Source organism: Microtus oregoni, unplaced genomic scaffold, assembly GCF_018167655.1.
Source record: "Microtus oregoni isolate MIOR12 unplaced genomic scaffold, Mior012 000007F_ref0000211, whole genome shotgun sequence".
Lineage (NCBI taxonomy): Eukaryota > Metazoa > Chordata > Mammalia > Rodentia > Cricetidae > Microtus > Microtus oregoni.
Window position 1 is genome coordinate 9,522,914 of NW_024543066.1, and position 144,179 is coordinate 9,667,092.

The 144,179-nt window shown below is 40.9% G+C and overlaps 3 protein-coding genes across 9 annotated transcripts; 2 read left to right on the forward strand and 1 right to left on the reverse strand.

Annotated features, from left to right (window-relative positions):
- The first annotated feature begins 16,527 nt into the window (after positions 1–16,527).
- Positions 16,528–38,988, forward strand: Sirt1 (sirtuin 1). 3 transcript variants are annotated; one of them, XM_041656503.1, is made up of 10 exons: positions 16,528–17,071; positions 18,678–18,794; positions 20,015–20,256; positions 22,385–22,537; positions 29,086–29,233; positions 29,831–29,910; positions 31,151–31,337; positions 32,486–33,040; positions 34,242–34,568; positions 38,091–38,988. In XM_041656503.1, the coding sequence occupies exons 1-9, from the start codon at positions 16,669–16,671 to the stop codon at positions 34,547–34,549; spliced, it is 2,193 nt and encodes a 730-aa protein (XP_041512437.1). In that variant the 5' UTR covers positions 16,528–16,668; the 3' UTR covers positions 34,550–34,568; positions 38,091–38,988. The 3 variants fall into 3 exon arrangements, with proteins under 3 accessions (XP_041512437.1, XP_041512436.1, XP_041512438.1); XM_041656502.1 differs by lacking the exon at positions 38,091–38,988 and having other exon boundaries at positions 16,529–17,071; positions 34,242–36,098; XM_041656504.1 differs by lacking the exon at positions 38,091–38,988 and having other exon boundaries at positions 16,529–17,071; positions 20,156–20,256; positions 34,242–36,098.
- On the reverse strand, positions 37,198–113,163 carry Herc4 (HECT and RLD domain containing E3 ubiquitin protein ligase 4). 5 transcript variants are annotated; one of them, XM_041656497.1, is made up of 26 exons: positions 112,859–113,163; positions 111,439–111,469; positions 110,743–111,046; positions 95,307–95,466; positions 92,064–92,140; positions 88,736–88,957; positions 87,337–87,428; positions 83,676–83,806; positions 78,872–79,032; positions 75,551–75,627; positions 75,142–75,266; positions 72,711–72,770; positions 72,163–72,274; positions 71,465–71,654; positions 69,965–70,137; positions 59,218–59,337; positions 54,070–54,093; positions 51,377–51,475; positions 49,839–50,006; positions 49,228–49,371; positions 45,556–45,722; positions 45,283–45,349; positions 40,881–40,963; positions 39,329–39,512; positions 38,649–38,751; positions 37,198–37,815 (listed from the first exon to the last, which is right to left on the reverse strand). In XM_041656497.1, the coding sequence occupies exons 3-26, from the start codon at positions 110,966–110,968 to the stop codon at positions 37,607–37,609; spliced, it is 3,174 nt and encodes a 1,057-aa protein (XP_041512431.1). In that variant the 5' UTR covers positions 110,969–111,046; positions 111,439–111,469; positions 112,859–113,163; the 3' UTR covers positions 37,198–37,606. The 5 variants fall into 5 exon arrangements, with proteins under 5 accessions (XP_041512431.1, XP_041512432.1, XP_041512433.1 ...); XM_041656498.1 differs by lacking the exon at positions 54,070–54,093; XM_041656499.1 differs by lacking the exons at positions 111,439–111,469; positions 112,859–113,163 and having other exon boundaries at positions 95,307–95,461; positions 110,743–110,906.
- LOC121451035 (60S ribosomal protein L26-like 1) lies at positions 47,596–48,149 on the forward strand. Its single transcript, XM_041656506.1, has one exon. The coding sequence runs from the start codon at positions 47,712–47,714 to the stop codon at positions 48,147–48,149; it is 438 nt and encodes a 145-aa protein (XP_041512440.1). The 5' UTR covers positions 47,596–47,711.
- Positions 113,164–144,179: the final 31,016 nt, after the last annotated feature.

The following is a 144,179-nucleotide window of genomic DNA, read 5'->3' on the forward strand; positions in this document are numbered from 1 at the left end:
TACTGCACACACACACCTAAACAATAAAGAAATTCTCTTAGGTGACAATACTAATCTAAAAAAATGTGTCATTCGCTAACAGAGCCCAACTGAATGTCTGACACAGTATACAAATATTGTGAGACCCTGAGATTTAACTGAAATATGACTTCATTGACTCCATCTTAAAAGATGAGACTTCTTTTAGGACAACTGGTGTGATAGAGAAATTTAAAGTGGACAGCCAATTAAGGAGTGAGGCATTAAGAGTCAGAGAGGTCCAGACGTCTCTGAAGACAGCCTTCACAGATACCTTGTAATTTATGGTTGTTAGGGTTTCACGCCCAAAAACTGACCAATTGTTTCAGAAATCCTCGTACTCTGTACCCTTTTTACCCAGTCCCCAAATGCCAAAACCAAGACATATACCCCCTTACTTGCAGCAATTTCCCCTTTAAGAGCTCCTCTTTTTTCGACCTCAGGGCCGCATTCCCTTCTCACCTGCCGCATAGTTGTGCTGGAGATTTGTGGTTTGAGCTAAAGCTTGCTAAATAAAGACCCTCTTGAATTTATATCGAAAACCAGCTCCTTGGCTTCACTAGGGATTCCAAGACACACGCATAACATAAAGCTCATTTCTTTAAATAAAACTAGTTTGGGAGGCCAGCTTGGTCTACAGAATGAGTTTCAAAACAGAACTACATAGTGAGACCCTGTCTCAAGAAACAATTTGAAACTGGTTTAAAAAAAAAGTAGGGCCGGGCGGTGGTGGCGCACGCCTGTAATCCCAGCACTCGGGAGGCAGAGGCAGGCGGATCTCTGTGAGTTCAAGACCAGCCTGGTCTACAGAGCTAGTTCCAGGACAGGCTCCAAAACCACAGAGAAACCCTGTCTCGAAAAAACCAAAAAAAAAAAAAAAAAAAAAAAAGTAGGTAAACATTGAGGCTAATTTCTTTTAAAACATGTGTGGGTTCAATATAGCAGCTGGAACATGTTTTATTAAGTCCTATCAAAACCATTTATTCCCTTACTACAGGACATTTGTATTCATTTCCTATTTTGCTTAGCAAATTACCAGGAACACAAAGAAAAAAGAAAGCATGGTTGGAAGGTGGTGGCACAAGCCTTTAATCTTACTACTCTGGAGGAGTCAGAGGTGGATCTCTGAGTTCAAGGCCAGCCTGGTCTACACAGCAAGCTCTAGGAAAACCAGGGCTATAGGCAGAAACCTTGTCTCACACCCCCCCATCCCAAACAGATGTCAAACTGCTAAGGCTGCCTCCGGGAAACCAAGGGAAAGAGCCAGGGAAAGAGTTCCAGGTTAACGGGAGACCTGAGGTGGGGTTTGTGGGCAGGGTTGAGAAAATAGCGAGGCTAGCTTTGACTTTCGACTAGTTAGCAGGCAATAGCCACTTGGTGATTGAGTTCTTCAGAGATAAGGAGGATGTCTGCATTTTTAGCAAGGAGGAACTTTTGTCAAACCCTGAGGCAAGGGTGGCTTTGGTCTAAAAGCTAGGCCTTGGGAAAAGGAATTTACTTGGGGGGAGGGAGGGTACAGAAAATCCACTATAGTGAAAAACGTTTTGGTTTCATTTATGACTCAAACTCTTTATTTTATATTTATTGAGCTCTACATTTTTCTCTACTCCCCTGCCTCTCCACTCCCTCCTTCAGCCCTCCCCTAAGGTCCCCATGCTCCTAATTTACTCAGGAGATCTTGTCTTTTACTACTTTCTACTTCCCATGTAGATTAGATCTATGTAAGTCTCTCTTAGTGTCCTCATTGTTGTCTAAATTCTCCGGGATTGTGGTTTGTAGGCTGGCTTTCTTTGCTTTATGTTTAAAAACCATCTATGACTGAGTACATGTGATAATTGTCTTTCTGTGTCAGGGTTACCTCACTCAAAATAATGTTTTCTAGCTCTATCCATTTTCCTGCAAAATTCAAAATGTTATTTTTTTCTGCTGTGTTGTACTCCATTGTGTAAATGTACCACATTTTCCTTATCCATTCTTCGATCAAGGGGGCATTTAGGTTGTTTCCAGGTTCTGGCTATGACAAACAAAGCTGCTATGAACATAGATGAGCACATGTCCTTGTGGCACGATTGAGCATCCTTTGGATATATACCCAAAGGTGGTATTCCTGGGTCTTGAGGAAGGTTGTTTCCTAATTTTCTGAGAAATCGCCACACTGACATCCAGAGGGGTTGTACCAGCTTGCATTCCCACCAGCAATGCAGAAGTGTTCCCTTTTCCCCACAGCCTCTCCAGCACAAGTTGTCATCAGTGTTTTTGATCTTGGTTATCCTTACAGGTGTTAAGATGGAATCTCAGAGTTGTTTTGATTTGCATTTCTCTGATGACTAAGGATGTTGAACATTTCCTTTATAGTGTCTTTCAGCGATTTTAGATTCCTCTGTTGAGAGTTCTCTGTTTAGGTCTGTACTCCATTTTTTTTTATTGGATTATGTATTCTTTTGATGTCTTGAGTTCTTTGTATATTTTGGAGATCAGACCACTGTCTAATGTGGGCTTAGTGAAGATCTTTTCCCATTCTGTAGGCTGTCGTTTCGTCTTGTTGACCATGTTCTTTGCTTTACAGAAGCTTTTCAGTTTCAGGAGGTCCCATTTATTAATTGTTTCTCTCAGTGTCTGTGCTGCTGGGGTTATATTTAGGAAGTGGTTCCCTGTGCCAATGCATTCAAGTGTACTTCCCACTATCTCTTCTATAAGGTTCAGTGTGACTGGCTTTATGTTGAGTTCTTTGATCCATTTGAACTTGAGATTTGTGCATGGTGATAAATATGGGTCTATTTTCATTCTTCTGCGTGTTGATATCCAGTTATACCAGCACCACTTGTTAAATATGCTTTCTTTTTTCCACTTGATATTTTTTCTTCTTTATCAAAGATCGGGTTTTCGAAGATGTGTGGATTAATATCTGGGTCTTCTATTTGGTTCCATTTACTCTCCTGTCTGTTTTTATGCCAATACCAGTACTATAGCTCTGTAGTAGAGTTTGAAGTCAGGGATTGTGATGCCTTCAGAAGTTCTTTTATTGTACAGAATTGTTTTGGCTATCCTGGGTTTTTTGCTTTTCCATATGAAGTTGAGTACTGTTCTTTCAAGGTCTTTGAAGAATTTTGCTGGGCATTACGTTGAAATGGCACAAACTCTTGTTCTTAGTTTACAAGCTCTTGCCAGGATCCATCTGCTGTGGTTGGAAAACTCAGGTTCCAGATACCTGCCCTGGGCTGCCATGGAGCCCCCTGCAGTTCCGTATAATTTGGGCCACTCAGAAGCGCTGTAACATTGCTTCAGAGTCAGCCTAGTGGGCTAGGGATGTGGCTGAGTTGGCAGGGTGCTTGCCTAGCATGACCTGGGCTCATCCCCAGCACTGCCTACAACTCAGGTTGGTGGTTCATACCAATAACCCTAGACTGGAAGTTAAGAGAAGAGGATCAGAAGTTCAAAGTCATCCCTGATTACATAGTTTGAGGCTAACCTGTGAAAAGCAAGGTCCTGTGACTAAACAAGAACAAATGTAAACCAGGAACCTCTCCAGTCTACAGAAACAGCCCTACAAAATTCAGTCATCCCCTGATGCCCACAGGGGATTGGGTCCGATCCCAGAGCCACCAAGATCTTCTCATGCTCAAGCCCCTTGTCTAAAACGGAATTAGTATTCATTTATGTATATTTGGGTGACCGCGTGTACATGCGTGTGCAAAGGGCAGGTGTCAGGTGTCCTTGTTTTCAGGCTGACTTCGGCTAGCATTTCTAGCCAATCTCTTGTCCCTCCTCCCCAGAGTTGGGGTTACAGGCATGCCCAGGATAGCTAGCTTATCTGTGGGTACTAGGATCTGAACTCTTAATCATCACGATTCTCCAGTAAATGCTCTCACCCACTAACGCCATCCTTCTGCCTCACCCCCATGCTTTTGGTTTGCAGTTGGTTGAGCCACAGTTGCAAGTGGCTCATCTGCATCACCTAACAGAGAAGCAGCCATCCCACCACGGTGACAGGTCACAACAGCACTCATGAGAAGAGTTTTTTCTGTCACTTTGCTTGTCACTGTGACGAAAATATCTGACAGAAGCAGCTGCAGGGAGGAAGGATTTGTTTTAACGTGGGTTTCTGGCAAGTTCAGTGCACCACAGGTGGGGAAAGTGGGGAACAGTGGCTCCAGGGTCAGGTCAGAGAGCAGCGTGAGGCCGGGAGCAAGGCCAGGGTCCAACCTTCAACAGTTCAGTCCCTAGGAAAACTGAGGTTCCCTCTTAGGTTTGTTTGGTTGCTTGGTTTGGTTTTGTTTTTGATACAGGGTTTCTCTGTGTAGCCTTGGCTGTCCTGGAACTCACTCTGTAGACCAGGTTGCCCTTGGAGAGATCAACCTGCCTCTGCCTCCCTAAGTACTGGCATTAAGGGCGTGCGTCATCACTGTCAGGCTCTAAGTTTCATTATTAAAAGAATTTTAACATACTCAGAGGGAAGCTTGAGAACAATTTTATTAGTTTAAAAGAAAAAAAAAGCCTTGGGAAGAGAAAGGAAGGAAGGGAGGGAGGGAGGGAGGGAGGGAGGAAGGAGAAAGGAAAAGAAAAAAGTCAGGCATTGGTGGTACATATGGAGAAATGCAGTTTTGAAAGAAAAGAAAAAGCACTTGGAAGGTGAGCTGTATCTCAGCTGCCTTGAAGGAGAAAGCCACTGCTTTCTGGGTCACACATGGCAAACCCGAGGTCATCTCACTGAAAGTGAAAAACAATCTCAAATTATCAGGGAAAGCACACTCACCCTCTGGTCAGCATCTGAGAGAAACCTGAAGAGGAACTGCTGGGAGAGAAGGCTCAGCCATTGCAAACACTCGATGCTCTTCAGAGGAGAGTCCAGTTCTCAGGACCCACCTCGGGCAGCTCGCAATGGCCTGTAGTGTCAGGCGAGGGAGAGCTGAAGCCCTCCTCTGGCCTCCAGGGGCTTCCATACATGCGGCACAGACACACAGACATACACAAAGAAAAAGGGAACATTCTGTCTTCCCTAGGCTGGATCTAATGGAGCCTCATAGCCACTTGTGGAGACTACATCACGGGTGGGGGCTCTGGAAAGGAAAAGTACATTATTCCATTAAAGAGATAATTATTCCTCCCATTTCTTTAGCATGACACAAGGTGAGTCAGCTGTAGTACGAATTCTAATTGGTCTTAATAATAAAGACCCTGAGTCATATACAGGGATAAATGCTGAAAGATCAGAGAAGCAGAGCAGTCAGCCACTAGTTCTTACCTCTGCCGAATCCTCAGACCAAAAGGGCAAACTGTTCCTATGACTCTTCAGACTGAATGTTCTGAGCGCCTGTCTCCTCCCCGCCTTATATTCCTTTCTGCCAGCCGTATCACTTCCTGTCTCCACCTCCCTGGTGCTGGGATTAAAGTTGTGAGTCACCACCACTTGACTATTTCTCCACTGAGCTACCTCTCTAGGCCCTTTGTGTGGTTTTTTGTTTGTTTGTTTGTTTGTTTTTTAAAAAGGAAGGAAATAAAGAAAATTGGCCAAGACATGGTGGCCCATGCCTTTAAGCCTGGCACTCAAGAGATGAGGCAGGAGGATCTCTATGAGTTCCAGATCTCAGTGAGTTCCGGATCTCAGTGAGTTCTAGGCCAGCCAGGGATACATAGTAAAACCTTGTTTCAAAAGGGAAAGGAGGAGGAGGAGGAGGAGGAGGAGGAAGAAGAAGAAGAAGAAGAAGAAGAAGAAGAAGAAGAAGAAGAAGGAGAAGAAAAGAAAAAAAAATGAAAATTGCACACCTAAATCTACACAGGGAGGCACACACCTACAATCCTAACACCTGGAAGGCTGGGAGGGGAGAATGGTGAGCCAGCTTGGGTTGCTTTGAGAAACCTCAGCTCCAAGCAAAGAACCTGTATTGAATTTCATCGTTGTATACACTGAATGGACTAAAACTTCCACATTCTAGAGAAAAGCATATTCAAGATTCTCCGTAGGCTCTGAGGCACTCAGTATTCCCCCAACTTTTCTAAAAGGCGCCTCTAGCAGAAGGAAAGGGAGTGTAGTTTATGATTAGTTTGTGAATCTAAGCAAACATCTGACAAGATTAGACCCCGAAGGACTTAGGTGACAAATCTTTCTGAAAGTCAGGTAGTTTCCAGTCTTTTGCCTTCTCTAAGCCACCGAAGAAGCTAATCGATTTCTCAGCGATTAGGTCATTAAATGATATTTGTGCCGGGCACAAACCTGAAAGCCCAGCTCTCAGATCTGAGCCTGGACTATGTTTCAATTCCATGCCAACTGGGCTCCGCAGTGAGGTGGGGGGGGGGGGAGATATTTTTGAAAACAGAAAATTGGGTGATTTATTTTTCAGTATAACACGGGGCAGAACTTGAAATAATTTGATACTATAACAAAACTCCTTAAATGCATGTCTGTTTATATATGTATATGTGTACACATATCTAATGGATATGGAAATCAAACAATAATTAATATTTGGGAAAAGATGATTTTTTTCTTTCTTTTTTTGTAGTCCTACTGGCTGGCATACACTAAGCAGGTTCTTTGCTATTGAAGCTGCATCTCCAACAGTCTCCAGTGATTTCAGAGTGAAGTGTGGGGTGATGGTGTGTCCACTCAGGAAGCTGAGGCAGAAGGATTTCTTGAGCCCACAAGTAGAAGACCCTGTCTAAACAATGGGGAACTGGAGAGATGGCTCAGCAGTACAGAGCATTTGCTGCTCTTCCAGAGGACCAGAGAGTTTGGTTCTCTGCACCCTCTAGCTGGTAGTCTATCAGGTGTTCACAATGGCCTTCAGGTGATCTGCACACCAACCACACAGAAACAAACTCATCATTTGCCTCCGCTCGGCTGTTATAACCACCAGCTGGGCACTCAATCAGAATTCATTTCTCAGGCTCTGAAGTTGGATGTCTGAGACTATAGCACCTGGAAGCCCTAGGACTCCCAGTGCTGGCCAAGGTGACCTTGCTCTCCTGGAGAGCTGCCTGTCTCTGTCTCCTAAGTGCTTACATTAAAGGAGGGCATTGCATGGGAATCTCTTTTTATAGGGGCCCTGGTTCCATTCTGAAGACGCCACCTTCATATCCCTTTCCGAAAGGCTTACATTGCAGTGTTATCATTCTGGGGGTTGGAGCATATCACAAAAAGCACTCTGTCCTTGATATTATTAAAGAGGTGGCTGCTAAGTTAATGGCTGACAGTGGCTGACAGGGAATGGCGTGTAAAGTTATAATGGGGGACTAGAGATGTACCTCGGTGGCAGTGTGTTTTCTTTCTTTCTTTCTCTCTTCTTTTTCCCCTTTGTTTTTTTTTTTTTTTTTTTTTTTTTTTTTTTTTTTTTTTTGAGACAAGGTTTTTCTGTGTAGCCCTCACTGCCCTGGAACTCACTCTGTAGATCATGCTTGCCTCGAAGTCACAGAGATCAGCGTGCCTCTGGGATTAAAAGCCTGCGCGACCACCTCCAGGCAGTGTGTTTCCTTAAACTTCACAATACTCAGTAACAGCCGCCTCTACCACCATGACAGTGGGCAATCCAGTGGCCAACACAAGCACAATACATATGGCTACAATACCTGTTTCGTTTTCTTTCTGTGGTGGGGCTCAAACCCAGGGCATACTAAGTAATCCTGTAGTAGGGAATGTTGTAGAGTCATCGTGTCCAGGGTGAACACTAGCAAGAAATAATTGCTTTCTACCCAGCTACCACCCAGGCCCAGTACCAGCAGTGAGTTGACCCATCCCAACATCCACCCCATCTGTGAACTGCCGAAGTATGTGAAGGGGCTGGTCCTGCAGATCCAAATCTATAGGATCTTCACGACACAAGGTAACAATGGGATGTCCAGGAGGAGTCCCAGTATTGATAGCGTAGCAGAAGCCAGAGGCATAGAACCAGACCAATGACTCATTGCAGTGAACACAGTAAAGATATAAGGACCTGAAGGTACACTGTGTGATTCACTGTGACATACTACAGTTTCCATGGTGAATTTTTTTTTTTGTTTTAAATTTTATTTTGTCAGGGAGGTTGCAAGGGCAGAGGGCAGATTCAAAGGGATGGGGAAATGAATAGGATCGGGTGCATGATGTGAAACCCACAAAGAATGAATAAAAAGTTTATTTTATTAAAAAAGAAATAGTTTTCTGGAAGTATTTAGACCTTGAAGAAATCACTGTAGGGGCTGGAGAAATGGCTCAGTGGTTAAGAGCATTGGTTGCTCTTCCAGAGGACCTGGGTTCAATCCCTAGTACCCACAGCTCAAAACTGTAACTCCAGTTCCAGGATATTCAACACCCTCACACAGACATGCAGGAAAAACACCAATGCATATAAATTAAAAATAAATAAATCATTAAAAAGTTTTAAAAAACGGTGTGAAAAAAACTGATTGTCCTCTTTGATTTAGTGAGGTGTTTTCCTGAAGGGGCTTCATGGCCTTTGCCTGACTTTAGTCACGAGATGGACCTGGCACACCTGAAACGTCTTCCATTATTGAGTACTGCAAACAGTGCCCAACAACAAGGACTAAACATGCAGGGGCGTGACGTTTCCCTTCATGAAATAGATCAGGCGCTTTGGTATGAGGAACTTGCTTTACCCAAGAAAACAATCTGTGTGTCACAAACAGTAAATAAACCTCCGCAGGTCTGTCTGAGGTTCAGGCCATCAGAGACTCAGAGACTGTTCCTCCCTGCTGCCCCACAGCCGGCTTACATCCTAAAGTGATCCTCTTTCTCTGATCGTCCCCAGTAACTCAGAACCCCGACATAATCGACCACCCCAATCCCCAGCAACCTCCCAGGCATTGCCTCTGCTCTTCCTCCTGCTCCTTCTGCCTCCCCCTTTCCCACCCTCTTTACCCTACCTCCACCCAAGATGGAATCTCAAGTTGCTCAGTCCGACCTTAAACTTGCTGCCTGGACAAGTGTCTTACTCCGGGTTTCTATTTTTGTGGTAAAACACTGTGACTGTAAACAACTGGGGGAGGAAAGGAGTTATTTTCAGCTTCCAACTCTCAGGTCACACTCCATCACTGAGAGACTCCAGGACAGGAACCTGGAGGCAGGAACCTGATGCAGAGGCTATGAGGAGTGCCGATTACTGGCTTACTCCTTAGCTTGCTCAGCCTGCTTTCTTATAGCACCCGGGGAACAGGGATGGCACCTGGAACCAGGGATGGCACCACCATCCCCAGTGAGTTGGACCCTAACACATCTATCAGCAATCAAGAAAATACAAGCCGGGCGGTGGTGGTGCACGCCTTTAATCCCAGCACTTGGGAGGCAGAGGCAGGCGGATCTCTGTGAGTTCGAGACCAGCGTGGTCTACAAGAGCTAGTTTCAGGACAGGCTCCAAAACTACAGAGAAACCCTGTCTCGAAAAACCAAAAAAAAAAAAAAAAAAAAAAAAGAAATACAAAATGTACCACTGATTTGTTGACAGGGCAACATTAGTGGGAACATTTTCTCAATTTAGGGTCCCTCTAACAAAATGACTCTAGTTTGTGTCAAGTTGGCACAAACCTAGCCAGCATAAAAAGGTTGATTTGTAACTATTGGAGGGGGGGGGGGTGAGACAGGCTTTCTCTGTGTAACAGTCCTGGCTGTCCTGGAATTTGGTTGGTGGACCATGCTGGCCTTGAACTCACTGAGATCTGCACGCCTCTGCCTCCATCTGGTAATTTGTAACTTCTGATCCTCCTGCTTCCACTTCCCAAGTCTGTTTTGTTCTGTTTTTGGTTTTTTGTATTTTCGAGACAGGGTTTCTCTGTAGCTTTTGGTTCCTGTCCTGGAACTAGCTCTTCTAGACTAGGCTGGCCTTGAACTCATGGAGATCCACCTTCCTCTGCCTCCCAAGTGCTGGGATTAAAGGCATGTGCCACCACCACCCGGCACTTCCCAAGTCTGGATGAAAGATAAGGACCTCAGGCTGGAGAGATGGCTCAGAGGTTAAGAACACTGACTGTTCTTCCAGAGGTCGTGAGTTCAATTCCCAGCAACCGCAACCACATGGTGGCTCACAGCCATCTATAATGTGATCTGACCGGGCGGTGGTGGCGCACGCCTTTAATCCCAGCACTCGGGAGGCAGAGGCAGGCGGATCTCTGTGAGTTCGAGACCAGCCTGGTCTACAAGAGCTAGTTCCAGGACAGGCTCCAAAACCACAGAGAAACCCTGTCTCGAAAAACCAAAAAAAATAAATAAAATAAATAAATAAAAATAAATGAATAAATAAATAAATAAATATAATGAGATCTGGTGCCCTTTTCTGGCTTGTAGGCAGACGTGGAAACTAACACTGTATACATAATAAATAAATATTTTAAAATTAAAAAAAAAACAAGATAAGGATCTCCACGCCTGGCTTAGGCAGTGCTAGGATTGAACTCAGAACTTTGTGCATGCTATGCAAGCTCTCTACCAACATCCCCAGGCCCTTGATCCTTGCTTCTGATTCCTGAAATACTCCATTCTGCCAACCTGGATGATACAGCCTGTCAGTCTTCTTTGAGTATGGGCACATGACTAACTTCTAGAAAGCTGGATATAAGAAATAGTGCCACTTCCCTGCTTAGTTTATAAAAACCCTTCAATGTGCTTGGTGGTGGTGGCACATTCCTTTAATTCCAGTACTTGGAAGTCAGAGGCAGGGGGATCTCTGTGACTTCAAGGTAAGCCTGGTCTACAGAGCTAGTTCCAGGATAGCCAAGGCTACACAGAGAAACCCTGTCTTGAAAACAAAGCAAGCAGACAAACAATCATGCAACATGTGCACAGATAGCCCGATGCCACACATCTCCTCCCTCCCGTGCTGTGCGCCACAGAGATCTTCCTTTCTGAGAAGTTAAGAGTTTTTGTGTTGGAAAGATGGGCTCTGCGATGTGAAAAGCTCAGTTTAGAGTGCATAAATGCTGAGAACAACAGGAAGGCCAGTTCTGGGAACTGTAAATCCGAATGTGAACTTGAAGGGCCAGAGAACGACAAAATTCAGGTCAATGATTCAGGTCAATGTTTTTCAAGTGTTGGTAGAACAAAAACATAGCGGTGAGGTTCTTTCCCCCCCTTTGGGTCTCTCCTTGTTTGTTGTTATAACTCAAAGTCACAATGTAGCAGAGGATGATCGTGAATTTCTGGTCTTCCTAGCTCCCCCTTACCAGGGCTGGTACTATCACACGTGGCTTAGGCAGCGCTGGGGATAGAACCTGGGTCTAACTGATGTGCATTCCTGGGTCCTGCTCTGTGTGTGTGTGTGTGTGTGTGTGTGTGTACAAGTGCACTGGAGTGCTATGGTGTCACTTGTGGAAACTGAAAGACAACTTGCAGGAATCAGTGTGTTTTTGTTTTTTGTTTTGTTTTGTTTATCGAGATAGGAGATAGCTTTGGAGCCTGTCCTGGAACTCACTCTGTAGACCAGGCTGGCCTGGAACTCACAGAGATCCACCTATCTCTAGCCTCTGCCTCCCAAGTGCTGGAATTAAAGGAGTGTGTTTACCACTGCCCAGCATGCTATTTGTGTTTTTGAGATTGGGTCTCACTGTGTAGCTCTGGCTAGCCTGGAACTTGCTGTGTGTAAACCAGGCTGACCTCAAATTCCCTTTCTGCCTCTTCCTCCTGAGTGCTAAGGTTGAAAGTGTGTGCCACTGCAACCCTTGGGCCTAAAGATTTTTATTTTTTAAAATATGTTTATGTATATATGTGCACACGAGGGTAGTGCCTGTGGAGGTCAGTATTACCTGGAGCTGGGGTTACACATTTTTGAACCACCTGAAATGGGTGCTGGGAACCGAACTCAGATCCTCCCGAAGAGCAGTGCATGTGCCTAACCACGGAGCTATTCCTTCAGCTCCCAGGCTTAATTTTTAATTTTGAAGATATTTTTTTTGTTTTTGTTTTTTGTTTTTTGAGACAGGGTTTCTCTGTGGCTTTGGAGCCTATCCTGGAACGAGCTCTTGTAAACCAGGCTGGTCTTGAACTCACAGTGATCCGCCTGCCTCTGCCTCCCAAGTGCTGGGATTAAAGGCGTGCGCCACCACCGCCCGGTGGGGTTAGCTTTTTAAAGGTAAAAACTACAAGCCCTTCAGGGCCCTCAGGAGGAGTTGGCACGGGTACAAGGTCTTTACTCTTTTCCATCCTGTTTCGTTTCGTCAGCTTGTTTTTATTTATTTATTTATTTATTTATTTTTGTCTTCAGAGCAAGGTCACCCTGTCCCTGAGTCAGGACAACTTTATCAGTCTCCACCTGGTGACTGGGGGGCGGGCACTATCTTTTCTGGGAACGTGAAGCTAGTCTGGGATTTTTTTTGTTTGTTTGTTTTTCGAGACAGGGTTTCTCTGTGGTTTTGGAGCCTGTCCTGGAACTAGCTCTTGTAGACCAGGCTGGCCTCGAACTCACAGAGATCTACCTGCCTCTGCCTCCCAAGTGCTGGGTAATCTGGGATTTTTGATTTTAAAAGACTCTGCTGGGAAATTCCTGCTTGTTCTTTTGAGAATAAGGGATAAGGGTCTTGCATTCCCCTCTTCTCTTGGTCCTAAAGGGGGCTCAATCATGAGCCTGCTTGCTATAGCTCGTATATTTCGTCGGCCCTACTGATGATACTATCATAATTTCAGCTGTATAAGGCCTGAGTGGAGTATACCCCTGTTGCACCATAAGTTGTATACTTCCCAACCTTTGTTTCATATATTCGAGTATTGTATTAATAATGTAGGGCCCAAAGGTGAGTATTAGGAGGAAGAGTAACAGAGACCCTATTAGGGACGAAACAAGCGTGGTGAACCAAGAGGATTTAGAATACCAGGCCTCAAACCAACTCTGGTTGGCTTCGTGTTCTCTTTTCCTTCCTTTGCTGTGGAATCTTTTACAATTCCTGAGTGGTCTGTATAGAAGCAGCATTCTTCTCCCAGAGTTGCATATAGCCCTTTTCTTTTAGGAATAGTAAATCCAGGCCCCTTCTGTTCTGTAACACCACTTCTGCCGGTGAAGACAGAGACTCTTGCAGGTGGGAGATGGAGGTTTCTATTCTCTGAATGTCCTCATCTATTGACATGCGGAGATCCGCATAATAATGCTGTTGGAGGACGGGAGGCTGCTCCTGTCCCCAATCCTGCTAAGCTGGTTCCCAGCAGGATGGCAAGGGTAAGGGCTGTGACCCGCTCTCTCTAAGAGCATACTGGGTAGCCTCACTAAGACTTAATTCCTCAGCGGCATGATAGGTTACCCTGGGAACCAGGTGTACAAGGACACAAAACCCCTTCGTTCGGTTCAGCACAGTCATGTGGGCGCAAGGTGTTAGGCCAGAGGAACATGCCCATCAGGTATCATTTGCTGGGACCAAATATCCTGATTGGTTTGTGAGGGGCATAGTGTGATTGCAGAGGGGTAAGTGGTGGTCAGGTATTGTCCCTACACACAGTCCCTGACCTGAGACTAGTTCGAGGGTCAAGGAGGTATTTGACTGCCATCGGCAAGAACCTGAGGCCCCATTTTGTTCCTCTTACTGCTGTTTTTTAAATTATAACAACCCATGCAAATAAAAATAAATCTTCAGGCTGGGCGGTGGAACTACAGAGCTAGTTCCAGGATAGGCTCCAAAGCCACAGAGAAACCCTGTCTCGAAAAAACCAAAAAAAAAAAAAAAAAAATCCATTGAAAAGCTAACCCCACAGAGGGACTCTAACTTCTCCCTACCTTGCTACGAGGGCAAGTGCTGGGGACGAGTTCAGTGCTAGCTAGCTTGTATTACGCTTACAATAATAGACCTTGCTTGTTGCAGTCTGGGGAAAAAAAGGCAGAAGTCATGCCATACAACATGGCTCACATAGGAGGTTCATTGGAAGAGGAGAGAGAAGGGGCAGAAAAGAGGATGGAGAAGGGGGCAATGAGGGGTGTGGGGAAGGTGGGCAGAGACATGGCCCTGGGGACGAAAGTGGCAGAAGAGAGAGAAGGGAGGTGGGTAAGGAGCACCTTTTAAAAGGTGATGTAGCAAATAATGTGCAGGGGGGGGAGGGGGGGAGGGGTTGCTTTATTTTGTTGGTATTTTGGTTTCTCTGTAGCTTTGGATCCTGTCCTAGAACTTGCTCTGTAGACCAGCCGGCCTCTGCCTCCCGAGAACTGGGATTAAAGGCGTGTGCCACCACTGCCTCTGCCTCCGGAAAACTGGGATTAAAGGCATGTACCACCACTGCCCTGCTCACAGGGGGTGCTCTTAAGAGTTTGCAGCTGAGGGGCTGGAGAGATGGCTCAGCGGTTAAGAGCACTGACTGCTCTTCCAGAGGACCCGGGTTCGATTCCCAGCACCCACATGGCAGCTCACAACTGTCTGAAAATGCAGTTCCATGAGATCTGACACCTTCACACCAACGAACATAATAAAGTTAAATAAATAAAAAGTTTAAAAAAAAAAAAGAGTTTGCAGCTGAGGACTATCCTATCAGGACCCTAAGGGCAGGTCTGTACAGATGCCGGAATACTAATATTGGTGTTTTGCCTGCATTTATTATGTCTGGGTGAGGATGCCAGATCCCCTGGAATTGGAGTTACAGTTGTTAGCTACCATGTGGGTGCTGGGAATTGAACTCAGGTCCTCTGGAAAAGAAGCCAGTGTTCCTAACCGCTAAGCCATCTCTCTGGCCCCTTAATTTTTAATCATTTTTCATAGACTTTAAGACAGGGTCTGAATAGCCCTGGCTAGCCTGAACTCCATATGTAGGCCAGGCTAGCCTAGATTCTCCTGCCTCTGTCCCCTTTCCCTGCAGCCCCTGTACTGGTATTAAAGATGTGTGCCACCACACCTGGCGATTGTTTTGTTTTTGAGACAGTGTGGGCTCAAATTCACTACATAGTGAAATGCCTTAAATTCCTGATCCTCTTGCCACTAACTCCCGAGTTATCGGATTAGGAGATTACATACCAGTCTCACTGTAATTGAGCCGTGTGTAATTGAGTTCTAATGACCCAAATGGATAGAGGGGCCCAGAATTTCAGGGTAACTGAAAGTGAAGGAGCTTCGAGTTGGGGAGGAAATAAGGATTTAGAAACATTAAAGATTTATTTAAATTCCAGGTGATGGTGGCTCAAGCCTTTAATCCCAGCACTTGAGAGGCAGAGGCAGGCGGATCTCTGTGAGTTCGAGATCCTGCACCCTGATCTACAAGAGGGAGTTCCAGGACAGCCAGGGCTACACAGAGAAGCCCCGTCTCGAAAAGCAAACATACAAAGTGTCTTTTTATGTGTCTGGGTGTTTTGGCTGCATGCATGTCTGTGTTTGCCAAAAGAGGGTGTCAGATCTGCAGGTGAGTCCCCCTGTGGATGGTGGGAGGCAAACACAGGGCCTTTGCAAGGGCAACAAGTGCTCTTAGTCACTGAGAGCCACTTCTCCGATTCTAGAACTAAGATTTTTACATTTAGTTTTCAGCCATTTATTTTACACCTGGCCATCTGATTTCTCACCAGAGCACTGCAAAAAACATGGCCTGTTACTTTTAAATTTCATTTTCGAGACAAGTTTTGGGTATTTCAGGCCTTTTCTGAACTTCCTATGTAGTTGGAAGATGACCTCCGGGCCCCTCTCCCTAGAGCCTCATGCATGTCTGGGAGTGTGACTTGACTTTACACCTGAGCTGAATCCTCAGTCCTGGTCTTGCCACTTTAGAAATGATTAAAGATTAGATTTAGATGGTTTGCGATGGTGGTGCACACCTTTAATCCCAGCACTCGAGAGGCAGAAGCAGGTGGATTTCTAAATTGGAGACCAGCCTGCTCTACCGATCAAGTTCCAGGACAGCCAGGGCTGCACAGAGAAAACTGTCTCGAAAAACAAAACATAAAACCCAAAACAAAAAAACCCAAATAATAATAAATTTAAAAAGGGTTCAGAAAAGACTCAACTGCTGAAGTCACAGGAGCCAGGCCCCAAATTTGACTCCTTCACAGAAGTGCGTAAGAACCAAATGCTCTCCCTCCTATCCTCGCTCTTGCCGCCCCACCTGAGCCAAGGGATTAAATTTTACAAATGACAAAAGCGAGGTCCAGAGACCGGAGCTGGGGGCCTTAGAGCAGAGGGGCCCAGGTCCCCCGGGCTCTGGGATTAACATTCCATTGCACTAGATAAGGGAAGGTGGGAGACGGCGCAAGCTCCGGGAGAGACTACAGCGGTAAACTGAGGAAGAGCTGTCACAAAGCGCCAGGCAGGTGGGGGAACTCTTCTCAGGGAGGCCGGCCTTGACCAGTTCGGGCCGCTCGCCGCTCCAGGGCTTTTAAAAACCCCTGAGGGAGAAGCCGACAGAGGCGAAGCCAAGCAAGGGGCACGCGGGAGGCCCAGGTGGGAACTCGCGGCCCCGCCGCCAACTTGAGCCGCAGCCGAGCAAGCCGAGTCGAGCCGAGCGAGCGGGCGGGTGGCGAGCAGAGGCCGCCGAGGGGAGCCGGGCCCTTGGGTGGGGCCGGGGAGGGCCGAGGCCGCGGGCGGCGCCCGGACACGTGACCCGGCGTGTTGTGGTCCGGCCCGCGTGGGTGGCGGGAGCGGCACGGGGGCGGAGGCGGCGAGGGGCCGGGTCACGTGACGGGGTTTAAATCTCCCGCAGCCGAGCCGCGGGGGCGCCAGTGCCGCGCGTCGAGCGGAGCAGAGGAGGCGAGGGCGGAGGGCCAGAGAGGCAGTTGGAAGATGGCGGACGAGGCGGCGCTCGCCCTTCAGGCCGGCGGCTCCCCTTCCGCGGCGGCCGCCATGGAGGCCGCGTCGCAGCCCGCCGCCGAGGAGCCGCTCCGCAAGAGGCCGCGCCGAGACGGGCCTGGCCTCGGGCGCAGCCCGGGCGAGCCGAGCGCGGCGGCGGCGGTAGCGGCGGCGGCGGGGTGTGAGGCGGAGAGCGCCGCGGCCCCGGCGGCGCTGTGGCGGGAGGCAGTAGGGGCGGCGGCGGCGGGCGCGGAGCCGGAGGCCCCGGCGACCGCCGCGGCCGGGGACGGAGACAATGGGTCGGGCCTGCGGCGGGAGCCGAGGGCTGCCGACGACTTCGACGACGACGAGGGCGAGGAGGACGACGAGGCGGCGGCGGCAGCGATCGGCTACCGAGGTGAGTGGCGCGCGCGGGGTCGGGACCGCGCAGTCGCGTCCCTCCGCGTCCCCGCCTGTGACCCGGTCCCGGGCTGGCTGGGGCCCCGAGGGTTCTTCGGGCTCGGCGGCGGCGGCGGTGGCGGTGGCGGCGCAGCTCGGCCCCGGCTCGGCCGCGCGCCGCCGAGCTCGCCGGCCCTGCAGCGGAGCCGCGCGCGGACTCGCCGCTCGCCCGGGCCGCTTTGCGCTGCGCGCAGTCACCCGGGCTCTTGTAGTTGTCGTTGAAGTTTTCCCTCCCTCGGATGCTTTTGACCCTAGCGCCTTTATTAAAGTTGCATTTTCCTGGCAGCTCGCTTTGGGCTGTCCCGTGGCTCGACCTCTGCGATTGCGTTTGCAAGCTGACACCTGTATGGTGGTGTTTTTTTCTTTTTGGACCGATATCTTTTTTTGAAGTTAGAAATTTTTAATAGACCAAAGCTGTTTGATGAGGCACCGTCTTAAAAATGTAAGGAAATGACTGTTCTAAAAACAATAATTTCCTGAGATTGCATTTAAGCACCTAGGTATAGAAGAGTAATAGTTTTACAGTACTTATTTTTCTTCTGAAACCATGTGCTCATAACATTTTTTTTTAGTTTCCTAACATCTGATATTCTGAAACAAACCGACTTCTGTATGCCATTGACACCAAAGGTGTTGTATATGTAATAATGTCATCTGAACTTCTTTTGCTCAGCATTTATCGGAGTCTGTCAGTATTTGTGGACCATCATGTATTTAAAAGAAAAGAACGGCGTGCTAGGGACTGGAATAGTAAATAGCCCTGGATTTCAGCTATTAAATGGGGGAACGGATAGTGTAGTGTGAAGCATGTTTTATGTTCTTTAAAGCGTAAATTTGCTGAGGCAGGAAGTTTTCTACTTTGAGGGCTACAGAAAGACTGGCTGGGGCAGGGAGGACACTGCTAAGGATTAAGGTTTTTTTTCTTTCTTTTTCTGAGACAGGGTTTCACTGTAACATTCGTGGCTGTCCTGGAACTCATTGTAGAACCAGGCTGCCTCCCCTAGTGCTGGGATTAGAGGCATGCGCCACCTACCACCGTCCTGTTTGTGATAATTTCTGTTTGATGCATTTCATGAAGCTGTAGGTTTTAGCCCTTGACGTGAAGCTCAGATCCTATTTTTGAAGGTATGTTTCACCTTAAGCTTTTTTTTTTTTTTTTTTTTTAAAAACAACTTTTTTTTTCTTTTGAGACAGGGTTTCTCTGTGTAACAGCTCTGGGCATCCATTGTAATTAGGCTGGCCTTGAACTTACAGAGATCGACCTGAGTGCTGAGGTTAAAGGTGTGCACCACCACTGCCCAGCCCCGTTTTTGATTTTTGAGCTAGGGTTCCACTTTAGCCCAGGCTGGTCCGGATTTCACTGTTCTGTGTAGGTTGGGTGTTCTCAGCTTCTGTGCCTCCCATGTGCTGGAATCATAGATGTAAGCTGGTTTTTGATTTTTGTCTCAATAACCTGAGTCTTGTCATGTAGCTCAGACTAGCCTGAAAGTGCCAGTGACTGCAGGTGTGCACCCCTAGCCCCAGATGAAGATGGTTTTGTCAGTAGTCTTTGTTTTCTTTCACAGACAACTTGCTGTTCACTGATGAAATCATCACTAATGGCTTCCATTCCTGCGAGAGTGATGAGGACGATAGAACTTCGCATGCGAGCTCTAGTGACTGGACTCCACGGCCGAGGATAGGTATGCTTGGAACCTGTAAGCTTTGAATAAATGCCCTTTCTTTCCTTCCTTCTTTTTGAGACAAGGTGTTTTGTAGCCCAGGCTAGCAAAATTGCTCTGCAGTCTTTTGCCTCTGGAGTATACCATAACCAGTGCAGTCTTTCTCTTTCTTCCTTACACCTTTTCTTTTCCCTTTCTTGATTTCTTTGACAGTTCCATGTACCCAAGCTGGCTTTAAACTCATGGAGTCTAGGGTGTAAGGATGATGTTGAACTTCCTCCCAAGTGCTAGGATTATAGGTGTGCCACACCATGTCCCTATGTCTGAGGATGTTCCTCATCCCTGTTCTTTTTCTTTCATACTGTTGACCTTTTTTTTCCCTCTTTTGCTCCAAATGTATCAGTATTTTTAAAAATGTGTCTGCTTTCTTGTTGGGACAGGATCACTTTCTTGTAGCCTAGAACTGGCTTGAACTCACTGTATAGCCCCCATTGGCCTTCAGTTCCCGTCTCCCTTGTGTTTAAATGCTGGAGATTATAGTTATGTGCCACCAACGTCTGCAGTGACTTCCCCGAAGCTATTCTTGTACCATCTTTAAATTTTCTCACCTTTATCATTTAGATTTAGTTTCTCAGGTATTGGTAAGGTTTTTTCTTGGCTTCCTGCATGCTAATTCCTGAGTTGCTTCCATCTTCTACCCATTTGACCCTTAAAATATAATCAAAATACTTAGACCTCCCAGGCAGTGGTGGCATGCACCTTTAATCCCAGCACTCAGAAGGCAGAGGCAGGCGAATCTCTGAGTTTGAGGCCAGCCTGGTCTACAAAGCAAATTCAGGACAACCAGGGCTACACAGAGAAACCCTATCTTGCAAAACAAAACCTCAGACCTAAGCAAGCTCTTGTTCAATCAGATTTTGTTTGGGATATGACATGAAATACCTTTAAATTGCACCTTTTTTCTGTTTCTATTTTATTGGGTGGGGGGGCGCTTTTGGAGACAGTTTCTCTGTAGCCCTGGTTATCCTGGAACTGTCTCAGACCAAGCTGACCTTCTAATTCACAGAGATCCACCTACCTCTGCCTCTGTCCACTACCTGGCTCTAAATTGTATTTTTAAAATAATACTAAATTAAACTTTGCATAAAAGTTTTATATATTGCTAACTTATTTACTTGACAAAATAAATGAGGTTTTAATTAGAATTAGAACTGACTGAAGCCTTTCTTCCCTTAATATAGGTCCGTATACTTTTGTTCAGCAGCATCTCATGATTGGTACTGATCCTCGAACAATTCTTAAAGATTTACTGCCAGAAACAATTCCTCCACCTGATTTGGATGATATGACACTGTGGCAGATTGTTATTAATATTCTTTCAGAACCACCAAAACGGAAAAAAAGAAAAGATGTTAATACGATTGAAGATGCTGTGAAGTTACTACAAGAATGCAAAAAGATAATAGTTTTAACTGGAGCTGGGGTATGTACTGATTTCCAAAGGGGCCATAGCACACAAACTGCCACACACCAAACACAAGCAAACAAAGCAGCTGGTGGGGGTGTAGGCCTTTAATTCCAGCACTCGGGAGGCAGAGGCAGGCAGATCTGAGGCTAGCCTGATCTACAGGGCCACTTCAGGATAAACAAGGCTGATGTTACACAGTAAAACCCCATTGAACAAAGAAAAAAAAAAGAAAAAGGAAAAAAAAACCCAACCTTTGTCTAAATTACACCCACAGGGAAAACTAATTGTATTCTGGTGTTGAGGGGCTAGTGCACACGGAATGCTTTGGCAGGCTCACCTTCTGTCTTCCAGAACTGAGATTCTTAATGGTCATTTAATACCTTTTCACTTTGCTTGAAGTGCTTCTTGCTGCTAACATAATGTCTAATATACTACACAATACAGAATTATGAGTTGGTCTTAGACCAAGTCAAATGAAAAAGGCCAAGTCTCTACAGTCTTAAACCAAGTTAAAAAAAAAAAAAAAAAAAAAAAAAAAGGTAAGCATGTTACCTTCCCAACCGTATTTTAACCATGAATTAAGTTTCTGCTTTCTCAATGAAAACTGATTCCACTAGAGCCTTGCTATCATGCTTTCCAAAAGAATCTAATTTCTCCAAATTCCCAGGAGCTGGAGAGATAGCTTGATGCTCTTGCAGAGGACCTGGAGGCTCACAACATCTGTCACTCCAATATCAGGGGATCTGCTGATGCCTTCTTGTCCTCCTTGGGCACTTCACACAGTAGAACAAAACATTCATGCAGGTAAACTACCCATACACATAGAATTAAAAATAAACTTGACTACAGAAAGTGGAGAGATGGCCTAGCCATTAAAAACAACTTGCTGCCCCTTGAAGAGAAGCTAGATTTGGTTACTAGTGACCAGATGGGAGCCCACAACTGTTCCAATTCCTGGGAACCCAACATCCATTTCTGGCCTCTGCTGGCACCAGGCACACACATAGTACACATACATTCATGCAGGCAAACACACATACAAAAATAAGATCTTTAAAAAGGGGGGGATGATCCCACCTACCAATTGAGCTACAAATAAACATTTAAAAAAATTGTCAGACTTTCCAAAGAACCCATAAGTAAATATGTTATATTCCTGAACTGGAGAGATGATTCGGAACTGAGCTCTTGCTGCTGCTAGGCGGGGACCCAGGTTCAGTTCCAGCACCCACATGACCGTTGACAACTGCATGATGTGATTCCTTCTGACCTCAGGACACAAGGTGCCCATGTGGAGCACAGATATACATGCAAGTTTCCTTACAGACATAGAAAACAAAAAGAGTAAAGCCTGATAGCTTTTTTGGGGAGAGGGGGACTTTTTTTTTTCCTGTTTTTTTTTGAGACAGGGTTTCTCTATGTAGCTTTGGAGCCTGTCCTAGAATTTGCTTTGTAGACCAGGGCTGCCTTCAAACTCACAGAGATCTCCTTCCTCTGTCTCCTGAGTGCTGAATTAAAGGCATGTGCTACCACTGCTTGGCAAATTACTTTCTTATGGTATGTGGGAGACAATTGTACTATTGAACGTTGTGAATACCCAGGACCCACAGCCCCTTTATTGTAATGGTTTTTCTGTTGTGGTTGTTCCAGCTAGTCTTAAATCTGAACCTAAACAGCCCCTCAGTCTCAGCCTCCTAAATATCTGAGACTACAGTCATGAACTTGTGTGCCCAGCTTTACAGTACAGGGTTGAAATTTTGGAATTCTAGTGTTCTTGAGGTATTAAAAGCTGGCCATATGAAAGCAGTTTCTTTGGTATTATCTGCAAGGAAGTCTTACCTACTTTTAGGTTAAAAAAAAATGAGGTTGATTTACTCTAATTATATTTGCTTTAATTTGTTTAAATGCTTAAAGGTTTTTAAGGTTGGCCCGACTTAGCACCACTAAAAGCAGTATGTGGCAGATTAATTATTCTCATTAGTTTACTTGTCTCTTCTGTATTTGAGAGAAATTAGAAGGGTGGTGTTTCTGTTCCTCAAACTTAACTTTTCTTTGCATTCTTACCACCTAATTGTGTGTACTAGAGGCCCTAATTATGAAGGTAGATAATTGAATGTTGAGAATTACGTCTTGAATATTTCAGGTTTCAGTTTCCTGTGGAATACCTGACTTCAGATCAAGAGATGGTATTTATGCTCGTCTTGCTGTGGACTTCCCAGATCTCCCAGATCCTCAAGCCATGTTTGATATTGAGTATTTTAGAAAAGATCCAAGACCATTCTTCAAGTTTGCAAAGGTATCACAGTTTTTTGTTTGTCGTTCATGAGAAAGTGTTGTTCTCATGTATAGATGTCTTAAATTGACATTGGTTGCCCAGTGAAGTGAACGCTACAGTGTGGTAGGTAGAACTTTTGTTGTTTTTTAGGACTGATTGTAAATAATTTTTGGTCTTTTGTCTGTCTCCCCCACCACTCCTTTAGTGGTTTGTAGATCATAAAAAAAATGACCTGTTTTGACTTTGAATCTATTTTCTGAGTCATAAAGTTTATAGGACCTACTGTAGTATGGTTTGTAGTAGACAAGTTTTAACGTGTGCCTCTGTCTGAAAAACGATTTTTAGTTACCAAAGATTGAGATTTTTGAACAGATGACAGGACCCTTGTAGAGTCTTCTAGTCTTTCTAGTTCATAAGTCAGTCAGTCACTAGCTGCATATGGCTATTGAATACTTGAAATGTGTTGCTATAAGTGAGGGACATACTTAGGGATATTAGAGATTTTGCTAAAGAAAAATGAACTACTAATTGCATTTATTAAATATTAAAAAAACAAATATTCAGGGATATTTGGTAAAATGTTCAGGAGTCAGGCATAGTGGTGTAATCCTGCATTCCCAGGATTCAAGAGGAGACTCTTGACTTAATGATCAGCCATGGCTACATTGTGAGACTCAGCTTCAAAAACAAAACAGCAACAAAAATTTTTATTAGGTATTTGAAATTTTCACTTGAATGTGAATTAGAAAATTGAAAATTGTATCCCTGGCTCCATATATCTGCTGTGCAGCTGTACTGCTATAGAGTATATATATCGTCCCAAGATTTTCATCTGTCACTAGAAAATTTTGCAGTTTTTTCTGCAGCTCATCTCAAATTTTCTTTATTTTTGAGGCAGTCTGTAGGCCAGGCTAGTCTTGAACTTTGCATAGCCATGGATGGTTTTTGAGCTTCCTGATCTTCCTGCCACCACCTACCACCATGCATGCCTCTTGTTAGTTCATTTTTATGGGACTTGTAAATAAATCCCAAAGGCTCTTCTGTATTAGGTAGACTTTTTTAGAGAACCCAGAAATTAAATAGGATCTTGAAAGTTTTATTTCAGAAGGGTGGAGTGGTGAGTGGGTGATGCGCATGCCAAAGTGCAATGTGGAGAACTCACATACATGCGTGTGTGTTCTTGGAATTAAGTGAACTTGGTTGACAGGATTGGCAGCAAAGCCCCTTTACTCACTGATCCATCTCACATCTTGCGGGCCCTAAGCTGAATTGTAAAAACTGTCTTTATATGGTATATTTATAGAACTGTGAGGGAATACTCTCAGCATCCTAGGTGCTGGAATTATAGGGGTAACCACAGTTTGCAGCTAGGATGTGCTATTAGAATCTCTGATACTTAGCGATGCTGCCTTGTCTCAACAATGAGAGATGTCTGATGTCCTATGAACTCAGTCAGTAGACATAGGTTCAGAAAGGTCAGCAGGTACCTAAGTTACTTTCATGTCTTACATAAGCAGAGTTGGTTAGTGTATCTCTGTTTTTCCCAAGGTTTTTCATGTAAATTCTGTTGTGAGTGGAGCACTGCATTGCCAGTAGCCACTTTTGTCACTGTCTTACAGGGTATCAAGTACAGATACATCTCTAAAATTAAGGGTTCTGAACATTTTTAAAATTACGTTTAGTTATTTTGTGTATGTGTGTGTATGGGTAAACATTATTTTGCTCTTCTTCGGGGGATTATAAAGGCTGGAATTCCAGTAGGCATAGCATGAAAATGCTCTCCAATAATGTGTAACAAACCAGGGTTTAGGAGGTGGAGGCAGGAGGATCTCAAGAGGTAAAAGGCCAGTCTCTGCTTAACACTTGAGTTCCAGGCCAGCCTGGGTTGCAAGTTGTAGAGCTTTAGGCCCTGGATTCATGTCCTACAAAGGACATAAATGCTAGACTGTTTTTGTTCTTAAGGTTTAATTGGGTTTATGATGCAAGTGAGGAACATAAAAGTTAGCCTTCATAGAAAGATATACACGGGGGAATCAAAGATCCTCAGTTTATGGATGATATTATATACATAGACTCTTAAAGGCTCCAAACATGGCTAGGAAGGAAATCTGAGGAAAAGCCGTTCACAGTCAAAAATTGAAGAGATGAGACAGTGCTTGAGTGCATTCTACTTAGAAAGTTTGGAGATCAGTTTCCAGCAACTTGTCTCTACAGCTGCTGGCGATCACCAGTCCCAGTATAAGCCTGGGCTGCTGGCCTCCACCTCCATGGCACCTGCACTCACTCACCCCCACCCTAGACATACATATAATTAAAAGTTTTAAGATAGGGGTTGGAGAGATGGCTTAGAAGTTAAGAACACTCAAGAGTTCAGACCTGTTAAGAGGGACCTGGGTTTGGTTCCTATCACTCATGTGGTGGCTCACAACCATTCATAACTCCAGCTCTCTGAGAGGGTCCAATGTCTTTCTGACATTCTTGGGGACTAGGCAAGCAATACATATACATATTACCTATAGGCACAACACTCATAAAATTTCTTTTTAGTATATAAAAAAAATAAGGGTTAGATGTGGTAGTACATACAGGTCTTTAATCTCAGTACTCTGGAGTGAGAGGCAGGTGTATCTCTGTGTTCCAGACCAGTTAGGGCTACATGAAATGCTGTCTTTAATTCAGCCTTATCCATGTAAGCTATATAACATGTATAACATGTGAAGTATGTATAATGCTCTACAGCATTATAATGTGAAATACAAGTATAGGTTTTGCATGTTCAAGTTCAGTAGGGATTAGTTTTTAGCTTCACTAATTGAAATTCTTTCATTAGATTAGACATATCGGTGTACTCTGAAAAAATCTTGTTAGAAACATGTATAATTTTAAGTATTAGCTGACTGAGCTGTGAATTTATTTAAATGGACATATAAGTGAATATATTTATAGGATATACATTATGTTGCTCTATATACATTATGGGATGGTTATAGCTGACTAGTGACATCCAGTACTTTTTTTTTGTTTTTTTGGTTTTTCGAGACAGGGTTTTTCTGTGGTTTTGGAGCCTGTCCTGGAACTAGCTCCTGTAGACCATGCTGGTCTCGAACTCACAGAGATCCACCTGCCTCTGCCTCCCAAGTGCTGGGATACATCCAGTACTTAATATACTTTCTACTCTTACACTCAGACATTGAGTGTTAATTGTAATCTCTGTGTTGTACAATATATCATCTAAACATCATTCTGTCATATTGTGTCTGCTCACCAGCTTCTTCCACATCCCATTAGCTGAGAGTTAATTGGTAATAATGACTAGGAGTTCTCAGGTTGTTTTTACAACACATGACACTGAAATTCTACTGTATTGTCCCTAAGTCGTTTCAGTGACAGCCAAGTCCACTTAATAAATCATCTCTTTGTTATATGAGACCATATGGCAAAATGTGTAGCCCATACAGCCTAAAATATGCACTGTCACGATCTTGTCTAGAAAATCTGTTTTCTTTTCTTTTTTTTTTTTTTGGTTTTTCGAGACAGGGTTTCTCTGTGGTTTTGGAGCCTGTCCTGGAACTAGCTCTTGTAGACCAGGCTGGTCTCGAACTCACAGAGATCCGCCTGCCTCTGCCTCCCGAGTGCTGGGATTAAAGGCGTGCGCCACCACCGCCCGGCGAAAATCTGTTTTCTTAAAGTTAAATATCCCCCAAGAGGAAGCCAGCAAAAGGTTTTTATTGAGTAAACTCTACTGAGGTTTTCTGAATGAGTATGAGGAAGAGTCCTTACTGGAATCTTTGGTTTCTCTATGGGCATGTGTGTGATGTTTATGCAATGCCCAGATGTAAGTGTGCATGTCACAAGTGGTGGCCAGAGTTGACTTTGGGTATCTTTCTCTATTACTCTCCCCACATTGTGTATGGAGGCAGGGTCTCCTGTTTCTGCCTTCTGCATGCAGAGTTATATAGCAAAGACTTACCCACTGACCCCTTCCTCCCCAGCCCTTCACTTTTTTGTGTGGTGCTAGGGATTGAGCTCTTAGCCTCCCACATGCTGAGAAAGAGCTGGGTTTTTCCCTGTAGCCCTGGGTGTCCTGCAAAATTTGTACATCAGGCTGGCCTCAAATTGGGAGGTCTTCCTGCTTCCTGCCTCTGCCTCCCGAGTGCTGGGATTAAAGGTGTACACCCCAAGTGCCCTGCAGAATGTTAGCTTTTAAAATTACGTATTTTAAATTTGAACTCAGTAGAACGGTCTAACACTTATGATTGGTTTTTTTCTTTTATTGGAGGGCTAGGGGGTTCTCTGTAAAAGCTTTGGCTGTCCTGGAACTTGCTTTGTAGATAGACCAGGCCTGCCTCCTGCCTCCCAAGTGCTGATTAGAGGCATGTGCCACCATGCCTGACTTGAATGGTTTCCTTTTTGGGTTTTTTGAGATAGATTTCTGTATGTAACAGCTCTGGTTGTCCTGGAACTTGCTCTGTAGACCAGGCTGGCCTTGAATTTCCGGATATCCCCTGCCTCTGCCTCCCAAGTGCTAGGATTAGCAGATTAACAGCTGCATCCCTGCCATTGGTTTCTTAAAAGGCTTTAGGATGTTCAGACCTGAGATAACCTATCTGATGTAAAGTTCTTTTAGAATGCTATAATTTCTAGCTATCCTTTAGTTTGACCTCTGTGTGCTGGGCTTTTAGGATGTGCCGCATAATCCAGACTCAAGTTTTTTCCTGTATACGTTGGAATGGAAATCAAAAATCTTGGATTTTTGTGTAGTGGACCACAATATACATGACTTCATAGAACCTAGGTTATTGTTGAGTGTGGTGATGTACATCTTTTTAATTCCAGCACTGAGGAGGCAGAGGCAGGAGGGTCTTTGAGCTTGAGGCCAGCCTGGTCTACATAGTGAGTTCCAGGAGAGCCAGGGCTATGTAGAGACAGACCCTGTCTCCTTAAAAAAAAAAAAACCAACCAAACAAAAAAAAAACAACCAAAAACCAAACCAAAAAAAAAAAAAAAAAACCCCAAAAATTTGCTTACTAAGTTTAACTTGTGAGTTACTAAATAGGTGAAAAGTTAAGTCCTCTAATCCTACAGAAATCTCAGCCTTGTTTACAGTTGCTGTGTGTTCTCCTCATGTGTTTATACAGACAGAACCATCCATATGTGCATACAATTTCAGGGTTTTTTTTTGTGTGTGTGTTTTTTGTTTTTTTGCTTAATAAACCGGTGGTGGCGCACGCCTTTAATCCCAGCACTTGGGAGGCAGAGGCAGGCGGATCTCTGTGAGTTTGAGACCAGCCTGGTCTACAAGAGCTAGTTCCAGGACAGGCTCCAAAACCACAGAGAAACCCTGTCTCGAAAAACCAAAAAAAAAAAAAAAAAAAAAAAAAAAAAAAAAAAAAAACCAAAAAGATTTACTCCCTGGTGACTAACTTGCTTTTTTCCTGTGTCATGAACTATTTTTCAGTTTAGTGCATGAGAGCCCTCTCATTCTCTCAGTGGCTAAATAATCCACTGTATGGGTATACGTTACTATACAACCAGTTTCTCTATTGATGGACATATGGTTGTATTTAATTTTTGCTAACATTGTGATGAATTAGATAGAGCCTATAGTGTAAGGAAGTAGAAAGTATTGCTACTTTAAAGAAAAAAGAAACTTCCTTTGCCATAGTCACTTACTAAATAAAATTGAATAAAAACACTGTCAAGGTAGGAGGACCAAAATTGATACTTTTTCTCTGATCTTTTTGCCATGTGTATATCTGAAATCTTTGTTTTTAAAGAAGAAACAGCATTGAAGCATTATTTGGGGGTAAAAACACACACACAAAATCCAGCAAGTCAGCACTCATGAGCAGCTCTGTTCTATCCCAGTATGCCTGTGCAGTGGAAGGAAAGCAATGTTGGTAAGGAATTAACACTTCAGCTTTAAACCTCCAGCAGGTTGATAATTATGAATGATAATCCAATAGCTTTAAATAATACATTGAGAGCCTTTTTTAGTTGTCAAGTCACCATACCCTTTGATATCTGTAATTTCAGTGTAAAGTTTACCCTTTTTTTCCTTTAAAAAAATCTGAATTTACAGCCAACAAAATTCTGATGTACCTAAGGTATGTATTTCTTCTGACTTACATTATCCATTAAGATGTGTTTATGGGCTGGGCGGTGGTGGCGCACGCCTTTAATCCCAGCACTCGGGAGGCAGAGGCAGGCGGATCTCTGTGAGTTCGAGACCAGCCTGGTCTACAAGAGCTAGTTCCAGGACAGGCTCCAAAACCACAGAGAAACCCTGTCTCGAAAAACCAAAAAAAAAAAAAAAAAAAAAAAAAAAAGATGTGTTTATGGGTCACCTTACCTTGTTCTTCAAGGGACCACGTTCACCAATGCTGTTTTGTATAGCAACAGCCCTTTCCTAGGTGTGCCATCCATCTAAGTGCTTTAAAATGCTCACTGTGTTTATTAAAGTATTATATACATGGGGGTTATGATTAGTACATTTGACTAAACAGAAGCAGGATATCTGTTATGTTTATTTAATTAATGGAAACCTTTCTGCCCTTTGCATTATGTAGGAAATATATCCTGGACAATTCCAGCCATCTCTGTGTCACAAATTCATAGCTTTGTCAGATAAGGAAGGAAAACTACTTCGAAACTATACTCAAAACATAGATACCTTGGAGCAGGTTGCAGGAATTCAAAGGATCATCCAGTGTCATGGTTAGTAAATGTCAACAGTGGTTTCTGTGGTGTGCTTAGATAGAAATACTGGGCACGGGAAGAAGCTGCGTAACGAGATTAAGCATTATTTGATAATCTTGAATGTACATAACTGTAAAACATACACAATAATGCAGAAATAAGGCCTGTGGTGTATGCCTAATGATAGGCAATTCAAGACCAGCTGTGACTATATAAGACAACTGGTACCTTCTAGTTGCAGATTTATTTAGCCCTTGCAGAGTTGTTTTTCACAATACCTTTAGAGGATAAAGAATATATACGTGCTTTATTTATTTATTTATTTATTTATTATGTATACAATATTCTGTCTGTGTACATGCCTGAAGGCCAGAAGAGGGCACCAGACCCCATTACATACAGATAGTTGTGAGCCACCATGTGGTTGCTGGGAATTGAACTCGGGACTTTTGGAAGAGCAGGCAATGCTCTTAACCTCTGAGCCATCTCTCCAGCCCTATACGTGTATTCTTAAATAACCCATATTATATTCCTTGTAAGACTTCAGGAAAACTCAGGCTAAAGTTTATTGTGTAAGCCACAAATATTTCTTAAAGCAGGTATATTTTGTTTTAGGTTCTTTTGCAACAGCATCTTGCCTGATTTGTAAATACAAAGTTGATTGTGAAGCTGTTCGTGGAGATATTTTTAATCAGGTAATTTAATTCATCTGCTCATTTTAGGAATTTTGTAAACTTGATGTTTCTACCTTCATCTTTTCTCCCCTTCTGTAAAAAGCATGTATTATACAGAAGGAACGCTGGAAATTCTGATAAATTATGTTTTCTACCTTAAGTAGCAAATCCTTGTATGGTGAAGGTGTTAGAGCACACTAAGGAGAAGGGGGGTGGTGCGCGCACACGCGTGCATGCTTGCAAGTTAACCTGAGTGTGTGTGTGCATATGTGCACACTTGCCAAGTTAACCTGAGCTAAGAGTCATTTAAAAAAAGAAAAAATTGAGCCAGTTGGTGGCACATTCCTTTAATCCCAGCACTTGGGAGGCAGAGTCTCTGTGAATTCAAGGCCAGCCTAGTGTAAAGAGGGTTTCAGGACAGCCAGTACTATTACACAGAGAAATCCTGTTTCAGAGAAACAGAAGTTGGAATGTTGCTTGGTTGGTAGAATGCCTGTTTAACATTCAGAGTCCTGAGTTTGCTCTCCAGCACCAGTAATCTGGTTAATCCCAGCACATTGGTGGCTGGAGAATAAGAAGCTGAGGGTCATGCTCAGCTACAAATAAGTGATAGTGAAGTATTTACTACACGAAAGCAAGCCGGGTGGTGGTGGTGCAGACCTTTAATCCCAGCACTTGGGAGGCAGAGGCAGTCGGATCTCAGAGTTTGAGGCCAGCCTGGTCTACAAGAGCTAGTTCCAGGACAGGCTCCAAAGCTACAGAGAAACCCTGTCTCAAAAAAAAAAAAAAAGACAAACATATAAACAGAAAATATAGCAACATACATCCAGAAATAGCCGCACAATTAATTATGTATATTGGAATGGAGTCACTTTCACAAACATTTTTAAAGGTCAAGTTTTTTTGTTTCCATTCTTTTTTTCTTGTGCTCGCTTTTTGCATGCTTAATATTTTGTGTGCACACAGGTGGGCATGAGGAAATGACAACACTTGTGTGGAGGTGAATAGTGAAAGAAATCACGGTGTTGGGGGTCAGAAGATCAATGGGGAAGGGGAGGTGTCAGTCCTCAATCTACCATGTGGACTCTGGGAGTTGAACTCAGATTGGTGGCTTGGCAGGAATTGTCTCCACCTGCTGAGCTGTCACCTAGCTTCACAATAGGCTCTGTCAAATTTATTTCTGCTCAGCTTTTATGTTTCCTGGGAATATAATATTGACTGCTTCTAACTTGGGCTCCCTTCACTTTCTCAATTTGTGCAGGTAGTTCCTCGGTGTCCCAGGTGCCCAGCCGATGAGCCACTTGCTATTATGAAGCCAGAGATTGTCTTCTTTGGTGAAAATTTACCAGAACAGTTTCATAGAGCCATGAAGTATGACAAAGATGAAGTTGACCTCCTCATTGTTATTGGGTCTTCTCTGAAAGTAAGACCAGTAGCATTAATTCCAAGTAAGTTGGTTTAGGGGAACAGTTCTGCATGCCGTGTGTTGTGGATCTGTGTAAGAGGTGATTTTACTGTTTCTATTTAGAGAATAGTTGAAGGTCTAAGCTTTACTTTAAAAAAAAAAAACTTATTTGTGTATATGAATTTTACATGCATGTATGTGCACCATTTGGATTCTCTAGAACTGGGGTCACAGATGGTTGTAAGCTATCTTGTGGGGGAATCTGACAACCCCATTTGACCAAAGTGGTCACAAGTACTCAGATTAGGCACTTACATGCTGGTAGATACCACCCCCTTCTTTGAGACAAGATCTCACTATAGCCTGACTATATTCACTATATTCAGACCAGGCTGGCCTCATACTTAAAGAGATATGTCTGCCCAGTCTTCTGAGTGCTGGGATCAAAGGCATGTGCTACCATTCCCAGCTAGTAAATCTTTGGTAGTTAGGAATGACACATACTTGTAAGCCATGCTGTGGTGGAGTCAGGAGTTCAAAGAATAGCGTCTGCCACATAGCAAATTTGAGGCTACCTGGGTTAGATGAAAAGATAAAAGTTCATTTGCTTATGCCCAGGAGCTAGGCATAGCAGCTAACACCTTTAACCCCAAGAGGCAGATCTCCGAGTTTAATTAAGATTATCCTGGTCTATATACAGTGTTCCAGGACAGCCAGGGTGACACAAGGAGACCGGCTTAATGCGCCTTCCCTGCCCCCCCCCCCCCAAAAGCTTATGTCCAGTTTAAGTTTGCCATTCTTGAATTACTCTTTCATGTTTCTGTTGCCACCTCCACTGTGTGAAGCAGCTATGTGCCCTTTCATAGCAAGGGGATATGAGATTCTCTGAGCCTTCCAAACACCTAAAGCCACATGTTGTGATAGATTGTCATCTTTATAATTCAAAGAAGTTTTGTTATTTAAAAGTTTAAGCTTTCTGAGCTGAGCTCTCTGAGGCTGGGACACAGGATTGCCATGTGTTTAAGGTCAGAGAATATGGGAGAAATTTATGTCGCTTCCCTCATCCCCTCCATTTTTTATGGCTGAGACAGAGTCTCATGGGGTTTTTGGCTGCTGTCTTGGTGGGATTAAAGGGTAGCACAATTGCTTTTTCTTCCTTTTTCTAACCTCCTTTTTCCATCCTGTTTTTAGGTTCCATACCCCATGAAGTGCCTCAAATATTAATAAATAGGGAACCTTTGCCTCATCTGCATTTTGATGTAGAGCTTCTTGGAGACTGTGATGTCATAATTAATGAGTTGTGTCATAGGTTAGGTGGTGAATATGCCAAACTTTGTTGTAACCCTGTAAAGCTTTTAGAAATTACTGAAAAACCTCCACGAACACACAAGGAATTGGTTCATTTATCAGAGTTGCCACCAACACCTCTTCATATTTCTGAAGCCTCAAGTTCACCTGAAAGAACTATACCACAGGATTCTCCTGTGATTACTACACTTGTAGACCAAGCAACAAAGAACAAAGTTGACGATTTAGAAGTATCTGAATCAAAAAGTTGTATGGAAGAAAAGTCACAAGAAGTACAAGCTTGTAGGAATGTTGAGAGCATTAATGTAGAAAACCCAGATTTCAAGGCTGTTGGTTCCAGTACCGAAGAGAAAAATGAAAGAACTTCAGTTGCAGAAGCTGTGAGAAAGTTTTGGCCCAATAGACTTGCAAAGGAGCAGATTAGTAAGCGTCTTGATGGTAAGGAATGCTGTTTGTTGAACCATTTCAAGTATTGTGATCCAAGAAAGAGGATTCCCAATGTCAAGAGAAAAATTTAGTGCTGTGTGTGTTGAGTTAGAGAAAGGCAATACTGTGATACAGGGCTTCAGATGGCTAGGCAAGTGATCTCCTAAGTGAGCTATAACCTCAGCTCTAGGAGTGGGTTTTAAAATATATTGCTGTGCTGTTTTAAGTGCTAGAAATGACTTAACAAGATGGATGGCTCACCAGGTAAAGACATGCTGTGTTTCCCTACCTCCCCAGTAGGGGATAGGCTCTCATACTGGGAGAGCAAGCTGGCCTTTAAATGTATCCAAACCATAGCTGTCTAGACAACAGCAGAGCACTATAATATAAAATCTGTTTTCCATCCCCTATAGAAATAAAACATCATCAGACTTTTTATATATAGCCCTGGCTGTATCCAGAGATACAGAGATCCGCTTTTCTGCTGGGATTAAAGGTGTTGTGATGCCCAGCTTTGACATTAAAAGAAAAAAAAGTTTATAGTTCCTCTAAAGTTCCCTAGAATTGTGGCTATAAGCTGTCACAGCCCAGGGTAAGAAATTTTAGATATTAATGGTGAACTTGCTTCATCTCTCTAGTACTAGGATCATAAATATGTGCCACCATACCTGTAATGTTGTTAACTCAGATTTTAGTGGAATAGAATAAATCTTTAAATTCTGGGGCACTCTATTGTCTACTGTCTGTATACTTGTAAAAACAGGTGGTAAGATGTTTTAATATTTCTGAAGCAGAAGACCCTGATAACAGAGCCCAACTTTTAAGCAGTAATTCATCCTCGTTTCAGGTAAACATGAACACTTATGTAGCATACCTAAACCACCTTTCATACCAACATTTCCAAACATAACTCTCCCCCTCCCCTGAAGTCTGGACATACACAATGGGAGACTTAGCTCTGGGAAGTGTAACTTGCCTGTATCATATATACATCTTTGCCTCTGGAGCAGTCTTTTATCATACTGTATTTTACAGGTTTTGTAGTCTGCAAGGTAAAAGCTATTTTTGTTTCTGATTACCTTGACTAATTAACATGGACTTAACAAAACCACAACCTAGAAAGTTTGTGAGCCTTCCAAGATATACCGAATGGACACTGTTCTGCCTAGAATCAAACAACTGAAAGGTAACATTTCTTACCACTCTATTTCAGGTAATCAGTACCTTTTTGTACCACCAAATCGTTACATATTCCATGGTGCAGAGGTGTACTCAGACTCTGAAGATGATGTCTTATCCTCTAGTTCCTGTGGCAGTAACAGTGACAGTGGCACGTGCCAGAGCCCTAGTTTAGAAGAACCCATGGAAGATGAAAGTGAGATTGAAGAGTTCTACAATGGTTTGGAAGATGATCCTGATAGACCTGACGGTGCTGATGGAGGGGACCAGGAGGGAGTTAATGAAGCTGAAGCCATGCGACAGGAAGTGGCAGGTGTGGACTATCCATCAGACAAATCATAACGTTATCACAGCTGTCCAGGTACAGGAACTGCTCCACCAGCATTGGGAACTTCAGCATGTCAAAATGAATGTTTACTTGTGAACTTAAACAAGGAAATCAGAAAGATGTAATATTTATAGACTGGAAAATAGATTGTCTTCTAATTTTTAAAGTTCCATCATATTTCTGTACTTGTACATTCAACACTAACCTTTTTTAAAGGTACCTAGGTATCTTTAATCAGCTGTTAGTTGACTTCAATTTCCTTTAAAGGTTTCATTTGTATGATACATCCATATGTATATATAATTTTGTTTTTGCCTAATGATTTTCAACATTTTAAAGTTTTCAAAAAGCCATTGGAATGTTAATTAATGTAAAGGGAACAGCTTATCTAGACCAAAGAATGGTATTTCACACTTTTTGTTTGTAACATTGATTAGTTTTGAAATCCTCAATTTTTGTTCTGCTGAATTTTATTTTTAGCAGTTACCTTTTGAAACACTGGCATTTTCAAAAACTTGTGGCAGCTAACTTTTTTAAATCACTGATGACTTTACAATGTGAGAAGGAAGTCAGCATGTGTGGGGAGCACTCAAAACCTGCTCAGTTTGAAGTGTATTTACTGCTTAAGATGGCATGTACTTGCTGCAGTCAGCAGACTAACCTGATTTGAAAATGTTTCAGTTGCTCTAGAAACAATAGTCCTGTCTATAGGTCCCCTTAGCTTAACCTATCACTGTGGTAGAGCCTGCATCTATTGTCACCACAAGTACTAAACTGCCAAGATGTGCATATGCAAAGCCTTTCTGAACCTAATAATGGTACTTCTACTGGGGAAGAGTGTAATATTTTGGACTGCTGTTTTTCCACTAATGAGGAAAGCTACAGGTCTCTTAATTAAAGTTCCAAAGTAATAAATTGTAACTTAGCCAGAAAGTACATTGTTTCCTATTGAGGATTTGGTGTAATGTACCCCAAAGTGTGAGCCTTGTATTATGAATAGTCAATGAAACTAGTTCTTATTTATTTAAAAGCTTAGCTTGCCTTAAAACTAGGATCAGTTTTCTGAACTGCAGAAGCTTTTAGCCTTTCAAACAGTTCACACCTCCAATTACAGTCAGTATTTATTTTACAGACTTCTTTGGAACATTACCCACAAATTTAAATATTCAATGTTGGTTTAGTATTTATTACCAAAAAAAAAAAGGTTTTGAAATATAGCTGTTCTTTATGCGTAAAATACCCAGCGAGGACCGTTACTGCCAGAGAAGACTAATTAATAAAAGTGGCTCATTTCCCTACCCAAAAGAGATTTCAATCTGAATTTGGCTTACACTAAAGAATGCAGTATATTTAGTTTCCATTTGCATGATGTGTTTGTGCTATAGACAATATTTTAAATTGAAAAATTTGTTTTAAATTATTTTTACAGTGAAGACTGTTTTCAGCTCTTTTTATATTGTACATAGACTTTTATGTAATCTGGCATATGTTTTGTAGACTGTTTAATGACTGGATTATCTTCCTCAAACTTTTGAAATACAAAAGCAGTGTTTTATACTTGTATCTTGTTTTAAAGTCTTATATTAAAATGGTCATTTGGCTCCACCCCCCCATTAACTTGCCAGCCCAATAAGGTTCACTCGTGTTGGGGTCTTCTGGTGTCTGATCCCAGAATGCCTTCTATCTCTAACACCAACTTACTGTTGAGAACGAATCTCAATGACATGAATGTGGAATGAAAGCACTAAAGGGCACTGTGTATCACCAAGTGTATCACCAAGTGATAAATAACATGGTTTTCCCTCCTGCCTTAATCTGGAAATCAAATTAGATGATCATAGAAATAGCCAGAGCCTCACCTTGTGGCACAGAGCCAAAAATGTGAGCAAGAAATGAACTCTGCCAGGTGTGTGGTGGGCATGCCTGAGACAATGGGGTCACGGAACGACCGCTGAGACTACAGTAGGTGAGAAAGGCAACAAGAGTGCCACCATGCTGGGCTTCAGTATACTATAGGAGTGTTTACCTGTAAGATGTCCTTATTACAGGAAAGAATGAACCTTAAATACGAAAAGACATCCAGGGCCCATCTAAGCATTTTAAAGTCCCATTTAGTGAATAGCTTGAACAGCCTTGACAATTCAGAATACTTACATCAGCAGCTGAGTGCGTTTACATATTCCTTAGCACCAACCAACATTGGGGCTTGTGACTTCAATGCCTGCTTCTAGCCTCTCGTTCATAGTGCACAGAAATGATACAAACCTCCCTGAGTTTGAATCCGATGAGAACCACTGGAAGTTGAAATAGTAAGCTTTTTAAGTTGAAAAGAATATTTGCATTGTAGCTAACAGAGTTACATATTTAACTCTTCCACAGTTTATTAACAAGCTCACCCTTAATTAAGACTTTCTAAAGCACCAAGAATTTAACAAATACTACAGCATCAGTTCCAAAGTGGCCACTGGTTCTGTTTCTGGCAACTTTGATTGTCATGTTAACAGGCTGTATATCTCAGGACTCAGGAAGGAGGAAAGAACTTCAATTTATGTCTGCACAGACATTTAATGTAGTAAAGATGTTTCCACCATGCTTTTATGGAGGCAGATCATTTTTAACCCTTAAAAATTGAGCTCAGTTCAATTACAGCCACAGAAACTACTGGTATCTGAATGTCACCATTTTATTACAAAACTTTTATTTACAAAATGGAAAAATAATCAAATAACTAAAGGCAGGCCATAGTTAGGTTTTTACCCAGTGATTGAAGAAACATTAAGCAACAGTTCCATGCACTCACACATCAGGTCATTTCTGAAATATGCAAACTCTTAAAATTCCTGTTAGTAAAACTTTAATGTATTCACAATACTGTATGAGGACAGGGACAATTCATGGTTATGTACAGTTTAGTATTAAGAGTTGCTCAATTTTTCTTTAATATTTGGCTTTCATCAATACAGTAGTGAACAATTTGCAAGTGAGAATTACAAGTACTTCTCACTTTGCTGAAATTCACAAGAAAAACACAAGTGGTTTGCCTTTGCACTAAACAGAACAAAACTCCAAGGTTATATTAAACTGAAGCCTTCATTGTGATCAATAGCTTGGATCAATTTAGATCGTAGAGTTTCTTTTTCTGTATATTTTGGTAGATCTAAAAGATTAAAACAGGTATGGGAAACCGGAAGATAGCTCTCACCACCTCCTGTTGACTGGATGACTAGTTTCAGACTCTTCATGCCAAGAATGGGAATGCGATCACTACCTGTCAAAAATACTGCCAAGAAAGATGATTTAGACAACAGTCCAGTGACCACAGCCTAGCTTTGCATGAACATCACCCACTGTCTTAAAAGTGCTCAATAAATACTTGGTGAAGAATGTTGGTATTGACAAGCATTTAGAAGTCATTTAGAGAACTGGTTAAACTAGTTTTTTGTGTGTGTGTAAGTCAAAACTTTTAGAAGTTCTCTCCTGCCACACGGGTGCTGGGTTCTGGAGTCAGGTGTTAATGCTAAGCTGTGTTTACTGTTGCTTTTTACTTTGAAACAGGATCTTGGCAACTGCCCAGACTTCAACCCTATTTTCCAGCAGACCTTGGAACTTGAGCTCCTGCCCATGTCTTCTGAATAGCCAGGGACTTTGCAAAAGCAGTGCACACTCTTAACTGATAAGTGAACACTCCTGAGAGTGGGGAGACCTTCAACAGAGGAATGCCCTAGAACATTTTATACAAGGTAACAAATAGGAAAAGAAATTAAGCCATGCCCTACAGCACAGAATTCAAGTTAGGTTTCCGAATCTCAACCACCTGTAACAACAGTTCCAGGGGATCAGACACAATTCTTGCCTCTGAGGACAACATACATAACACAGATTCAACATACATATAAATAAAAATCTTAAAAAATAGCAAAAACTAATTTTTAAAAACTGGGCTAATATTTACAATTTTTAAGGATTTATTAATTATGTATACAGTGAATTCAGAACTTCTGGAAGAACAGTCAGTGCTCTTTAGCCTCTGAGCCATCTCTGCAGCCCATATTTTACAATTTTAACAATTATATTCTTGTCTAATAGACTATACAGCTGGTCAGAAATACTTACATAGAAATTGCTTCTTCTTTTCCAGTGGTAATTCATGAAACACTTCCCAAAAAATTTTTATTGTGGGATGTTCTGCCCAATACTCCCCTTTGTATTCTGTATTCTAAAAAAAGTACAGACAACTTTTTTTAGCATTAAAACTTATCACGGGTGAAGTGAACTATTGCAATCCTACTGGTTCCCAGGAAGAGGGAAGAACAGATCTAAAATCACCAGAAATGCTTATGCAACACTATCAATAAGGATTTATTAAAATAGCACAAAAGGTTTATTAAAATGCTAACATGAAATTTTATAAAATTTTACTGTTTTTTTTTTAAACAAAAATGCTAAGAGGAATACAACAATATTCTGTGGTATAAATTTCTGAGCCAGCCAGCCCTCAAAAGTTTTTCCTTTGTAGTCCCCTCCCTGTAGGAGTTACCAATTTAACACTAGATTTGCCAGAAAAGCACTGGGTAGAGAGCCATTTAGTCGGGTCACTCCTATGGCATTGTCTCAAGCACCTCCCCAGTGCTATCAAACAGTGCACTGTGGGTAGGAGGGGCTGGGGTGTCTACCAGTGACACCAATGAGTTGTACATACGAAGGGCAACAGCATACAGATGGGCTAGTTTTTCAACAGCAAGCCATACCCTTCCCTTTCTACACTGACAGGTAAAGGCTGGTATTTTCCTTACCTTCTCCAGTTCTTTCCAGTCGTAATTTGTATTCCCAATAACCATAGCTTGTAATTCATTAGGCTGAAAGAGCAGAAGAACTTTTCCTCCACAGACTTTATGAAAGCCTGCATGGAAAGCATCAAATAAAGATGCCACCGATTTATTGAATATGTAATCCACATAGGCATCAACAAACTCTTGCCTAGAAACGAAAGCAAAGCATAGTTACATGGGTCACACACACCATTTATGGAGAATACTCAACACTGTCCAAGTCGCTTTTTCACTTCTTGCCACTTTTCAACTAAACTCAGAAAAGAGGACTTCAATGAAAAGGACACCATCATTATGGGGAAAACAAAGCCAAGCCAAAACCACACCAAACCCAGAATATGCTATGTACAGAGACCCTATCTTAAAGGAGAAAAAAAAAAGTCTACTTCTAATGAAAAAACAACAAAAGTATTTCAAAATAGACCCAACCCATGGAGAAATAAGACACTTTGTGATAAGAGATCTCCCTGGAAGCAGGAGGTTTATGCTAGAGAGAACAGATTTTCCATCCCTTTGGTTTCAATGAACCTATATAACATTCATACCCAAGGAATAGGTATTAAGCATTCTTTCTTTCGAGATCATTTTTTAAAAGTTACATATTCTTTGTTTGTTGTTTTCAATTTTCAAAAGAGGTTTTCTCTGTGTAGCCCTGGCTGTCCTGGAACTCACTCTGTAGATCAGGCTGACCTTAAGCTCAGATCTATCTGCCTCTACCTCCAGAGTGCTGGGACTAACAGGCACTGCCAGGCTAATAACAGTTTCTTTTCAAATGTGTGGAGGAGACACAAGTGGTTCTTTCCTGCCTCTCATGATATTATGGAAACTATAAAGAAAAATGCAAAGCTGGTCAGATGGCTTATTGGCTAAATGCACTTGCTACCCAGCTGGATGAAGGAGAGAAGTAACCTTCATGGGTTGTCTTCTGACCACCATACAGGCACTATGGCATAGTTGTTTGTAGTTACTGGCAGCCATGTGCCCTGGGGACAATGCTGGGTGACAAGACATAAAGGTTTCTATTTGATTCTTTACCAATCTTCCTGCTGAACTTCAGGAACTCCTCAAACCCTTAGCACTCTCTAAAAGTGGGTCAGACTCAGTGTCTTAAGCTGCTAGTCTGTAAAACGAACTGGTGGCTTCTGGGTGCTCCAGTCCATCTTACACCTCTTCCTCTGATCAGCTAATTAGCTGCCACCATTTCCGTTTAAACCGTATTTGCTGTTTTTCTTTTCATTTCTCTTTGTGCCGCTATTCATCATGATCTTTTCACTCTTTTACTTATACCTTAAAGGGGATTTCAGACTTTCCCATTAAACATTCAATTATGGGTTGTTTTTAAACTGTTTTGAGACGTGGTCTCATCATGTAGTCCTGGCAGGATCAGAGAGATCCTCCTCCCTTTGCCTCCTGAAGTGCTGTGTGCCACAACCTATAGCTATGACATGTTTCTAGTAACATTAGAGAATGCCTACTAACCCTTATCACTCCCACTGAGGTCACCGCAATCCCTTACCGATTTTGTTTGTTAACAGCTGTGTCTGCACCATTCAGAACCAGCTCTTTCACTTCTGTTGCACCAAAGTTTTCAACTGTGATCTATTAATTAAAAAAAAAAAAAAAGGTCAATGCCAGATTCGACACCTGGAATACTTTTAAATGTAACATTCTTCTCATTAAATATACAAACAAATCTATGCTAAAAAAAAAAAAAACAAAAACAAAAAACCGCTTACAACAAACAGAGCCACAACTAGGACTCTAATTTTCTAGTAGTCTGATATCCCACAGCAACCCCAATATATTACACCAAGTACTTGGTAGGTAAACACTGGCAACTTGAGCATTTCTTATAAACAAACCACTTCAGAGAAACAAAATTGCAGGAAGGGAACTCAGAAGACTGGGCAAACCTGAGAGATCTCTGCACCTACAGCAGTGCACTCTTCCACATGACAACAATTTCCCCAGATCCTTCTGCTATGTGTACTTGACAGGTAGTTTTTAGTTACATATTAATTTGGTTTATAAGGAGGTATATTATTTTAAAACCTTTTATTTTTCCTAATAGTCCATGTTTTGTATCCACAAACACTATGGGAATACATTCTTGCTTTCAATTCACTATGTAGTAAGGCAGGAACCCTTTATAAAAAGGATAAGAACAGAATTTTACCACACTACATAGGAATCATCTACACTACTAGACACAGACACCAACTCAACAAAAAAGTAAAGTAAGTAAAAAGTTCTGAAAGCGCATGACAAGGTGTTCTTAAAAAAAAAAGTGTATGAGAAAATATTATATAATGTAATTATATAAATGGAGGAATAAGGTGGAAAGATAGCAGCTAGAGACTAAGCGGATAGAGTGTTCCTTTGCAAGAATGATGAACTGGGTTGGATCCTGAACACCAAGGCTAGGAGATATGGAGAAGGCAGATACTGGGGATCAGTCCAGCAAAAAAGCAAGTGCAGTGAGCTCAGGCTACAGTAAGGGACCTTGTCTCAAAAGTAAAAAGCAAATGAGGAAGACATCCCAATGTCACCCTCCAGCCTCGACATGTGCTGTGGGACAATGGTCTGTACCCTGTCACTTGTATTTTAATAAATGTGATTGGCCAGGAGTCAGGCAGGAAGTAGGGGTGGGCAACGAGAACAGGAGAATTCTGGGAAGTGGAAAGCTCAGTCTGTAGTCATCTAGATACAGAGCAAGATATGACTGCCTTGCCAAAAAAGGTACCAAGTCATGTGGCTAACATAGACAAGAATTATGGGCTAATACAAGTTATAAGAGTTAATAAGAAGCCTGAGATACTAGGCCAATCAGTTTATAATTAATGTAGACCTCTGTGTGTTTCTTTGGGACTGAATGGCTGTGGAATCCAGTGGGACAGAAATCTCAGTCAAAACACATGCACCACATGGGCAAGCAAATCAGTGTATATACACCACACCCATCCCCCCATATAATATATGAATAATAAATTTTTATTGCCAAACCTGAAACTTGAATACAACCCCTAAAATTAAAGGAAGGAGATAACTGACTCCCCTAAGTTGTCCTTTGAGCTCTACACGGTCAGTGTTTAAGCCCGTGTGTACACATACACACACGAGTATACTAATTTCTTAAAAAGAGAAATAGCTTTTATGTTTTCGTAGCTTTTATTGTGCAAGTGATAATCAAAGGAGTGTGGAGGATCTCTAAGGCAGCTGGAAGCAATGTTCCTGAATACATAGGAATATATGTATTAATAAATGAATCTGAGCTTAAACTTCACAGAACTCAATATTTTATTCAACTACAATACTAACAAAAAGTCAAGAAATGAGACCAGAGAGATGGTCCAGTGGTTAAGAAGAGTTCAATTCCCAGCACACACATAGCAACTCACAACTGTAACTCCAGTTCTAGGGTGCTCTAACACCCTCATACAGACATACATGCGTGCAAAGCACCAATGCACCTAAATAAACAAATTGTCAAGGAGTCTTAAACTGACAGTGAATCCACTGAAAAGTGGAACCAAAATTTAACAGACATTGGAAAGCATTCAAAGTTCCCTCCCTCTTCTTTCTTCCGCCTTCTCAACATTTGTCCCCAACCCCTTGTTCAAAACAGGGTCTCAATGTATTGTTCTGGCTCTCTTGAAACTCAACCAAAAGATTCATGAGTCTGCCTTAGAGTTTTGGGGTTAAAAGTGTGCACCATGAGACCTGGCTATTATTATTTTTTTTTTCTTTTTTAATCCTCCCAGATTCACTCGTGCCTCTTATACTCCCCCAATTTTTGGGTCTTTGTGTTTGATTTTTTTAATTAATTAATTAATTTATTAATTATGTATGCAATATTCTGCCTGTGTGTATGCCTTCAGGCCAGAAGAGGGAACCAGACCCCATTACAGATGGTTATGAGCCACCATGTGGTTGCTGAGAATTGAACTCAGGACCTTTGGAAGAGCAGGCAATGCTCTTAACCTCTGAGCCATCTCTCCAGCCCCCTTTGTGTTTGATCTTTCTAAAGGAACTCATCAATCTAACTGTGCTCACTGTTGTATAACAGTCTTCCCCAAGACTGAAATACTTCATCTTGTTCACTAAGCAAGAAGGTAAACAACAGCTGGGTGGTGGTGGCCCACACCTTTAATCCCAGCAGGAGGCAGAGACGCAGATGGACTTCTGAGTTTGAGGCCAGCCTGATCTAGGACAGCTAGAGCTACACAGAGAAACACTCTAAAAAACAAACAAGACACCACAAAACAAAACCAAAACAAACAAATGTGGGCAGTGGTGACATCTGACTTTAAACCCAGCACTCAGGAGGCAGAGGCAGTTGGATCTCTCTTGAGATCAAGGCCAGCCTGGTCTACAGAGCAGACAGACTCAGGACAGTCAGAGAAACCCTGTTTCTAAACAAACAACCCTCCTCCATATCCCCCCAAACAAATAAAACAACAAATCAAACAACCAAAAAAAAAAAAAAAAGAAAGGTAAACAACTTAAAAGGCTTCAGGAAGTCCCCAAGACTGATCAGATTCACTAGGTTCTTCCCTGCCAGAGTAAGCAATAAAAGCTGAGTCCCTCTCAGATAGAAGGAAACTGAACTGAAAAAAAGACTGAGAGCAGACCAGCTGCCTGGAAAAGCAGAAACAACCAAGCTGTCTGGAAGATGTTTAGACTAGAGGCACCTAGAAAGGACATTCTCCAACCTGCTGTCCCAGCTTTGTGACCAATCTGTCACCAATGTTGGGATGGGCCTTGGTGATGTAAGTAACGTACTTTAGTGTTATCAGCACATCTTCCCTGGAAAAATTTGTCATACAGCACCCAAACATAAAGGGTATGTGGTCATCTGCTATGGCGTATGGTGAACCTACCAAAAACCTATCTAAAAAGAAATCTGACTGTCCCTTCAAATAGAAGCCATCAACTTAGGTGTGTAAATCTAAGTGTAGGTGTGTGCCTCTGAAGGACGGAGGCAGTGGTCCATGGAGCTAAGTTAATGGCAACTGTGAGCTTCCCAAGTGGAATGCTGAAAACTGAACTTGGGGCCTCTATAAGAACAGTAGTGTTCCAGGCCCCAGGAAATTTTTTCTTCTGGAAAAACTAACAAACAAAAACAACACAGTAATTTTACATTACATTAATGATACAGGTTAAACATGTATCAGATTTCCTTACAAATACACCATTCACATTCTAATATATTAATGGTCTGGCAAGAAAGCTCAGAGGGTACAGGTACTTGCTGTGCAAACCCGACAGTATACGTTCAGTTTCTGGATCCACGGTGAAAGGACAGAACTGACAGAAGAGAGTCAAGGATGACAACCAAACAGACACACTGGAGGAATTCATCTACTAAGTAGTTTAAGCTCATTAGCAGTTCTCTTTTGTCACTCTTTCCATCTTCTAATCATTCCTATAGCTACAGGTTCAGAAGTGAATAGGTCTCCTGAATTTAAGTTCCCTTATTATTATGATTAGTAAAGTATGCAATTTCTGAAATCACAGAGCTGGTAAATAATGACTAACATGCAATTATTTCAGTTTTAACTGTAAAACAAGGATAAAAAATCTCATAGAATTGTTGAGAAAAAAATGAAATAATGCATGTAATTGTGGCTGGCACATAGCAAATGTTCAATAAATGTTAGCTGCAGGGTTAAGAATTCCATGCATGGGGATAGAGAAATGGCTCAGAGGTTAAAAACAATGGCTGATCTTCCAGAGGTTCAATTCCCAGCATCCCAGCTCACATCCATCTGTAACTCCAGTCCTAGTCTGACCTCCATGGCCAGCAGGCATGCATGCTACTCAGATATACAAGCAGACTAAACATCCACACACACTGGAAAAGAGAAACCCAAAAGCATAGCTGTTAAATAAGGCCACACAGTGTCTGCTCATCTTACTGTGAAATTCAGACAAAACGTTTCCTCTATATCATCTTCTGGATAGTCCAACAACTGCTGCATGCTTCTGCAAAAAAAGAAAAAAAAGAGTGCTTCTTTAAAATAAAACAGGTTATTGTGATAATTCTGATATGAATAACTACATGTAAGACTTTCCTTTACTGAAACAGTGTTTATTTACTTAAAAAATGCTGGCAGAAGAACAAAACATAAATACTTCTAGAAGGAAAGCTTTCTGTCCTTTCCTCTCTCTTAGCACTGCTAAGCACTAACCTCCCAACATCTGGCATCAGCTCCTTCAGATCATCCAAGGATGGCTTCCGTTTCAGCAGTTTCTTGTATAAAGCCAGAGGAAAATGGAGGTCCACGATAGTAAAGTTATAGATTGCTAAGCCACAGATAACACCAATTAAATGGAACAAATCACTGTCCTCAAATGTCTAAAAATACAAAGAAAATTATAAAAGACTTTTATTCCAAATTAAAAACCTTTATTTCTAATACAAAACCACATTCTCCACAGTAGAAAATTCTAAAGACAGAAAAGTAACAAGAAATTAGCTCATTCGTTTCCTCATCTCCCTGGCATGATCATCACCGGCTACATCTGCATTCAATACTTTCTTTGTAAAAATTTGCTTAGTAGCCAAGAGTGGGGGTGCACACCTTCGACTCTAGTATCTGGGAGGCAGAGGCAGGTGAATCTCTAAGTTCAAGGCCAGCCTGTACTACAGAGCCAGATCCAGGGCAGTCAGGACTACAGATAGACGCATGGCTTTACAACTGACTGTTATTCCAGAAACAAGCATTTCCATGTTATGAAACATAAACTTGGGCTGTCAGGCTTGCCTACTGTGGGATGGGAAGGAACAAGAGGATAACTGATAGACAATAAAAGCAAAACTTAAAAATGTGTTCATGGGAAGTGCCTATGTGTGCATGCACATGTGTGGTGGCGGAATGACAACACAATGTGTCACTCTCAAGAAAGCTCCTTGAGGCCTTTCAGGCTGGAGCTCAACAGTCAGTCTAGCCTGTCTGTCCAGTGAATCCCAGAGAACCTCCTCCCTTCGTTAGCACTGCGGTCACATACTACCATTCCTAGCTTTTGGTTTGTTGTCATTTTGAGAGAAAGGGTCTAGCTTAGTCTAGATGTAGTCCAAGCTGTCCTCAAACTCACCTCTCAAGCAACAGAATTATAGATGTGAGTCACTATACCCTGTTTTCATCATGCCTTTTTAAAAAAAAAGATTTATTTATGTATACGGTTGTGTTGTCTGCAGAGAAGATGGTATCTGATCTCAAAATCCTGTGGGACTATAGTGAGACACTTTTGAGTTGCCATGTTGGAACTGAACTCAGGACCTCTGCAGAGCAGCCAGTTCTACTTAACCACTGAGCCATTGCTCCTGAACCTTATGGCAGGGTATTGGGGATCAAACTCAGGTCCTTATACTTCTAAGGCATGTGCTTTGCCAAGAGAGTCATAATCACAATCCCTAAAACAGTAACCTTTTTAAAAAGATTAAAGGCTGAGAGTGGTGGAGCATGCCTTTAATTCCAGCACTAAGGAAGGAGTAGGCAGCTCTGTGAGTTGGAGTTCAGTCTGGTCTGCATAGGGAACTCTAGGCTAGTCAGGGCTACATTTTGAGATCCTGTCTCAAACAAAAACAAAAATATCAAAGTACAATATACATTCATAATTATGGTGGTGTACCCCTGTGGTCTTGGCAACTTGGGAGGCTAAATATCAGGAACTCAGCCCAGGGTGACAGCACACATTGGCAGAGGTAGGCAGATCTAGTTCAAGGCCAGCCTGGACTACATACTGAGCTCCAGGACAGCCAGGGCTACATAGAGAGATCCCACTAAAATAGACAGACAGACAGACAGACAGATAGATAGATGAGATAAACATCAACAAAAAATCCAAAGGAGTTATTTACAGGAGAAAGGAGAAAACGACATAAAGCTTAGCTTCTTCCAATCTATTCTCTAAATTTGACTGTACAATTACAAACATTTATATACTTACAAAACTAAAATATACTAAAATAATCAATTTTTAAAATTCATTAAGTTAACCTAAATATGCAGTTACTGATAGAATAGTCATAATAAAAATTGAAAATGTAGTACGACTATTTCAAATAACAGCAAACATCATTGTATCATGACTATACCCTAAATATGAAATAAATCAAACACTTAAAATGTATTTTCATTTACATCACAATATTGTTGCTATTGTTTGGCTTTTTTTTTAAGTTTAACTTATTTATTATTTATGCAGTGTTCTGCCTGCCTGCCTGCATGCATGCATGCATGCCAGAAAAGGGCACCAAATTTAATTACAGATGTTTGTAAGCCACCATGTGATTGTTGGGAATTGAACTCAAAACCTCTGGAAAGGGATCGCAGCCGCCAAAATGAAGTTCAATCCCTTTGTGACTTCTGACCGGAGCAAGAACCGCAAACGGCATTTCAATGCACCTTCTCACATTCGGAGGAAGATCATGTCTTCCCCACTTTCCAAAGAGCTGAGACAGAAGTACAATGTTCGCTCAATGCCCATTCGAAAGGATGACGAAGTTCAGGTTGTCTGGGGACACTACAAAGGCCAGCAGATTGGCAAAGTGGTCCAAGTGTACAGGAAGAAATACGTCATCTACATTGAATGGGTGCAGCGGGAAAAGGCTACTGGCACAACTGTCCACGTGGGCATCCACCCCAGCAAGGTGGTGATCACCAGGCTAAAGCTGGACAAAGACCGAAAGAAGATCCTGGAAAGGAAAGCCAAGTCTCGACAAGTAGGAAAGGAGAAGGGCAAATACAAGGAAGAAATGATTGAGAAGATGCAGGAGTAGGGGCGTCTCATACAGTTTTCATTAATAAAGACTGCTTGAGTAGTCCTGTCTTGTGTGGTGCTTTGAAAAAAAAAAAAAAAAAAAACCTCTGGAAAAGCAGCCTGTGCTCTTAACCTCTGAGCCATCTCTCCAGCCCCATTCTGCTGCATTGTTGAAGTCTAGAACATTTAGTGGAACTATCAGAGTGCTGAGGGTTGCCAGGCAACACCCCTAAGTCTTTAAAGGACAAGATAATGTAGGTGGACACCAGTAAAGATAACAACCGCAACAAACAGAAACATAAGATCAAAAACTACACTGTAACTACTGGAGGGCGCTAGAGAACAGGTAACTGAACAGACAGGCCCCTTTCCTGAACTAGACACACAACAAATAATGCAGGGTTGTTTCTCTATACAAGTATCCAAGATAGTACAATCACAGAAGCTTTATTTTGTTTCTCCTCAGCAATTATCCTAGTGTTACCCTCATACAACAAAGACCACAGACACCCACAGGACCAGCTGGGCCCTTGTAACTAGTTAACTCTGCCCCTGACAGTCATAGCCAGCTGGTGGGAAGATCTGGTTCACACACGACAATGTTCTTCTAGCCCTCAATCTAATGCTAAATGAATCCACTCTAGAAGAGAAGCTAACATGGTGATTACTATTCAGTTTTCCAAACTGAAATATACAGAAACAAAATTCAGCTTTTTGGTTGTTTTATGAGACAGGGTTTCTATATGTAGCCCTGGCTGTCCTGGAACTTGTTCTCCAGACCAGGCTGGCCTTGAACTTAAAGAGATCCTCCTATTTCTGCCTCCCAAGTGCTGGGATTAAAGGCACAAGCCACCCACCACTGCCCATCAGCATTGTTCTTAAGTTGATTGGTCCTCAATTTATTTTCTTAATTTTAAATGTTAAAAAAAATGAGGGTTGTGTTTTGACAATAAGCCTAAAAGTTCCTAACTTCAAGTTGTAATAAAGCAAACCTCTGGCCAAAATACGTTAGGAATCTAGTCTTCCTGAGTGAATCTGATACACAAGGTATAGAAACAAAGATATAAAGAAATAATTGTGGTAGGTGGGCATTTTACCTGATCTGAAAACCAAATAAGCCTGGAATCTTCATAATATCGAAACATGCCATATTTAGGATCCAATAATTCCCTCATGATGAGCAGGAAAAATTCTTTGCGTACACCTCCCGCATCAACAGCATCTTCTCCAACAAATATAACCTAAAAGAGGGTAAGTAAGGTCAATACTGAATCTTAACAAATATAACCTAAATGGGTAATGTGAACATTGAATGGGCTGTAAAGAAAGTGCATTTCAGAGACCCTGTAACATGCTATTTATTGCTAATCATTTAATTTCCCTGAGGCTAGAGAGCAGGCTCAGTGGTCAGGAGGAGCGGTAGCTCCTGCAGAAAACTCAGTTTGCTTCCCAGCACCCACTTGGTGGGTCACAACTATCTGTGAACTACAATTCCACAGGATCTAACCCTCTCTTCTGACCTCTGCAGGCCTCAGGCCACACACAGCGCACATACATGAAGGCAAAACATATGAATAGAATAAAGTAAGCCTATAATTTAAAAAAAAGACAAAAACTTTCAAATACACACAGACACACACACACACACACACACACACACACAACCTGAAACATAAGTCCCAATGTCTATAAAGAACTGCTCACTTACTTTGAGTGGCTTTTTGTAATCTATGTTCTTGGTTTTCCTGAGGACTTCCATTGCATCTCCTACAATGTTTTCTCTGCGAACCACTAGAATTAAGCAGGGATTCACAGACTCAATCACTGGCAGAAAAAGAGAGGAGACATTCTGTCTGTGGGCCTGGTCAATAGCCATCTAGAAAACAAAAACAAACAAAAATCAGCATTTTATTTTGAGACAGTTTCATTTAACCTAGTCCGGCCCTGAATTTGCTATGGAGCTGACTATGGAGATTTGAATGTGTATGGCTTCCATAGGCTCATGTATATGAGTATTTAGTTCCCAATGGTGGACAATATTTAGGAAGGATTAGGAAGTATGATCATGTTGGAGAAAGTGCGTCACTAGGGGTAGGCTTCCTGCCTGCAGATTAGGATATAAAACTCTAAGCTACCGATTCAGTGCTATACTTGTCTGCCTTCTGCCACGATGACCAACTAAGACTGTAAGCAAGCCCCCAATTAAATGCTTTCCTAAACAAGGTACTTTAGTCACGATGTCTCTTCATAGCATTAGAGCAAGGACCGCTATGAACTCCTGCTTTGCTCCACTTTCCAAATGCTGGAATAGGGCTGGGATCACATGTAAGCATCACCATGTCCAGATTTTATTTTAGTTAGCATCGAGTAATCAGTTTCATTGTGATATCCTCAACACACGTATGCACACACACACACTCTCTTTTTTTTGAGGCAGGGTCTCACTGAGTAGAGCTTTAGGTAGCTTAGAACTCATAGACATTGACCTGCTTCTGTCTTCCAAGTGCTAGATTAAAGGCGTGTGCCACCTTACCCAGACTCTTCCATGAACTAGTTTTTAAAATCTTCATTGCGAATGGAAAAACTCATTGTAAAATTGAAAGAGGAAGGAAAGGAGGGATTCTGGAGGCAGATCTCAGCAGTAAGACCCTCCCCTGCCAACACCAACAAAGAAAAAAGGAAGGGGGGGGTCCCTATGACCAGCCTCAAGGAAATCAATCTTTCCTTCCCTCTGTCTATTCTGAACCTAGCTGTATAGACCAGGTTGGCCTCTGAATTCACAGAGCTGGGACTAAATGAGAATTTATAGTGTCACCATGCCAGGCTCCAGACAATTTGAAACTCTTCCCACTGAAGTGATGAAATGCTTCCAAGTTTGATTTTATCTCACCTTTCACTTCTTCCACTTTTTATCACCATGAATAAAGGCTGCATTACTCTATTTTTATTACAGTTCCTTTTTGAGGAGCAAGGGGGTGGGTTCATGAAGAGAAGTCCGGACAGGAACTCAAGCAGAAACTGGGAGGCAGAAACTTAACATGGCTCCTTTTTAAAAATAAGCAGCTTTCTTTCGCATGTGTGTGTTTACAGCAGTCTTCAGAGTTACACAAGGCACCATGCAAAGGACAACCTACAATACTGTCCCCACACATAACACACTATGTGTGTTTCAATTATTTTAAAAAAAAAAAGAGAGAGAATTTTTAAAAGCATCCCCAAATCAAATGAGCACTGTACAGTACTTACCTGCATCTGTAAGACTGCATCTGTTTGCAACAGAGTAGTTTTTGCTTGGGCATCAAATACAAATGGATATGTACAAATTGTCACAGGGATATCGGCCAACTGGAAAGAAAAGAAAATGACTTATTAGTTCAAGCTGGTTGTGGTCTGTTGGTGCTGTCAATTTCGGTAAAGATGATCATCATACTCTGTGTTCATTCACTGGTATGGTTAGAAATTATCAAAAATGTCACTCTTTTTATTTTGGCTTCTCAAAGTAGGGTTCACTGTGTAGCCCTGGCTGTCCTGGTATTCACTCTGTAGACCAAGCTGCCCTAAGCTGCCCTCGATCTCAGAGACCCGTCTAACCTGCCTTCCAAGTGCTGGAGCTAAAGGTGTGCGCCGCCACCACCTGGCGTCACTCATTTCTGACTACAGGACTTTTATTTTATATAAGGCAGAATAAACCAAGAAAGAATTACACAGAGTGCATAAAATCAAAAATAACAGGTGGCCAATGAACTCAAGGCTTTGTGAATGTCACCTAAGTCCTCAACCACTGAACTACATCCTCAGCCCTTTGTTTAAGCCCGAGAAGGCCTCAAACTCTTAAACTTCCTATCTTTGCCTCCCAAGTGCTGGACAACAAAGTGTGTGCCACAAGTGAAAATAATGTAAACAAGGTAACAAAATAGTAATCCCCAGGTGATTTTTGTTTCGGACTTCAGAGACAGGGTCTTTCTACATAGCTCCGAGTGTCCTGAAACTCACTATGTAGAGTAAGCTGGTCAAGAACTCACAGAAATGCACCTGGCCCCTGCCTCCCAAGTGCTTGGATTAAATGTGTGTGCCACCATGCTCGACCTAAATTATTTTGTAAGAGTATATATGTGGGTACGCTGATGTCATACATGTGAAGGTCAGAGGTGAGCTCTTTCCATGGAAGGCGGGGGGTGGGGTGGGGAGTCCCACAGACTGATCCCAGGCTACGGGCTTGGCAGTAGATGCCTTTATCTGCTGAGCCATACTGCTAAAACTCTCACACAAAAAATAACATTTAAAAACTTTTATTTTGTGCTTGTCTGTATATGCGTGCAAATATGTATATGGAGGTCAGAGGACAACCTCCAGCAGTTAGTTCTCTCCTTCCACCATAAGGGCTCAATGGCCAATGCCTTCACCCACTGAACCACCTCCATATTCCTTAGTCAGTCTTCTTTCTCTGTCTCTCTCCTTGTTGTTGCTGTTGTTTTGGGGGCAGGGTTTCTCTGTCTATCTCTGGCTGTCCTAAAACTCGCTCTGTATACCACACTGGCCTTGAACTCACAATGATCCACTTGCCTCTGCCTCCCTGAGTGTTGGCATTAAAGGCGTGTGTCACCACCGCTGGCTGTCTTCATATTTCTATATATGACTATGGAGCTCTATTAAGCTTGTGGTTCTCAGCCTTCCAAACACTGTGACCCTTTAATACAATTCCTCATGTTGTGGTGACCCCAATCATAAAATTATTTCTGATGTTATTTCATAATTGTAATTTTGCTACTCTTTAGAAATCCTAAAATTTCAGACATTCTTAGGCAACCCCCACGAGAGGGTCATTCGACAACCACAGAGGTCATGACCAAAGAGGTTGAAAACTGCTGGTTTAGTTTCTACAGGAAGTCTATGTGCTTACAATATTTCAAATCCTAATCATGTTTTCAAAACTGTGTTTTTTGAAAATTTTTCCCCTCTCCAACACAAACTCTTATGGTGCCCACGTAGCACATGGAGCCTTTGCATGACAGGCAAGAACTCTAGTACTGAGCCCTACTTGATACCAGTTCTATCTTTTCGTAATTGTATGTGATACTTACCTGAGGAAGCAAACAAACAATAGTTTATAATCTAAGCCAAGAAACACCTCATTAGTTTGGGAAAACCGGACCAAATAAAGTCTAAAGCAAAGCAAAGCAAAATCTAGCACTGTAACATAAAAGAACATAAAACCCCCGGTTCTGAAAAGGAAGTTCAGGGTCACTCATTAGTCAGGTCAAAGTACTAGAACTTTACATATTAAGGTCACAAAAGAGGTAACATTTTTTATAGTAATTATTAGTTTAAAATTTCTTTAATAAAATTTTATTCTGAGAACATACTGCATTTTATATTGGGAAACAAGGAGAATAATTCTTGTTAGAAGGTATCATACAGGTGTAATGTTAAGTAACATAATTTTTTTTGTTGCTGCTGTTGTTTTTTCCTAAGATAGAGTCTCAGGGTACAGCTGTTCTGAACTCACACTATGTAGACCAGGCTGATCTTAAAATCAGATAATCTGCCTGCCTCTACATCTCAAGTGCTAGGATTAAAGAAGCATGCCATCACACCCCACAGCAGCATTTAATTCAGAAGACTTTTCTGAATTAATAATATACAGGATAACTTAAATAGATTTTTTTTACACTCCCCCCCCCCTTTTTTTTTTTGCTTTTTCAAGACAGGGTTTCTGTGTGTAATAACCCTAGCTGCCCCAGAACTTGATTTATAGACCAGGCTGGCCTCAAACATACAGAGCTCTATCCGCCTCTGCCAGGGTTAAAGGAGCACCATGCCTGGCTTAGAGTTTTATAATACAAAAGTTAAAATACAAAAATGATAACAAATTTGACTCTTCACAAAGGAAAAAACAGAATATACTTCAGGAATATGAGACTTTATTACACCAAACTTACCTCAGTTAATCCATGGCTGACATCCTAAGACAGCAATGCAGAATGCAACAATGAGGAAAGAGCAATGTTAGTGTTCTATTTCTAGTCAAGAAGTAGTTCATTTATTTTGCTACAGCTGAATATTGATTTAATGATGTAGAAAATAAATCAACAAAAAAGTTCACCACCCTACAAGCAACTTCCGTGTCTGTATCTATAAACTTAAGCTTTGGGGTTCTCTATATCATGAAACTAATACGTTTGAACATTGTGAGATCTATATTCAGCAAGTAAGGTTTCCTACTTGCAGAATTTACGTAGACTAGCAAACTAATTCTAAGCCTAACACATCTTAATGGCTGTTTCTTTACCTAGAAAATGGAAGAAATATTTTCAGACTTGACTGATCTCAATGAAGTAAAAATGTTTAGTATATTAAAATATTGCATGGAAACAAAATAAGAAGAAAACCGCCACAAATTGTTTTGGGACAGATAACCATAAAGATATAAGGTATCTTAAAGTGGTTGGTTTTTTTTTTTTTCCCCCTTAAAACTTCTTTTTGAACCGGTCTCTCTGTATAGCTCTGGCTGGAATAAAACTTACTATGTAAGCCAGGAAATCCTTGAACTCAAGAGATCAGATGCCTCTCTCTCTCTCTCCTATATTCAAGTTGAGTATCACCACGCTCAGCCTGTCCTTACATTATTTTGTTTATTGTTATTATTGCACGATAGAGAATACACGTGTGCCTTTGGGAGTCAAGAGGCAGCTGTATAGGTGGTTTTCTTCCTTGCACTGTGGGTTTGCACAGCAAGTACTTTTACCAATCACTGAGGCATCTTGCAAGCTCCCTTAGTGTTTTTGAAAACATTAACATAAAATAAAAAGCATAACACAGAACCTAACAACGGGTTGCTAAATTATAAAAATACAGATTTATGAAGGAAAAATAGTGAAAACTTACTTAAATGGATAGAAAAGGAATATATACGGTTTTCCTTCCAATTCCAGGGATTAAACCCAGGGCTTTACACATACCAAGCCAGTTTGAACAGTGAGTCACATCCCCAGCCCATAAATGTACAAGCTTTTTTTTTTAGGAGGGTCTCATGTATCTCATGCTGGTCTTGAACTTAGCATGCAGTTTAGGATGATCTTTAACTCTGATCTTCCTGCCTCCTGGGACTGTAGACATGTGCTACCTTGCCTAGTTTTGTTTGGTGTTGGGTATCAAACCCAGGGCTATTAACACCTTAGACAAGCATGCTATCAACAGAGTTATATGCTTTCTTACTGAGTGCTTCCACATATGCTCAGGATTTAGACTTCTAAGTACAAGAATCTCCAAAAGTGTGCCACTAAGTTTACACCTGGTGACTACTGTAGTGAACACTTTGGAATGTCTTTGGAATGGCACGGATTTTTAGCTGCTGAGAATGTAAATAATATTATTTATGATGCAGACTTCAACCATCTGATATCAGTTCTGCCCTTAGGATATTCAGGCATGGAGGAGAGATGGCTCAGCAGTAAAGAGCATTTAGTGCTCTTACAGAGGACCCAGGTTCAGTTCCCAGCACCCACATGGAGTTTCACTACCGTCTCTAATGTAGATCCTGGGGATCTGATGACCCCTAATCTGACCTCTGCAGGCACCCTATCCACTCATACACACAAAACAAAAAAGACAGCCACATTGTGATAAGTGACAGACACCCAATAAAAGCACTGGGCACACGTTAGCTTCATTGCTTAGCAATCCTCTGAGCACTATCAAATATCAATGCCACATACCCATTTATGATTTTCCCATGAGAAAAGAACAGATGCTAATGACACCTCTCCTAGAGTCTTCCTGATGTGCCTTCACTTGACCAATTTTAATTTGTATTCTTAACAAACTACATTTGGTTGTGTGGTAGCTCTCTAAGTTCTATGAAATTAAGAACAAATGATAGAACCTGAGACAGAGTGGAGCAGACCCCGTCCCAACTTGGCAAGTGTGTATCAGAAATAAGGACAGTCACAAGTGGTTTTCCTACAATTTGTAGGTGGCTAAATTCTAACATGCTTTGATAATTGAGAAGAACTCCCTACCTGAGGAAGTTAAATATCAGTGTGTCCTCCCAATGCTGGTCTATCCTGATGTTACACACCTGCCCATCTATCATACTAATGAGCATGCCAGGTTGCTAGTTCAATCACTATTCAATTAAATTCCCTAGGACAAATTTAGACACACAGCACAATACTGAATGAACAAGATTTATAACTTACAAATATATAACAAAGCAAAATAAATAAATGAACAAATAAATAAATGACCACAAACCCCAAGCCCCCAAAAGAGCCACTTAACTTAAATCTCAATGTAATTGACAAACTAACATGGATCTTTCTTTTCTTTTGAAAAAAGCAGAATGAATTTCTGATCATTTGCCTCAACTTTTTGAATGAGTGTTGGTATTATAAATATGCCCTACCATACCGAGGTCATAACTTTGAGCTTTATTTTTAAAGCATTTATTTGTGTGGGCGTGAGTGGGTGGAGTGCACACATGCCATAGCCACGAGTGAAAATCAGAGGACAACCTGTAAGAGCCCTTTTCTTCCACCACATGGGTCCCAGGTCATCAGGCTTGGTAGCAAGATCCCTTTACCTGCTGAGCCAGCTCAATGGCACACACCATAACAAGGGGGGGGGGGGGGAAGGAAGGAAAGAAGGAAGGGAAAAAGGAAGAAGAGGAAAAGATAGCTAAACAGATAAGAGTTCTTCCAGAGAACCAGGTTCAATTCCCAACACCCACAGGGTAGTTCACAACTCTAGTTCCTGAGGATCCAACACTATCTTCTGACCTCACCATGGTACACAAGTGAAGGCCAGATACACACATAGGCAAAACACCAATACACATAATAAAAATACTTTGAAATTGCACATTATTATTATTTTGTTTTTTTCAAGACAGAGTTTCTCTGTGTAACAAACAGTTCTGACTGCCCTGGAACTCACTCTGTAGACGGGGCTGGCCTTGAACTCACAGAGATCTACCTGCCTGCCTCCTGAGTGCTGGAATTAAAGGCATGTACCACTATGGCCCGGCTGCACTTTACTATTTTTAAACTGTGTGTATGTGAGTGTCTGTGTATGGGTATGTGTACATGAGTGCAAAAAGGGACATTGGATCCTCTGAAGTTGGAGTGACAGATGGCTGTGAGCCATTATATGGGTGCTGGGAACTGAACTAAGGTCCACTGGAAGAGCAGCCAGTGCTCTAACCACTTAAGCCATTAACTCTTGGTAGGGAACTATAAACAAGCTGCAATGATGACACAGGGAAGCTGAAGCAGAACTTTTCCAAAGTTGAATCTAGCCTGAACTTATCTTCAGAAAAGTTTACAACAAACCGGCCACATAAGCCAAACTGGCATTCATATGTTTATGAGTACAAAAATACAGGCATACATGTATATACATACTTGTACTTGCATACAAATGTACACATCACCACAAAATAGCATGACTATCTTTAGGATCGTCTTTAAAACTTTACTAAAACTGTGTGAAGATGATGCCCAACTTAGCATTAAGACTGGCAATGATGGTGGTGATGATGCACAGCTTTAATCCCAGCACTCAGAAGACAGAGGCGTTGAGGGTGGGGGGGGGAGAGTGGACAAACAAGGACAGGACACAACTCTGAGCTCGAGGTCAGCCTGGTCTACCAGACTAGTTCCAGTGCAGTCAGGGCTGTTACACAGAGAAACCTAAATGTGCATCTTATTTCTTAAGATTTCAAGAAAGTCTTAAAAGTTCTGCATAAATGCAAAAGTTTGATGAACTCTCTTTGTTTTAAAAACAAAGGAGAGATGGCTCAGCGGTTAAGAGCACTGACTGCTCTTCCAGAGGACCCGGGTTCAGTTCCCAGCACCCACATGGCAGCTCACAACTGTCTGAAAATGCAGTTCCATGAGATCTGACACCTTCACACCTATGAACATAAAGTTAAATAAATCATTAAAAAAAAAAAAAAAAGGAAGAGCTAGGTGTGGTGGCATAAGTGTTTAATCCCAGAACTCTGGAAGCAGAGGGAAATGATCTCTGTTGAATTCAAGGCTAGCCTGGTCAACATAGCAGGTTCCAGGCCAAGCAGGGCTGTCTTCCAAAAAGGGAAAAGAGACCAGCTTTCTGCAATGATTTCACATTCACGTGTAAATGGAGACAGGAACTATATTATAGATCAGAAAGAATGAGAAGTAAAACAAAACGAAAAACACTAAAAAAATTATAGCCCTCAATTACCTCATTCTTATCAGAAAACGGTGAACAACAAAATAGTTCCTTAACAGATTTAGTCTGAAATCATCACAGCTTTGCACTAAGACATGTGTGGATAACGAGACTACCAAATTTCATGCAAATATTGAAAGACAGAAGAGTTGTTATCTTAACTAGGTTGTCTACAGATGGTATTACTTTTCCATTAGGCTGGCCCAGAGCTCACTGCCTCAGCAAGTGGAGCGCTGAGACGACAGGTGTATGCCACTGTGTTTGGTTCTCGTGGGACAGTAAGTATCTGGTTACTAAAGACCTTCAGTCACGCAAAGAAGCTCATCCATAAGTGGACAATATTAACAATCTGAAATTAAAAAAAACCTCAGCGGTCCCAGAACTCTCTTCTGCTTCTGAAGCAAACATCTTATAGCATAGCTAAGAGATCCAGTATCTACTATGCTGAATATTAGAAAAGAGGCGACCTTAAAGAAAATAAGATGAGTTCAAAGTCCACGCCACCCTGCATTTGCTCAAGAAAAATACTATCTGTCCTGTTGGTTTGGTGTTGAGAGAATATCTCCTATATACAATGCATTTTTTTTTTTTTTTTTTTTTTTTGGTTTTTCGAGACAGGGTTTCTCTGTGGTTTTGGAGCCTGTCCTGGAACTAGCTCTGTAGACCAGGCTGGTCTCGAACTCACAGAGATCCGCCTGCCTCTGCCTCCCGAGTGCTGGGATTAAAGGCGTGCGCCACCACCGCCCGGCACAATGCATTATTTTAAAATAACTACTTGGAGTAAAAGCTATGAAAATACTTATTTGCTTCCAAAATGCTTCTTTTGTATTGTAACAAATGGCGCCTAAGTTCAATCTCCAAGTGTAGAGACGTACCACTCCATAGGCTTGCTGTTGGACCCAGTTGATATAATCATTTCTTATGTCTATCAATTCTTGTACTTCATGTATATAGAATTTGTCGTATTGTATAAGGTGTCCTGTTTTCTCATTTACCTAAAAAAGAAAAAAGAAGTGTAATTAACATTAAATTTAGACAGTACTTAAAGCAGAGAGTAAACAGCTCTTAAATAGAAAAAAAGGCTTTGGAGATTTCTTTAGCTAATTTTCTATGGGGAAAAATACAATTACTGAGTGCCTACTATATATGCAAAATCCTTATCAGGTGCTATGGGAGACAAAATATTTATAGGATGTGATATCTACCTGTGTTCAGTACCCCAAAGTCTAGAAAAAAAATACCTTTACAACCAAACACACTATAAAATGTATAAATCAGAAACTTTATGGACTTCAAGATGACAAACAAGACCTGAACAGTAATAGCTAATACCTGATAAATGCTATACTATTTAATATCTGATTAGACAAGACTTTTAATTATTCTTTTACTTTCATTTTTGTTTATATGACTGTACACTACACATGTGGAGTACCTTTAGAGGCCAGAAGAAGGGGTCAGATCCCCTGAAGCTGGAGTAAAAGGCAATGGAGAACACCTGACATGGATGCTGGGAACTGAACTCAAGTCCCTTAATAGAGTAGTAAGTGTTCTTAGGCACCGAGCAATCTCTCCAGACCCTGATTATAAAAGGTGGTGTCTGGCTACGGTGAAAAACAGACAGACAAAACAAGGCTGCAGACTCACTTGAGAGATAATCAAGTACACAAGCAAAGGTCATCCCTAGTGAAGAGCATCACCGCAACCAATCCTGGGACAGTGCCATCTGCTGATGCAATGCAACAAGCCCACACCTTTTTATCAAGCGCACTAACCCGAACTGAATCAAGTCTTAGAATCTAAATTCTGGTTTGCAGAAAATACAAAGGACAGTCAAGCATCACGATCACACAAGGACACGATCACAAAAATCCTCAATTGTGGAACTTTCACAACACGCACCACAATTCTTCAAAAACCAAGGAAATAGAAATTAAGGAGGGAAAAGAATGAAGGGTTCTACAGTGAAGAAAAGGGGGAAGGGCTAGGTCCTGTGAGATGGTTTAGGGATAAAGGAGCCTGCTACTATGGCAGGTCTGGTTTGAGTTTCTGGAACCCATGTGGTGGAAGTCTTCTGACCATGCAATGATAGCCGCAGCACCTCCCACATACATAACTAGAGACTGCCAGGTAAAGAAGCTTACAAAGTCACCCTCCTCCTCACAGTAACAATGACAATTTTTTTTTTTTTTTTATTTTCGAGACAGGGTTTCTCTGTAGCTTTTAGTTCCTGTCCTGGAACTAGCTCTTGTAGACCAGGCTGGCCTCAAACTCACAGGGATCTGCCTGCCTCTGCCTCCCGAGTGCTGGGATTAAAGGCGTGCGCCACCACACAATGACAAATTTTTTAACCATAAATAATGTTTTCTTTCAGTAACAGAATTAAACTAAATGACAGTCACAGAGAGGTACAGTACAAACTTCTAAGGACTCCTATAAGAGAATTATCAGAGCTAATAATTTGCCAAAATCATGGAGTAAAAGTTCAATACTTAAAATTTTCAACTCAATTTCTCTACCAAGAAAGCTCTGAAAAGGAAACATTCAAATTATACACAATTAAAAATATAAAATATTGAGGAACACTTTTTAAAAAATGATTACTTTATGCACATGAGTATTTTGCCTACATGTTTGTCTGGACCAGAAGAGGGTGTTGGATCCGCTAGAACCGAATTACAACAAATGGTTGTGAATGCTAGAACTGAACACTTGGGTGCTAGGAATTGAACCTGATTCTCCTCAAGAGCAACAAGTGCTTTTAGCCACTAAGTTATCTCTCTAGCTGCCTAGGGGGATTTTTTTCAAGGATACATAAGACCTATGAAAATGGTAAAACATTAAAAGAACAAAGAGACCTAGATAAACCAAGAGAAAGACTATGATCACAGACTGTAACAAAATTTAATTGGATTCTGCAAACCCTGTTTCAACCCCCTCTCCACCAAAAAAAAAACAAAAACAAAAACAAAAACAGTGCCTTAAAGAACATCCTGCTATAAATGCTAGAAATAATATTACTATTCTGTAGAAAACCACTTGTCTACTCAGAACTGGAATGCCGAGGACTGATATATGCATGGGGTGACACAGATGGCTCAGCATTTGCAGATCCTGCTGGGGGACCTGGGTTGTGCTCCCAGTACCCACAGGGAACCTAACAATCTCCAGTTCCAGGAGATCTAAATGCCCTCTTCTGGCCTCAGAAAGCACCAGGCATGCATGCATATGTCTATGTACATGGTACACAAACATGTAGAGAACACACCTATATACATAAAATAAAAATTAAAAAGTGTGACATGTGGTATAGTCACAAATGTTTTATAAAAATGTACACACACTAAGATAAAGAACAACAGGCTAACAATTGATAAATCTAAGATGGGAATATAGGTATTCATTATACTTGTCTTACAATGTTCAGTATTCATGAAAATAGTTAAAAACTGAAGAGGGAAGAGATCAGGCATATAGCACAGTGTAGAGGCTGGCTTAGCATGCAGAAGATTCTGGGCTTATTACATTACAGATACACATTCATAAAACTCACAAGTGTAAAGATTTAAAAAAAAAAAAAGGCTGGGTGGTGGTGGTGCACACCTTTAAACCCAGCAGTTGAAAGCCAGCCTGATCCACAGAATGAATTCCAGGACAGCCAGACTAAACAGAGAAACCATCTTGGGGGAAAACAAAACAAAAACAAGAAGCTTGAGAAAGGCGAGTCTAAACTTGTAGGCAAAGAAGCATGGGTTAAATAAAGGAGGGAAAAAAATTATATATCCTGGCTTTAACAGCTGGTCCAACAAGAATGAAAGACATAGGAAACAAAACTGGACAAAAGACACAGCTCCAAGAAACTGAGCCAGCTTACTTGGAAACTGCCTTCCCTGAGATTCCAAAGAATGCTTAGCACTGTGTAACACAGTTTGGAGTGCTTCATTGAGGAAATGACAAGACCAATGAGGAAATAATTTGAAGCCAACAGGTTAAAAAAAATCAGTGAAATTTTGAAAATTATTCTGTTAGCTCAATAATATAAAGAGAAATGAGAGACTAGTGGTAAAAAAGGAGAATATCAACAAGATACCAATTTCCCGCTCATAGGACATGCAGAGGCCATGGCAGCCAAACGGACAAAGTTAAATTTTTTTTTCAATACTTCAAATCTGGTGAACAACAACAACAAAAAGCCAGCAGTATCACCTATAAGTCAGAAGACACTCTTTTTTGGTTTTGTTTTTTCGAGACAGGATTTCCCTGTGAAACAGTCCTGGCTGTCCAGGAACTCACTCTGTAGACCAGGCTGGCTTCAAACTTACAGAGATCCACCTGCTTCTGCCTCCCTGGTGCTGAGAGAAGACATTCTTGGTACAGCAGAAAGTAGGAGTTGGGGAGGACGAGAAGTTTGACATCAGGTCTTTGCAAATTCTAAAGTAAGAAGAGCTAGGTACAAAAGGTCACAGCACTCAGGAGGTAGAGGCAGGAGGTTCAGACTTTTAAAGCTATCCTAGTGTCTTAAATCCCTAGTGAGGGGAAGCCAAAAGGGACTACTAAGACCACATGTCAAAACAAAAAAAAAAGCCAAATAAGTTAGTTAGTGCAATGGAAAGAACGATATAATTGAGAATTGTTTTCTTTAAAGAAAAATACTAAAAGCGATGGTAATAGTTAATTCAACACACATTAAACAACACTAACTTTCTATGGGAAACAATAAAAGCAACTTTATTAATGGCTCCTCTTTCAACACAGTGAGTAAATCTACATTAAAATCTTTTCTTGATCGAGCATGATGATGCTTTTAATCCCAACATTCAGGAGAAAAAGGCAGGGATCTCTGAGAGAAGTTCCAGGTCATCCAGAGCTAGAGCTTCACAGTGAGACCCAGTCTCAAAAAACAAAATACCCCAACAAATAGTAACCCTTTTCTTGGGAAGGCCAGTTGGCTCAACTGGTCAGAACTCTTGCCTCCAAAGCCTGACTGGTCACAGGAGTTGATCCTTGGGATCTATAAGAAAAGAAAAGAACTGACTCCTGCAATCTGTCCTCTGCTCCTCACATGTGTGCTGCGCTTCTTCATGTACACAAAATAAATGGAAAAGAAATCATTTAAATAGCATGTTATGGCGGTCCATGTCTGGTACTCTAAACAAAAAGAACATCCATTGAGTTGAACCCTGGTCTGAGTTCTGGACTAGCCAGGGCTGTAGTGGGACCATGTCACAAAACAAAAGTCAATCTATTAATGAATCAACATCTATTCCTAATAAACCTAAACTTCTGAGAAAGCAGAAGGAAAAGAGAGAAGATCATCAATTGGATGTATAGATCTAACTGGACAATTTCAATATTTTAAAGCAATAACAAACCTCCACAAGAGGAATGAAAAGACAAGACAAAGAAAAGGTGCAAAGATATGCATATAGTTCAGCTTCCAATGAGACTTTGACACAAACCATCTCTAGCCACTGCACCTTCAGAGGGATGTGCTGTAATGAACAGCCACTGTTAACTTTTAGTAATGAGAAACAATTTCCAGATTCCAAATTTTTGCTTTGAAGGAAAATTAGAACAAACACTGCATACCACTTCTACAAAGAACAAGATCAGAAATCTTAACTGCACACTTTTGCCTTAAAACCAGTTCAAACTGTATGTTTCAATAAGAACCATGATTAGACCTAATGGTGCACATTATTTCATTCAATAATCTTGCAAAAACAGTACTGCTTTTATTTTCAAAGTCATGTTTTTAATCCCTTTATTTTACTGATTAAAAACATTCTGAGCTCTTTTCCTGTTTCTTTGGGGTGGGGTGGAGGGAAACAGAGTCTCACTGTGTAGGTATGGCTTCTTTAAAACTAGTTATGCAGACCAGGCTGGTCTCAAACTCTAAAGGTCTGCCTCTTTCTACTTCTGGAGGGCTGGGACTAAAGGTCTGTGCCACCATTCCCTGCGCATTTTTTCCCCAATGTTCTCATCTGGGAAAAGCAACCAGAGTGAAGCTGTTATTACAGAACAAAGGCCTATTTAATAACGGAGATGCAAAGTGATAAATACTGCCCAGACTTTTACAGAAGAAGCTGTTGCGTCCTGCCCTACAGACTTCTAACAGTAATAGTTTTATGGCATTAGCAGCTGCAGTCTTTACTAAAAACACATGCAGCATCACACCTGCACACAAAAATTCTACAACAGCTTTTTCCTCAGATACTCATATTTTTAAGTATAAAAACAACCCTCCCCCCACTCCTCCCCGGAGACAGGGCTTCTCTGTGTAACAGTCCTGGCTGTCCTGGAACTCACTCTGCAGAACAGGCTGGCCTCGAACTCACTGAGATCCACCTGCCTCTGCCTCCTGAGTGCTGGGATTAAAGGTGTGCACCAGGGGCTGGAGAGATGGCTCAGTGGTTAAGAGTATTGCTTGCTCTTCCAAAGGTCCTGAGTTCAATTCCCGGCAACCACATGACGGCTCACAACCATCTGTAATGAGGTCTGGTGCCCTTTTCTGGCTTGAACACACAGACAGAATATTGTATACATAATAAATATTTTTTTTAAAAAAAGGTGTGCACCACCACACCTAGCTCATATCATATTTTTTCACATCATATTTTAATCACATTTTTCAGTCTAAATTTAATGTCTCTTGTTGAAAATAATTCAGATCCGATTATTCTTTAAAAGAAGCATTTTAGTAGAATATAAATACTTTTATAATATTAAAAAAATAACTCAGTTTCCTCCCTCTCCCCACACACTGTTTGAAATCTGAACTATTTTGTAAATGTAAGACATAGAGGTTCTGGAGAGATGGCTCAGCAGGTAAGAGTACACACTGCTCTTCCAGGAGACACAAGGCTGGATCACAGACCCTAACATCTGAGTGCTCACAAATATCTGTAAGTCCAATGCCCTCTTCTGGACTGCATGGGCACTGCATTCAAGTGCACACAGACATAGGTACACATACTTTTTTGTTTTTAAGGTATGAACATTTATCAATAGAAATAACAACAAAATAATAAAAATTTAAAATCAGTGAAATGTTGACTTGGGGGAACTATAACTAGTAGTTAATTCAAACATAATGATTTAATAACTAAAGAGAAAATAGGTACTATAGCATTTAAAATAAACTGTACTGGAGAGATGGCTTAGGAGTTATGAGCATTTGTTTCTCTTGCAGAAGAGCAGGGTTGCAGCACCCACATGGTGGTCACTGCACACTGTAGTTGCAGTTCCAAAGAATCCAATACTATCTTCTGACGTCTATGGATGCGTGTGCACGCACACAGAGACAATACTCATACACATAAAACAATAAAATAAACAAATCCATTAAAAGTAAATAAAAATATTGGGTATTGAAGGGTTTTGATTGGTTTGTTTTTTTAAGGCAAAAATCTTTCTACACAACCTTGGCTGTCCTGAAACTCACTAAGTAGACCAACTTGGTTGGCCTCAGACTTGAAGAAATCCACCTGCCTTTGCATTCCAAGCTTTGGAATTAAACGTGTGCTCACTGTGCCTGGATCAGAAGAATTATCCAAAAGACATGCCTACAAATTTATACATAAAACACACATACACCTACCTTTCTGAATGGTGTATGCACACTTACAAGCTATCTTACAAAGCTACTTTTTCTCTAAGAAGCTCTTAATCCTTCAGTTAGTATATTTTCCCTTTTCTAGCATTTATGCTATATCATAAATATTCACTTATCTGTACATATATCTTTCTAGTTTACCAGCTCAAAGGTGGAAATCACATAATTTCCTATCACTAAATCCCTACCATCTAGTATAATAACAAGCATACAGTAGGCACTCAATAAATATTTGCAAAAGAAAACACAGAAATCACAGGTAAGTTAAAAAAATCCGTATATAATTTTTACTAAAAAATGTTCAAAATAAAATCTAAATTCTGGTCACAATGCTTTGATTTCTCATTATAATTTAGTATTTTGGTTAAGGAGTGACTATGATGAATAAATATACGTTCTATCCATTCATCAGTTTGAGGGTTCCATGCCCCCACCCCATGTGTGAAAACCAGTACAATACATAGCAACAAAACTAGACAGACCAAGCAAGTCATTTTCTTTTGGCACACTGGTATTGCTACAATGTACTGTGTAAGAACTCAAAAACCAACCCAATTACTACCCAATAAACTTATTTATCTCATTATAGATCCATTCCTGACAGCAGGTGCCAAAGGTATTTTCCTCATGATGCCATTCAGAACACTGGAAATATTTTCAACTTACAAAGTTTTCCAAAGGACATGACATATGGGAGGAACAAGCACATCCTGAAATGAACAGTGAACACAAAATATATTTTTCTTGGTCCTAAATCTGCTCCTAACTTAGGTGGGTCAAGGAGCAAACTGAGGAAACTTCCCTTAATTCTTAATCACTGAGCAGAGAGAAGGAATAACTAACATAGTGTCTTTAAAATCTTTTTAAATTAATTTACATGTGTGTATGCTTTCAAATGAGAACCCAATTTCTGTCTAACCCAGTAAGTCAAAGGTAGTGATTTCTTCGCATCCAAACAGTGTGACAATGAAATCTCTGCCATCAGAATATATAACAGCTTAAAAATTATATACCTTAGGACCAGCAAAACAGCTTAGGAGGTAATGGCACTTGTCACCAAGCCTGAGAACCAGCATTCAATACCTGGGACCCACATGGAGGAGAGAACTGACTCCCACAAGTTGTCCTCTGAGTTCCTCATGTGCACCATGGTACATGCTCATTAGCATACATTCAACACACATATACATACAAAAATAAGTATTTAAAAACATTAATCTTAAAAAACTATCAGGGTGGTATTTTATTAGTAATTATTAATCTGCATATGATAGAGAAAATCTTGTTCAAAATCACAATTATAGGGAACAGAACCAAAGAGGTTAAAATGTGTTGCATTGATTCCAGTCAGGAATGGCACTGAGGTGGACAAAGAAGCATACTCAATGAACAGAGGACCTACACAGCAGGAGTAAAGCAGCCCTGAGCCCAGTCCTCAGCTCTGCACATATATACACACACATAAATAACACACGAAGCAGCCTAAACACAAGACAGTATACATAATGTACTCTACAGTTTGAATCTCGATACCTAAAGGCATAATAAAGTAAAGCCCACTCCAAGCATGTGTGCGTACTCAAGTACAGATGCACAAGAGGCTTGGTGTGTTAGAACGAATCCCTTGCACGTAGAGTTGCAGAAGGTTGAGTTTGATGTGTGGGTTCTCTGGAAGAGCAATATATGCTTAATTTTAAGTCATCTTCCAGCCCCTAAGTATACGGTAACACACTCATTAATGTGGAATAAAAATAGTAGGGCCTTGAGAAGCAGATGGGAACTTCTCTTTCAACTCTATAACTTACTAAATTAATACTGAGCTGTTTTCCAGTTTCTTTCTTTGGTTTTCTGAGACAGGGTTTCTCTGTGTAGCCTTGGCTGTTTTGGAACTCTCTCTGTAGACCAGGCTGCCCTCGAAATCAGAGATTCACCTGCCTCTGCCGCCCAAGTAGGCATTTGCCACTACTACCTGGCAAAATTAAGATTTCTTTGGTTTGTTGTTCTTTTTATCTTTTTGTGTCTTAATTTATAAAAAAGGACAAAAACCATCTATACAAGTATATTTTTAAAAATCTTTTAAAAATCGAGTAACGTGCTCACATGTATTATATAAAGAGGCTAATAATGCTGGATACTGTTGGCAAACAATAAATACAAGATTCCACCCCCATACCAACCTTGAACTAGTAAGAAGGTGGATCTAGTATCTGGATGGTTTCATCAAAATCATCTCTGGAGCTACACTTGGTAGATAATACTAAAATCCCAGCATACAGGAGGCTGAGGCAGGAGGATCATGAGTTTAAATCCAGCTGAGGCTATACCCCAAAACCTAAGACTTAGACTGTAGCTCAAGTAAAGCATCTGCCTAGCACGTACAGTTTAATTCAGGGACACAGAGAAAACAAAAACAAACAAAAAAGGGACATAAAATCTTTGAAGTACTGTCTGAAACTTTTATGTTAAAAATGGTGCAGATGGACTCTTAATAGGGCTCTCAGTAGAGACTGTGGCTTTGAACTGGAAAGTCCAAATTGGGATTATAAAAGTTCCTTCCTCCCTACCCTCTTTCTTTGAGACAAAGTTGCTCTCTGCAGTTCACAACGGCCTGGAATTGTGCTGATTGTCCTGCTTCAGTTTCCAGACTAGTGGAATACAGGTATCCCTTTCTCTTGAGATAAAAGACAGGGCTAAAGAAAACCAGTATTAAGAGGAATAAAGATAAGCAGATAATGGATACAAAAAGAGTAATCATGTAGAAATATAGTCCAGCTGAAGAAGGACGGTTCATGAAATATTAGAGAAAATATCATGGAAAGAAAAACAATCAATTAATCGCTTGAATCCTAAGCAAAAAGCATACAGAAAGGTAGAGACCCATGCTATGATTTTACAAGATCTTCATAATGCAGTATGCTGCATACTCAGGCCCTGATATGCTGCAAGAAAGTCTTGTTCTGGGAAATGAATGACCTGTTTTCCTAGGAAAGAAATTGCTATCACCACTTTAATTGTAACAATGAGAACAGAAGTAACTCCCTAAAAGTCATGGGCATACTAAAAAAGGAAAAAGAAAAGTTCATCAAGTTAAGTAGTTGCGAAACACCCAGGAGCTTCACTTAAAAAAACAAAACAAAACAAAACAAAGCAAAGGTAAATAAATGATCCACAGGGGTTCTTTGATACAAAGAACAAGGACCTATCACCTTTGTCCCCTTTATAGTTTACTTTAGTACTGAGCAAGGAGAATCTGAAAGTGTAAAGAAGTTGTTATGGAAAAGAAACTATATTCATATGGAGTTTTCAGTCTATTATGGGCTATGAACACGTGCTTCTCCCTTAGGTCATGTCTCATCTAAGTAGCAACTCAAGAATACCAAATGGCATAACAGAGATATACCTACCAACTGTCAGGGATGACTCAAATCCATCTTTAATGAGACAGCTGAGACTCTATTTCTTCATGTAACTTTGCACTTCTACAGTGTAAAGTGTACTATTTCTTACACTGGGAAAAAGGGCAGGAAAGAACAATAGGCAAATTAATGAATTATATATGGTTTCATTTTCAAATTAGTCAATTGTTTCAAATGAAACTTTCTACTTTGATTGAGGCCATTAGTACCTGACACCAAAAAAATAGAATTTTAAATGTTTGTAATTACAAGGGCCCAGTCACTTGTATGTATATGACAACTCCTTATAACTAAAAACAATGTATCATTAAATTAACACATTAGGTTACTTACAAAAAAGGGTAAGAATTCTAATTCATTAAGATGCTATTGTTCTGCCCAATGTAGGCTACAGATGCCTAACAAACTCAAGTAAATCCAAAGCTACAAAGTACAAACATATTACTTGTAAAGGAATTATGAGAAATTATAAATAACTTCCAAATTTCTTTAATATGTATCTTTTATGCCATTCTAATATTAATGTTAAAATGAACATTACAAGCTGTTAGTAGGAATGGGTAGAGGAGAATAAAGGACTAATGGACATACCCTATGTAATATTTCTAAAACCTTTAATGCAGTATGAAGAAAACTGTTGAAAATTCTTCTTTCAGAAGGGGGAATGCCGATCTTGTAGAGTTTCAAAAGATGTACCACAACTTCCTTAAAAAGTTCTACTATCTTGAGGAATAGTGGAGGTTCAAGTACTGACCACCAGTTTTCTGTTATTAAAGGGTGAACATGCAAATAAAATGAATAAAAAAAAAATCAGAATTAAAAAAAAAACATACTAACTTTTCTTTTAGAGCAGTGGTTCTTAACCCTTTGAACATTTCAGGAAGATGAATATAACAATGACTTATATAACATCTCTAGGGCTTATAGATAACTTTCCTTACTACCAAGATAAAGGATAATGTTCTTAAAATCTCTTAAAAGTAAATATAAAGTATGAAAGACCTACTGAATTCACATTCTCGGTATCCTAAATTCTATTTAAATTCATAAATTGCAATTAGAAATCACCACAGCTAATATCAAAACCAGTTATTAAAATGTTACTGAAATCAGAATTATTTTTAAACAAAATACACTTTAAAATAGTATTGTTCAAATATTTAAAATTCCAGGTTTTATTATTCAATTTAATATAGAAAACTGAAATATTATGAAGTAACAACTTTAAAAATCCAAGGAACTCTGGGAAATCAGAAGCAGGAATTTAATGTAAAGTTGTCCTATACTGCCTTATTCATGTTATTACTAATAGTTTCTAAGTACAAACACCAAGAGCCTATGAGATGAAGCAAGAGGAATGCACAGCCTTCTGAAGTGGCCTTACTTTTCCACACGGGCTCACTCCTTCAGGCCCCAGCATTCTATCCCTCACTCACTGATTCTTCCACTCACCTCAGCCTTACCTCTCAGCCTTTAAGTGCTTATGGTGACTTTATACTTCAGTATATTTCAGTTCCACATACCTAGCGCACACTCTTAGCAAAAACACACTAGATTACCCATACCAAGTATAAAGGCCAGGAGTTAGAGATGAATCCACACCATTACAAGAATTAAGGTGAGCAAAGTTAGACCAAAACCCAGAGAAAAACAGAGACTGAACTGCAAATTCAGGAATCTTGTGCATAAAAGCAGAAATACAAAATTAAACAAATGGAAATTAGCAAAGGAAGGAACTAAGAGGAAAAGGGTTGATATCGAGACTCAAGAATGACTTAAAACCAATGTTGTTCAGTTTCAATGGCTCTTCCAGTTCTTTATCAGCAAGATCATTCAAGGAGATGGGGGAAAATACAGGTTTTAATTGTTCTTAATGCTCTGTCTGTGTTATACTGAATTAAATTCTATATTTAACATGATTCGCCTTCAGCAATTCCAATGATCAGAATCAAATACCCAGGAAAAAAGCCAATAAAATAGAAAAATCTTTTCCATGTAGAATGATGTCAAATAAACAAGGCAACAAACAAGAGAACTCATTTTCATTTAAAAAGAAAACATTTCAGAAGAAAAAAATACTAAAATTCTTACCAAGTACTTTCAGTGGTGCCTTTTCTAGGTTCACAAGAGCTGTACCAAAGGGAATTGCTATTGTTGTGAAATTGTTGGAGTCACTCATCAAGGGACATTCTGGTAGAGTTAGATAAAACCTCAATGCTTCAACATCAGGTAAGGAGCTAGTCAGTTTAGGTATAAGATTCTTTTCCAAACTAGCTGCCACCTATATTTTGACGAAAAGCAAAACCTACTTCATTTAAAATGAATGCACTTCACAAAGGAACATATGCATGTTACACACATAACAAGAGAAAAGAAGATCCAGCACTACAAGAAATGCTGACTAAAACAAAAAGGACAGCAGATGTCAATGGTTATTCTGGAGCAGAGTGACAACTACTGCCTAGGCACTGCTAAGAAATTTCAAAAATCCTTAGTGTAATATCAACTTAAACTATCTACCATAAGGCTACTATAGCTATTAAAAGACTTAACTGAACAGTAATATTAAACATTCAGAGTCTGCTACAAACATCTCAAAAGACTAATGTATCTTTAACATCTAAATTACAAATACTTTAAAATTAAAAAACTTTTTTTAAAATCACAAAGTATGTCAGTCTATGAAACACAAGGATAATTTGTTTAGAGACATAAAATCTCTGTAAAAACAACATGTAAAAATCCAGCAGCTAAATAAAGTAAATATATACAATCACGTAAAAACAAACCTGCTGAGATATCTGAGGATGGTCAGGTTGTATTAGTTTGTGGAATAGGAGTCTAGCAGCATTCATATCAACCCCTGAAAATTTGGGACCTGTTCTATAGTGATCATCATTGCTAAAAGAGAAAAAAGGGAGAGAAGGTCATTTTCCTCGGTGTTAGAGCCACTTGGCTGTTTGTTCCCAGGCTGCAATGAATAAACCTCCATCCGTGCTCATGCAAACGACTCCTAATAAACTCAGTGGACATCGCACGAGCCCACAACAGAGGACGTGAAGGTAGACAGGGAACTTGTTGGGAAGAAGGGTTAACAAGAGTGAGAAGGAGGTAAGAGGGCAAAGAGGGGTTACAGCGTCAAAACATAATTATATCCAAGTGTCAAGTTGTCCAAGAATTCATTTTTAAAAACAGAAAAACTAACGATTAAAATATTAATATTTTCATTTCAATATATAGATTTCTACAAGTATATACTAATTCCTCAATTCTTTAATATATTATACAATTTAATACATTTCAAAAAGGTTCAGGCAATGAAGGAATTGCCACTTACCTAGTAGCTAAAAAACTTCCATTTAGGCAGCCAGATGAAGAAAATGTTCCATCTATCTCACTAAAAATAAAATAAATGAGACATGTAACTATCTTTCGTTTTTAATAAAAATTGAAATGACAATTTAGACCTAGGCACAGTGGCACGTGGGCAGAATCTGATCATTTGGGAAGCAGAGGCAGGAGAATCTACAGCTTGAGGCCAAATGAGGCAAGACTGTCCCATTTTAAAAAAAATAATAATGATAGAAATGACTTAGTAATTGCTGTTGTATAAGCAAGAGGGCATAAGCTTGATCACCTATGTTTGCCGAGCTGGGGAAGCAGAAGAGTCCCTAAGGCCCAGCAACTACTGAATCTAGCCTAATCATAGCAATTTTAAGGGTCAGTAAAGGACCTGGCCTCAAAAAAAGGGAGAACTGAGGAAGATTTTCAGTGTTGACCCATGGCCTCTACACATATTCCCAAACATGTACCTGCATACATAAACACATAAACATGTACCTACACAAATGCACACAAATATTTAATGTTACAAAGTACTTCTCTCACTTCTCAACTAAAATAACCAGAACTATGTAAATCACTGTAGATAGGATATATAATACTTGATAAAGTTATTAACTGTCTGACTCAAACTTAAATACATTCATTCATCTTTAGTTTGTAAAGTGTCTGTCTGTCACATAAAGACATGACCTCTGATTCCCTGATACCCACATAAAAAAAACAGGTGTGGCATGTGCCTGTAACTTCAGTGGTGGTGATGGCGGAAGGGTAGGGACAAGGGGATCCTAGAGCTGACTAAACAGCCAGCCTACGAGCCCCAGGTTGTGCTTCAAAAGCTAAAGCGGTGAGTGATGGGGAGAACACTTAACATAGACTCACACTTCCACATGTCCATGGAAACAAGTGAGTGCAAACATCTGTGCACACACCCAAACACAAAAGACTAAATCCAAGGAAATACATTCATCCTTCCGACCTACCTAGGATTATGTAGCCTTGGTTGGTCTGGAATTTGCTATGAAGACCATGTTAGTTCTGAACTCAGAGAATCACCTGCCTCTGATTCCCAAGCATGGGACAATCTTAAAATAATTTTTAGTTAAGTGGAAGAGAACTCACTTCTCCAAGTTGTCCTCTGACAGCCACATATGTACAACAGCACATGTGCACCCACACACATAAGCAAAATACATAAATATTAATTAAAAAATAACAACCAAAAAAAACAAAGAAAGTATTAAGGAAACAAAGGAATGCACTTTAAATGGAATTTAAAAATAGCTCTGTTCCACACTATATCAATTAGTTTCACATGTACGAAAAAACTGAAGCTTTGGGGCTGGAGAGATGGCTCAGAGGTTGAGCACACTGGCTGTTCTTCCAGAGGTCCTGAGTTCAATTCTCAGCAACCACATGGTGGCTCACACCATCTGTAATGAGGTCTGGTGCCCTCTTCTGGCATAGAGGTATACAGGAGAAATATTGTATACATAATAAATAAATCTTAAAACAAAACAAAACTGAAGCTTTTAAATAAGATCTTTAAAATACCCCCTATGGAAGCTTAAGTCCTCAAACTTTTATATACAAATCACGCAGAGAACGACAGTCAAGGAAATATTTAAATGAAAATTCTTGGGGAAGAGTGCAAGGGCGGAAGGAGGATGTGAGCAGATGGGGAATGAATGGGATCAAGGGCGGAAGGAGGATGTGAGCAGATGGGGATGGGATCAGGGCGGAAGGAGGATGTGAGCAGATGGGGAATGAATGGGATCAAGGGCGGAAGGAGGATGTGAGCAGATGGGAAATGAATGGGATCAAGGGCGGAAGGAGGATGTGAGCAGATGGGGAATGAATGGGATCAAGGGCGGAAGGAGGATGTGAGCAGATGGGGAATGAATGGGATCAAGGGCGGAAGGAGGATGTGAGCAGATGGGGAATGAATGGGATCAAGGGCGGAAGGAGGATGTGAGCAGATGGGAAATGAATGGGATCAAGGGCGGAAGGAGGATGTGAGCAGATGGGGAATGAATGGGATCAAGGGCGGAAGGAGGATGTGAGCAGATGGGGAATGAATGGGATCAAGGGCGGAAGGAGGATGTGAGCAGATGGGGAATGAATGGGATCAAGGGCGGAAGGAGGATGTGAGCAGATGGGGAATGAATGGGATCAAGGGCGGAAGGAGGATGTGAGCAGATGGGAAATGAATGGGATCAAGGGCGGAAGGAGGATGTGAGCAGATGGGAAATGAATGGGATCAAGGGCGGAAGGAGGATGTGAGCAGATGGGAAATGAATGGGATCAAGATGCATAATGTAAAAGACACATAGAATAAAAAGAAAGTAAAAAAGAAAAAGGAAAGGAAATTCTCCACAAATACTGCTCTAATGCACAGGTATATGTGAGTAAAATGTCTCCCATACTTGGCTATCTCCACAGGAAACCTTCCAGAAGGGTAGCTGAGCCACTTCTGAATCAGAGCTTCATTTATTGTCCAGATCTGCTTTGAAGGGTCAGGGCATCTGAAGTCATCTGCTGGGCCGCAGCTCTACGTTACAATTAATGAGATCAGTCAGAGGAAGAGATATCACAACACAAAATTAAGAGCCAACATTTTTGTTTATTTATTTCTGTTAAAAATAGTAGTCAATATCTCCTAAATACCCAAAACAGAAACAGGAGATAGCTTAGGGGAAAAAAATTCTTTTGTAGACTTGAAGAAAAAATATTAAGATAATAATCTCTAATATATTAAAGAGGAAGGTAGTTTCTAAATTTACACCAACTTATTTGAAGCTAACTGATTACTTATATAATTAATTATATTAGTACCTGAGGACTAGAATAATGTGAAAAGCTTTGATCGCCACCTGAGAAAATTCTTTTGACACAGAAATAGTCTTCAGTATCTACAATTTAAAAAAAAAGTAAAACATTAGATTCCAAGACTTATATTTTCCAGAACATTAAATTTGCAATAAGAATTGTCTTGATCATTTAACTAGGTTTCTCGGGACTCCATAACATGAAATGGCTTGGAATGATCGGACTACCTGGAATGAGACTGAGCAAATGATGAACATGAAATAACCCCAAGAAGCCTAAGCATCATTTGGCAATTCCTAAGATCTTCTTCTGATCTGTAGCCATGCACAAAACTGTTTTCTAGTCTGTATTTCACATTTCGGCTTAAACAATATAAAACTAGAATAATTGTTATAAAAGATAGGTTAGAAGAAAATAAAATAAAATTTTATTTTATTTAATTAGGTAATTAAATAAAAGGCTTGAGATCTCAGAATTTGGTGAGCAGAAAGAGAACTGCTCATCTGATACAGCTTGGGTGACATATCAAGACTATACCTCAAACAGCAAACAGAAATTCATTTCTAAAAAGAACATGGGAACATTTAAGCAATTTTGAGTAAATACTTCATAATGCATAACTATCTCCATTGACTGTCTAAAACAATGATTTCTCAATTTGTTGAGTCACAATCCATTTGAGGGTCAAATGACCTTTTTACAGGGATCACTTAAGACTATTGAAAAACACAGAAATGGGCTGGAGAGATGGCTCAGAGGTTAAGAGCACTGACTGCTCTTCCAGAGGTCCTGAGTTCAATTCCCAGCAACCACATGGTGGCTCACAACCATCTGTAATGAGGTCTGGTACCCTTTTCTGGTCTGTAGGCACACATGCAGACAGAACACTGTATACTTAATAAATAAATAAATCTTTAAAAAAAAACCCCACAGATATTTGCATTACAATTCCTAGCAATAGCAAAAATCAGAGTTATGAAATAGCAACAAAATAATTTAATGACGGGGGGGATCACAACATTAGGAAAATTAGGACCACTGATATAGGTGACAGATATTCATCAATAAAAATTAAGCTAGGGGCTGGAGAGCTGGTTCAGCAGTTAAAAGTTTTGCAAGTGTGATGACCAAGGTTTAAAACCACTGTTTAAAAGAAACCCAGATGCAGCTAGGTGTGGCACACACTTTTGATCCTAGCACTCAGTAAAAGCAGGTGAATCTCTAAGCTTGAGGCCAACCTGGTCTACAGAGTGAGATCCAGGACAGTCAGGGCTACACCCCCTCTTCAAACAGATGGGAGGGAGGGAGGCAGGGAAAGAGCTAGCTCAAGGACAGTCAGGGGTACACAGAGGACCCGTCTTGAAAAAACAAAAAAGAACAAAGAAACTCAGATGCAGTGATCACATCTGTAACCCTAGCACTCCTACATTGAAATGGGAGGTAGAAACAGAAAAATCATCAGAAGCTTTCAGGTAGAGAAAAAATGACTTTCCAAAGTTGTCCTCTAATCTCCACACCACTACTCGTAGCTGCTAAAGAAATATTAGCTTTTTTCAAGGAAAGGAAAACTATCTTAATTTCCTTGATAACTCCCTTGTAACTAGTAAAACATATGTTTAAAAAAAATCCTCAATTTAAAAAAATCAAAATGTAGAATACTATTTAAAATATTTCTATTTTAATTTTTATTTATGTGCATGTGTACGTATAGTATGTATATGTGAGCGAGCGTGTGTGCTGTGTGCATGTGAAGACCAGAAGAAGGCCATGAGGCTTCCTAAAGTTGGAGTTAAGAGTGCCAGACATGATGAGTGCTGGGAACTGAAACTGTGTCCTCTGGAAGAGCACCAAGTGCTCTTACTTGTTGAACCATCTCTCTAACTACAGGAAGGCAAATTTCATCTGGCTTAGACAAAACTGATTACAAGAGTTCAGAAAAGATTTCTCAAAAGTCACAAACTGTAACTCATAGTAGACTCCTTCTTAGCTAACACTGACAAAGCCCTGGGTTTAATCTTTAGCTTCAAAAGAAAACAAATTGCATCCCAACACTTGGGATGCAAAGGCAGGCAGATTGATCTGTGAGTTGAGCTTCACCTAAATAGTGACACCTCTCTTAACAAAACTGGAAGGAGGGATAAATTCAATTTTATGATATCTCCTATTCACCTGTTGTCAGACACCTGAGTTGTCCCTAACTTTTTGCAACAGTGTATTAACAATGACATTGCTGGATAAGCCTTTATAGGCAAGTACTATATGATGCTGTGTCAAAACCAGCATGGGCTTGTCATTCACTATGGAGTTCAGAATGGGCTACACCTGGCAACAATAAAACCAAAAGTAACTATAAAAACAAAAATGAAGTAAAACTCCATTTCTTTTACCACTTCAATGTAAAGAGACCTTAAAATCTATGGTGTGAAAGGTGACAAAATTCATGTCCAGGTGAGTAAGTAAACATCATAAACAGAAATGCACAACTTTTTTGTTTGTTTGTTTGTCGAGACAGGGTTTCTCTGTAACAGCCCTATAGGCAGGATTTCAGGAGAGAGAAAGGAAGAGGATGAAGAATCTAGGCACACAGGATACACTGAGAGGAAACAAGAGGTGTAAGATGGAGGAGAGGTAACACGACGTTACAGAACGTATACTAAATATAAATGGGTTAATTTAAGTTATAAGAGCTAGTTAGGAACAAGCATAAGCTTTAGGCAGAGCTTTCATAATTAATAAGAAGTCTCTGTGCCATTATTTGGGAGCTGGCTGGTGGGACAGAAAAAGACTCGTTACACATGTATTTTGGGTCTTGCCATAAGCCCAGGCTAGACTAAACTCAATGTTCTTACTGTTACCACCATACCCGTAATTCAATGTTTTATTTTGGAGTGCCTATAAACATGGGAGATGAACATTTTTTAAATTTTTTTTTTTTTTTCTTTTTGAGACAGGGTTTCTCCGTGGTTTTGGAGCCTGTCCTGGAACCAGCTCTTGTAGACCAGACTGGTCTTGAACTCACAGAGATCCGCCTGCCTCTGCCTCCCAAGTGCTGGAATTAAAGGTGTGCGCCACCACCGCCTGGCCATTTTTTAAAATTTTTATTTATTTATATTTTACGTATGAGTGCTCTGCATGTATGCCTGCATGCCAGAAAAAGGCATTATTAGATCCTATTATAGACAGTTATGAGTCGGGAATTAACTCAAGACCTCTAGAAGAGCAGTCAGTGCTCTTAACTGGTGAGCCATCTCTCCAGCCCCAGAAGACCAACATTTTAATAAGAGTTTTAATATATGTAGCAGAGAGGTTCAATACATTAACACTTACCAATATCTTGTGGACACTGCCCATTATAAGAAAACCAATTTCCTTTTACAGTGAAAGGACTTTTTCTGTTGCTTGTTGAACCAGTTCCCAACTGTCCATTACCACCAAGACCAAAGGAGTAAATTCGTCCTGAAGAAGGAACAAATGCAGAGGTATGCTGCCTAGAATAAAATGATAGAAAAACTTCTGACTTAAGATTAAATTCCAAACAACATACTTAGAAAAATAAAAATTAACCAACATCCTTCTCTTTTTGTTTGCTTGTTTGTTTTTTGAGACAGGGTTTCTCTGTGTAGCTTTGGAGCCTGGAACTCGTTCTGTAGGCCAGGTTGGCCTCGGACTCATAGAAATCCACCTGGCTCTGCCTCCTGAGTGCTGAGATTAAAGGCATGCACAACCACCACCCGGTCATAATCCTTCTCTTAAAAAATAAAATGGAACTGGGAAGATGGCTCAGTGGGTATGAGTGTTTGCTCATGGGGAACTGATCAGAATACCCACCACCATATTTAAACAGTCAGGTCTGAATAGTTGTGTGCTTGTAAACCCAGCATGTAGTGTAGGGACAAACTGAGAGCCAGTTTTGCTGAAATGGTGAACTTCCAGCTCACTGAGTTCCTATCTCAGGGTAATGCTGCAGAGAGTGACAGAGACAGACATCAATGCTCTGTTTTGGCCTCTGAATATGCACACCACATACGATAAAAATCACAAGTTGTCTCAGCAGATACACAACTAGGAACAGGACTGGGATGTACCTCATTGGCAGAGTGCTTGCCTGGCATGGATAAGATGCTGGAATCAATCCCTAGCACTAAAAACAAACATACAGAAAATAAAACTAGGAAGAAAAGAAAAATTGTTTACTTTGATAAAGATAACATACAAAAACAGCTGGCATAGAGGCGTGTATGTCTTTGATCCTACCACTTAGAGGAGACAGAGGCAGGCGGGTCTCTGTAAAGTTGAGGCCAGCCTGGTCTACAGAGTTCTAGGACAGACAAAGCTACACAAAGAAACAAGAGTGAAATGGAGAAACCTTGTCTCAAAAAAAACCAAACCAAAACAAAACCAAGACCAAACAAAATGTACAAAAATCTTAAGGCAGACATAATACATTGAAATACTGAGTTTTTCCACAAAGATATCTTAATCATCAGTACTTTAGTGAACATTATACTAGCATACCAGTCAATACATGAAAATAAGACAACTATATAAATGATATGCATAACCAACAGAGATAAACAAAACCAGATGTCTGTGTACAACGGTAAGTGATTAATAAAAGATGAGATAGCATTTTTAAGTAGTAATGTAAGTACATAATTTATGACAACACTGTCATAACAAAGCAAGAAGCTTTCAAAAATTCTGCGAAAATGGATGTAAGTACTAAACAGCGAGAATTTATCTCTCATCTGGCTTAACGATTACACTGGCTGAATCTAATACACATATTATTATTTTGCCTTAAAATAACAAAATTGACAAGTGTGGTGCATGGCTTTAGTTCCAGCACTTGGCAGTCGGGAAGGCTGACTTCTGTGAGTTCACGGCTAGCCAGGACCACACACAGAGTTCCAAGACAGTCAGGGCTACAGAGTGAGACTCTGCCTTAAAATAAAACAACTTTAAAAAGAATCTAATCAGCTATGGGCTAGACTGACTGAGAGACAATTGGAACTACTAAACCAGAAATAAAAGTGGAAGCCTAGACATGGTGGCACTTGCGGAATGTCAACACTTAGGAGGAGGCAGGATTTTAGGTTTTAGGGCAGCCAGAGCTATATAGTGAGACCTTATCAAAACAAAAAGTCCCAGGTAAACTAAAGGATATTCATTATGATCATGTATGATTTATTCCTGTAATGCAAGGGTGGCCCAGAATATTTTTTTGGGGGGGGGGGGGATTTTCGAGACAGGGTTTCTCTGTGGCTTTGGAGCCTGTCCTGGAACTCTCTCTGTAGACCAGGCTGGTCTCGAACTCACAGAGATCCCCTGCCTCTGCCTCCCGAGTGCTGGGATTAAAGGCGTGCGCCACCACCGCCTGGCCGGGTGGCCCAGAATATTAACTGATCACTGCACACACCTAATTAAGTAAAGAAAAACAAATGACAAACAAAACCCAAAAGACATAGAAAGTAAGTATCTAATGAATTTAATTACTTGACAGACTGAAAAGACAAACTAACATAATGAAGTCATATGGGAAAAACTCAACATTGAATACATATTCAATGGTAAAAAGACTTTCCTCTAAGATCATAAACAAAGCAAGATGTCCTCTTTCTACCACTTTTATTCCACACAGTCCAGCAAGTCCTAGTCATACCAATTTGGCAAAAATAAGAAATAAAATGTATTCAAAATGGAACTGGAGAAAGTCATACCTATATGCAGATGGCATCACTATATATGTAGAGCACCTTAAACTATCCACTAGAAAACAAAATCAAAACTAAAACACCCTGTTAGGACAATTAGTGAAAGAAGCTTATCCTTGGACTAGGGCGCTGGCTCAGTGGGTAAAGTGCTTGCTATGTAAGCATGAGAATTTCAGTTCCCATATAAAGGAGCCAGGTAAAGAGCAAGCAGTGTGTGCCTGGACGCCTACAAACTCAGAGCTAGGATGCAGATAGGAAAATAAAACGGGCCTTACTATCAAGCCAGTCAAGCCAACCAGTAAACTCTAGGTCCAGAGAGAAAGCCTGTCACAAAAAACAAGGTGAAGAGACCAAGGAAGGCATTTCTGGCCTCCATGCAAGTGGACATCCACAAACACATAAGAAATTAAGTATGTAAATAAATGGAAAGCTAACCTATGCTCAAGGACTGATGGAAATATTTGATATTAAGCTATCAGTGTTACCCTAAACAAAGTAAAATTATATGCAAATTCTATGCAATCTCTATAATAACCCAAGCAATGTATTTTTTTTTCAGAAAAACTAAAACTCATCAGAACTCTCAATGGATGTGAAACAGTAAATATAATTTTTCAAAAAAATTTTATTTGTATTTTATGCGTCTGATTGTTTTGCTTGCATGTATGTGTATGCACCAAGTGCACGCAGTGTGCAGAGAGGACAGAAGAGGGAATCTGATCTCCAGGAACTGGAGTTTCCATTAGATGTGAACTGCCATGAGGGCTTGGAACTGAATTCAGGTCCTCCATAAGAGCAAGTGCTTTTATTCAACGAGCACTCTCTCCAGTCCAGCTAATATGATCTTATGAAGAAAGTAAGCTGACTGTGCTGTAGGCTTCTGCTTGAGGCCAGCCAGAGCTACACAGCAAGATTGCTCAAGAACAGTAAAACAAGGCTGGTGGGCTCACACTTCATGACTTAAAACACGATACAGAGTTACAGCAATTAAAACTGTTCAAAGTAAGCTTGGGCTATATGATGAGTTCTAAGCCAACCTGAGCTACAAAAGGAAAGGAAACGTTGTTTCAAAAAACAAAGGCTAAGGATGCAGTTCAAGGGCAAAACACTTGTGTAGTATGTATAATGCCCTGGTTCAATCCCCAAAACTGCCACAAAATAGCAAAAGGGTCAAGATCCAAATCTAAAAATTCTTGGAAGAAAACAGAACAAAAGATAAAAAACACTAGATGGATCTCTCAGAGTTCAAAGCCAGCCTGGTCTTCAGATCTAGTCCCAGGACAGATGAGTTACACAGAGAGACCCTGTCCTCAAAAGCAAAAACAAAGATAAAGCACATTGGAATTGGGCAGTATTTTCTCAATTACACTATGGTCACAGGCAGCAAAAAGACAAAACGACTTCGTCAACTTTACATCTGTGTGCATACCTAAAAGTACTATTGGCCAGATACAATGGCTCATGCCGTTAATCACACCCAGCTAGTAGGAAGATTCAGAGAACTGAGGACCATTTATGTCCAGGGTTTTGGGGTCAATCTCAATCTGTTTGTGTGTGCACACGCACGTGCACACTAGAAGACAATCTCTGGCATCGTCTCTTCTGACACAGGTCTCTCAGTAGCCTGGCTCTACAATTAGGCTACAATGGCTGGTCAGCAAACCCCAGAAATTCTGTTTTTGTCTCATCAATGTCAGGCCTATAAGCACATGTCCCCATGTCCAGCATTTTATATAGATTGTGGGTACTGAACTCAGGTCCTTGTCCTAGCAAGGCAAGTACTTTATTAACAGATATCTCCCGCTAGTCCTGGATCCCATTTAATGCTGTTTATAGAAATAAAAATGATTCCATTACAATGGGACATGACTGCTAACAGAACCACCATAAGACAGTTCTGTTACTTTGACTAACTCCTCAGTCGCTAATCAGACATTCAGGAAAAATGTTTTGCCTCAAACTATTATTTAGAATCCTAAGATAATTTATTACATAACCCTTTTAAAAAAACATAAATTTTTGGTTGTGAGCCTAGCATTTAATAGCTGAGCTATCTCGAAAAACCAAAAACAAACAACAACAAAAAACCGTAAATTTTGCTGGGTGGTAGTGGCACACACCTTTAATCCAAGCACTTGGGAGGCAGAGGCAGGTGGATCTCTGAGTTTGAGGACAGCCTGGTCTACAGAGTGAGTTCCAGGTTAGTCAAGGCTATACAGAAAAATCATGCCTTGAAACAAAGGGGGGAAAATGTGAAATTTTTCTTGGAATAGGGACAGGGGAGTAGGTTGTTTGTTTGAAACAGGGACTCCCTATGTGGCCTCCCAAGTGCTAGAATTACAAGAGTGTATCATCAAGCTTAACAGTTCAATAATGAGTCTAGAGACCAAACTTCTCTCTTCTTTACCACAGCTTACCTTCCACAAGCAACCTGAGTAACAATGCTTCCCATAAGTTCAAAAACTTTCCTTGGGTTTATTTCATGACTGGTAGAGTTATGACCCAACTGGCCATACCCTCCGGCTCCAAAGGTGAACACTCCACCTTCCTGGAAAACAACAACAACGTATGAGGAAGCTCAATCAAAGAAAACTGTTCAGACATGAGTTGACCTTTAACATGGACTAAATGTTTTCTTCCCAGCCCTTGAAATTAAACAGATGATGGCTGACTCAAGAGGGTAAGAATGTGTGACAGTAGGGACTGACCCTACAGCTCACTGCACGTGAGACAAGCACTCAGATCCTTTTTATGTAGAACATTTTAAAGATGTACTGTTAGTGTGGGGAATCAGCTACTCTATGGAGCTGATTCTCTCCTTCCTCCTTTACTACTGAGTTCTGGCCAGTCAACTCAGGTTTCCTTTATCTGCTGAGCTATCTCACCACCTTTCCCTTTTATTTTGAAACAGAATCTCACACAGATGTCAAGGTTGGTTGGTTCTGAACTTGATCTTAGTTCAGGAAGGCTCCTGCTTCAGCATCTCAGAGCTATGACCACAGGCTTGAACCACCAGGCAGGTTTTCGCAGATTTTTAAAGTAATAAGTGATGTTTACATTACTATCAAACAATTTCAGTGTTCATTTCAGAAGTAATTACTGCTGGGCATGGTGGTGCACAGCTGCAATCTCAGCACTAGAGAAGAGGTTGAAAGACTGCCCAAGAGTTTCATAAGTGACACCTTACCAAATAACAACTACCATTACATGAGTCAGGAAATACTTAATTGCACTGCTTCTAAATATCATTATATTCTTTTTTTTAATTCAAAGGACACATTTTTTAACACTTCAAAAAACTTTAAAATACTGCTATCTTTAGTTAGGAAGCTAGTTATTCCTTGAACACAGATGCTGGACCTAAACTGAATGTGATGTCCTCCCATTAGGAAGCCAGTGGGCAAAAAGATAACGAGTTTAAGGCCAGCTCAAGCTCTATAGAGAAATCCTGTCAAAAACAAAACAAAAACAAACAAAAGGCTCTACATACAGAGTATATGCAAGCAAATGCATAGATATGATTTTAAGCATAGTTGCTATAAGTGATATATTTTTTTTTTGAGACAGTTTCTTTGTGTAGCCCTGGCTGTCCTGGAACTCACTCTGTAGACCAGGCTAGCCTCAAACTCAGAGATGGACCTGTCTGACTTGAGTGCTGGGATTAAAGATGTGACCCTCTAGCACCCCACTGAGGCTATGTATTTAAAACAGAGATATGATACATTACAACCTAACACAACCAGTGTTTTTCTTTTTTTAAATTTATTTTTTTTAATTTTATGTTAATTGGTGTTTTGCCATGTGTTGGGTCCCTTGGAACTGAAGTTACAGACAGTTGTGAGCTGCCATGTGGGTGCTGGGAATTGAACCAGGGTTTTCTGGAAAAGCAGTCAGTGCTCTTAACCACTGAGCTGTCTCTCCAGTCCCAACCACAGTGTTTTTCAATTTGATACTTCTCTTCATAACTGTACTTATGTGTGTGCAATCTTACATACTGCTTTCAACACCTAACAGCATGATTTTTTGTATATTATAGTATAAGGGTGTGCTTTAAGAAACTTTCCATATCCAATACAGAGTAGGGCTGGGATACAGCTTTGGTTTCCAATGCTAACACTGTATAATGTGGGTATGATGGTGCACACCTGTGATTCTAATGCTCAGAAAGTGGAAGCAGGAGAATCAGGAGAATCAGAAGTTCAAGATCATTCTCAGCTACATTTAGAATTCAAAGGGAACTTGTAATGCCAGACCAAAGAGCCGGAGACTGATCACAAAATTGAGGACAGTCTCAGCTATGTTAAGATTTTGTCTAAGCCCAGCAGTGGTGGTGCATGTCTTTAATCCCAGCACTCAGGAGGCGGAGGCAGAGGCAGGTTAATCTCTGTGAGTTCTGAATTCTGGTCTACAGAGTGAGTTCCAGGAGAGCCAGGACCACACAGAGAAACTCTGTCTCAAAAACCACAAACCAAAACCAAACAAAGATTTTTGTCTAAAAAGTAAAACTAAAAAAAGCAATTTTGAGTTTCTTTTCCTCCTTTTGTGATCTTACGCAAACCAGTACATACTCTGCACCTGAGCTCTATCTCCCAATCCAATCCAATTTCAATACCATTTTTATGTTTGAGTGTTTTACCTGGATGTGAGTGCAGTGCCCCAGAGGTCAGATGGGGTCAACTGATCCCCTGAAATTGAATTACAAATGGTTGTGAGCTGTCATGTGGTGACAGCAATCAAACCAAATTCTGTGAATCTGAACCCACTGATCTACGTAAGTTCTTAGCCCCGCCAGGGCTACAGAGTGAGACTCTTTATAAAAAAAAAAGGGGGGGGGGAGGGGTAATGTCTTTTACCAGTTATACAAGACAGTATTAGTGAAGTCAGGCAGTGGTGGCACACATCTTTTAATCCTATCACACAGGAGGCAGAGGCAGGCTTATCTCTGTGAATTTGAGGCCAGCCTGCCAAGACAGCCATACCTACACAGAGACAGCTTTTGATTTCTAAACTTTCTGCCTGTCTCCCTCTATCCAGCACTACCCCACTCAGTTGAAGTGGTACTTGGGATAGAACCCAGAACCTCCTGATGTCAGACAAGGTGCATCCCTAGCCCTTCTGAAACATCAACTTCTAATCTGACCAAAGAACAATTTCCCAGAATCTTTATGTTAATTGAATAAACACAATATATTTTTCCAGTAAAGATTAGCTGCATTCTGTTGTGTTTTTGTATTGTTCAAGATCTCATGTAGGTTCCTACATAACTTTTTACTGGGCTACACCCATCGTCTGAATATGTTCATTTCCATTTGACATCTAGTCACCACAGAAATACCCCAGAAAATGAAACATAAATGTTAAAGCAACTGATTGATAAAGACTGTTCTGAAAACAAGCTGTAATTACTAGCACAGTACTCATCCTACAGATAACAAGTTTTACTTGTTATAAAATATTTATAAACCAAATGGAAGCTTAATGCAAATTAGGCAGAATGACAGTACAAATGGGACTGACACATAGCACACACTGTAGTAAGCCTGATGAACTAAATTCATTTTCATTCATAATTTTTAATAATCCCAGCTACCCAGGAGGCTAACATGATTAAAAACCCAAGGTCAGCCTAAGCAATTTAGTAAGCTCCTATCTCAACATTAAAAAGGGCTGGAGATGTGGCTCAGTGGTAGAGAAGTGACCTAGTACACCCAAGGTCTTGAGTTTTAATTTCTATTATCAACACCACAGACAAACACCCCTCCAAAAAGTGCTAGGCATGTAATGAATGCCTGTAACCCTAGCACTCGGGACACCCAGAAAGGGGAGTGTCTACAGTTTAAGGTGAGTTTGGGCTACATCATCATTTAAACACTGCTGCAATCGCATGTGACAATGTATCAAAACGCACAGTTCCTAACCCTAAACATCAAGACATGTTACTTTCAAAAATAATTTAGGTCTTTTAAAGATAAAGTTTCTGAAACACAAAAACTGCTCGTTTAATGGAAATATCACAAAAGCATTCACCAATTATGAAAAAATTACTGTGAATAATAAAAAGTTTTATAAATACAATACCTTGGTTAATGCAGCAGTATGATCTTCTCCGCAACAAATATAAACTATTTTCTGAGATCTTAGTGACTTTAGTAAATTAGGAACATACCTATCTGAAAATTCCAATAAAAGATGTTAATGATATTTTTAAACTAAAATTCTTCTAAAATGTGCTTCCTCTACAGATTTCCAAACTCAGTAGATGTAATACTAATTCTTACTATCACTTCAAGACTTTGTAAAAGACTATAAAATTGGGTTTCCAGGACTCTACTCCTATGATAAACAATTCAAAGATGAGCATTAAATCACCCTTATGCCAATGTGCACAAGGCTGAGCAATCCAGTTTAGTGTTTCAGATTTTCTACATGTGCATCATTATTTATTCTGTAATGGCTAAGCTCAGAGACCCTACTCAATAGCCTACCATACTTTCTGCTTTTTTGTGGAAAAACATATACACAGCATAATATGAACATATTTTTATGCAGATTAAAAATCATCTAATTCTATAAGAAAATTATTTGCTTATCATTTACCAGTCGCTACTAGGTAAAAACTCACTTTGGCCACCTCAGTCATTAAAAGTATGTTGAATTTTAAAAACTATGGACTTGTGTGCCATTAGTATTCAAAATACTGGCAGATAAAATATTGTAACTTTAAAAATTGCCATTTTTTTATTAAAAATGTTTATTTTCAACACTATCATCAGTGTAAAAAGTTCAATCAAAAGTTAATGTAATAACCCCAGATCACATAAATCTAATTTAAAACACATCAATTGAATATATCATATTACTTTCCTAGAGCAAATTTATTTTCAGTATCAGGCCAAGCCATTGCATGCATGTTCTACCAGGAAGCGATATATGCAGCTTCTTCACTAATTTATTTTATAGCTTCTTTCCATTAATGGTGGCCAATACTGGAACAACATTGGCTACCAATTAAAAGCAGTATTTGGAAACTGTCTTGACCCCCAGTAACGAAGATTTAGACAGCATAAACTTCTTTTCTTCCAGTGTTGAGGATTAAAACCATAGGCTCCTGTGTGGTAGGCAGCATTCTACCATGTTATACCCTCAGTCCAAACAATCTAAAAATTTTTCCTTGTTTTGGTGGAGGAAAGGTGCTAGGGGTTGAACCCAGGAGCCTTGTGCATACTAGGCAAGAGCTTTTCCACTGAGCTCTATCTCCAGGCCTCAAAAAACTTTCCAACTTATTATATGCTAATTTTTTGCCTTCCCATGATCTTCACAAAACATTACCACATTAAAATTTTAAATTAATATCCTCAATTCCACCTCTAGTCCTGGGAAGATCTGGGCATACGTATCTCCAATACTCTTAAAAAGCACTCATTCATCTCGGAAAATGATCTTTTAAAACATATACTTGAACATAATGAGAACCTACCATTTTCATCATTAAGACCTAGCTGACCAAATTTGTTACGTCCCCATCCAAAGATAGCCCCAGAAAGGGTGAGTACAAAACTATGGGCTCCTCCTGCTGCAACTTGCATGAATGGAATTCCAAGTAAAGACTTAATGAGCTGTGGTGAAGTCTGCTTTTTATAGTCAATGCCTAGACCCAGTTGGCCATATTTATTCTGTCCCCAACAGAAAACTTCACTTGCTGTAAGACAAAAATCGTAAAATTATTTTACACACACATAATTTGCATAATTTAATATACTAATACTCTTTTGAGACATTCTCTCATTAGATGAAAATACATACTTACTAGCAATGAAGTTTGTTTCTTTCTATGAAAGCATACCACTACCTAAGACATTCCTTATCAAGATGCTTTTAAGTCTGAGAAAAACACTGGTAAATAGGAATACAAATTAAAGATGCGTGCTGTTCACTAAGGATACTCTGTAACAAATGACTGTCCCTTACTAACACTCCTCGTCTTTCTCTCTTACTAACTTCTCCCCAAGTACTCTTCTAATCTCAAGGCTTCAGTTATCAACATATACAAATTGAAACAGAAAGAAACACCTTGTAACATACTGCTTTTCTGACACCCATACATGGATGTTTCAAAACCACTTCTAATTCAATATGCCTAAAATGAGTGATGTCTCCTACCCTACCTATTTCCACTTCCCATACTTTTCTCTTCCCAGTGCTGCCCTCTATTAGAGGCATACATCATGACCCTTCTCAGACATCACCAAATCTAAATCTACCCAGTATTACCAAGTCACATAAAGTTTTCTCTCTAATAATAGGATTTTTTTTAGCATTCTTCCTGATTCCTTTTAACATTTTTCTCTGTTTGCCTCTTTCTTAATTTATTTAACTTTATTTCATGTGCATCAGTGTGAAGGTGTCAGATTCCCTGGAAGTGGAGTTACAGACAGTTGTGAGCTGCCATGTGGGCTGGGAATTGAACCCAGGTCCTCTGGAAGAGCAGTCAGTGCTCTTAACCACTGAGCCATCTCTCTAGCCCATGCCTGTTACTTTTGATTCATCTGTCAGACTATTTTGCAACTTCAGATATTTTTTACTAAAACAACTAACAATAATCTAGTAAGCATAATAATGAGTAAATTTAAAAGTTTATACTACAAAATAGTACACATTTAAAACTAAGCTTCTAGGCTGGGGAAACAGCTCAGCTGGGAAAGTGGAAAGGAGCTCAATAGGCTCCCAGAACCCATGTGGAGGAGGGGAAGCCAGGTATAGTAGCGTGCTCTTGCAATCTCTAGCACTGGGAAGAGGAGCCAGTAATGTCTCTCAGGTTCACTGACTAGTCAGCTTATCCTAACTCATTTAGTAAGCTCCAAAGTAGTGACGGCCTGTCTCAAAAAGAAAAAAAAAAAAAAGAAAGAAAGAAAGAAAGAAAGAAGAAAAAAGAAAAAGAAAGGGTATGTCACCAGAGGACCAACTCCCAAGGCTGTCCTTTGGATCCAAATCTGTGTACACTTAGCTAAAAAAATAAAAGTTGGTCTCTCTTTTTTTTTTTTTTTTTTTGGTTTTTCGAGACAGGGTTTCTCTGTGGTTTTGGAGCCTGTCCTGGAACTAGCTCTTGTAGACCAGGCTGGTCTCGAACTCACAGAGATCCGCCTGCCTCTGCCTCCCCAGTGCTGGGATTAAAGGCGTGCGCCACCACCGCCCTAACCTTTGTTCAAGGACAGCCTGAGCTCCGGAGTCAAGACTCTGCCTCAAAAACAAATAAAACAAACAAACAAAAAAGCCCAAGAAAACAAAAGCAAAAAGGGTAGACTTGAGGGGAGAAGTCTGGAGCTCCAGCCACACCTACACTCCTTTGCACACATGTGCTGATTTCACCACCCTAATCACCTTCTAACTTTTTGATCAGCTCACTTCTAGTCTTCATTCTTGGATACCCCAGATTAAATCTCATCCTCATTAAATGTTCTATAAACTGTAAACTTTTTCTCTACAGACCTTTCACAGTATATAATTATGTTGTAATTTGTGTGATCCTATGAGGTCCAGGAATGCAGCTATCACTTACTGTATACTCATCTGTATAGTTCATACGAAATGCTCAGAAGGCTTGCTGCATGACTATACTACCTAAAGCTATATAATGCAAAAAATAAAAACCATCTTCAGATGGCAAAGTTTTTGTTGTTGTTTTGTTTCTTTTTTCTGAGACGATTTTTGTGTAACTCTGGCTGTCCTTGTTTACTGAGTTAAAACCTAGTATTTTGTTTACAGTAGACCCCATCAGGCAGTTATAGAGGCACCAGAACTTATTTTCTGGCATAGTCTAAGCTGGCCTGGAACTTGCAGAAATCTTGCTTCAGCTTCCCAAGTGCTGGGCTTTATAGGTATGTATCACCATGCCGAGCTGAATTTATCATTGCATTTTTTAATTCATGTGTTCGACTGTGTGTGTGCACACCCAAGAAGGTGTTGATCATTTGGAGCTAGAGTTACAGAGCTGCCTTATATGGGTGCTGGGAACTGAGCTCAGGGCCTCTGGAAGAGTCACTTCTCCTGTTCAAGGTTTATCTCTTTAAGTGGTAACACAAAAACCATAGGTGATTCTCTATTCATTTTCCAATCATTAGTTGGCATATGAATAAATTAAACCAGAAAGAAGAATGTAAACAAAATTAATACGATACTTATCCTCCTCTGTGCTTAAATTCCTAAAAAGCTTAGATATAAAATTTAATGAGATGGGGGAGAGCAAGTTTCCTCTGCTATGAACTAATGGCTTTTAAAAATTTAGTAACTAAGACATAACTCAGTTTTGGGCCTATATAGTAAACAAAAAATAATGCACACACAAAAAAATCAAATACCTAGTGAAAAACATAATAAAGATGTATAAGATATTTGCAGATAAATGAAAATACTAGTTGTCAGGCAGTAATGGCACACTCTTTTAATCCCAGCACTCTGATCTCTGAGTTGGAAGCCAGCCTACATAGTCTACATAGTGAGTTCAAAAATATCAAGAGCTACACAGTGAGAACCAAAAACTAGTAAGAAAAACTTTAAAGAGAATTACATGGAGTATCATGTTCATGAATTAAAACCTTAACACTGTTAAAGATTATCCTGAAACTGATTTATAGACAACAATCTCAACAAATATTTTAGCAGTTCTGTGTATGTAAAAACTTAGCTGATTTAAAACACATACAGAAAACAATCCAAATGCAGTACAAATCCTATAACAGGAGAAAGTTAGGTCTTTTTGTTCAAAACACCAAGCAATAACTTTTAGAAAGAAAAGGCCAAATGCTTACCTTTAGAAAGTGCAAGTGAGTGATAGTAACCACATGCAACCTGTACTATTTGGATATCCGAAAGACTTTTAATATTTCTAGAAAAGAAGAGCAGAATCAGTTAGTTCCCTGTGAGTAACAAGTGGATCTTCTATGCTACTCATGTGCCATACACTGGCCACTTATTATGCGCAAGTTTGTCTTTCCAGGGTGCGCCATCTTTTTCAGTCAGGCTAATTATCAAAACTTCAAGTTAAAATCAGTAATCAGAATGTTAAATATATATTTTTTAAAAAAAGTAAAAGATGGGCTGAGAAAACACCTTAAAAGACAAAATAGGGAGGTTGGGAATTTCGCACAGTGGTAAAACAAGACCGAGGTCCTGGGATTTGGTCCTCAGCTAGGGGAGGTGGGGACAAAAAAAAAAAAACCAAAATGACAGAATAAAAGCCAAGTGCACCATGTTTACAGATAAACACCCTTTAGGATGCTCTTATTCAAACGTTTTCTTCCATTATCCAGTACTTTTCTTAATTTTTACAGTGCGAAACTTGGCAGTTTATTTGGAAGACCAATTATTCTAAAACTAGTGCTCTCCTAACTCAGAACTGTGGACCCCATTCCCTCCCCCTAGCCTGCCCTTCTCAATCTGCACTCACAGCAGTGGCATCTGTGTTAACTAAAGAAATTTAGTCCATACACATTTATTATAATCAAAATGTATCTTTTTTTTTTGCTATCTTGTAGTCTATCTTCACGCTCCTAAATTTACCTAACTACAATGTACTGTGCTTCCCCTTCACCTGACCAATCTTCTACTAATTTTCTGAACGAATACTTTCAAGAAAAGGAAAAAGAAGGAATTTTTCTTATTTGCCTTTTTCTGACAATGCCATCTGACCTGATTCTGCCCTCTGTGTGTGTGTGTGTGTATATATATATACACACACACATATTTCTTAACCACAGAACCTTAGAGCTGTGTTTCAAACCAGCAGGTTCCAATGTAACTTCAGCTTTTAAAATCATTACAAAATACCATAGCAAATTTAATGCAAAAAAGCTAGAAACAAAAATACATGGATGTGTATAATTATGCTGAAGTTAGTTTAACTCTTACTGCTTATGGGTACCACCCACATAGCACACTGACCTTTTCACCATATTAAATTACTCTGGAGAAAAAAACCTATTCCAGTTACTAATTTACAAGTTCAAGTAGAACACTTCATAATACTACATTTTCATAGAGCCCTGTTTTTCTGTCTTCATACTGTTATCACTACTACATATTTACTTAATATCTGTCTCCTGTGCCAAACAATATATTCTGTAAAGGTAAAATACAGCTTATACTCATGAGACTCCCAATGCCTAACACAGTGCTGGGCAAACACCAGTTAACTGAACACACCATTTTTAAAGGTCTATAGAGTGAGTTTGAAGCCAGCTAGAGGTACACAGTGAGATGCTGTAAAATTAAACAAACAAAACCACCACCTTAAATGACAACCCACTAAATTCTCCAGTTAAAAATGAGCAACTAAAGCTAGAGATTATTACAAACTCTCTACCAACAAACTCCATGACCTAGAAGAAACAGACCAATTCCTGAACAAAAACACTTAAAAACTGAACCATGAAGGAAACACAAAACTCAAAGATCAGCAAGAAGGAGTAAGATAGAATCAGTACTAATGTGTCCACTAAAGAAAGTAAAAGACCCGATGATGGCTTCTCTGCTGAGGCAAACATCTAAAGAACTGATACTGACTCTCATATTACTTTGAAACATTCAAGAGAAATGAATTCACCTACTCTGATACTAGTAACAAATAAGGGCATATCATAAAAGACTAGAGGCTGAAGAAATAGGTATAAAAGGAGTATATTTCTACATAATAAAGATGTTACAGAAAATGCACAACTAGGGGGCTGGAGAGGTGACTGATTAAAAGCACTTGCTGCCCTTGCAAAAGATGCATATTTGGTTTTTCCAGCACCCACATGTCAGCTCACAACCATCTGTTGCTCTCGTTCAGTGGTTCTCGACTCCTTTGCGGGTTGAGTGCCACTTTCACTGGGGGTGAATATCAGATATCCTGATTTACATTATGATTCCTAACAGTAGCAAAATTACAGTTATGAGGTAGCAACAGAAATAATTTTATGACTGGGGGTCACCACAGCATGAGCAACTAACTGTATTATAGGGTTGCAGCAGTAGGAAGGTTGAGAACCACTGCTCTAGTTCCACAAGATCTGATGCTTTCTTCTGCCTCTCTGGGCACTCACACGGTGCATAGACATATATACGTGCAGACAAAACACTCATACACATAAAAAAAGAAAATCTTAAACAGCAACAAAAAAACCCAAGAAGTTAACATAGAGGATAAAAGCTAAATGTCCCCTCCAAGATTTAATTTAAAACAAGAACTAGGAATAGTGGTGCATAACTTAAGACCCAGTATTGGTGAGGAGGGAGGTCCATTTCTAATGGAATTCTACACTGACTTACACAGACAAAAATCAATTAAGCCTTAAAATAAAAAAGGTCAGAGAAACATGTAATCAATAGGTATTTTTTGGTTGTTTTTGAGACAGGGTCTCCCTATAAAGCCCTGGCTGTCTTGGAATATCATATATAGACCAGGCTGGTCTTGAACTCATAGAGACCTGTCTGTCTGCCTCTACTTCTGAGTAGTGGGATTAAAGGCATGCACCACCACCCAGTAACCAATCAATATTTAATAAATATTTCAATAGCTAGGACACTTGACAGAATAGAAGCAGCAGCTTAAATCAGCCTATCCCAGTCCAGAAGAAAACAATTGCTACTTCTTTTTTTTCTTTTTTCCAAGAAAGGTTTTCTACATATAGCCTTGGCTACCCTGGAACTTACTCTGTAGAAGACAGGCTGGCCTCTAACTCACAGAGATCCACCTGTTTCTGACTCCAAGAGCTAGGATTAAAGACATGTGCCACCATACCTGGCATTCTACTTCTTTTCTTTAAAAACAAAAATTGTATCCATTATGAAGACAACATCGGTTATATAAAAAACAGCCAACCAAATACCTCAAACCCAATCAATAACAAGAGCAAACTTAGTAAATTCTAAGAAGATTCCAAGGGGAAAAATAATGAGGCAACAATACTTACATACTCACAGTAAGCAGAGTGCTCACCATAAGCAAAATGACTTAGATAAACAAATTTATTATAAAAGATTAAGGACCTCTTTGTGGTCACCTTTGTTACCTGGGTACTCTGATACATTCCTCTGATCCTAGGAGGCCAAGTTGTCCATCAGAGTCGAGACCCCAAGCATACACCTGGCCCTTGTCATTAAGTGCTAATGTATGAGCTTCTCCACATGAAACAGCTACGATATTTTGTGCATCCAGGGCAACAACCTGCTCTAACAGAACAGAAGTCAAGAAGAGAAACATTACATTCTAGTTGAACTTGAAATGAGAATAAACATACTCGATTCTCATCATCTATCAAAAGTAAGATGCTTAAACATAAAATACAATCAGTTGTGATGAAAAATTGACAAATATGGGCGGTGGTGGTACATGCCTTTAATACCAGCACTCGGGAGGCAGAAACAGGTGGATATCTTTTTGAGTTCAAGGCCAGCCTGGTCTACAAGAGCTAGTTCCAGAACAGGCTCTAAAGCCATAGAGAAAGAAACCCTGCCTCGAAAAACCAAAAATAAATAAATAAATAAAACAAGTGAAATTGACAAATATGTTCCACATACAATTCTCACTGTGATAATACCACTAGGGATAATAAGTGACCTGAACATCTTTGAGAAATTTAGGGCTCATCAAGTTGATCTCAGAAGTACTCTATTAAAAAACACCACTGAAAAAGATAATAATAATATTAAATTATTAAAAAAAAGTAACAACCCCTGGGCTATTGGAATTTTAGCCGGTAATTCAGACTAACTTTATCATACAGACACTACAGTGTAGTATTCTTGGGTTTTGTTTGTTTTGTTTTTCAAGACAGGATTTCTCTGTGTAACAGCCCTGGCTGTCCTGGAACTTGTTTTGCAGACCAGGCTGGCCACAAACTCAGAGATCTGCCTACCTCTGCTTCCCGAGTGCTGAGATTAAAGGCATGCGCCACCACAACCCGACCAGTGTAGTATTCTTAATGAAATAATCTCAACTGGCAATTTATTTACAGATATTTGTGTTGTTGCTGTTAGTTTTTTAGACAGAATCTCATTATTGCAGCCCAGGGTGGTCTGAACTTGAGTTCTTATGCCTCTGCTGCCCAACTTCTGGGATTACAGGCATGCACCATCACTCCAGGCTCAGATTATTAAATATAAAATTTGTTGGGATATGCTGAACAGAGAGCTCAAAGGTATTATGCCCATTATAAACAGTACGTTTCAGTTTATAGATTTCCACTTTAGCATCAACAGCTATAAACCCCCTCACGTGGTTAAAATAAGTTCAAGTTTTATTTTTTTAAATATTTATTTATTTATTATGTATACAATATTCTTTCTGCATGTATGCCTGAAGGCCAGAAGAGGGCACCAGATCTCATTACAGATGGTTGTGAGCCACCATGTGGTTACTGGGAATTGAACTCAGGACCTTTGCTCTTAACCGCTGAGCCATCTCTCCAGCCCCCTAAATTCAAGTTTTAAATCAAAAGTAGCCAGCCAGCAACAGCTCAGTGGGTTAAGAGCACTTGCTGTTCTTACAGAGGACCTGGGCTCAATTCCTAGCATCCACGCAGTAGCTTGCAAAACCTCCAGTTCCAGGGCATCTGAGGTTCGGTTCTGGTCTCCAAAGGCACCTGAATCCACATGGTACACATGTAATCATTCAGGAAAAACACTGTTAGTGTTTTAACAGTAAGTTTTTAACACACCACTTGAAATTAACTTTATAAGCTTGCTACCATTATTACCTTCAACACAACAGAAGCCTCACAAGGAAAGTAATTAAAACTCCATCAACTAGGGTTTCTTGGCATACTAATTTGCAAATAATGTTATTGAATAATGAAACTGACCACATTAAGAAAACTGACATTCCTCCATGTAAAGCAATTGATATTGTACCTGGATTACGATCTTATATTTTTGGGGTGGGGGCAGAGGGGAGGCTAGTGCTGGATAACCTCCAGGAATCTGTACAACTCCACTGATACACTAAGTACTTACCTTAAAGTATCTTGAGTTGATGTATACTTGAGGCATGTAAACTTGGCCTTACTATGTAGATCAGGCCTGCAGCAATCTTCCTGCGTCTGCCTCACATGTCCTAGGATTACAGTTGTGCACAACCATGCCAAGTGAGCTGATAATTCTTTAAGCTAGTGCCTAGTACACTGAAGTGTATAACACCAATTTCTCACTCTGCATTATTTTGTATGTTTTAATAAAATCATATTGCAGAAACACACACACACACAAAAACCAGGATATACCATGACATTTCTCTAAAAAATTAAGAAAACTAGGCATCATTAACTTACACAAATAGTCCCATAAATCTTAATTACAATGGGAATTGAAATCTTTTTCAGTAACAGAAGCTCACAGGTAGTGGCACACGCCTTAAATCCCAGCACTCAGGAGGCAGACGCAGGCGGATCTCTGTGAGTTCAAGGCCAGCCTGGTCTACAAAGCGAGTTCCAGAACAGTCAGGGCTACATAGAGAAACCCTGCTTTGAAAAACTAGGGGTGGGGGGAGATAAACAGTCAGACAGAAAAATAAATAATAGCAGAGGCTCCCCAAGAAAGTCAATAACACACTGAAGCAATTCTAATGGAAATAGCAAAAGAAAGCATGAGTTAAGACTCCTTAGTTCTCCAACTAGCCAACACTTAAATTGGATTCTGATGGCTATGAACTTAAAGGCATCAAAATCTAATGTGTAATATAAATATCTGATGTAAAATATTACACATTAGTATTAAAATATACACTGTTGCTCCCCAAGCACTTAAAATACAAAACTAAAGTTTGGGGAAAAGAGTAGAAATAAAGATTGTGATTAAAGGTTAAAATAAAGATAAAAAAAAGATGTCATGTGAACAAGACCTTTACTTAGGTTTTGAAATACATTAGAAAGGATAATGATACTTAAGTCTTGAGCTTAGGAAAGCAAAAGAAGATCCAGGTATCCATCAGGAAAATTCAAAATACTAGAACAAAACAAAGGTAAATCAAAATTGAAAAGACTGATGGAGAAAACATTATTTATGCCTCTGACAAAGGAGCATCACTCATTCATTCTTTTTCTGGAGCTAGCTCTTGTAGATCAGGCTGGCCTCGAACTCATGTTCTTGTGATGCTGGGCAGTGGTAGAAGTGTAGCTCCCGATTATATGGTCAAAAGTGTAAACAGAGACACACATGTACTTGTTAAACTATGATACCCAGCAGGTTATCTACATCAAATAGTTCTTCAACCTAGAAAATGTACTCTTCATGCTACTGGGGGGGAAAGTAACCAGTATCTTCCAGATCAAAGGGTACTAGGTGGACAAGTTGTTTTGGAGAAAATAAACAGACTAACCCACACCACAATCATTTCCTTTCTTGTTCTCCACAATCATAAAACTGTTCTAATTCCACACACACACCTTAACTTTCTCCCTACATATCCATTTATTGATCGATTGGCAAGATCTCTGCAGCTCTGGCTGGTCTCAAATCCAGACACCCTCTGGCTTCTGCTTCCCTTACTGCTGAGATTAAACGCTCTGATTTTCTTGACATGTACATTTCTCCTCTTATCAACTGCCAAAATAATGACTGTTTACATGCTAAGTAAAAATTATGCTCAGATTAGTGAAAAAAACAACTGCAAACACAGAAACGATACACACAAAAGTTTTTGGTTTTTTTTTTTTTACATTTTACGGTCAGTTCATTGTTTACAGACCAGCTCATCATTTTCAGTTCAGTCATGTTGCCTGTATAAATAATACTAATTTGAGTATTTATTTTTCAAGATATCGGGATACAATTAATCCTTATAATTACTCATTAAATAATTTTTAAAATCAATGGCTAAAGGTTTTCAAGATACCTCAATGTGAAGAAAGGGGCTTGCCACTAAGTCTGACTCAATTCTCTCCACAGGACCACAAAATGGGAAGTGTAAGTCACCTACTGTAGGTTGTCTCTGATCCCCACATGTAGACTACGGCACATGTGTGCACTCATCTCCACCATATAATTTTTTAAAAAATATTTATTTATTTATTATGTATACAATATTCTGTCTGTGTGTCTGCCTGCAGGCCAGAAGAGGGCACCAGACCTCATTACAGATGGTTGTGAGCCACCATGTGGTTGCTGGGAATTGAACTCAGGACCTTTGGAAGAGCAGGCACATGCCTTTAATCTGGGAGGCAGAGGATCTCTGTGAGTTCGAGGCCAGCCTGGTCTGTAAGAGTTAGTTCCAGAACAGGCACCAATAACTACAGAGAAACCCTGTCTCGAAAATCAAAAAAAAAAAAAAAAATAACTGTTGAATAAATACCTATTTGGACTATCATGAAGAGATAGATCCTGGCAGTTTAACAGGCTATCAGGTAAATCTGAAAAGGGTCTAATACCCAAACCCGCATTAGTCAGACCTAGCTATGAAAGCAAACATCCGAGTGCTCAGCACGTGCCAGGCCACTGCTCTCTGCACAGTATGTGCTCTCACTCAATTAACCCCTCCCAAGAGCTCACATGACTGTCCTCATTTCACAGAACAGAACACTCAGACACACAGAGGATAAGCAATACGCCCAAGACAATATAACTACAAGCAACAGACCAGGGCTGTATGTAAGTTCTTCAATGCCTGCTTTTTAAAAACTTTATTTTACTGGGCATGGTGGCGCACTCCTAAATCCCAGCAATCCGGAGGCAGAGGCAGGTAGATCTCTATAAATTTGAGGCCAACCTGGTCTACATAACGAGTTCCAGGACAGCCAGAGCTGTTACAGAGAAACCCTATCTCAAAAAACTAATATAAATATAGATACACATATATAGAGAAAAAATACATTTGTACTGTTTGTACTGTTCAAAAAGATACAAAGTGAAGCTTATCATTCATGCCCTTCATCAACCTACTTACGCTCTGCCTACCTCTGAACCTACAGTAACTGCTGTTATTGTTTCAATACATCTATAATATAAATGGATTTTTTTATTTACCCAACTTTCTCTACTACATTCTTTTATATCTTATTTTTTTCCTTAGTATATTAGATATCTTCTCATTCCAGTACTCAACCACATAGCACTACATTACATTACAATGGTTGGACAAATTATAATTCTGCCAGTTTCTAAAAGAAGCATTAAAACTTTTCTAATCTCCATAAAACACTGATGCAATACAAATGTAGCTATTATGTAGCAGCCCAGAAACTGACCTTTTCTCTGGGTTTGAGGCCAGGGCTGCAGAGATTCTGCCAATCAATCAATCAATGGATAGATAGATAGGAGAAAGTTAAGGGGTATGTGTGTGGAGTTATAAAGTGCAGTGCTGCAATTTTTCAGCTACGTCATATACGTTTTTAAAAACTGACCCTGAGTTATTACTCTTTTTATTGTAATTATGAAGGGTGTGTTAAATTATTTCACTTATCTTATTTTCACTGTGTTGGGAGGGGGGGTATGAATAAATCAATGAACATGTCCACAAGTGTACCTGTGGAGAGACCAGAAGGGATCACCGAGACTCCTAGGAGCTGGAATTACTCTGGAAGAGCAACAAATGCTCTTAATCTCTGAGCTATCTCTCACGTCCTGTCCTCACATTCTTATTTTTCTCACCCAAAAAAACAAACAGGGCTGAACAGTGGCACAAACCTGAAATCCCATCACTAGTTAATTCAAGGTCAGCTTAGGCCCAATAACAAGACCCAGTCTCAAACAATAAAAAAGCGGGTGAAGGCTGATTTTTAAGACTTTTAGGTAATGGATTCAACAATGCCTGACACATAATGATGGTTGTTATTAGTTCTGAATACAGCATTGCATTTTTAAAATAATAGTTCATTAAGTTTCCATAATGTTTTTTTCTCTCCCTATATTATACTGCCATATCGACATCTAAATGAATGCTTTCTTCCTTATTTCTATTTGCAGACTTACTCAACTGCTTACCCGAGTATACATGTGAACATATGTTCACACAGAGATAACCAATTAGCTTTTCTTTTTTTAAATATTTTTATGGTTTATTTAACTTTATTTTATATGCATTGGTGTGAAGGTGTCAGATCCCCTGCAACTGGATCTTCAGACAGTTGTGAGCTGCCATGTGGGTGCTGGGAATTGAACTCGGGTCCTCTGGAAGAGCAGTCAGTGCTCTTAACCACTGAGCCATCTCTCCAGCCCCCACCAATTAGCTTTTTACAAGGCTACTCTGATAAGTGTAGAATGGGCTGGAGAGGTGGCTTAGTGGTTAAGAACATGTACTGCTCTTCCAAAGGACCTAAGTTCGAGTTCCACTTGTAATCACAGCTCCAGGGGTATCTGATAACTCTGGCCTCTACAGCACTTGCACTCGTGTACACGTATCTACACACAGACAGCGTAATTAAAAATAAAATAAAAAACTATTAAGAGGGTAATTAGTTTCATGAGGTTCATTACTGTTAATAAGTAATGAATAGCAAATACCTGGATCAGAAAGTATGTATGTATATGGTAATTTCTAAGTACTTAGGATCAATTCTGGGCAGCAATCTGACCTCTGCACTCAGCATAACATGACAAGTCTTTCTGTTGTTGCTTCCAGTTAGGGTTAGAGTTTCTCTGTGTAGCCCTGGCTGTCCTGGAACTCACTCTGTAGATAAAGCTGGCCTCAAATCCAAGAGATCCACCTGGTCCTCCCACACAAGTGTTTGGATTAAAGGCATGCACCACAACCACCAGGCTTGCATGACAGTCTTAAAAAGAAATAAAACCACAAATTTCTACTAATTACGTAAGTAAAGCAGCCAAATTCTCCTCTAGCTGTTTTGCACTGATTGTTCTTCCAGAAGCCCCAGGTTCAACTCCCAGCACCCACATGGCAGCTCCCAATTGTCTGTAATTCCAGCTCCAGAGGACCAGACAGCCACGGCAAAACACCAATGCACATAAAGTAAAAAGAAAAAACTTTTTTAAAAAGAGAAAAAAAAGTGATATATCAAAGGAACTCTCACCCACTCCAACAACAGTTTATAATTACAATTATTTCAACTACTAGTAACCCAGAAAGAAGCAAGTCAGTCATTAACTTAATAGGGATTGTTTGTTCCACAATAAGCAAATAAGCCTATTAACAAAATTCAAATGATCAAGATATCAGATGGTACATGACTATGGCAGTTTGAAAGAAAATGGTACCCAAGGGAGTGGCACTATTGGGAGGTGTGGTCTTGGTTGGAGGAAGTGTGTCATTAGGGAGGTGGGCTTTGAGGCCTCATATATGCTCAGGCCACTTTCTGTTGCCTACAAGTCAAGGTGCATGAACTCTCAGCTCCTTCTCCAGCACCATGTCTGCCTGCATGCTGCCTTGCTTCCTGCCATGATAACAATGGACTAAACCTCTGAACTTATGTAAGTGAGCCACCACAATTAAATGTTTTCCTTTGTAAGAGTTGCCATGGTCATGGCGCCTCTTGATAGCAACAGAAACACCTAAGATACTGACAGACATTTTCATTTTATCATTTTATAAAAAATTCAACTTTAAGAAACAGATAAGGCTGGGCAGTGGTGGCACACACCTTTAGTCCCAGCACTTGGGAGGCAGAGGCAGGCGGATCTCTGTGAGTTTGAGGCCAGCCTGGGTTTATAAAGCAAGTTCTAGGACAGGCTCCAAAGCTACACAGAGAAATCCTATCTGGTAAAAACAAAAAGAGAAGAGAGAGAAAGAGAGAAGAGAAAAGGGGAGAGGAGCGGGGAGGGGAGGGAAAGGGAGGGGGGAAGGGAGGAGAGAAGAGGGGAAAGAAAGAAGAGGAGAGGAGGGGAGGAGAGACAGGTAAAACTAGGCCTGTAGCTCAAACCTGTAATCTCAGAATTTGGTAAACTGAGACAGGAGGGTAGCCATGAGTATCAGGCATCTCAAAACAAACAAAAAATAATAAAATAGAAAACAGATAAAGTAGACAGCCCTTTATGACCTTTAAATTTACAGGTTACTTTAAATTCATTAAGTACTTTTAACAGTTTCCAAAGATTGACTCCTAACCACAAAATAATAGCTATATTATTAATTACTTGATACAATGGAATAATGGAAAAATTTACAGCCTACCTAATACACCTAGAGAAAGCAAAGCTGGAAATAAATACTTCATGCTTTTAGTCATGATTTTCTCCCCTTTGTTTTGATCCCTTACTGTCCACTGAATATTGTTATCACAGTCACAATAAAATTTAACTCATCAGAATTATCTTTCTCCAAACAGAGCTAACAGCCCCAATCATACCACATCCCGTATTTCCAACCAACGACTCCACCAGGGATCATAGCTACAATTCACTTCCATCAAGTTAACAATGTCTGTCCATCTTCGGTCTGCCAAATCTCTCCTGATCTGCTCCTTCACTGTTTTTAAGAACTACAACCACAGTTAAGTTAATTACTTTCCCAATTATCCTCTCTTCAATTCTCCCTTAATAAAACCAGAAATTCCCATTAAAATCGTAGTGCCCACTAACCAAATTAAAATGAAAACATCTAAATATAATTTTATAGTTCAATCCGCTGTTGTAGAACATCTTACAAGTGCATATACTCACAAGAATGTCAGGAAATGAAAGTTCCAAAACACATTCATTTGATAAGCTTCTGAGTATAATGAACATATGAACAGATGAATGACTATATGAAATTTTATGTTCCCTACTCTCAAGACATTCCAGCTAAATGGATTACCATTCCCAATACCGCATCTAACTTGCCTATGGTCATCTGAGCTAGTGTGCCTCTAAAGCACTTTCCATTCTTTCCTGTAAAAGCACTGCATATATTTCCTGCCCATGTGCCATCTACCTCTCCTACACTCACCTTTAAGCCATGCTGTTTTTAAGGTTCTATTACGCATCTTCGTGTTTCAGGACTTTCTGTGACAGGATCTAACTATGAAGCCTTGACTAGCATAGAACTTCCAAAACAGATCAGTTTGGACTCAACCTTGCAGCATTCCCGAGTCCTGGGTTACAGCCGTGAGCTGCCTTGCTCAGCTATTCTATACAAGCATTCATCTGTAAACGACCCTGCTGAGTATTTACGTGCAGTCCTCTGATTTGTGTCTAATTTTCCTTACTAGACTTTCAAATAACATGCATCATATTGTACCCAGAAGCCTATCAAATGAATGTATTCTGGAACTTTCATGTACAAACAACATTCTCGTGAGCATACATTTGTAAAATGATCTACAACTGTGTTTAACATTCCACCCCACCCCTCAAGACAGGGTTTCTCTGTAGCTTTGGAGCCTGTCCCAGAACTAGCTCTTGTAGACCAGGCTGGCCTCAAACTCAGAGAGATCTGCCTGCCTCTACCTCCCAAGTATTAGGATTATAGGCATGCAATACTACCCAGCCTGAATTTTTACCTTCTTATAGCTGCCAAATTTTCTACCAAGAATGTCTACTACTTTTGAAACCAGAAAAAATATGAAAAACTAAAATTGTTTTAGGAAAATATGAAAAACTAAAATTGTTTTAGGAAAAAAACACGAGTCTTAAGTTGAGTATTAAGAAGCAAAGAAGTAGCATATGGTTAACTGATAAGAGTGCTGATCTAGTATATCATACATAAAACCCTGTGTCTATTTTTAGCACTTCAAAGCAATGACAAAAAGTAAGCATTGGTTTTTAATAATATGTGGAAAATGTGTTACTAAAGAGTCTTAAAAATGCAAAAATAAGATGGGCAGTAATGGCGCACGCCTTTAATCCCAGCACTCGGGAGGCAGAGACATGCAGATCTCTGTGAGTTGGAAGCCAGCCTGGTCTGCAGAACGTTTCAGAATAGGTAGGGTACACAGAGAGACCCTGTCTCAAAAAACCAAAAAGGAAAAATAAAACTATACCAAAAAAAGAAAATAAAAGACAGAAGAGTTAAGTTCAGGTAAATAAAAATGTATAAGCACTAATGGTCAAGAAATTTCCCTTTTATAACTATAACAAATTGGTTTTGATTTTGTTGACAAGAATGTATTTCTACATAACCCAGCCTGCCTTCCAATTCTTGATCTTTCTGCTGCAACCTCCCAGTGTTAAAATTAGAGGTAGATACCACTACATCTAGCAAATTTGTGTATACTGATTATACACAACACCGTTTTCCTTGCATGTATTCTATGGGCAAAGAGTTAAGTTTGCATATGGCTCCTTTACTTATTTCCTACACGATCCCACTCAAATAAACCCTTGTAGCAATACTTAAGTACACCTGTATCAGAGTTTAAAACACATCTCAACATTCAATAATACACTTTATAGTTAGGAAGTCACTTTCATTTCTTCAAAATGATTTTTTAAATAGATGGAATGTGTGAGATCATGCTATACTTATATAGCATACTGAGAACAATGGAAAACCTAAGAAGCCTTTAGAAGTCTCTAAGAATAGGTGTGGGATGGACTGGAGACATGGCTCAGTTTAAGACATGGCTGTTCTTCTAGAGGTCTGAGTACAATTCTCAGCAACCACATGATGGCTCACAACCATCTATAAATGGGATCTGATGCCCTCATCTAGCATGCAGGCAGACATGCAAAGCACTCACACCAAAAAAAAAAAAAAAAAGAAAAAAAAAGAAAAAGAAAAAAGAAAAAGGAATAGATGTGGTGGTGGTGCACACCTTTGACCCCAGACTTAGGAGGCAGAAGCAGGAAGATTTCTACTAAATTGGAGGCCAGCCTGGTTTATAAAATAAGCCCAGGCCAGTCAGAACAACATAATGAGACCCTGTCTCAAAAAAAACAACAAAAATCTCTGAGTAGATGATGCAAATTGATTCCCTAGGCTTGCCATTTTACAATGTTAACCATTGGAAACTACCCAAACTGTGAAACTGAAGTCTACCATCCCCCCCTTTTTTGCTAATGGAAACAGTATTTTGGTTTTTCATTTTCTATTTTTAAGGGGGGGGTCTTGAAGCCTCTAACTAATGATCCTCCTGCCTCAACCTTCTGAGTGTTGTATTAAAGGCCAATCATCTAAGCACAGTAATAAACCAAACACAAAGAAAATACTGAATGAAGCCAACTGCGCCTTTTTTTTTCAAGAATTGTTTATATAACACAAGCAAAGCAATGCATCCCAAAGACAGAGAGCCTTGATACAACTTAAATTATCTTGTTCTAATGCTAGCCATTCAATCAGCCCTACATGACAATTACTACAGACTTCTGATAGACCAGCACAGCAGTCAAGACAATAAAGGAATATATGATAAAATAGAAACAAGAAAAGTAAGCTTTGTCTGTCTAAATATTCTTGCACTGGGGCAGAGTTGAGTGTCAGTGTTTGCTTCTCGTGAATGAGGTCCTATGTTGGATCTACAGTATAACTTCCCTCCCAAAGAAAACTGTTCACACTACACAGTGGTATAATGCAATCATCTTGGTAAAATACTGATTTATTTCAAGAGGCCATCAAATAGAATGGCAAAAAAACAATCTGGATTAGTACCTGGTCTGCCTCAAAGAGATCTTATTGTAAATAACACTAAACATAAGCACAACTTAGTGAATACAGTAGGAGACCTGTAGGCTTAAGCTTTCAGAGTCAGTTTACAGCTGTTCACCAGTCTCCTGCTGTTTGACAAGTTACTTACCAACTTGTGCTGCCATTTCTCCGAAAACTTATCCCCTAAGATGAGGATAATTCTTGCAATTTGTGTCACAAGCATTTTGAAAGGAACCATGAGTTATTGTGTAATGCTCTTGAAATTCCTCAGATGTGGGGTCCTACACAAAGTAAAGTATTATTATACATCTCTCTAACAGCAACTGTTTGCATTATGACTTTTCCCCTACACTCGAAACTGAGACTCCTGGGCACTGACCTTTCTCATAGTGCTCAAGGCCAAGACTCAAGTCCTGACCTAAGTAATTCTTTTTTCCAAGTCATTTATCATCTACATCTTTCTCTTCCTTAGAAGGTATTATGAAAATTAAGACTTACAAAACCCAGTGAGCTTCAATCTTGAATGTTTTAGCAAAGTAAGAAATATGTGGGACAATCTGGTATTTCTAATCTGCAAATAATTTACCATATTTACATATTTCCTACACTATTATTAAAACTCTAAATGTATATAAAAGGCCATTTCATTTATAGATTTATTTTATGTTTTATGAACAGAAAGAATAGGTCAGAAAGTGAGGAATCAAGAGGGCAAGCAAGCAGCTACTGCTATGACCAAAATGCTTTCACTGGAACAACAAACAGGAGACACTGCGGTGAGGCTCAAATGAGATAGTCCATATACTCCATTCCAAAGAACTTGGAAAACCACAAAAAGCTACCAAAATGCTCTGCTTAACAGAATTCTAACATTATTTACAATAATAAAATAGCTTAGTACTGCTTCTAACATGAAACAAGTACAAACAGACGTATACAACATACACGTAAAGTTCCTGCCAACAAGTTATGGCTGGATATACTTTGAGTAAAAAAACCTGTTAAGAAAAGTTTACTTTTAATAAATTACTTCTAAATCTCCTAAGTAAATCTAGAAGTATACAAATAAAACTAACAATTCATTAAAATGGACAGATATACCGAATAAATGTATTTACTTGTAAACTAAAAATTAGGAAATTGAGAAGCTAGCTTTAAAAAGTATCTAGAAGTTTCCATGTAGGAAAAACTACATGAAGGTGGAAGAGACACTCATTTTTCTAGCACTAACTCAGAAAGAGCTAGGAGTGAGGTCATACCTATGTGAGAGAACAGAGATGGCTATGGACTTAGCCTATTGCTCTTCGTATAACAAAAGTCAGAAAACATTTTATGATCCCTAAAATATCCAGAATGGAAAACTCTCCCAATACGTTGCATGTCCAAACAAGTACACAACAAGGCCAACCCTAAAGTAAGCCATGTGCCTCAAGTAATTTATCCTCAGTGATGCTAAGCTCCATTCCTTTGCCACAATGTATTTATGGTTATAAACCCAGTCTATGTAAAGAAATAATTCTTAGTTTTTCTCTACTTTCTTTGAGACTTAAGTAAAGCTCTGAGGAAGGAATTGTCTATGACACAGACAGACATAACCAGACAGTTCGATTAGCAAGACTATAAAACCAACTAAATAAGATCTAAAAATTCCTTAGCTCTAAACTCAACCCTCAAATTCAACAATTCATAAAAGGGGCAGGGAAAGGACACTTTTAAAACACTGAACCAGTCCAAAAAAAAAAATAATTAGTTAAAACATTATTAAAATTTACCACTTGTGTACTTTAAACCAAAAAAAAAAGAAAGAAAGAAAAAAGAAAATGAGGTTGAAAGCTGGAATCCTATCATAGCAATCACACCTCTTTGAATTTCTGTGTTTTTCTATCTCTGCAGCCTGGTTACTCTTCAAAATATCAGAGAACTAGGACTTTTGCTTAGGCTCAGAGCTCCCCCCCCCCCCCGCCCCAGTCCCCTTTATATAAAAGCAATTCTAGCTCCAGACTTATTTTGTGGCTATTATGTGACTACTGACAGAATTTAATTTAAACCTTTACTTCTTTAATTCAATCTCACAATATCTTTCTCATTATTTAAATTCCCTAGGCTTGAAATATAAAGCAGAAAGACAAATTTCAATATTCTTTAGTTATTTCATTTACATATGTCTGAACTCCCAACTCTAGCGCTAAATCTCTGGATAACAACACTCTCCCCACCCCCCACCCCCATCGTCTATTTTATATGCCATGGACATCAATAAGCTCATCTGAAAGGGGAAGCACATTCTTCAACTTTGTATTACTAAACAGTTTCCGGGATAAATTCACAGGAAGACAGAGATGTCACAATACAACCATCACAGAGTCAACAAGATCAAAAAGCATCTGGCTTTCCCTAAACTTCATCTGTGCAGTTTAAGTTACTCTACTCATCGGTGTATGTATTTACCCTTGTTCTGAACACCGAACAGGGTTTAGTAACATTTAAAATTTCTAAACCTCAGTAAGTTACAATGAGTGTGCTAGCAATTACATCTAGTAAGTAATCCAATACCATAGAAATCTCAACTTGAGGCAGCATTTTCCACACTAAGTAAAATGTACAGATAGTAAATAACCACCCACAACCACCTCAATGCACAAGAGATTATGAAAATCTGTAAGATTCTGTAAGATGCTTTTGTAAAGTATAATACAAGAAAACTATCATTTACTTTGAGTTTTACAATCATTAGACCCATTGTATTAAGGAATCATTCTCATTCACTCAATAAAACCAAGTTACATACTATGTATGCCTCAAGAAAAGGGATTAAGATCCTACTCATAAAGATTAAAACCTCCAGGATCTCCAAATTAAGAGTAAAGTATGGGGGGGCTGGAGAGATGGCTCAGAGGTTAAGAGCATCACCTGCTCTTCCAAAGGTCCTGAGTTCAATACCCAGCAACCACATACATGGTGGCTCACAACCATCTGTAATTAGGTCTGGTGCCCTCTTCTGGTCTGCAGACATACACACAGACAGAATATTGTATAAATAATAAATAAATAAATAAATAAATATTTTTTAAAAAAAGAGTAAAGTATGGCAATGGTGGTGAGATGATATGACAGATACTTCAATTTAATGCCTGAGTTTTTATGCCCACATTTATCTCTTAAAAACAGATTACAAAAAAAATTATAAATGAGCTGCTAAGAGAGAAAGGATTATCATAGGGAATCCCTAAGGGTCTTACTGGGACACTAGGCACAGCAGTCTCCCCTGAATCTACTACCTTCATGTAGCAGCTTTTGGTTGTCACAACTGAAAGCAAAGTACTAACAAGCCCATCAAAACGTGTTGATGCCAAGTAAACACAACATCCAGGAAAGCAGAACAAGACTTGGGACTAAATGCTTTCAAGTCTCATTACCTGTTAAAGTCTTTCACATTTTGCTTAGATTCCTCTACAGAGTCAGACCAGCTCACATTCACCTTTAAAAGCTGGCACTGATGTGAAAGCAGAAAATACAGGAGACTAAACAGTATGTCTAACTAAGCAAAACAAAATCACATATCTAAAGTATAACAGGAAATAAATGGAAGAATTAAGATATAATTTAAGCAAGTAAACAAAAGTAAAAGCTTTTACCATACCCCCCTCAGGTGTACAGAAACACTATAGAGCAAATTAGAAATTCACAGTATGTTCAAGGTAGATGACTTATTAAAGAATTTGATGTCTTTATATTTTATAAAAAAACCATACACTGAAGGCTAGTTTTTGTTATTATTGTTGCTATTCAACCATCATCAATTAGGGTCATACTAAAAGTAATAGTATTAAAAGAGAAAAAAACCTAAAGAACTAAGAAGGGTACAAAAGTCAAGAATGTTTAATTCTTACTTTGCTTTTAAAACTTGGTGAAGACTGCAAATTTTCTATTTATATTTATATACAGGTCATATAAAGCATCATTTCACATATCAAATGGTACCCGTCGTTAGAACTTACCTGGTCTCTTCCTTGACTTCTCATGACCCAGCTGCCCTAGGTCATTACATCCACACGTGTACACAGTTCCGTCATCCAGGACAAACACAGTATGTCTCAGTCCACAGCCTACATCGCGGACCTTTTTATTTACAAAAAAGTCACTTTTTCTGGGCTCAAGTACAATTTCTTCATCAATTCCACCCAGACCTAGCTGTCCATACGATGCATTTCCCCAGCACAACATGCTTGTAAGGACCTTGGTCTTCCAGCTTCGATACACAAGTCCCTTCGGTAACACTGGGAACTTGGAGGTGCCTGACGTCTGAGGAGACAAAGTGAACAGGACTTCAAAGGAAGAATGATATATAACAGCTCTTTCATCAGTGTTAAGCTACAATGAGGATAGCAATTGTTAAATATTTAAAATATGCCTGTTATCAGTTCTTTCATTTTTAAAGCACCATATGCAAATGTTTCGGAAATGACATCACTTTCTACGGTTCTTCGCAAAACTTGAACCAGGAACTGGTTTTGACTTTGTTATATAACTCAGTAAGAAGTACTCTGATGAAATTAGATTTTTTCTTTAAACAAGTTTAATGAGAACAGTAAATGAGGCATGTGTCCAATACTCAAACAAGACACCAGTCAACTTCAGGAACATAACCTCACAGTCCCCCTCAACTCAAAAGAATTCAATAGTCTGATACCTACCTCCACATCAACAGAAAGCTGAAGTTCTGATCTGTAACAGAAATTAAGCCAATCATGGAACTTAAAAAAAACTGTCACAATTTGACTATATACTTTATTAATGGCTATACACAAAATTAGAATCTATCAAGTCATAATTTTAAAACTCCATTTTACAAGTCAAAATATTAGTACCAAACCCTCTCTACTAATTTAATTTTAAAACTAAATCGATGTGATTATAATACAGAAAAATACTCAGCTTAAATATCAAGATTCTCCCAATTCAATTTTTTTTTATTATGAATGGTTCCTACAAGTAAAACAAAATTCTCCTTCAATAATCTTTGTGTGTACTTCTAGGACAATTACTTAAAGATTAAAAACTGTCAACAATGCCAGAACTATTGTTTTTTTACAAAATAGGAATGGGGTTGAGGGACTGTGAGGCACCAACAGTTTAATAGAGAAATCTATATAACTTCTTCACTTGAAAGACTACATGAGGAGCTGAGAGACCTCTCAGAGGTTAAGGGCACTGGCTGCTCTTTTAAAGTAACCGGATTCAATTCCAGCACCCACATCGCTGCTCGGTCCTGTCTGTGTGTGACTAGTCCCAGGGAATCCTACGCCCTCTTCTGGCCTCCACCAGCACCAGACACACACGGTGCACAAACATCTAAGCAAAATATCCATAAACATTATAAAACACACACACACAAGACACGAGGCTTTCTCATATAAACCTCCACATTTTTAAAAAAATATACAATGCATTATTAAGTAGCACCCTTAGTGGAAGTTAGTCTTATCCTTGCTGTTCAAAGTCACCTAAATTCCTTACACTGAATCTGAGGTTTCAAAACACAATTTTCTGCATTTATTATTTAGAAAGTGCTGACACTGTCCCACTACACTCGCATAACCAGACATTTGATTTCATCCCTTTGGGACACCAAAACCCGAAAGTTTCAGAGAGTTCTGCATTGTCTTTCCGTATCTTATTTTATTTTTAAGGCTAGAGGAAGGCAGAAACATTTCTCCGATTTCAGCGCGCTTCGTTTGGGTACCCTTTCTTTTTTTCCTCCAGAAGTCAGAACGTTCTCTCGCCAGCAACAGGTAGGAGAAGGGGAAGGAGTTTCGTTTCCTTTCCCCGAACGTGCACCACGATCAGCTCACGCGGCCCCGGGATGGGGAAAGAGGAGAGGTCCGCACACACCCTGCCTCCTCGCGTGCCCACCAGCAGAACTCCCGCGGCCACCGGCACCGTCCCACCGGGCTCGGGCCCCGCGGCCTCGGCCCCGGGGAGGGCCCTTCCCCAGAGGGAGGTGCAACACCCCGGCCCCGGCGAGCTCGGGGACCGCCTAGCGCCCTCCGCCGAGGCCCCAGCCGAGCCCACCTCCGTCACACTACCCCGAACCCACGGGGGGCAACGACTCACCCGGCCCCTCGGGGCAGGGAGAGCCCCAGGCGATGGAGGACGGCTGGTTCTCCGGCTCCCGAGATCTTCCTCCGTCAGGCGGCTGCGGCGGAGGTGACCACGACGCCTCCTTCGGGATCCCGGCCGCCGCTCCGCTGGCTTGGCTTTCCCGGCTCGCTCCCTCCCTCTCTCCTGTGAAACTTTCCCAGGTTCCTCAGAGAAAAGCCGCCGCCGCCAGCGCTCTCCGGACCGAGAGACAGCCGTCAGCGACCCGGATGGAGCGGGAGGGGAAGGGCTGCTGGCGAACTGGGCGGAGAGCACGAGGGGTGGAGAGAGCCGAGGGAGAGGCTGGCGACAAGGGAGAGGGGCGGTGGTTTCGCGGGGGATGGGGGATGGGGGTGGGGGAGGGGCCTGCCGGAAGTCAATCGCCGCGCCTGCGCAGCCCGGCCTGCTTCCCTGGCCGAGCGCCTGCGCGGAAGCTCTCCCAGGGTTCGTCGGACCCAGGCGCGCCTGCGCGGTGTTTTGCTAGAGGCGAATGGAGGATGAGGACTGCAAGCTGTCAGTGTATTTTCTTTCTTTTTTTTTTTTGTCGGTGTGTTTTTAACAGTGCTTCGGCGTTCACAAGGGCGGCTTAAGGAAATTTTCTTTGTCTTTAGAAAATTTGGTTTGTCTCTCTACTTACAGGTTTTAGCCTTCTCGTAAATTTGATTCTACCTTTCCTAAGGAGATTTTGAAGTAGCAGGCGAAACAATCGCAAAAATTATTAGAAAAGCGATGGCTCAGTGTAAACCCTTAAACCCACCTGAACTTAATCTGAACGTGTGTGAGGTATTGATAGCAATGGAGCAATGGCTTAGCCTAATCTTTGTCCAGGTTCCTGGAACAGTGTTGGCTCACATTTTTAGCTAACTCATTAGAAGATAAGGTTAAATTGCCCGGCCTCTTTCGCTCAGCAAAAAAATGGAGCGTATGACTTCAGTTCCTGTTTCATGACAACGAAATCCAGATTTCATAGGCCAATATTAACATCATTTTGATACTAAAGCCGTTTGTTATGTCTCAAGAAAAGGACCCAGTGAACGAATTGGAGGGCAAGTTGTTGGGGCAAGAAAAAGAGATTTATTCGGTAAGGCACTCAAGACCAAGCATGTGAAGTGGCTTGCTGACATTTTAACCTTAACACAGGTTCCATGCCCCCTCTATTCTTAGGAGGAAACGATTTGAGGAAACCCAGTGGCTAATGCTCTGTGGGGCTGTGTCAATCTTGAAGAGGGAGGGGAAAAAGCAACGTGGAAATCCCATGCAAATCAACTGTGCTGCTAGCTTAAGGGAGTAGGGGCTGCACGGGCTAAAGGAGGCATGAGCCCTTTCCAGCAGAGGATAGCTATAAACAAAATTAGTCCCGTTTGAAAATTAGAGAACTTAAAACAAGGCAGTCTTAAAATTGAATAGGACTTACTTTTACACCACATTTAGTTATGTCTTTACTAGGTGTTTTAACCAACTAAGCACATCACTAAAACTAAGTTATGTTGTCTACAAACTTCTAGCTCCTCCCTCATAAAAAGCTGAGATTGCAGGTGTAGGCCATAGCACCTAGTTTAAACCATACGAGAACCTGTTACTTTGCCATCAGTGTTAATCATCTATAATCAATGCCACAGTAGGCTGGTTTTTGCAGATTAGGAAGTGTCTACCGTTTGGTATATGTGTGTTAGCTTCCTAGACAATAACAACTTATCATGAATCAAGTCTCTTAAAACAGCAGAAATTTGTTGTATCCGTTCTAGATCTAGGCCAGAAGCCCAAAAGGTGGCAGCAAGTTGGTTCCCTCTGGTTTCAAGGGGAGAATTTTTCCATGCTTCTCTCTTACCTTCTGATGATTGCCAATAGTCCCGGTTAAACCTCGTGGAGGCATCACCCTGATTTCTGCTCCCATCTTGATGTTTCCCTGGATGTCTGTATTAAAGTTTTCCTTTTTATAAGGACACCAGTGATTGGATCAGGGCCCATGGTAGGAAAAATCTTAAGAAAAGCCTCTCTGCTGCAAAGAGCTCCAATCAGACCAGAATGACCGAATTAAAAATGCCCACGTTTAATAAATGCAGCACTCCCGGGTCGCCAGGAGCATGGCTGGGGGGGGGGGGGGGAATAGAGGGAGGACACAGAAGGAGAGCACAGGCAAAGGCCAAAAACACGTGTTCTCCCCCCACAAGCCTAAAAAACCTGTGGGAGTAGTCCTGATCCTCCCCAGGAGAGGGGTCAGTGCTTGGCAGGCTGGGAGTTGGAGTCTGGGCCAAGACAATTCCCAGGGGGAGGGGCCTGAGATGGAGCTTTTTGCTCCATTGGCACTCCATGGATGACTGCCAGGGGCTGGGGTGACACCCCCAACTTAATATTACAGCCCATTCTTATGCATTATGAGCTCATCATAGTAAATGTATCTACAATTGTGGATTGTTTCTCCAAAGATCTTATTTCCCAGTAAGATCACATAAGGTACCTGAGGTTAAGATTTCAGCGTACTATAGTATGTTGTTATGCCCAAATCCATGGGTCCCCACAAAAGCCAACAAAGGAGATCGAGTCCCATATGGAAAAGCAAAGAGCCTTTATTTTAACCAAGTTTGCAAACTCAGTCTTTCTGCATGTCCAACGTATTGGAATATCCGGAGAGCCCCAAGCTCAATTAGAATTGGGTTTTTATAGTAGTAAAGGTGGTGGTGAGGGGGGTCTCTGAGGTTCAGGACCCCTGATTGGCTGACATTTGTCTAGGGTGTCCCGGTGAAGTGCTGGCAGGTGTTTCTATCTACAGTGCTTGGAAAGTCAGGAATTTCCTTTGAATGGTCTGCACTTGGGTGGGTCGGGTAATCTCAGCCTGCCAGGCATTGTCTCAGGGTAAACTATTGAGACTCCATTTAAATTTATCGACAGCCAGAGTCCCAAGTGATAATGGTTGGAAGTAAGGAACTTCCTTTGGATGACCTGCCCAGACTTAGCTTTCGTGGCTGGCCCCCACAATGTCAGAGAAGTATAAAATAGTAAAATATTGGCCGCGCGGTGGTGGTGTACGCCTTTAATCCCAGCACTCGGGAGGCAGAGGCAGGTGAATCCCTGTGAGTTCGAGGCCAGCCTAGTCTACAAGAGCTAGTTCCAGGACAGCTAAGACTGTTACACAAGAAAACCCTGTCTCGAAAAAAAAAAAAAAAGTAAAATATTTAAAAAAGCATAATTTCAATGTTGAATGTTAGAGTGCTCACAAACATTCTCATTTTCACTGTTCCGTCAACTGTTGTCAATTTTTTTCTAGACAAGATCTCATTATTTTGCCAGCACTACTGTCAAACAGAAGTGCATTGGAAGCTGTAATAAAGGATCAAGTTGAGAATGGCAGCGTGAGTCTTGAAAGAGGATGGGCAGTGACAGTCTCCACGGAGGAGTTGCCATTAAGAATGAATATTAAAGGGGGATGGGGAGGTGGATTAGTGATTAAGAGCGCTGACTGCTCTTGCAGAGGACCTGGGTTCAGTTCCTGGCACCCCCATGGTGGCTCACAAGCATCTATAATTTCAGTTCTAAGGAATCGGATGCCTCCTTTTGACTTCTTTGAGCACCAGGACTGAGTGTGAGGAAGTCAAAACACACACGTGAAATAAATCTGAAAAAGTAAAATTTAAAGGTAAAGGAGTTCAAGGTCATCCTCGGCTCCACAGGGAACCTGCAGGCGCCCCGGGGTCTGGGGGTGAGGGGAGGTAGGCAGGCAGTAGGTATGATAAGCAGATCTCAAGCCCTAGGAAGACAAGGAAAACATCCAAGGTTAGGAGATCAAAACGAAAGCCGCTGAGGAAGAAAAGAACAGGACACTTAGGGAACTGGAAGAAAAAGGTGTAGGTCAAGGATAAAAACAGACGTTTGGAAACAGGTAGAGGGTATAATTTAGACAGGAAGCCAGTCAAGTACAGCGTGAACAAGAAATTGATGTCAAAGAAGGAAAGGAGTGTAGCAACCCTAGGGGATAAGGGGGGAAAGTTAACTCTTGGTGTAGGACAGACCAGGATTGCTGAACAGTGAAAGGTGGGGAGGTTGCGTTATCAGCCTTTTGCAATGATGCAAATGGGAGTTAATAGTGGTAGAGCCTGGAGCAGTTGTAATGGAGATTGAGACGACGTGAAGGTTGCTTTCTGCCTGCTCACTTGCTGCCCCTGTCCTCATCAAACACCATATCCCATAAAGTCCTGACACCTCTTTACCTGGTGCCCAGCTTACCTCTGTTCACCGTTATATCGACAGTGACTGATTAGAATCTACTAGCAACCTGCTACCCTCAGGGTTCTGGAAGATGCCAAGGAGACCACAGATTCAGAACCCAGACCAAAAAAATATTTTGGGAGTAGATTCCAGTCTAGTTCACAGGATATTGTCTGAGAAAGAAGCTGAGGACAAGACATCAGGTTTTCAGATGCATTCGCTATACAACCCCATTTAGTAATTCCAGAGCTTGGGCTCGAGAGATGACTTAGCAGTTAAGAGTTTCTTCACCCTTCCAGAGGACTGGAGTTCGATTCCCAGCACCTGTTAGGAGCCATGCAGCTACCTGTAACTCCAGCTCCAGGGGTTCCAACACCATTGTTCTCTGCCAGCACTTACACACACGACATACACTCACACAGAGACACACATATAACACGAATTTAAAAAATAAAACTTAGCAACAGAACTGAGAGGTCCAGCTGAAATCCTCCGCCTCTTCCCTTACTCTTTGAACCCCCTGAACTATTTCTTCATAAAATAAAATGGAAATCAAAAACAAAATACAAGCGAGCTAAAAAACTTACTTTGTGGATAAATTTAACAGGGTTGCACCAGGTGGTTAGTAGAGATTGTGGACACAAGAAGCTTTTGGACTTAGCAACTGACCGAGTAACAAATGCCATTTACAAACATGAAGACTGTTGAAGGAAGCTGAAGATGAGGTTTCAGTTTGCTTTAGTTTTTTTTTGTCGTCATTGTTTGTGATAAGAAAAGAACAGCAGGGGCAGCACAAGAAATCCAATGAGGTCGAATCAAACCGAATCAAAATGCCCATCGTTTTATCCAGAGTGACACTCTCAGGTGGCCTAGCGCAAGGCGGGGGAGACAGCACAGCAGGGAGCCCATGCCGACCCAAAACCATGTGTTTCTCACTTAAATACAGGGTTTTAAGTACATGGTACAGTGCTTGTTTAGCATATGAAAGAATCTGGGTTTCATCCCTATTACCACGAAAGAAAAAATAAAAGGAAAAACATAACCTAAATAATTTATTTTCTCACAGCGTTGGAAGCTGAAAGTCCATGATGAAGGTGTCAGCAGGTTCCCTCCCACCCCACCCCAGGACTGTTTCCTAGGCTTGCTTTCTAATAGCCACCTCCTTGCTGTGTGTTCCCACGGTCTTTGCTTTGCTTTCTGTATTCTGGTCCTGTCTTTGTTCTTGTAAAGTGCAGAATCATAACGGGTTAGGGTCTTGGGACCTCGCTGTACTTTACCTCCTCAAAGAACCTGTAGCCACTTTCTGGCATAGTGAGTGAAAGGATTTCAACACAGGAATTTGTCAGGGAAGAGTATAATGTGATCCACAGCTGTTTTTCTTTTTAACTCATTTTTATCTTCTGTGTATAGATGTTTTGCCTACATGTGTGCCTCTGTACCATGTGATTGTGTGGTGCCTAGAGAGGCCAGATAAGGTGTCTTATCTTTTGAAAATCGAGCTACAGATGGGTGTGAGCCACCGTGTGAGTGCTGGGAACCAAATTCAGATCTTCTGCTAGAGCAGCCAGTGCTCTTAACTGCTGAGTCACTGCTCCAGCTCCTTGTTTTAGTTTCCCAAGACAGTGTCTTAGTCACTGTTCTATTGCTGTGAAGAGACACCAGGACCATGGCAACTCTTATGAAGAAAAAAAAAACACATTTAATTGTGGGCTTGCTTCCAGTTTAAGAGATTAGTTCATTATCATCACAGCAAGGAGCATGTGGCATGGAGGCAGAAAAAGTAATAGTTGAGAGTACATTCTGACCTGGAGAGAAAGAGAGAGACAGAGATACAGAGAGAGAGAGACAGAGACAGAGAGACAGAGACAGAGATACAGAGAGAAAGACAGAGATACAGAGAGAGAGACAGAGATACAGAGAGAGAGAGAGACAGAGACAGAGAGACAGAGAGAGACAGAGATACAGAGAGAAAGACAGATACAGAGAGAGAGACAGAGGGAGAGAGAAAGACAGAGAGAGACAGAGATACAGAGAGAGAGACAGAGATACAGAGAGAGAGAGACAGAGAGACAGAGATACAGAGAGAAAGACAGAGATACAGAGAGAGAGACAGAGATACAGAGAGAGAGACAGAGAGACAGAGAGAGACAGAGATACAGAGAGAAAGACAGAGATACAGAGAGAGACAGAGAGAGACAGAGATACAGAGAGAGAGACAGAGGGAGAGAGAAAGACAGAGAGAGACAGAGATACAGAGAGAGAGACAGAGGGAGAGAGACAGAGAGAGAGACAGAGAGAGAGAGAAGATTTTTGAAACCTCAAAGCCCACCTGCAGTGAGCCACAACACCTAAATTCTTTCCAGGTAAAGCCACTCCCTGATGACTAAGCTTTCAACTGCACAAACCTGTGGTGCCATTATCATTCAGACCACCATAGGCAGTCTAACTCTGTAACCCTAGCTGTCCTGAAACTTAGTGTGTAGCCTAGGTTATCCCCCTCTTCCTGGCACTGGACCTGTTTCAGCCTGCAAATGCTGGGATTGCCGGTGCTAGGAATCATGCCCAGCCCCTAATAGCATTTCTTTCTTTTGAATTATTATTAAAAAGTCTTTTGAACTGGGAATTGAGAGCAATTGGTACAGTGTCTACTTAGTATCCATAATTAAATAAACCAGGTATGGTGCCACATGTCAGTATTCCCAGAACTTGAGAAATAGAGGCAAGATAATCAATCAGTTCAAGGTTGTCTTAGCCTATTTACCAAGTTCAGGGATAGCCTGGGCTACATCAAAACATAGCTCAAAAAATAAATAAAAAATCCTTTATATTATCAGTGGGTATGGACCTATTCTCAAAGAGAGAGGGCGGAGGGGAAATAACCCCTTCTAAACTAAAAGCAATTTTATTGATGACATTGCTATGAAATACTTCGCTTAGTCAATAACATAAAAAAGTACTTCTGACTATTTATTGCAGGAACCTCCTCAACTTTCACTACCACAGTTATCCCAGCCTCCGTGTTCTTCTCACCGTCTCTGCGAAACAGCAGTAATCTTTGTGCCATGGAAGCCAGAGCCATCTCTCAAGGTTCTCTCTGTGTAACCGCGTGACCCCCTGCTCCTCGTTACCTAACTGCAGAAACTCCGCTGGCAGTCTAACATGTAAGCCCGTGGCATGGCATGTAATGTGGCCCTTGACCAGTGTGCGGGGATGTGTCCATGTACTTGAACTTAGAGCCTTGGCTCCAGATACCACGCTACTCTCTTCTCAGAGGACATTCTCAAATTGCCTTGTTGGTTTGGTTTTTTACTTTGTTTTTCACAACTGTTAAAAACAACAACAACAACAAATTTAAGACTCGACTGCACGATACACCACATTTTAACTTGGTTTTATCTCCAAGTAGTCACAAGATGGACCCTCTGGGAGTTAAGTAATGAACGTCACGAAGTAGTACAAGTGTGGATCCCCGGTAGGTGTGAAATGGTTCAACGGCCGAAGGTGCTTTCAGTTATGACCAAGGACCTGCTTCCAGAACTCAAGACCCACAGAGTAGAAGGAGAGACCTGGCTGTAAAAAGTTGTCCCCTGACTCCCATGTTTATGAGTGTGGCATGTATGCATCCACAGACATACATATAAACACACAGTTAATGGATTGGAATTTTTTTTCAACATCTACTGATACTTTTTGTTTTTGTAGTTGGTGGTGGTTGATTAGTTGGCTGGGTTTATGTATTGCTTAGTTTAATCTTTTAAATTTTTTTGAGACAAGGTCTTGTGTAGCCCAAACTGGCCTCAAAATTGCTATGTAGCTAAGGTTGATGAAGTCCCAAGCCTCCTGCTGTAGCTTTCTGAGTGCTAGGATTATAAACTTGTACCAACAGACCCAGCACAGCTTCTTTTGGAAAAGTAGAAAGTGTTATGCCCAAATCCACAAAGTCCCCCAAAAACCAACAAGAAGACCGAACCCATATGTAAAAGCAAAGAGCCTTTATATTATGTAAGTTTGCAAACTCAGTCTCTCCGCATGTTCAACGTATTGGAATAAACGGAGAGCCCCGAGCTCAGTTAGAGTTGGGTTTTATAGTAGTAAAGGTGGGAGTGAGGGGTTTTGGAGGTTCAGGACCCCTGATTGGCTGACATTTATCTAGGGGTGTTCTGGTGAGTGTGTGCTGGCAGGTGATCCTGTCTACAGCAGTTGGAAAGTTTGGCATTTCTTTTGGATGGTCTGCTCTTGGGTGGTGCTCCGGTAATCTCAGTTTATGGTCCTTCCTGCAACCAGGTATTGCTTCAAGGTAAACTGCTGATACTCAGGCCTCCATTAAACTTATCAATGGCTGAGTCCAACTCTGGCAGGTGATAATGGTTGGCAGTAAAGAACTTCCTTTGGCAGAAGGAGAGAGAGCACGAGCAAGGAACTCAGGACCGCTAGGGGTGCACCCACACACTGAGACAATGGGGATGTTCTATCGGGAACTCACCAAGGCCAGCTGGACTGGGTCTGAAAAAGCATGGGATAAAACCGGACTCGCTGAACATAGTGGACAATGAGGACTGCTGAGAAGTCAAGAACAATGGCACTGGGTTTTGATCCTACTGCACATACTGGCTTTGGGGGAGCCTAGGCTGTTTGGATGTTCACCTTACTAGACCTGGAAGAAGGTGGGAGGTCCTTGGACTCCCCACAGGGCAGGGAACCCGGTCTGCTCTTCAGGCTGATGAGAGAGGGAGAGTTGATTGAGGGAGGGGGAGGGATATGGGAGGCGGTGGCGGAGAAGAGACAGAAATCTTTAATAAATAAATAAAAGAAAGAAAGAAAGAAAACAAAAAAAAAGAACTTCCTTTGGGTGATCTGTTCATATTTAGCTTATCATGGCTGGCTCCTACAGAAAGGTTTGTCCTAAAGCATGTGTTAGGACAGGGGAGGGCATGATAGAACATGAGACAGGTGTAGATGCATTTGAGACCAGCTTCACCTTAAAGAGTTCTCAGTCAAGGATACATAATGAGATCCTATCTCCAAAACAATAAAAAAGAAAGAAGAAAGAAAAAAAAAGGAAAGAAAAAGGATTAAAAAAGACTAATATCCAGAAATAAATAAACCACTGACATTTTTTTAAGCTTGAAATCATGTTTATTTAGTGTCAGGAGAGGTGGGGTGATGAGAGGGTACCCACTGTGTGTAGAAATCAGAAGACAATTTTCAGGAATTGGTTCTCTCCTTCTACCGTGTAGGACCAGGGACTAAACTCAGGTCTTTAGCAGCCAGGGTCTTTCTCCACGGAGCCGTCTCATAACACAGCACCGTTATTTTTAAGGGCAGATACTGATTAGAGTTTGAAAACTGAATTCTTGCAAATTTAACATAGAACTGATAGGGCCTGAGCTGTAGTGAGCAGAAGGCCATGGTGTTCTAGGAGATAAATTACAGTTGCCATATTAAAATAATGAAAATGTTAGACCAAGAAAAATGCAATGCTCCCCGCATTGCTTTGTCAAAATCTATGTATAGACTAAGAAATCAAACAAAGAGTGTTCATTAAACATGAAAGCAAATCAAGATGCTGTGTGTTCCCCCACAACCAACTTCATCTGTTCAACTTTTTTTTAGGGGAGCAGGGGCCAGCAGGGGCTGGCCTAGAACTCTCTGTGTAGATCCTGCTGACTTCTAACTTACAGATCCAGTGTATGGGTGTGCATAGATGCCCACGGTGTGCATGTGGAGGTCCGAGGACAGCTCTGGGAAGTTCATTTCCTCCTTCCACTGAGAGGGTTCTGAGGACCAAATCTGGGTCTTCGGGGTTGGCAGGAAGCCACCTTTAACTGCTGAGCCATCTCACTGGGCCAAACCATTATCTTTTTGTTTGTTTGTTTGTTTTTGAGACAGGATTTCTCTGTGTAACTTTAGAGACTGTCCTGGAACTCGTCCTGTAGACCAGACTGGCCTTGAACTCACAGAGATCTGCCTGCCTCTGCCTCCCAAGTGCTGGGGTAAATGTGTGTGCCACCACGGCCCGGCTTCCGTTTATCATTTTTAAAATGAGAAATAAATTGTTAGAAAACTTTATCAAGCCCATGAAGATGCTTAGACATAATATCTTTCGCGGAAAAGACAAGACCTCAGAGAACGTAGTCAGTGTTTTACGTGTTGTCGTCTGAGCAGTGTTTCCTGTTTAGATCGCAACCTTTTTGATTGGAGAGACCAATGGCGGCCACAATTAGTACCTCTAGTGCCCAACAGAAAACTGTATTCACGTCCCTTTTCACTGGCAAACTGAGTAAACAAATCCTTTCATTATCTAAAATCCGAGTCTAAGCCGGAATTTCTTAGGGTTGCCTTTGGGTCTGTATGTATTGAGACACCCGCGTGCCTTCTGAGGAACAGGGTCTCACTTACTGCCACAGAGCAGAGTGGAGGCTTGACGAATGCCCGGTTACCAGGGTTTCACCAGTTAACACAGGTCTGCTTCCTTCATTGGTGCGGTTCAGTGACCCTGGGCCGTCTAGGAAATATTTATTTGACAAACATGATGCAGAAACCCGACTACTGGCAGGTCCAGCAAAAATTCAGTGGGAAAAGTTTGCTTTCATCTCTAGAGTTCAGGATCAAATTCAGATCAAAATGAGCATTATTCTGAAAGGGTTTCTGCTTGGTTTTTGTTGTTATTTTGCCTTAGTTTCGTTTTAGTTTTTTTTGTGCTGGACTTGAACCCAGGGCTTGGCATTTGCTACCAAGCCCCTGAAAGACATATATTAAGACATTATATACATTGATACTACAATGAAGCAGCTCAGTTCCCCAGATATGGGGTGGGGGAGGAGAAGGGAGACAAGCTGGAAACAAACAAGTGAGGCTCACAGGAGAAAATAGCTCCTCCGAGGGGAGCCGCATGCTTTGATACCCATGGCAGCCGCATGAGGAAGCAGCCTAAAATTAGCAGGATGGGCAAGCCCAGGAGGGAAAGCCAGGCAGACTTCTCCGCCTTCAACTAGTGAGGAGATCCCAAAGGAACCCCCTTAGCCTCTGCAGCCTCTGCTGGTGACAGGTAGGGCCCCCATTGGGGGGGGGGAGCAATTTCTCCCTCCCTCCCTTCACCCCCCCTCCATTCTTCCTTCCTATTGTGTTTTTGTTTGTTTGTTTGTTTGTTTGTTTTGTTTCTGAGACAGGGTCTCACTATGTAACTCAGACTGATGTCAAACTTGTCATCTGCTTGCCTCAGCCTCCTGAAGGGTGGGATTATAGGTGTGGGTTATCATACACATACACACACACACACACACACACACACACACACACACAGTGAGAGAGAGAGAGAGAGAGAGAGAGAGAGAATTTCTTAGGAGGCCATCCAGAAAATTGAAAGATTCGCTATTAGCAATGAATGATGCTTCCAATAATCTAGCTATTAAGAGCTCTATAATAGAAATCTCATATCCATCCTTACCCATTACATTCACCCAAACTAGCTTCCACTGTTGGAACTGGGGCTTTCTAGCATATGGTACACTGCCTTCTCAAGTGTTACAGATGCCTTGGGAAATTAGCAAAGCCTGCGGAGAGAGGACAGAGGAAGGTGCTGCTGATGGATCAGAGGAAGGGATGAGATAATGCAGAGCCAGAAAGATTGACGTGATGCAGACAAGACCAGCGGGGCGGGCAACAGGGGGCTTTTTCCATGGTTGAAATACAGAATAGTTGAGCTGATTGAGAACAGATGACAGGGTCCTGGGAAGAGCTAGGATGTTATCGGCTATTATTTCATAAAGGATTAGCAGTCGGGCAGTGATAGCTGCTGTCAGTGGGAGCTCCAGCACTTGGGAGGTGAGCATAGAAGGATCAGGAGTTCAAGTCAGCCTGGGCTATATGAGTCCCTGTCAAGGAAGGCAGAAAGGAAAGGAGGGAGGGAGGAAGGGAGGGAGGGAGGGAAGGAAGGAAGGAAGGAAGAAAGGAAGGAAGGAAGAGAGCGAACAATTCTCAGTCAAGACACTAGCCATTTACTCTCTGTTGACTGGTTTGGAGACAGGGTTTCACTGTGTGGCTCATGTTGGCCTCAAACTCTTGCTCCTTCTGCCCCAGCCTGTCAAGCCCCGGGAACAAATCGGCCCCTACACCCAGTTTCCGCTTTATTACTCCAGCTATGGTGATGGTGGTAGAGCTGTAGCCCAGATCTCCAGCACGTTAGGCAGATGGTCTTCCACCGCTGCCCCCCAACTCCTCTCCATTGAAATGCAGCTTTTTCTCTCTTCTTCTGGAATTCATTTTCATATGTCTTATTTCTTTTTTTAAAAGTTAAAAATCTTCCCTGATGTTAAAACTTTCAAGGGAAAGTGGAAAGGATCTTCCCATGTTTAACCTGAAGGGATTGAATGAAGGAATAACAGACATTCAGAACTAACATAGTAATGACTTTATTGGGATATAGTGCACATAGCATCCAATCACCCACTCATCTCAATGGATTTGGGAGTATTTGCAGGACTGTGCAGGCGCAACCACGGCTGAGCAGATTTAGAACACCTCACCTGTCCCCCCCAGCCCTTTTCCCTCCGCAAACCTGTGATGCACAGCCCAGGCAACCACTGACTTCCTCTTTGCTTCTGTAAAATTTGACTATTCTGGCATTTCATGTAAGTGTACTCCTGATATAGTCTTTTGTGTTTTCTTTTTTAAATAATCCTCTGTCATTGAAGTGTTAGCTGTTGGTTTTGCTGTCACCTCCACCGTCTGCTCACCGTGAGCATCTATCAGTCTAAGATTACTCGCTGTGAAGCGGTCTAATGTATGGTTTTCACCAGTGTTATGTAGTGATGATGACTTTCTTTCTTTCTTTCTTTCTTTCTTTCTTTCTTTCTTTCTTTATTTCGAGACAGGGTTTCTCTATGTAGCTTTGAAGCCTGCCCTGGCACTCTGTTGACCAGGCTGGCCTTGAACTCAGAGAGATCTGCCTGCCTCTGCTTTCCAAGTGCTGGGATTAAAAGCATGCGCCACCACTGCCTGACTGTAGTCATGATGATTTTTATTTATGATATATATATATATGTGTGTGTGTATATATGTGTGTGTGTTTTGCCAGCATGTATATGTCTTTGCATCACATTTTTGCAATGCCTGCAGAAGCCAGAAGAGGTATCGAGTCCCTCGAAACTGTAGTTACAAATGGGGGTTAGTTGCTGTGTGGGTGCAGGGAATTAAACCCAGGTCTTTTGGAAGAACAGTCAGTGCTCTTAGCTACTGAGTCATCTTCCAGGCTCAATGTTGATTGGTATTTAAAGATCGTCTCAAGTAAGACCTGATAGAATGGCACGTGTCTATTTAGGACAACATGGGAGAGCACACAGGTGTACATTCTAAGGTTATGCATTCTGTTCGTTTTTTTCCTGAGACAGGGTTTCTCTGTATAGCCCTGGCTGTCCGGGAACTTGCTCTGTTGACCAGGCTGGCCTGGAAATCACAGAGATCTGCCTGACTCTGCATCCCCAGTGCTGGGGTTAAAGGTGTATGCCACCACTACCAACTGCTTCTCCTTTCAATATTAGATATCTAATCATAATATAAAACCTACAAAGCAGATTAGAAGACAGCATTAACATAACAGGGTGCTTTAAACAGTAAGTAAGTGTTTATTAAAACAGGAAGGAAGATAGAGTTGTAGATACGCACTTAATACAGCTATGACATTGTTTCATAAAATCTGTGGGAGCAGCTTCATGTTCCGGACCAGAAGCACCAATTGTAATGTCAAGTTTGAACTAATATCAACTACCACCTGGTACCTGGCTTACTTTCTTGGGTTCCCAATTTATCAGCAGTTCTAGATTAGGAATATTAATAGTGTGGGGGCTGGAGAGATGGCTCTGTGGGTAAGAGTGCTTACTGTACAGGAATGAGGCCCCAAGTGTAGACCCCAGCACTTGAAAAAGGCTGTGTTATGAGTGCCTGCAACCCTAGCACTGGGAGGGTGGAGACAGGAGGATGGTTGGCACTTGCTGGCCATCAGCCAGCTCCCAGTTCATTGAGAGACCCTTTTTCAAAGGGATAAGGTAAAGAGTGTTAGAGCAGGGCACCCAGTGTCCTCTTCTGGCTTTTACACGCGTTCTGCATAGTCATGCACATCCTCACACATGGTGTCATATGCAACACACACACACACACACACACACACACACACACACACGGAATCATTAGGATTGTAGGCAAAATGCTATGTCCGTTGTTTATACTGTGGAATTATTTTACTGCAGGGTCTCCCAGACGCACCTGTCTTGGAGGTGTTTATCTCATGCTAAATATGACACGCTGAATCACAGGGTTGGGTTTTAGGGCAGTCCACTTAGTTGACTGTCATAGATCTCGTATCTTATAATTACCTTGATGAAATTAGCAGGTTCTACTGTCTGGCATCCAGCTTTCCAAGCTCTGACTCATAAACGTTGTCCCCCCACACACCAAAAAAAAAAAATCTCAAAGTACTTCTTTTCCATTACTGAAGATTGAACCCAGGGCCTTATTCGTGTGTATTCCACCAGCCAGAGCTATAATTTGTTAATTTATTTTTCTATTTGTTTGTTGTGTTTGTTTTTGGAGACAGGACCTCACTATGTAGCCCTGGTTGGCCTGAACTCATTAGGTAGACCAGGCAGGCCTTGAATTCACAAGACATCCTCCTGCTTCTGCCTCCTGGATGCTAGACCTAAACGAAAGTGCCGCTCCAATTTGCTGATTCACAAAGAGACAAAAAGGTTTTAAAGGAAAACAAATGGCAGCTTTTCTTACCAACTTATTTTTTTCTTCATAAAGAAACCCAAAGCCAGGGTGCTGCTGGGCGGGCAAAGATGAATCGCTGATCACGGCCTATGGAGCAGCGCGGCTGGTTTTGGACTCTCAACTCCTCTGTCTGGAGCAGTTCCCTATTAGGATATAGCAGCACAGAGCTGAGGATATCTGCACAATTAGATGAATGGATATATATCCCACCACTCAGGCTACAACCCAAACATTATTCTCTTCCCTCCTTGTGTCCTTGAGACTTTGGGGACAGGATTAAGACAATTTTTTTAAATATCTTTATAAAAATTCTACATACACAGTTGGGTGTGGTGGTGCATGCCTTTAGTCCCAGCACTAGGGAGGCAGAGGCAGGAAGATCTCTGAGTTCCAGGCCAGCCTGGTCTACAGTTCTGTTACACTGAGAAAACCTGACTCCAAAAACCAAACCAAACAAAAATAAAAATCCTATACCCATATAAGAAGCATTATTAATAAATAAATAATTTAATATAAATGTGTATTTATGATAGGGTTCCACTATATAACTCAGGCTGTCCTGAACTGGAAAATTCTCCTGTCTCAGCCTTCCGAGTTTTGAGATTACAGGTAATTGCCACCACTCCTGGCTTTAGAAACTTTTAAAAAGTACAGTTAGATTGAGGAGAGGACTTGATAAAGAGCTTGTTGTACAAACATGAAGACTTGAGTTCTGAATCACAGCTACATAAAAACAGCATAAACAGCCACCTAAATGATACAACTAATAGAAAGCCAGAGATAGCCTAGACCCTGAAACCCAGTGAGTATGGTGGTGAACTTGGGTCAGAGATAGGTAAATACTGTCCACAGAGCAAACGATATGTCCAGTGATAACTCAAGCATGTCACTGAATGCATGTGGACACGGTTCACTGAAACTTGGAGATAAACAATGGCCTATGCAAATCACTTCATACTCCAATGATTTCTAGTACCGAGATGCCATGTCTACGTGACAGTTTGCCAATGGCAAAGCATGCGCATCAAAGCAAATCTACTGCCAGGGTTTGGATGAGAAATAGACCAGACAGAAAAGGAATCATTTTTCAAATAAAACATTTTCTTTTTCATATTTTTTTTTTTGAGACACAGTTTCTCTCTGCAGCCTGGCTGTCCTAGAACTTTCTGTATAGACCAGGATGGCCTTGAACTCACAGATCTGTAAACAGAGACTGCTCTTTCATTTCCCAAATAATCACACAGAAACTATATTAAGCACAATACATCGCTTAGATGTATTCCTAGCTAGCTCTTACATCTCAAATTAACCCATTTCTATTATGTTTTACCATGAGGCTCGTGGCTTGTTACCTCACATCTTGCTTCTTGGGCAGCTACATGGCATCTGCCTGACTCTGCCTTCTTTCTCCCTACATTCAGTTTAGTTTTCCCACCTAGCTTTATTCTGCTCTGCCATAGGCCAAAGCCACTTCTTTTTTTACCAATAGTAGTAAAACATACTCATAGCTTACAGAGGGGAATCCCACATCAGAGATTCACCTGCCTCTGCCTCCCAAGTCCTGGAATTAAAGACGTGTGCCACCACCACCTGGCAAATAAAATGTTTTATCGGGATTGAAGCTATGTCTCAGTGCTACAGTCCTTGCCTAGTGTATACTAATCCCTTGGTTTCTATCCCCCGTATCACAAGTAAGCAAACAATAAACGTAGTGCTAGCACTTCAACCTTTAAATAATGGGTCTTCTTAGTTGTTTTATTTTTGTTTCTTACTATTGTGCCCATGCATGTGTGTGTGCACATGCAGACTGTGATACACTATGGAAGTCAGAGGACAGCTCTCAGGAGTAAGTTCTTGCCTCCCACCTTTTGGAAGCAGGGTTCCTCTGCTTCTTTTGCTGTTTATTTTTTTTTTATCATTAGTGTGTGGGCAAATGCACACACATGGACACAGCATTCTTCTGCCTTTCTCGGGGGTTTCTCTTGCTTCTGCTCTGCTGTATATTAGAGGCTAGCTGGCTGGTCATCTTCCAGACGGTTCTCCCGTCCCCACCTCCCATTCTGCTGTGGCAGGGCTGGGACTACAAGTTTGTGTCAGCACCCTTGACCTTTATACGTGGGCTCTGGGTGTTGGGATGAAACCAGGTGGTCAGGCTTGCTTTGCAAGTGTTTACCATCTTGCTGATTTGGTAATAGTCTTAGAACTCTACTGTACTGTATTTGACATCTGTTCCAGTTGACTGACATTGTCTTTTGGGGGCTCTTGTTTGGGAGGTATTAATATGTATCAACCTTAGTCTTTTCTTTTTTGTTTTTCTTTTTCAAGACAGGGTTTCTCTGTAGCTTTGGAGCCTGTCCTGGAACTCACTCTGTAAACCAGGCTGGCCCCGAACTCACAGAGATCCACCTGCCTCTGCCTCCTGAGTGCTGGTCAACCTTAGTATTTTGGACAATTCAGGACCATGGAAAAATTAAGATATCCCCCCCCCCACTTCCCCAGGTTTCTCCCCTGGAAATCATTTAAACTAAAGAATAGTTCTGTGAGCCTGTGTTGACTGCTACCCTCAGACAGACATCCTTTATTTAGGTTAAATGAGGAATAAGATACTCACTGATACTGTCGGTTACTTTCTTGTCATAAAGCACATGCCATAGACTGATACACTGCTCTGATATTTGTCACCAGTCTATTTGGCTGCACAGGTCTTGTTTGATACCTGGCCCGTCAGATCAAATTATAATCTAAAGGCTTTAGCTATGTTTAGCCCCTCGGCCGTGGGTCAGTTGACAATCCAGAATTCAGAAGCAGACGTTTCCAGAGCACAGTAACTAGAGAGGAACATTTTTTCTGAGTATCTCTGGCATGAGTCTGAGCTCCGCTGATCATGATGGGTCCCGCGCGAGGTTTTAGTGACCTGACTCACTTGTTTCATAAACGGCTCCCCACGTTACAGAAACTCATCACTCTGGGCACTAACTGGCATTCTCGTTGTCAGCCCCAGAACCGACGCCAAGGCCTGAATCAGTCCGGAAACCCGAACTGCGGCAGGGCCTGAGTCATTGGTCTAGGTGGCCCATTCAGCCTTTGGCCTTTCTTCAAGTTTATGGTGCGGCACAGCTGTGTAACTTCACTACCTGTGACTTTACAAAGCAGGCCAGATGATGCTTATCTCACTTTTTGTTTCTGTTTTTACTTTAATAATTTTAGTGGCAGAGCCCTGCTCTAGAGTCGTGGCTAGCCCGAAACTCACACTGTTTGGGGGCCCAGACTGCCCCCGAACTTGCGACAGTCCTCTTGCTTCTGCTTCCGGAGTGCTGGGATTACAGACATACGCTGCTAATGCCTGTCTTAAGAGACACTTTTATAACCGTAGTGATGCTTAACATTATTATTCTCGTGTGAGGGACCAGGCATCGATCCGAGTGTTAATAATTGGCACAGAATTCCTATGGTGGTGGTTCTCGCTACTTCCTCTTTAAAGTTTATTTGTCTATTTATTAACGTCTTTACTCACTTATTTGTTTCTACAACAGGGCCTCAATGTGTTGCCCAGACTGGTCTCAAACTCTGGGTTCAAATGCTCATCCCACCTCAGCTTCCAGAATGTTGGGACTTTAGGGGCCAACCACAGAACTTGGCTTCCCATTTGTAGAAATGAGTAAACAGATCCATAACATCAAGAGACTTCGGCCAGGCGATGGTGGCGCATGCCTTTAATCCCAGCACTCGGGAGGCAGAGGCAGGCAGAACTCTGTGAGTTTGAGACCAGCCTGGTCTACAGAGCTAGTTCCAGGACAGGCTCCAAAGCCACAGAGAAACCCTGTCTCAAAAAACCAAAAAAAAAAAAAAAAAAAAAGAGAGACTTCATAACTTGCTAAAGGTTTCTCAGACTATCAATGATGGAGTTAGAATCTGACTCGAAATTCAATTACATTCTGCCTAGTTATAGTGCTGACTTGATTTCTTCTCTTACCGCCTTCTGTGAACCTGATTTCTCCGTGTGTACGCGTGGGAAGCATGACTGTGTGCAGGTGTGAGTTCATGCGTGTGCATGTTCATGTGGAGGCCAGTTGACAACTTCAGGTGGTGTTCCCTTTCTTTGTTTTTTATTTTTGTTTGTTTGTTTTATTTTTTCAAGACAGAGTTTCTCTGTGTAACAGTCTTGGCTGTCCTAGAACTCTCTTTGTAGACCAGGCTGGTCTCAAACTCACTGAGTTACGCCTGCCTCTGCCTCCCAAGTGCTTAGGAAGCAGAAGCACAAAGATTGGTTGTTCCACATCAGCCTGGGCTGTATAGTGAGACCCTGTCCCTAAAACAGCAACGGAAAACTCTAGGTTTTTACAATGATGTTTATCTTATCTATCGTGGGTTTTTTTTTTTCTTTCTGTTTTTCTTCCTAAGCACTGGGTTTACAAGTGAGCACCTCTGCACATGGCTTAAAACAAAGACCTTTAAGGACCTAAAAGTCCTGAATGATGAACATGAATTAAATGTAAGAAATAATGTATGACTTCAGTTGGGCGGTGGTGGCTCACGCCTTTAATCCCAGCACTTGGGAGGCAGAGGCAGGCAGATCTCAGTGAGTTCGATGTCAGCCTGGTCTACAAAGTGAGTACCAGTACAGCCAGGATTTTTACATAGAGAAACCCTGTCTTGAAAAACCAAATTTAATATTACCCAGGCTTAGAAAGAGTCTCTGCTCTCCACTTTCTAATGGCGAAGAGAAAATAGCATTAGATTAAAATAAGAACTCGTTCTTCTACTCCATCCTGACATAAGTACAGTGAGTAGCCATCAGACAGGTGTCTTCTTTATGTTGTCATAGCAACTTAATTCTTTTTGCTTACTGTCTGCTTTTAATTTTTCTGTCTTATAATATAACTCAAGCTGGCCTGGAACTCACTATGTAGCCCAGGCTGGCCTTGAAACCTTGAACTCTAAGTGCTGGGCTTACAGTGTGAGCCCCCACAACTGGTCTCCAAAATTAACAAGCTGGACAAGGCTAGTCTGCATAGTGAGTTCCAAACAAGCAAAGGCTACATAGCAAGATCCTGTCCCAAGAAAATAAGAAAAGAAAAGGAGAAAAAAGGAAATAAATAGATTTTAAAAATAAGTAAACAAATCTAATTCTCCATTTAGAGATGGGGCTTTCCCATAGTAGCTAAGAAATATATTTTTGATGGGATAAATGGTCTTTAAAGTACAGTTCATGAAGCAGTTCTATTTCTTTCAATGGATAAAATAAACCAGTCTAATTCTCACCATTTTCATAGCTCTGTAAAATAATGTTTATAGCAATTCCTATCTAAAGATATGAAATAATCTTTCAATGTTTCTTTCAGTTGCTTGTTCTTTCAGTGTCACCCCAGATCTCTCTGGCTCTCGTTTATAGCTCGGTCAGGTCCAGGGTGTTCCCCCAGAGAAGATCTCCCTAGTCGGATGAGCAGTGACCACAGGACTCGGCGTTTCACTGCTGGCGTGTCCTCACACACGGCCCCGGTCGTCACAACTATCCTAGTAATCACGTGAAGACCAACTTCAAGGACAGTGCACTTCGGCTACTTTTACTTGTATTCCTTTGTTTATAGGATGAACCCGACCGTATTGCCCAAGCTGCTTTCCAACCCTGGCCCCAAGCTCTCCTCCTGCCTCAGCCTCCCAAATAACTGGGGCTACAAAAGTTTGAGCACGGCCCCCAGTTCCTTGTTATAATGGCATTTTGTTGGAAATAACTTAGAAGGGTAAAATGCTAAGGCTGTGTCTACTTGAAAGACTGGAGGGGGAGTAACAGCGTCCCGTGCTTGCGTGTCCTGTGTTTCCTAATCTGCAGACAGATACAGAGAGCTGTTGATTGTTGTTGTTGCTTCAATTCATTTAAGTTGTTTCTTTGACGAGCAAGAGTGACTGAAGCATCTGGATTTCAAAGGAGTCGGGAGATCTTTGGAGGGAGTTGGTAGCCATCATGATCCAACATCACCAGACGCTTCCTTGTTATTCTACTCTGCCAAGGTTCCCCCAAGCCCAAACTGACTCCTGAATGTATTCCTAACCAGTGTGGATGCCTCTGAGAGGTGGTTTGCTGGCGTAGAGAAGAGCTTGGGCTTTGGCGTCGAACAGACTTGGGTGTGAATCACATCCCTGCGTGGCTTTGTACAGAGTTCTTCTCTGATCTTTTGCTTCTTCCTCTATAAAAAGAAAATAATGGCATGGTACATCTTAAGTGATCTTTTTCAGACCCTTGAATCTGCAAAAAAAAACATAGAGGCATGTAATTGGTTTCTCAGGTTCATCTTCTATAAAATAGGGATAATGGCCTGCACTTCCTGAGTTGTATTAAACCTTTATATTAACTAAGGCAACAAAAACAAAGCTTGGCTGTTGTGCTGGGATCGCAGCATCATGCACAGAGCTAAGAAACACATTCTTTTCCTCTGCATTTTAGAGAGGAAATACAATCGGGAGTTAGACACTAACTCTGAGATCTTGATATATATTAGTGTATATTATATGTTTTAATTTATTTATATTAATTTAATTATATTCTTTTGGTTTGGTTTGGTTTGGTTTTTGTTTTGTTTTTGAGATAGGGTTTCTCTGTGTAGTCCTGGCTGTCCTGGAACTCACTCTGTAGATCAGGCTGGCCTTGAACACACAGAGATCCACCTGCTTCTGCCTCCTGAGTGCTGGGTGTGCACCACCGCTGCCGAGAGTTTTAGATATATTCTTTACTTCTGGACAAATAGAAAGCATGGCTGGAACCCAGGGCTGGACTCCCCAAAACTGAGGCCTGGGAAAGGACAGAGTTGCTCTCTTAGGGGCAGGAAGTGCAGAACCCCAAGAGAAGCAGACTGTGGAAGAGAAAATCAAACAGGAAACCAACAGAAAGCCAGGCTTCTCTCTGTGGGATAGAATGAAGTCAAGGGCAGATAGAAAGCAAAGGTTGTGGGCAGGTTCAGGAAAACCGATAGCCACTGCGGGAGACTGCAAACATGGGAAGGACCTCCAAGGAGGCATCTTTTGCATGGATCCTTGGGCATGATGGACATCTAAACCTTTCCCAAAAGCAAGGGTTCTCCTCCTCGAGTTATGCCGGAAACTGGGCAATCACAGGGACGAGGACACATATGGCTCCCCACTTTGTGGCCTGTATACAGCAAATATCCAATCATCTCTAGTTCTCTGCTTCATTTGACTTCATTCTTTCTAGCATTTATGGATTAAATATCATAACTATGAGGGATAACTTAGCCACGATTGAGGAGATTTCAGGCCATTTGATCTCTTGTAACACAGAGGAAATGGTAAGCAAATATGTATTGAATTAAGAGAAGAATAATTTAGGACAACTTCCTAATAATTAGGACAACTTAATAATGTATACTTCATTTTCATGATATGCCACAGGCAAATATTTGTCACCCGGCTCCTTTGTGCTATGCTTTGACAATTTAATTGTATGGTTAAAAATTTTTATGGGGAAGCCAGGTGTAGTGGCACACACCTTTAATCCCAGTGTTTGGGAGGCAGAGCCAGGCAGATCTCTGGATTCCAGGCCAGCCTAGTCTTACATAGTGAGTTCCAGGACAGCTAGGGCTACACAGTGAGACCATGCCTCGACAAATAAATAAATAAATAAATAAATAAATAAATAAATAAATAAATTTATTTTATATAATATATCTATATATTAGGTGTAGGGAGGGAGCTGGAAACATGGCTCAGCCATTAAGAGGGTTTACTGCTCTTCCAGAGAACCAGAGGACTGTCCCCAGCATCCACAGTGAATGATTATAATCACATGGAACTCCAGTTTCAGGGGAATCCAGTGCCCTCTTCCAGCCTTTCAGGCATATGTACACACACACAAACACCCACAAATCTTTTTTAAGAGCATTTTTATATGTCTGATTCTCAAGGAATTTACCTGGGTATATAAATGCAAGTGTAATCCAGCTACATACAAAGAGCAGGGCATGGAGACACACACCTGTGTAGTGCTTAGGAGCTGGAGGCAGGAAGATGAGGGGTTCAGAGCAACGGGCAGCCACTAGCTGTTTCATCGCGTCCTAAGTAAAAGGAACAATGAGAAAGGAACAGGGAGAGGAGGCAGGGAAAAGCTGGTGGAGGTTTTGGTTGAAGACAGGATTTGTGCAGAAGGTGAGACCTATTGACAAAGGGCCAGGAGGATCGTGTTTCTAATTATACCAAGGCCTTTCAGCACGTAACAGTTGCCTGTGCATGTGGGACACAGTGTGGCGTGGCTATTACAATATGTGTTTTCTTCTTACTCTTGACCAGAAATCTGCAATATTGTCGGCAGCTGACAAATAGATTCGCCTCTAGTTCACTGAACACTGCCCTCAGTTTTTGTGTTTAAAGATCTCTGCGACATCATCTGTTTGCATGTCCCTGTTGGTGACACTAGTGACACTGTCAGTGGCCACACTTTGACTTGAAGTTTACTGCCTCGGCTAGAAGATGAAGGCAAGGAGCTCCAAATGACAGAACAGACATGGTGATTACCGTGGCCCTGGAGACTGTTTTGACTGGGTTTTAAATAACCCAGCCTTGAATCAGAATGCATGAAGAGCAGTTTGGAGATGAGCAGGGTGGATGAAAAAGCGGAACAAAGTGATTTTCTTTTTAGGTCCTTCTCCATTCAGGTATGCTCTTCTTTCTTGACAGGGAGTTTATCACGTCCGGAAAACACCAAAGGGAGTTGGCCAATGGCTGGTGGCGGTACACCTTTAATCCCAGCATTTGGGAGGCAGAGGCATGCAGATCTCAATGAATTTGATGCCAGCCTTGTCTACAAAGAGAGTTCCAGGACAATCAGGGCAGTTACAAGGAGAAACCCCATCTCGATAAACAAAAACAAAACAAAGAAAGGAAGGAAGGAAGGAAGGAAGGAAGGAAGAAGAAAATGCCAGATGGATAGACCAGATGCAGAGAAAATGTGAGCCTAGACCAGTGGTCCTCACTCAGCATGTGGGTTGTGACCCTTTTGGGAGTTGAATGATTCTTTCATAGGGGTTGCACATCAGATATCCTGTATATCAAATATTGACGCTACAATTTGTAACAGATTATAACAGTAACAAAATCACAATTATGAAGTAGCTACGAAATAGTTTTACGGTCAGGGTCACCACAACACTAGGCGCTGTATTAAAGGGTTGCAGTGTCAGGGCGGGTGGGAGCCACTGGTTAGATAAAGTTATAAAATACAGATTCCTTTTGCATTCTTCACAGCCAACACTCTCCACACTCTCTCCTTATTCTCTTCCCTTTTCGGCAACAAACTCATCCCATTTGACACATTTACTAATTCCATGATAAGATACATGAATTACGATGATAATTTCTCAGAATGTGTCTGATTCTTTGCTATTTCAGCCAATTTTATTAAGGTGTGTGTGTGTGTTAAACTATCTTTCTCTTCTCTTCCTAGTTCTGTAAAATAGAGACCAAGTCCCTAAGAGTAATGGTTTTCACAACTTCTTTGCCTATCAAAACATAAAAATCAAGATGATTCTCTTTTGGCTTTCATGAGTAGACAGTGGGGACCAATGATAAGAGGATGCATTCTAAACCAGAAGACCAATGTTCGAACGCTCCCAACCGTGCACGCCACTCCCGGGTTACTTTGGGAAAGACACACTTCTTAATTGCCCTTAATTGCCCCAGTATACACCTGTAACATTAAGCCTTGGGATTGCTGGAAATTAAAGCAGAGTAACTCTTGGAGTTAGAAACACTGTTTCCCTTTTCTCCCCTCCGGCTGTCAGTGTTAATGTGTTATTCATATAACTTGAAGAAGAGCACTGAACTTTGATTCTGAGACGACCTTAGCCCAAAAATAGCCTAAGTGGGATCACCCAGAGCCTGACATACCAGCACATTCCACGCTAACGCTCTACAGGGAGAACTCAGACCTACCTCTTGCGTGCAAAAATAGAAAATTATTGACTTGTGTGAATGTGCTCAGAAATAACATTTAAATGTCATTTCAAATGAACAATGCTCTTAAATTATTTCGGCAAATTGCTGTAATGAATAGAAACCTGAAAAAGTCCTGGAAGGTTCCCTGCATATCTGTCAGAGCCCTTCCTCTGAGCATCGTTTTGGGCTTGTCTGCAAAGTAAATCACAGCGCAGGCTAAAATCTGGCAGTAGTGAATATTCGAAAGCATCTCTATTCCCCACCCCCTAAATTTTTTCCTTCCTCTCATTGGCCTAATCATACCGAAGGATTCCAGAGTACATGTCAATCAGAAACAAACAAGTTTGCATAGACTCTCTTTAGGGTATATACTAGAAGAAAAGGCATGTTTCATATTCCGTTAACCTAACTTAGTCTTTTAACAAAAATGTTAGAAGTGGGAGCATTTAATCGTTTGCAATGGTTATGAGCATATGTTTATTTTTGCTCACAAATGATAAATTTCAAACACGTAGAACACGCTTTCCGCCTCTTTTGAGGTCCCAGATTCTCCCGTGAAGAAAGAACACATAGTGAAGTGCAACCAACATGAAGCTCTCAGCGAAGTTTCTAGTGCACGGCACAGGAACGCTAACTCATTTGCACCAAAATGGTGAGTTAATATCTTTGAGATTACATATCTGATATTAATTATTTTGAAGTTTTGTAACTTAGCGTTACTCACAGAATATTTTAAAGATATGTTTATTCCTTGAGAATTTCATACAACATAGTATGCTCGTTCACCTCCCCTTGCCTAGCTCCTCCTAGGTCTACCCCCCCCCCCCACACACACACTTTCCTACCCATCCAACTTTGAGTTTTCATCTTTTTCCCACTATGGAGTTCAGTTTGTGTTGCTCAACCGTTCTTAGGTTTGCCCTAGAGAACAGTTTACCTACCAGGGGTCCCACCTCCTTATAGAAAACTGTCTCTTCTCTCCCCGCAGCTATCAAATTCCAGTCACACCTCAGCTAGCGGTGGGATTTCGTTCCCACTTCCCCACCTCCAGGGTGAGCTTTTTGTCTGGCTCAAGCTTACACAGACCCTGTGCGTGCTGTCGCAGTTGCTGTGAGTTCCAGCGTGCAACTGCGCCGCTGCTGCGTCCGAAACAAAAAATGAAACCAGACAAACACAGCTCCCTTGACGCTACCTATCTTCCGCTTCTCACAACCTCTCTGTCTCCTCCTTCACAAAGATTCCGAAGGCTTGTGGGAAGGGGTGTGATATGCATGTCTCCTTTAGGCCTGCCATCCCACTGTCTCTTACTCTCTGTGCGTGGGTCAGCTGAGAGTCTCTGTGTCGACTGGCATCTACTACGAGGAAAAGCTTCTCTCGTGAGGGATGAGAGATGCCCTAACCTGGAGTCCTGAGCTGAACTCCACCACTCTTTGTTTTGTTATGGTTTTAATCTTATTTTATATGTATGAGTGTTTTGCCTTCATGTACGTCTATGCAGCATTTACATGTCTGATGCTTGTGGAAGCCAGAAGAGGACAGCAGATCCCCCAGAACTGGAGTTACAGACGGTTGTGAACCACCATGTGGGTGCTGGGAATTGAACCTAGGTCCTCTGCAAGAGCAGCAGGTGCTCCTAACTGCTGACACCTCTTTGTTTTTGTTCTTTTTTTTTAAACCAGAAAGTTTGGCAAGTTGTGGGCCACATACCAAGTTCAGAAATGTGAAAATGAGAATACACACACATCCTAGAACCAATCGGCTGATTTTGTACTTTATTCCCATCTCACATCAACTGTGAACAATTGAGGTCATCCCCCAAATAGATACTTGATTTTTTTCATTACGTGTATCCATTGTACATGGTCCTGTGTTTCATGAACAGGAAGCTTGCCTAATCACTTACATTTGTGTGTATTTGCATGTGTTTATGTGCACACACACACACACACACACACACACACACACACACACGCTCTGCAGATTGAACCTAGGGGCTCATGCATTCTACACACACACTTTCCCACTGAGCTGCTCACCCGGTCTCAGGACACACCTTCACAGAGGTCTGGGAACAGGGACTAGAGAGATGGCACTTAACAGGGCTGACTGCTCCAGCAGAGGACCTGGGTTCAATTCCCAGAATCCATATGGTTTTGGTTTCCAGCACCCTTGTTGCGTGGTTCAGAATAACTGCCTGTAACTCTAGCTCTGGGGCATTTAGCGCCCTCTTCTGGCCCACACACATGTGACATACACTCTCACAGACACACACATACACATAACTAAAAATAAAAACTAAAAGTTCTGGGAACAGATTTTGATTCTTGGAAGTAATACTTTCTATACTTACGTCTACACGATATAAGCTTTGATATGTTTGGAGATAGGCTACATTTCCAATGTTCATACCGACAGCACAATAAAGTAAGCATTGCTGTGTGTTAACTGGAAACCACACTCTAGCCTCTAACTACCCTAAAGCCGGGGGCACAAACAGGAAGCATTCAGTAACGGTAATTGATTGTACCCTACATTTACTTAACTAAGTGCATTACCCATAGTCTCTATTTTGTACAAATTAAAGCCTCTCTGTGTCCTATGTCTTACAAAGGCCTTAAATTTTGTTTTCCAGAATTTCTTGGTTTATTTTAAGTGTATTTTATGTTTTCAGTTAGCATATAAGTCAAGGAGATTCCTTAGGGAGCTGTCACTAACACTCAGTGTGGTGGATGTGCGTTGGAACCTCTGGTCTGAGAGGTGGAGCGTGTCTGTATCCATCGTCGTCTCCGTTGTTATCCACCCCGCCGCTGCTGCAGGCTAAAAACATCATTACAGACTGGGGTATTAAAGTCGATCTGAAAGAGCAATGTGTTCTAAGCGACTGTCCCTGGATCTGCAACGGAACCCCGTGAACACCCTTCCTTACTCAGGCTGGGCTGTATCACATTTCCTCCATGCTTCTCTTGTGCCTGCTACAAGCTGGGCAGTGCAAGCCGGGCTTTAGGTGATCCTAGCTGGATCTAGGGATGGCGCCTCTCCTGATACAGGTAATGGCAACTTTCCTTTATAGGCTCATGCGTATAAACAGGTCTGTGTAGCTTGGGAAAAGAATTGTTAGAAGGTCTTATAACCAATGAGTTTTGAATTGATAGTTTTTTGATTTTTTTTTTTCAGTTTTCGGAGGTTAATGCTCTTAGGGTGAAAAAGAAACTTCTTAAGAATTTCATTGTATTTCTCAGTTGTATAAGAGGGTTGTACAATAGTTTATGCTCTATCTCTTCATTTTATTTGAAATGGTTAAGAACTTGTCTCTGGGGTGAAAGTGATTTTCATTACAAAAACCTGGAAGATGAATTTATATTGTTGGTCTTTAAATATGATACCAGAGGGGGAACCTCAATATAAAACAGCAACTTTAAGCCAAAGTGCTTACAACTTTGCTATGTGGGAACAGTTTCTTTTAGACATCAGAGTTTATGGTGATACAGAAAATAGGAAACCAAAATGTTACGCGAATCTCCTAGCACGGCGATTCATGTCTCTCCTCCGAGTGAAGACAGCTCCGTCGTAAATTCCCAGATACCTTGGAGTCCCCATGGCTCATCCCAGTGTGATTAAGCTGTGTTAAAGGAACAGCTGAAAGCAAGTAGAGAACCCGGCTCAAAACGTAACAACATACGTAGCAGGGCTGCCCTGTGTTATGGGGAAGGCTGAAGACATGTAACCTTATATTTGCTTGTTGCGAGTAAGTTAATCTATGACTATGTTAGGTTTTTAAAAGCTTTAAATTTTTTCTCCATATTAATAAAGAGGTTTGTGGTACAATATTTGTTTCATTGTTACTAATGAGCAAGGGAAGGACTAAGACAAAATCTAGAATAAGAGTTTGCGATATGATAAACAAAACACCTCGTAGTTGCTGAGTAATACCTAGATACCTAATACTCAGCTTTTTAAAAGAGCCAAAAATGTGTACAGTGTTTGTTTTTGAAAATGTCAAAGGGCAGAAATTCTTGGCCTCTTCTGTAGCTCTTTCATATTTTAAGCAAATTCTAACATCTGGCATATATTCCCAGTTTCACTGTCCTACCAACTCTAGTCAGTCTTTGAGTGTGGAAGCTCTGGAAATAGGAGGACATAGGCAGAGATGGGGGCAGCTGAGAAACAGCAGCGAGGAACGGGGAGGGAGAAGAGCAACCAAATCAAGTAGTTATTAAAATGCCATGCAGAAATCTGTTACTTTATATGCCAATTTTAAATTCAATTAGAAATGTCTTTTCTTTTTTTTTCCTGTTTTTTTTCCTTCTCTCTCCCCCCCCCCCCCCCCCCCCCCCCCGCCGAGACAGGGTTCCTCTGTAACTTTGGAGCTTGTTCTGGACCTAGCTCTTGTAGACTATGCTGGCCTTGGACTCACAGACAGAGAGAGATCCGCCTGCCTCTGCCTCCCAAGTGCTGGGATTAAAGGTGTGCGCCTTTAATTGGAAGGCGCTTCAGTTGGAAATTTCTAAAAGCAATCTAACCAGATAACTCAGCTCTTCCTGTGTTCCTGTCTTTCCTTAATAATAATTTTTTTCTCCCCCCATAAGACCTGGTAACCAAAGGTACAGTGACCCCTCCGATGTGACCCAATAAACAGATTTCATATTTCTCCAATGCGCTATAGGAAGTCTCAAGATGGCTGAAGAGGATAAAGATCTCTTAGTGAGTTCTATGAGGGCAGGAAGATGCATGCACTTTGCACACTTCTTTATACATACTGCCTTGTACAAGATCGAATTAGGTAAATGTTTATTGAATGAATAGATGTAAAGAAACTTACAAACAGTTATGTGATTTAGTAATAAAACTAAATTTTAAACCAATCTATTTCATATTTTATGCCTCAAGAATGTAAAAATGATCCTTGGGAAAATAATCCCCGCCTTTAATCCCAGCGCTCAGGAGGCAGAAGTAGGCGGATCTCTGAGTTTAAGGCCAGCCTGGTCTGCAGAGTGAGTTCCAGGACAGCCAGGGCTACACATAGGAAAAAAGAAAAAAAAAAGGGGGGGGAAGGAAGGAAAAAAAGTTCTTGGCATTCAAGACTGAATTTCGGACTGTAATCTTCTGACCAGACAGCAGTGTTAAACCAACCTTTAATCTGTACTAATGGAGCTAATGTTTTTCAAACCTCATATTCTAAAAATACATGAAATAATCATCAAAGAATCTACACTTTTACAAGACTACTATCTTACTAGATGTAGTCAGGTTAAGGATTTTTTTTTTATTTTTTTTTTTTACTGATTATGTTTATTAAAGAAGACAACTAGCATTGATTTTTTTTCCTGAAAATAAAATACAAGAAGTTATCTCTGGGTTCTAGTAATAAGAGTTTATTGTACTGTTTCAGTAGTCGTTTTAACCTGACCAATTTTGTGTGTGTGTGTGTGATGTGTGTGTGATATGTGTGTCCACACACGTGTGTGCGTGCGTGATATGTGTGTGTGGTATGTGTATGTATATTTGTGTGTGGTATGTATGTGTGTCTCTGTGTGTGTGTACATGTGTACACATGCGTGTGAGTGCAGTGCTGGAGGAAGCCAGAAACGTCATCTTGGAGCTGGAGTTACAGGTGGTTGTGAGCTTCCTGACACGGGTTCTGGTAACCAAATTCAGGTCTTCGGTAAGAGCAGTCAGGGCTCTCAACTGTGAACCGTCCTTCTAGTTCCCTTTTTAAAAGAACGTTTTTTTAATTTTAAAGTTACATTTATTTGTGTGTGTGTGTGTGTGTGTGTGTGTGTGTGTGTGTGTACATGCAAAAGTTTATTTTTTTTCACCACTGGGTCCCAGGCATTGAATTCAGGTCACTAGCGAAAGCCTTTACCCACTGAGCCATCTTGCTAGCCCACATTTAACTTTTAAACTTATCCAATTCGTGGGATTTTAATTTAATTTAATTTAATTTGTTTATTTTTATAGGATCTCACTATGTAGCCCTGACTGGTCTGGAACTTACTAGGTAGACCAGATTAGCCTGGAACTCACAGAGATCTTGCGTCTGTCTCCTGAGTGCTGGGACTAAAGGCATGTGCCACCACATCTGACCTAATTTTTGTTTTGTTTTTGTTTATTTGTTTTTCAAGACAGGGTTTCTCTGTAGTTTGGAGCCTATCCTGGAACTAGCTCTTGTAGACCAGGCTGGCCTTGAACTCACAGAGGTCCACCTGCCTCTGCCTCCTGAGTGCTGAAATTAAAGGCATGAGCCAGCCCGTCTCAAGGTTGTGAAGACAGTCGTTTAAATGTGTTGTTCCTGTATTGATTCTCAAGCCAATGGAGTTTTCATCTATTTTTTTTTTTGTCTGTGCTTTGGAATTAGGTCCCTGTGGACAGTTTTAAAAAGCTCTTG

Bases quoted from the DNA above. Each gene is read 5' to 3' on its own strand.
- Sirt1 (XM_041656503.1), top strand. From the start codon at position 16,669: ATGGCGGACGAGGCGGCGCTCGCCCTTCAGGCCGGCGGCTCCCCTTCC. The intron at 17,072-18,677 runs GTGAGTGGCGCG...TTTCTTTCACAG, and splicing joins GGCAGCGATCGGCTACCGAG to ACAACTTGCTGTTCACTGAT. The intron at 31,338-32,485 runs GTAAGTTGGTTT...TCCTGTTTTTAG, and splicing joins ACCAGTAGCATTAATTCCAA to GTTCCATACCCCATGAAGTG.
- LOC121451035 (XM_041656506.1), top strand. From the start codon at position 47,712: ATGAAGTTCAATCCCTTTGTGACTTCTGACCGGAGCAAGAACCGCAAA.
- Herc4 (XM_041656497.1), bottom strand. From the start codon at position 110,968: ATGTTGTGCTGGGGAAATGCATCGTATGGACAGCTAGGTCTGGGTGGA. The intron at 75,267-75,550 runs GTACTAATATAA...ATTGTAACGTAG, and splicing joins CACATTATTCTAGTCCTCAG to AGCTGCGGCCCAGCAGATGA. The intron at 54,094-59,217 runs GTACGTCTCTAC...TTGCTGTCTTAG, and splicing joins AACAGCAAGCCTATGGAGTG to GATGTCAGCCATGGATTAAC.